Source organism: Budorcas taxicolor, chromosome 1 (genome assembly GCF_023091745.1).
Source record: "Budorcas taxicolor isolate Tak-1 chromosome 1, Takin1.1, whole genome shotgun sequence".
NCBI classification, from domain to species: Eukaryota; Metazoa; Chordata; class Mammalia; order Artiodactyla; family Bovidae; genus Budorcas; species Budorcas taxicolor.
This window is the reverse complement of record NC_068910.1, coordinates 10233521-10375653: the sequence shown is the minus strand read 5'-3', so window position 1 is coordinate 10375653 and position 142133 is coordinate 10233521. Positions and strand designations below refer to the sequence as shown.

The 142133-nt window shown below is 44.2% G+C and overlaps 2 protein-coding genes and 2 non-coding genes across 6 annotated transcripts; 1 reads left to right on the top strand and 3 right to left on the bottom strand.

Moving 5' to 3' along the window:
• Positions 1-28375: 28375 nt before the first annotated feature.
• RBM5 (RNA binding motif protein 5) lies at positions 28376-52562 on the bottom strand. The gene is made up of 25 exons (XM_052636234.1): positions 52460-52562; positions 51067-51136; positions 48853-49018; positions 47968-48123; positions 44090-44159; positions 43526-43599; positions 40966-41049; positions 40059-40119; positions 39500-39565; positions 38620-38780; positions 38074-38171; positions 37373-37460; positions 37133-37210; positions 36979-37051; positions 36017-36102; positions 35545-35629; positions 35248-35339; positions 33458-33619; positions 32729-32878; positions 32575-32646; positions 31615-31794; positions 31234-31308; positions 30093-30190; positions 29885-30014; positions 28376-29019 (listed from the first exon to the last, which is right to left on the bottom strand). The coding sequence occupies exons 2-25, from the start codon at positions 51081-51083 to the stop codon at positions 28894-28896; spliced, it is 2448 nt and encodes an 815-aa protein (XP_052492194.1). The 5' UTR covers positions 51084-51136; positions 52460-52562; the 3' UTR covers positions 28376-28893.
• A 1716-nt stretch (positions 52563-54278) lies between these two features.
• LOC128058170 (U6 spliceosomal RNA) lies at positions 54279-54381 on the top strand. Its single transcript, XR_008200410.1, has one exon. It is a non-coding gene; the product is annotated as a U6 spliceosomal RNA (small nuclear RNA).
• A 2139-nt stretch (positions 54382-56520) lies between these two features.
• Positions 56521-140257, bottom strand: RBM6 (RNA binding motif protein 6). 3 transcript variants are annotated; one of them, XM_052653422.1, is made up of 21 exons: positions 140200-140257; positions 124812-124922; positions 119594-120872; positions 117837-117926; positions 116213-116282; positions 101565-101638; positions 73254-73328; positions 68761-68821; positions 66429-66695; positions 65884-66044; positions 64967-65064; positions 64241-64283; positions 64019-64100; positions 63708-63793; positions 62812-62958; positions 62400-62495; positions 61051-61311; positions 59955-60029; positions 59175-59272; positions 57460-57589; positions 56521-56720 (listed from the first exon to the last, which is right to left on the bottom strand). In XM_052653422.1, the coding sequence occupies exons 2-21, from the start codon at positions 124853-124855 to the stop codon at positions 56595-56597; spliced, it is 3363 nt and encodes a 1120-aa protein (XP_052509382.1). In that variant the 5' UTR covers positions 124856-124922; positions 140200-140257; the 3' UTR covers positions 56521-56594. The 3 variants fall into 3 exon arrangements, with proteins under 3 accessions (XP_052509382.1, XP_052509365.1, XP_052509458.1); XM_052653405.1 differs by lacking the exon at positions 140200-140257 and adding an exon at positions 139651-139754; XM_052653498.1 differs by lacking the exon at positions 140200-140257 and adding an exon at positions 139651-139754 and having other exon boundaries at positions 56522-56720; positions 62400-62489.
• TRNAG-UCC (transfer RNA glycine (anticodon UCC)) lies at positions 75888-75960 on the bottom strand. The gene has a single exon. It is a non-coding gene; the product is annotated as a tRNA-Gly (tRNA).
• Positions 140258-142133: the final 1876 nt, after the last annotated feature.

Sequence of the window (142133 nt, the reverse complement as noted above, 5' to 3'; positions counted from 1 at the left end):
CCCGTGGGCGACATTTGCATAGCGCGGCCCCGCCCCGCCCGCCCCGCCCGGCCCCACCCCCAGGGCGGGACCCGCCCGGCCGCCGTCCCGCCCCCGCTCCACCTGTCCGCGGGGCGGGCTCCGTGCTCCCAGGCGGTGGGGCAGCCCGCGCCCGGTAAGGCTAACCTGCACCCCGCACCCCCGCCCTGGCTTCGCGGGCGGCGCCCCCGCCCCGCCCCGGCTTTGTCTCTCCGTGGATACACCGCGCACACCGCGCCTGGTGTTTACCCGGCCCCTCAACTCCCTGGCGGGAAGGGCAGGCGCGCCAGAGAGCAAGAGGCTGCGCTCACCTGCGCACCCCCTGCCGTGTCCGTCCTTCCCACTCGCTGCCCGCCACGCCTGGCCTCGAGTGAGCCCCGCAGCTCAGGACCCAGGACTGCCCGGGCCGCTCAGCAGGTGGCAGTGCAGCCCCTGGGACGGCTGACACTGCTGGACCTGTCCTCCACCTCCACCCCAGGCCAGGTCAGCCTTACAGCTCCACCCAACAGCTTTAGGGCTCCCTGCGATCTCCCCAGCAGCCAGCCCTATTTCAAGCCAGTAGCTCCACGGACCCATCCGTTATATTTCCACATCCCAGAGAAGCCAGATAGGGGTTCCTGAAAGCAACATTTGCTTTCAAGTCGATTCCTGAGAGCTGCAGACTTTAGGGCTCTGCAACTGAGCTTCAGGCCCACCTAGATCCCAGGAAGGGACCTTCCACCCAACCTAATGCAATGGTCAAGGCCATGGCCTCACCAGCCAGGACCACAGTCTCAGCCCTGCCCCATGCACTTTGCCAAGGTCCCAATGGGCATGGGCCTCTTTGTCCTCTCCCTTGCCCCTCTTCTCCTATTCCCTCCCCTTTCTCCTCTTCTCTGTTTTCTATTCTTTCTTTTCCCCTCCTTGTGTGTGTTTAGTCCTGTCCCACTCTTTGTGACCCCATGGACTGTAGCCCATAGCCCACCACATTCCTCTGTCCATGAGATTCTCCAGGCAAGAATACTGGAGTAGGTCGCCTTTCCCTTCTCCAGGGGATCTTCTTGAACCAGGGATAGAACCCAGGTCTCCCGCATTGCAGGCAGATAGATTCTTCACCATCTGAAGTCCGTTTTCCCCTCCTTCCTCTCCCCCTAGTTTTCCTTGTCTGCTTCCTCCTCACTCTCTTCACCTTTCTCTCTTCCTCCTCTCCCTTCTCTTCCTGGCTAACCCCACCCAAGACATCTCTCACTCTGACCTGTTGGCTGGTTGACTGCAAATGTAGGTTGTTAGGTATGTTAGCGATCCTGCTGAGGGTCTCCTGACTCGGACTTAGACTTGGACTGCTGGCTCACACGCTCCAAGTGGAGGCTGGCCACTGGATGTGAGCAAACACCAGCTTGCAGATACAGTGGCTGCCGTGTCAGCGCCTGTGCATCTCTCGCCGTCATGCCTCATTTAAAAACACTGTCAGTCATTCCTCCTCATTTCCCCCTTCTCTGTACGAGGGTCACTCTTGAGGTCACTGCCACTGCACCACCATTACCAGCGCAGCCCACGCCACCGTGACTGCTGAGGGTTTCCAAAGCCATCACTTCCACCACCATCCCGGAGCTCCCTAGCCACCTCTGTCACCAGTACCAGATCATTGTCCTGGTCAATAAAGCAGACCTGTGGGGACTTGCCAAAAACGACTCCAGGGTGCTGGGCTGGGAAGGAAAGAGACTCAGCTGATTTATCACCCGTGGAGCACCTCTCAGACACACACACAGGTCTCTCAGCACAGGGAGGCCTTTGGTGGCAGTGGTGTCGAAGGAGGGGATAGCGGAAGAGAAGAGCGTTAGAGCTGGGCTTGGCTACACATAGTGGAATGATGCCAGTTCTCTCGTAATCACTGTGAGAAGGTTGAATAATCAATAGAAATCAAAACAAGCATAGTTGCAGCAGTGAATCCACACTGCACCCTTGTCCTGTTGTGTGTCACGCTGGGATGAGCACTTTGTATTGCTATATATGTCATTTTATATATAATATGTATTATTGGGAGGAACATTGTAGCCTGCGGTGATTTTGTCTCCAATTTCAGGGGTCAAAGACCCCTTGAAACCAGCCTGATGCCCAGCCAGGAAGCCCTGCATGCCATTCACAATCCCACTGAGAAGCAAGTCCTGCTGGCCCCACTGTACAGCTGAGGACGAGGAGACTGGGAGGAGCGGAGTGAGGCCTGTAACCACCAGCTGTGGTATGAGAAAGGCAGCGTTTTCCGGAGCTATGAGAAGGCTCCAGGAGGGAAGGGCCAGGCCACGGGGCCCACATGGAGCCAAGGGCCTGCAGACCAGTGCTGGGGGGGCTGGCATTGAGCGCTAGAGCCATACGTGGCACTTAGGGAGTTCAATAAATCTTTATTGAATGAATAAGAGGGCAAATCCCTGCAACATCAGATCCAAGAGGGAACATGAGCCAAGAGGCCGGGAGCCAACTCCCTGCCTGCTACCCAGCTCCTCTGGACCGGCTGCCCTGACCCAACACTCACCGCCACCCCGAGTCCTCTGCCTGTCTCAGTGCCACTCATCTGTGCCAGCTCCGCCTGAAAGCCACCCAGGATGCCCCGTGGGGCCACCTGAACAGAGGCCAGGCCAGGCTGACCCCTGCCTGGCCTCTGTCCCTCCTTCCTCTGTGGACACTCAGACCCCAGGCATGCCCAGTCCCTATGGCCCACACTAGTGCCAGTCTGGACATGCAAGGTGGTAGGAAGTTCAGAGGTGGTTAAGCCAGGTCTGGTTCCTCACCTTGACCGAGCCTCTGGGGTTCCCATCCTGGAGCAGTGCCCTCTCCCTTCCTACATGAGGACAGACCCTTGGGGTGACATCCTGGCTGTTCAGCCTTGGGCTCAGCTTCCCAGAGCTCCTGAGGTCCCACGTAGCCTGACAGTGAGGGCTACAATTGGGAAGGAATTGGCCCCCTTTGTCCCAGTCGCCACCCATGGGGATAGTGCTGGTAACAGGCAGGAGAGCTTTGAAGGTCTCCCCCAGACACCCCCAGCCTTCAGGCCTGGCCCAGACTTTGTATCTGGCAGTGCTCATGCCTGTTTAGTTTCCTTCTTGCTCTTCCAGGCTGTGCTGTTGGGGGCTGAAGTGCAGCCCTGGGCCTCCTGCTGCCTGTCTAACCTCTGTCTACACTATTTGCCTTTATCTGGCCTCCACCGTGGGTAAACTTGAGAAAACTTGCCCTCTTGGTCTCTGCATCTGGAAGGCTGGACAAGGCAGGCCTGGGCCTCAGGGACCAGCCATGCCCCCTCCACGAAGGTGGCCCACTAAACCAGCACTCTCTCCTCTGCCTGGGTCTCCGGGGAACCTGTTTCCCGGGCCTAGCCGGCTGAGCAAGCCTTGGCCCGCCCAGCCCTAGCGTTGCTGGCTCAGGTTTCCCCACTTTCTGGTTTTCTCATCTCCTCTGCCCCAGGCGCTGCCTGCTTTCTGGCCCAGCCCCCACCGCCCGGAACTGGATCCCAGAGAGGGGGAGTGATGGAAAGGGGGCCCCCGGGAGGGGGTGCGAGGCCGTGCTTGCTGCACCGGGAGGGGGGAGGGCAGTGAGGAGTCACCCACGCCTGGCTCAGCCTTCTCCTGCCCAGCCTGCCCCAGGGGTTGGCTCCAAGCCGATCAAAAGCTGGAACGACCCACCTCCCTGGCTGCTCCCCAAAGCTGCCTCTAGGCCTTTTCTGCTGTTGTCCCCTCTGCTAGGAATGCTCTTCATTCAGTACCAGTGTAAGCCCTGTGTTTCCTCTAGCCCAGAGCCTGTGGCCACCTCCATCACCCTCCACACACTATCCTTTTCTGCACAAGGGGCCAGGCTCCCTTCTTGAGGCAGCTTCATCCTCCCCTTCCACTCTGGAGCCCCACAGGCCTCCCAGGCCTCTTTGAAGAGTTCTGCCCTCTCTCTCATCACTGGGTCTTCGCACATGCTGATCCCCTGTGCTGGAATGCCTTTCCTATTTCCTCCTAGATCCTGTAGGCCTCTGGGAAGACACGACCTCCCAGGAAGCCAGTCCTAATGTTTGGGTCAGAAGCTTCTTTAGGCCCTAGGGGTCCTGCAAGTCCATCCAGAGACCGAGACACCCAGGTCTCTCTGTGTTCTGGCTGGGCCCCACAGAGACTCATCAGCCACTGCTTCTCATGTGCATTCAGAGTGAACAAAAGAGGGAGTCATGGGATCTGAGTTGCCCATACTCATCTCATCCCATGTTTGTATTACTCTGTGTGTGTGTGTTTGTATATTGAGGGAGGTGGGGGTCGGGTGAGCCTAAGCTTGGCTGGCTGCCAAGTGACCCATGACCATCAGCCAGCCTGAGCATATCCTGTTTAGATAGAGGCCAGACAGCCATCCCTTACCCACTCGGGCCTGCCCAGCCCTTGCTGGGGAGCCCAGGTCCTGGGCCTAGAGCTCAATCCTTATCTGCTCCAGAAAGGAATCTTTACTAAGAACTGAGATGGGAATTCTGCATCTCGTCTCCTCCCATGGCACAGGCCTTTTTTCTGGGTGGCTGGGCCCAGGATCATTTATGGCTGGGCAGCCCCGACCACTGGGTAGGGGTGGGGGGTGCGGAGTGTGGCTGAAAAGACCTTGGATCTGGAGCCACTCCTTCGTTTTGCTCAGCTGAGTTGAGACAGTCCCATCCTTCCAGCTGCTCAGGCCAAAAAGTCTTTGAATCAGCCTGGACTCTCACGTCTCCATCTAGATCTTTCAACTTCACCTTCAAAATATACAAAATGTTCCTACCTTCTCCCTGGCCTTCAGCTCTGCAGCCACCGCCTCTGCAGCCACCACCTCCGTGGCCAATCTCGTCTCTCGCTTGACAGGGACAGTAGCCTGCTTACTAGGCTCCTTGCTTCTGCTCTTGCCTCCTGCTAACCAGCCAGGATTCGGAGAAGCCCTGTTAAAATGGAAGCCAGGGCATGTCTCTCTCTTGACCAAAGTTCTCAATGGCTCCTACTTCCTTGAGAGTCAAAGCCAAGTCCTTGCAGTGGCTGTCTCCCCAGCCCCCCTCCTCATCTCTGACTCACGTCCTCCTGCTCTTGGCTACAGCTTCCTCTTCCCTTCCTCTCACACCAGGCACACTTCATGACTGTTCCCTTAACCAACAAAGGTCCATCTAGTCAGAGCTATGGCTTTTCCAGTAGTCTTGTATGGATGTGAGAGTTGGGCTATAAAGAAAGCTGAGCGCCGAAGAATAGATGCTCTTGAACTGTGGTGTTGAAGAAGACTCTTGAGAGTCCCTTGGACTGCAAGGAGATCCAACCAGTCCATCCTAAAGGAAATCAGTCCTGAATATTCACTGGAAGGACTGATGCTGAAGCTGAAACTCCAATACTTTGTCCACCTGATGCAAAGAACTGACTTATTGGAAAAGACCCTGATGCTGGGAAAGATTGAAGATGAGAGGAGAAGGGGACGACAGAGGATGAGATGGTTGGATGGCATCACTGATGCGATGGACATGAGTCTGAGTGAACTCCGGGAGTTGGTGATGGACGGGGGAAGACTGGTGAAGACTGGTGTGCTGCAGTCCATGGGGTTGCAAAGAGTCGGACATGACTGAGTGACTGAACTGACTTAACCTGGATGATCTCCCTGCAGGCATCCCCCTGCTTCTCCCTTACCTCCTTCAGATGTTTGCTCAATAGTCCCTGTCATGAGTAGTATCTGTCGCCACCACCTCCATGCACTTGCCTTTCCCTTCCCTTCCTCTCTTTTTCTCCTCCTTTACTTCTTCTTCTTTTTGCTTATTGTTTATTGTCCATTTCTCTACCCCTGGTAGACTACCAGCATCAAGAGGGCAGGAAATTGTTCTATTTGCTTTTTCCCCAGCACCCAGAACAGAGACTGGTATATAGCATCATCACTGAATGAGAGAAGGGCTCTGCCCACGGCCCCTCTGCACTCTGGCCAGGGGCTGGGCGCTGCTTCCTGCCCTGATCTTTGGGCCTCACTCCCACCTGGAGCTGTGGAGGGCAAAGATGGGTGCCCATGCGCTGCTTCCTGCTCTATGGGAGAGGGGCTGAGGAGAGAGTGTCTCCAGCTACGGCCCCAGAGACTCAAGGTCAACTTTGCCTTGGCTTTAAAGGCAGGGAAAATCTAGTTGTGAGCCACCCCCCCACCCGCCTGGCCAGGGGCAGGCATAGTCCTTCAGGCAGAGGTGTGTCTCAGAGCTAGGGGAGACCAGGACAGGCCCCCAACCAAGCTAAGTGTGCCGGGCTCTGAGCCTGTGGGGTTTCTGGCTGCCTCCCAGGCCCACATCTGCTGCACACACCCCCTTCCATGTGTCTGTGTGGCCACAGTCCTGGGGGAGGGGGGCCCAGGGAGGGTCCTGCAGCCAGGCCTGCAAGCTGAGATCTGGACTTACTTAGTTCCAAATGACTGGGGAATGTCCCTTCCGTGACAGCCGTGGCATGGCCTCCCCTGGTCCCTCGTTGCCAGCAGGGAAATGGGGCCCAGATAAGGCAACCCCCCAAAGCAGGAGGGGCTGGTGGGCAGACCCTGGGCACTCTGCCATCCTGGTCCTCCTCCCTTAGCCTGGATTCAGGCCTTCCCTGAGGAAGGGCTACAATACAAGGCTGCTGTCCTTAGCCTCAGACCAGAGATCTAAGGCCAGAGCACCGCATCTGGGTCTCCATACCCCAGGAGCCAGGAAATGGAGGATCTTGGGCAGCGCCATCGCCTATTCTGGGCTGTAAGGCATCTGGGACACAGCAGCATTGGGACTGGCCAAGGAGGAAGGCTCCATGCAGAGAATCTCCCCAGTACAGCTCATGGCTTCTTGCCTTAGAGGAGTGTCGGGTAGCAGGGTGGATGCCAGGCAGTGGGGAGCTGGGACTGCCCCGGCCAACCTGGTGCCTGCTAAGCACTCCATCCAGAATGATGGACCTCCCTGCTCCGCGTGTGGTTGGCAGGGCAGTGAAGCCAAGCCTACGCTCCCTACCTTGGGACAGGGTGCCATCCTGCCCTGTGAGGGTTTAATTTCCAAACGTAACTGGGTGGAGTGGACCCCTTGGCCTTACCTGGCCTCTGAACCTGCATCCCGGAATCAGGGGCTCCACTTGCGCTATCTGTGGAGTCTTAGGAAGGATGAGGGCCTCTGGCTCACATTGGTCAGAACATCACTGTGCACCCATTTCGCAGAAGGGAATACCGAGTCCTAGAGAAGCAGGTGCCTGGGCAACCTTGTCTGGGGATTCCAAACTAGGGTCCCCTTGAATGTTGGGGTGTAGCCTCTGATTGAGGAAAGACTAGGACTGGCCTGAGGGTAATGAGGGCAGTGGAGTCTGATTTAAGATTTTAAAGGATTCCTCTGGCTTCTGGGAGGCCAGAAAGGGAGATGTGAGCATCAAGCGAGGGGACAGGAACCTGGGTAGATTACTAGGAGCGCTGCTGGGTGTGCTCAGCTCAGCCAGGGCCCCTCACTTTCCCCTTTGTGTATGAGATCTGACCCAGACTTTTGGAATGGGGAAAGCGGCTTCCTTCCTAGCCTCGTACACCCTCCACATGTGGCCTGGCTGGCTGGGCTCCCTGCCCCACTCCCCTGAGACAGTGGTTTAAGCTTTAATCCGAGGACAAGTTTCAGCAAAGCTCATGTTTGCCACTGGAAGGAGCAGGGACCAACCTAGATGGAGGGATAACGTGGGAGGGGGATTTGGAGGGAGGGAAGGGGCAGGGCCTGCATAGGGAGAGATCAGAAATCTACACTCCACCGTCTGGCTAGCCTGCCTTCAGCACCTCCAGACTATTCCTGCCGCTTAGTGACGCATTCAGGTGTCCACCGCCTGTCTGAACACCTACTGTGTGCTGCACCTACATCAGTCACATCCACTCAGCTCACAGGGAAGGGTCTCTGGGCCCAAGTTGTACTCTTCAGGCAGCAGTCCTGGTCAGGTCCTGACTCCCCAGGATGCTAGTCAGGGGCACAGAGGGGCATTTCCTCCTCAAAAGGAGGTGGCTGCTCTCCCTTCCCTCTTCCCAGTTGCTGGTCTCCTCACAATCCCTGGGAGAAAACTGGGGCCCCCAGGCTGCCCGACCCCTTGTCCTCTCCTGAAGTACCCACAATTCCTGTCCTCAAGCCCAAGTTGCCGCGACTTCTCTTTGCCCCATTCCTCACTGCAGCCCTTCCTCCCCGCTCCACCCCCCCTCCCCCAGCCATGAGGCAGCCTTCTCCCCACTCCTCTCTGTGCACCCAGCCCCTGCCTGCGGGAGAGGAGGCAGCACGCAGAGAGCTGGGTGGCTGGAACAAGGAAGAAATTCCAGTACACATTCTGCAGGTAGAGCCAGCCCCATGGGTAGGCTGGTCTGTAGTTCCCAGATTCAAATATTGTCTCCCCCAAAAGGCCCCCCCAACTGCCCAGCTAGTCGCTGTTCCCTGAACTCTTAGGAGACAACCTCTCTACCTTGTGTCTTGGTCAAATGTCACATATTTATTCTGCAGATGTCAGTGTGCCCTGCCCTAAATTCCATGAAATTCCAAAAACCAAAACTTGAATTTTCCACTCAGCTTCAACTATTCACTTAGCACTTACATTATATTTGGGCTTCCCTGGTGGCTCAGACAGTATAGAATCTGTCTACAATGCAAGAGACAGAGGTTCAGTCCCTGGGTCGGGAAGATTTCCTGGAGAAGGAAATGGCCATCTATTCCAGTATTCTTGCCTGGAGAATCCCATGGACAGAGGAGCCTGGCGGTCTCCAGTCCATGGGGTCACAAAGAGTCGGACACAAGTGAGCGACTAACCAACTGCCAGGCCATGGAGGCTAATGTCTCCACACATCTCATACTCACTCTGGACCATGAATTTCAGACGGTCTGGCGGAGTCTCCTCTGAGCTGAGGGTGCAGTTCTGGGAGGATGGACAAAATGGGTCAGACTGGGCTTCCCTGGTGGTACAGTGCATAAGAATATGCCTGCCAATGCAGGAGACTCGAGTTCGATTCCTGATCCTGGAAGATCTCACATGCCATGGAGCAGCTAAGCCTGTGAGCCACGACGACTGAGCCTGTGCCCTGTAACAAGAGAAGCCGCCATAAGGAGAAGTCCGCACACAGCAGCTAGAGCAGCCCCAGCTCGCCACAACTAGAGAAAGGCCACGCAGCAACGAAGACCCAGCACAGCCGAAATGTGGGTCAGACTGCCACTGAGCCCCTGCCCACTGGGTGAGTAAGCTCCCCAATTCCAGCTTCCCATGTTGATTCTCCATCCCTGTGTGGGCTGAAGTTTTAACAAAATTGTCCCCAAGGAGTGGTGGTGGTAGTTTAGTCACTAAACCACTCTTGCGACCCCATCAACTGTAGCCCGCCAGGCTCCTCTGTCCATGGGATTTTCCAGGCAAGAATACTGGGGTGGGTTGTCATTTCCTACTCCAGGGGATCTTCCCGACCCAGGGATCGAACCTGGATCTCCTGCATTGCAAGCAGAATCTTTACCAACTGAACAACAAAATTGTCCCCAAGGAGTGGTAGGCTAGGTTTGTAGGCCTGGGGTCGAGGAAAAGGGGCCACCTCAGGAGCCCCGAATGGCACGGAGTTTGGGGGATCAAGTCCCTGCAGGGCCCAGGCCTGCCCTGGACCCTACACCTTGGAGAGGCCCCCTGAGGGCTGGGAGATGGGTCTCGGATAGGAAATGGCCTGGCATCTAGAGAAACATGAGTGTCACAGAAGTGTGGAGACTGGTGTGCAGCCTGGGTGGCAGCGGAGGCCGTGCAGCTCTGGCCTTGCTCTCTAAGCAGCCACCGGGGCTCCCGTGGACGTGGGAACATGGGCACACACACCCAGGGGCACTGAGCTCTTTGATGTCACCGGGCCTCATTCTGCCTACCCAACCATCAGGGCCAGCAAGGCTGGGGCTGCAGTATGAGTGCACGCAAGTGTGGGAAGGTCTCCACAGGGCCCCATCAAGGACCCTCTGACTCCAAGCCTTGCTGTCTGAGGGTCTTACCCACCCGTGGCCCACATACATTCATTTGCTTATTCTCTGGAGACCAGTTTCCTCATCTGGAAAATGAGAGCTAGTCTCTCATCTCAGGGTGCTGGGAGGATGAAATGAGCAGATTGCTGGGAGCGGCATCTGGTATGTAGGGCATTCTCTGCCTGGGTCACCCTTGCTATGACTCACTGCTTCTCTCCAGCAGATGCCAGAGAGACCCAGGGGCATGAGGGCTTACCTGAACTCCTCTGCCATGGGCTGGAGCCCCAGGAGAGCGTGGGGACCCTTTTCAGCCAGCAGAAGGGACTCCATATCCAGCCACTGCCTCAGCTCCTCAGACATCCAGGACCTACAGGGCGGCACACAGAACTGCCCCACTGGAGCCTCTACCAGCAAAGGCAACCACACTGTCCTCCCAGGGAGAGGCCTGCATGCCGGTTGTCAAGGGAATGCGGTGATAGCACAGGAGGGACTCCCAGGTCACACACCTGCTTCCCTCTAGGCCAGCCCCACTCTGGCCCTGACTGCAGTGTCCAGCCCCACTCTGGCCCTGACTGCAGTGTCCAGCCCACAGTTTCTGCAAACATCTGTGACTCAGGAGCTCTCAGGGTCAGCAAGGTGATGGGGCCCCAGACCAGCTCTGGGATTGGCCAGGGGATATCCAAGCGGGTGTGTATATGCGGAGGGCTAGGAGAGTGACTCAGGAATGGCCGCCCAGAGGAAGTGACAGTGTCACTGGGCCTTAAAGAACCAATCAGAGATCTCCCAGCTTGAAGGATGAAGGAACAACTTGGGCAAGAGGCTGGAGGCATGACCTGCCAAGGTGTCCTGGAGGCCAGATCACAGGGCTGTCTTGAGCAGAATCAGCGTCGGAGTCTACTAGAGATGCGTGTTGGCGCGGAGGATAGAAGTGGCAGAGGAGCTTCATTCTGACCCTTGCAAGAGCCAGGAAGGCCCTCGCTGAGCTCAGCAGAGGCAGAGTGAGGGCAGATGTGGACCGGGGACAATCCCTGGGGAGCTGTCAATCAGAGAAGAGGCCCAGTGACAGGACAGCAGGCAGCCCAGACAGCTGGTGAGCTAGTCAAAGGGGAAGCAGAGGTGCAGGGAACCAGGTCAGCCCTTCACAGGGAGCTGGGGTGGGGGGCTCCTGTTGACCTCCAGCCTGTAGACCTTTCTGCCCCTGAGCATAGTCTATTGGTAGATTTGTGTTAGCTTCCCTGGAGAGACAGGCTGCCTCCTCTGGAGAAGATACTGTTTTCATTACTCATGGGCAGCTGGGAGGCTTGGAGAAGTGTGGGAGGGCAAAGGTCACAGGTGGGTCCCTATTGTATCCCCTACACACCTGGCTGCCATTCAAGGACACCCCCAGATGACCCTGGAGCTTGGGCAGGACCCACCTGTTTCCAAGGAGGTCTGGGCTCCTCCTCAGAAACCTTGCCCCAGTTACGTTTCTTCACACATAGTGAGACTGCAGCCCAGAGGAAGAGTGCCTCACACAAGGGGCTGAGGGCTAAGCCCTCCGTGGTGTTCTTCGGCCTTCCTCCCAGGCCCCCATAAATGAGAATTCCTAGCAGAGAGTGGGCTCAGACTGGCTTCCAGAGCCCTCAGAGCCTCTCTACCCTCCTTGCTGTCTCCCCTCACCAGGGGCCGCAAGCTTAGCAGAACTTCCCTATCCAGGGCCCTGCTCCTGGAGGGCTCCAGGCTGTCTGCTTTTCCCCAGAAATACCTGCCACCCTCCCCAGGCCTGCGTCCTGTGGGTGCCCCTGCCTGACCATGGCTCTGCCAGCCCTGCCTGGGGACTCGGATGGGTCGTGGCTCCTCCAAGGACTTCTTCAGGAAGTGAAAGCCTGAACCAGGGCAAGGAGGGATGGGGAGGGGTGGGGAGAGAGGCCCAGGTGGGGCTGCAGGGCAGGGACCACAGGAAGACACCCAGCCTCAGTCTCCCCAGGAGTTGCCCGGGGTTCTGGGTGGCAGGCCAGGCTTTTGGCTGCCCTGCCCCCACCAGCTGTGGGGCTGCCGGCAGCTGAGAGGCCCCTTTGTCCCTTATCTTCTCTGCCTCCTAGGTGGCAGTATCCAGATAAACATCCCATTTGGGGCTGAAATTCCAGCCTGGCTGCCCACTTCCCCACCTGGGGGTCTGAGACCTGCCAGCTGCACACCTTCCCCAGGACCCCCTCCCCCATCTGCACACTGGGACTTGCACCCCCCACCATTTGGCCAAGCAGAGACGTGACTCACACACACACACTCACTCTGTGGGCCACTTTGAGGCCCCTCCCCTTCCCCCATTTCCACCCCACATAGCTGGAGTGGGGAGGTGTGCGAAGGAGCCCCAGACCTGAAGCTGAAGAGCTGACCCCTGTGTGATCCCCCAAAGACCACCGCCCCCCTCAGGCAACCCCAAGACACAGGCACATCCCTGAGCTTCCTGGACCACCCCTCTCAGAGACTCAGTCTCCATCTCCCAGCCCTGCTCAGCTTCTCTTCTTCCCCGTCTCCCCCCTCCCCCCTCATTAAGCCTCCTAAACCCGCCAGCTCCCTGAAGCAGGAAATTGCATTCTGCCAAGATTAAATGGACTTGAACGCCCTGCCTCTGCCCGAGAGGGAGGGGAGCTGAAAGGAGCCAAGTTTGCTGGGGGTAGGGGCCCTAGGTTGGGGAGGGGGATCCCAAAGTTGGGGGGGCTCTTTCAGGACAGGATGGGGGCTGCCTGAAGGGCAGAGGGGAGATGACAGGGACTGCAGAAAGGCAGGGGGTCAGAGTGCTGGCCTCTTCTTCTGGCTGCAGTGGGAACCAGACGCAGCAGCGGAGAGAGGAAGCCACTCTGTGGGGGTGGGGGTGCGTTCCCATTAGGTAGGGGAAGGGGTGGGTAATAGAAAAGGGGGCAGGGGCAGGGGGTGGGAGGAATGGTGATTGGGAGGTGAGAGGGGATGCCTGTCAGGTTGAGATCCGACCTACAGGAAATGGAAAATGAAGCTTGGGGGATGCATGCACTGCTTTTTGAAGTACCCAGAGGGAGGGGCTGGCACATCTCCCCCACACACACCCCCCACCCTCCACCCTCTGGCCCAAGATCTCATAGCAAGGATAGGCAGGTCGGTTAGGGACCCCTGTGTGCCTCAGGTCCCTGAGGAGCCCAGTGTGCAGTCCTATAGGCACCCAGGACCCCAGAGCCCCTGCCCCTGCACTATCTGGAAGTCCCCCATCTGGAGACAGAGAGCACTGACAGACCTTCCCAGGAAAGACGCTTGAAGGTCCATATGCCCCCTGCCCCCAGTGCTAGGCAGCAGGTCAAGTGGGGGCTGAAGCCTTGTGAGGGGTGCCAGGCAGGAGCGTCCAGATACTGTGTCCCCAGCAGCCTCACAGACTGTAGATGGGGGCTTGTGGAAGGGGCCATGCCAGTCCGCTCTTTCCCCAGGTAGGCAGGAGCAGGGACAGTTGGACTAAGGGTGGGCCTCCCATGGGCAGCTCCCACTAGGAGCCCAGCTGAGTCTGGGTCAGGCCTTCAGAGCTGGATCGAGCCACGCAGGCTGGAGGAGCAGGAAGAACTGCTGGTCCAAGCTGGCTCAGGCATTATTCCTGGGACCACCCATCCCACAGTCATGACCATGGGCAGCAATGTTTACTGAGTACCCACTGTGTGCCAGCCTGGTCTTGGCACTGGGGCAGTGGTGGACACTAGGAAGGACAGCCCAGCTTGACTGGTATAGTGGCGGGGAAAGGATGCCCATGGGCAGGGTCTTCCTGGAATGCAGCAGAGGCCATTCATGTGCCAGGAAGAGAAGACAGGTTGTCCGAGGAGGGCCTGGGAGAGCTTCAGCCCGGCTGATCGTGGGCAGGCAGCAGTTAGCCACGGGGCTGAGGGGTGGGAGGTCCACGTGGTCATCAAGCAGGACTGATAGGATGAAGGCAGCTGCAGGACTCTTATGAGCTCCAGGGCGGGGCTGGGGGCCCTGCCTCCCCACCACCACCACCTCTAGCCCTGACCCACTCAGGGCTGTTTATTCAGATGCTGGTGCCCATTTCAGGCAACCTGAGCTGGGCAGATGGTTTCCTAGGAAGGACTCTGGCTCCTGGCTCCAGTCTGGCGGCTGGTGAAAAATGGGCTTCACCTGTCCAGATGTGGGGCAACTGACCCCTGTGTCCCTGGGAAGTGGGGGCAGGTGTCTGCCTGGCTAGTGCATCGGGGTGGGGGCGTCACCCTGGCAGGCCCTGGGAAAGACAAACCAGTCCCTGGGAAGGGAGCGTCTGCTGGGAAGGAACCAAATAAGGCTGAGGGGTTAAGTAACCCCACAGTCTGCTCCCCAGTGTTCCAGGCCAGAACGTCCCTGGTCACTTCCTGGTTGGGTTCTTTGTCTCTGGTCAGATGCGTGGAGCCAGTTTCCTGGGAGATCTGAGTTGGCCTGTCCTTCAGGTCAGTGAGAGGCAGTGACCCAAGGCCCTGCCACTGCCTGAGGCTGACTTCGTGTCCCCAGGCTATCCATTGTTGTGAACAAGAGGTGCCCCCTGCAGTCCCCCAGCAACCTCCCCGGAGACCTGTCTCAGGGAAAGCCAATCAAGACTGCTCCAGCTCTGACGCCTTCCTTCCCAGTCAGGGCTGCAGTTTCAGGACCACAGGACCTGGCCAGCTCAGCCTGGGGACCTCTCCTCAAAGAAGATGGCCTAGTCTCACCTCCTGGGGATCCCCAGTCTCCTGTATCCCTCATCACAGGTCCAGCCACTCTGGGTCAGCACTGTCCTTCCTGCTGCAGGACTGTGAGCTCTGGGAGGATGGAGACCACATCCGTTTCAGTCACACTTGGTCCCCACGTCCTGGGGGCCCTGGGTAACAGCTCAGTCAACCAGTTAGCCACAAGGTACAGCTGCATTTCCAAAGCTTTAAGGCAAACTCATTCATTGCCTCACACACAGACCAGCCCTGTGGTGGGCCCCTCTCTTTCATGGGCCCCAATGTGGTGGTGGTGGGGTGGGGTATAGACATTAAGCAGGTACGGTTTCTGCCTTCCTGGAGCTTGGAATCTTCCTGGAAGACAGGCCTGGGACTGAGGAAATAGGTGCCATGACCCTGGGCCCCCACAGAAACCCAGAGAAGTCCCAGGTGAATGGGCTGTCGGAGCCTTAGGAGACCAGGAGGGCTAGGAGGTTGGGGCTCAGGGGTGCCTCCTGTAGGGGCTCTGTGGAAAACACTGTCATCAGGTGGGTGGGTTGGGAGGGCTTCCTCAGCTTCTAAAATCTAGCCTGCTCAGCCAGCAGTAGGGACCTGCCTCAACGACACTCGGTGCCCCTCACACTGCCAGCTCTGGCCTGCTCCCTGCCCCTATGGCTGGATCGCCTAAATAGCTGATGGGACAATTCATATCCTCAGCAACCACCCCTTAGCAACCACCCCTATACCCCTATATTCAGACAGCCTTAGCTCCATGCAGAGGGAACTGAACTCCACTCTCCTACCAGAAGGCCTATTCAACCACCCTTTCCTGTTGACCAGGCCTGCCAAGCCTGGCCTGCGCTGAAAGCCCTGCCCTGGCCTTCTGAGTAAATGTCCCCATCCCGGTGCCCTTCCCTTACAACACTGTACCCTGGGTTAGCACTGGCCTTGCTCCCAGCTCCCAGGGCTGTGCAGATGGTGAGCTGTGGAATTTCAGACAGGTCTGCTGTCTCTGAACCTTTGGGGTCTCCTGCTCTGGAGCAGGGATGCTCACCCCCACAGCTTGCAGGTGGCTGGCAGGAGGAGATGGGGCTGGTATATCCCACAGGCTATAAACAGTTGCTGGCATTTCCTCAGCTTCTCTTTCAAATACCCCCTGGGGAGTCAGGCTTCTAGGCCCAGATTCCTGGTTCTAAAGCTCCAGGGACCCCTCTTCACCGAGGCAGGGCAATTTGGGGCCTTTTGATGTTCAGGTGTCATGCTGGTCCAGACACACCATCTCTGGAGTGTGAGACCTGGTCCCTGCATGATGTGGGTACTCAGGATATGAGGGACAGGGTGTTGCCTCTGACCCTAGAGATGGTGCCTAGAAACTAGGCCATCAGGTATCCTGGGTGGGGTGGTTTCTATTCCCATGCCGCTGACACCCATCTTGCCCTGCTGGTCCCCCTCTCACCCGCACTCCTCCTCTGACTCAAGATGGGGGCTTCAGTGCTGCACCAGCCTGCCAGGGCCAGCAGACCTTCTTGGAGGGTCTGAACAGTCCTCTAGCTGATGCCAAGCCCCCGGTTCACACTGAGTGAGGCTCACCAGACGCCTGCTGCTCACAAGAGAAATCTCAGGCAGCCCTGCTCCTCAGTACTTTAGCTACAGGCTCTCAAGTGTGGAGGCCTTGGTAGAGGTGTAGTGTGGTTCAGTATCAGTTCCCTGATACCAGCAAGCTCTTCAGGAGCCTAGGAGCCACAGATGGCTGGGGGAGAGAGGGGTCTGGCTCTGTCTGGGTGTCATTACCTTGGGGGTGGGGGGTCACAGGCTGTAGAGAGGAGGTGCTCCACCTGGGACATTCTCATTCTCACCTGGGGCTTGGGCTGGGGTTCTCTCCTCCCCAGCCTAGCCTGGGGCTTCCCTGATCTGGGTGTCTGGGAAGGATAGGGACTGAAAGAAAAGTGGGCAGGTGGTGGTAGGCTGGCCATAACACCCCTCTATCTTGTTCCTGGGGTCCTCTGTGGCCTCCCCAAGGTTGGCCTGCCCATCTATGGCCTCTGAAGGGCTGTTACTATACAGTCTCAACTCTTGGGCTCAAGGGACAGGTAAGATGGAAGTGACTTCCCTCTGGCCTTGGCCCCTATCTGCTGGCCCTGCAGTGCTTGGCTTTGGCACTCTACATCCATCCTGGGGAAGAAGGGCCCCTCTGCCCAAATGACTGATAGGGTGGGAGCACAGCCATAGCGAGAGCACAGGGGAGGCAGGGAGGGTGGCCTTGTTGCAGGACTCTCCCCATCTTCTGCCTTGAAAGCTTTTCTCTGGGGGAGGCACCGCCTGTGGGGCATGGATCTGCTACAGAGACAAGTCAAAGTGTAAAGGAATTACATGAACGTGAGGCCTGATGGAGTACTGCATGGGGCTTGGGGCCCCATCATTTTCTAGACCTAGTCTACTCTGCTCAGAGGGGCAACCACCTGTCTGTCCTGGATGGTTGGCTCCTCTTCTCCCAGTCAGGAGGCAGGTGGGGCGAGGAGGGGATGCTGGGCCTCAAGAATTTACAATGACCAGACTAATGAAGCAGGGTCCTGAGCAGCGAGGACACTAGGGGGAGCGGAGGGGCAGGGACTGGACAGTGTCTGCATCCCTCTCCTCTATCCTTCTCAGATACCCTCTGCCCAAATCCAGCCAGCACAGGGTTCCCTAAGCTAAGCTCTTTAATACCAGGACACGGTATAAACAACATCTGTGCCTTATTGTCCTGGGGTCAGGGTCCCAGCAGCCTGAGATCCTCACATGAGCCCTGGAGACATGGAGGGGAGGTCTGGGAGGGTCCCTGCTGACTCTCTCTGCTCCTGCAAAGCCACACAGGCTGTACTCTCAACCAGGCTTCCCAAGTGTGCTGGCCTCTGCCTGCCCAGCCACGCAAAGCCTTCATCTTTCCCCTGTGGACCTGAATCTGTACAGGGAATGGGGAAGAGGGTGCCCTCTTCTCTGGGGTCTAGGGTACATGAAGGAGTTGGGGAGGGATGGGGCCCAAGTCTTCCCACTGGCCCCTTTGGTCTTCTAACCCCTCCCTTCTAAGATTCAGAGAAGAAAAGAGAAGAATGAGGTGTCTGAGGATGAGGATTGAGGGGTGGAAATTACCTCAACTGAATTTTAAAAACCCCTGGCTTGTTGCCATGGTAACAGAAAGGTGCATCCCATTGCCATGGCAACAGGCAAACACGGAGGTTTGCTGCTGGGATTGGGGATTTGGGAGGTGGCCTGGCCGGAGGGGGTGGGTGGAGGAGGCTGAGCCTAGGCAGGAGCACTTTTTGTGTTGGGGGTGGGTTGTTATCCAGCCTGGGATCACCTACCCCCACACTTTCAGGAGGCCAGGCTGGATGCCTTCTCCTGGCAGTGGGATCAGAGGAGAAAATACTGCCAGGAATAATCCCCTAACCTCTACCACCCACTCCCTTCTCAAATATCTCTGACCCATAGGAGACCTGAGTAGCCTGCTTAACTGAGCTCTTAACTGGGCACAACCTGGGACTTAGAGACCATCCAAGTCTGCCCCTGACCTTAGGGAGAGGCAGTCTGGGAGTTACTGTCAGTCGCTGGTCCCCAAGAAAGAAAAGTGTATGACCAAGAATTAGTTCTATGAGTTCTGGAGGACAACTATGTAACATACCCTGAGGACAGATGAACATACCTGGAGGGCTGCTACATACACCTGGAAGATGACAACACATACCTGGAGGTGGGTTTCTCAAGGCGACAGTCCTCTCCTCCAAGAACCTCCAGCTTCCAGGGCTCCAGACCTATCAACAGAAACTTGCGTTAGTGTCAGGGTTCAGGGAGGGACAGAAAGGCTCCTCTGAGGACACTCTCAGGAACCTCAGGACAGCCTGGCAACCAGAAGCACAAGTCCCATTTGTTAGGTCTTGGTGTGGGCTCAGGACTGACCGTGCAGCCACTGGGTCCCAAATGACTCTCACACTACAGGCTCCACGCAAGAGACTGGACATTCAGGTTCACTGGCCCCATGGCCTGACATCCTACCATCAGAGTCAGTCTCTGGGGTTCCCAGTGACGCCAGAAGATGCTTGTTAGACACACCTGGGAGCATCTTGGCTCCTGGAGTCTCAGGCTTTTCCACTAATGCATTAGTGTAGCCAAGTTCAGAGATTATATGAGCTGCCTGTGGCCTTGGAGACCTGGCTCTGTGTGTGTGTGTGTTTGTGTGTGTGTGTCTGTGTGTGTGTCTGTGTGTGCAGGACAGCCAGCAAAGAAGGTGGGGGTGTCTACCCTCCCAGTCTCAGCCTCAAGCAGGCTTGTCACAGTCTGGATTTCCAGACCCACTCCCAGAATTCCCTTCTGCCAAAAGCATGGCATAAGATTTCTGAGGAGACACTGGAGCATCAGGGAGGCTGTGTGCCCAGTTAAGAGCCCCACCCAGGCGACTACCAGGGGTGGGCTGAAAGAAGAGTGAGTCCGTCTGGGGAAAAGCACCTCTCAGGCAGGTAAGAGATGCCTCCTGACTCTGGAGAAGCCAGAACCCAAGGCACTGTGATGACTCTGCCCTTCCTCACTGCTGCCTTGGCCTGGTCTTCCAGGAGTTTGGGTGCTTCTGGGTGAAAGAGAGGCATTCCTTTCCTCACTGCCCCAGCCCAACTTCCCATCTCACAGGTGGGGAAGCTGAACCCAGAAGGGTCCTACCTCTGCTGAAGCTGCTCCACCCAGCCCTCAGAGGGGAGATCCAGCCTAGGGTCCTCCCTTCCCACCAGCCCAGTTGGCCCAGGTTAAGGAATTCTGAGGTCTGGACAACGGATGTTAAACACAAAACCCTCTAGAAGGTTTCAGGAGCCCGTAGCAGCCCATATCCGCCCTGCTCAGTCAAACTGTGGGTAGGAAGTGCCTGGCTGGGGTCAGATGGGGAGATTACCATTCAGTCTTGAGAAACCTATATGTGGGTCAGGAAGCAACAGTTAGAACTGGACATGGAACAACAGACTGGGTCCAAATAGGAAAAGGAGTGCGTCAAGGCTGTATATTGTCACCCTGCTTATTTAACTTCTGTGCAGAGTACATCATGAGAAACGCTGGGCTGGAAGAAGCACAAACTGGAATCAAGACTGCTGGGAGAAATATCAATCACCTCAGATATGCAGATGACACCACCCTTATGGCAGAAAGTGAAGAGGAACTAAAAAGCCTCTTGATGAAAGTGAAAGAGGAGAGTGAAAAAGTTGGCTTACAGCTCAACATTCAGAAAACTAAGATCATGGCATCTGGTCCCATCATTTCCTGGCAAATAGATGGGGAAACAGTGGAAACAGTGTCAGACTTTATTTTGGGGGGCTCCAAAATCACTGTGGATTGTGATTGCAGCCATGAAATTAAAAGACGCTTACTCCTTGGAAGGAAAGTTATGACCAACCTAGATAGCATATTCAAAAGCAGAGACATTACTTTGCCAACAAAGGTCTGTCTAGTCAAGGCTATGGTTTTCCAGTGGTCATGTATGGATGTGAGAGTTGGACTGTGAAGAAAGCTGAGCGCCGAAGAATTGATGCTTTTGAACTGTGGTGTTGGAGAAGACTCTTGAGACTCCCTTGGACTGCAAGGAGATCCAGCCAGTCCATCCTAAAGGAAATCAGTCCTGGGTGTTCATTGGAAGGATTGATGCTGAAGCGGAAACTCCAATACTTTGGCCACCTGATGTGAAGAGTTGACTCATTGGAAAAGACTCTGATGCTGGGAGGGATTGGAGGCAGGAGGAGAAGGGGACGACAGAGGATGAGATGGCTGGATGGCATCACCGACTCGATGGACGTGAATCTGAGAGAACTCCAAAGTTGGTGATGGACAGGGAGGCCTGGCGTGCTGTGACTCATGGGGTCACAAAGAGTCGGACACGACTGAGCGACTGAACTGAACTGAACTGTCTGAGAAAGCGGCTCAAACTGCGGCAGCAGGAGTCATGACTGGTGGGGAGAGGGTGCAGACCCTGAGCCATGAGAGGGGCGGCAGCTGGGGTGCACTCCGGCTGCACATCTCACTCACACACATTCTGCGCACACACACGGGAACTACAGGAGCGAGGGAGCTGGCCGGTGGGGACATTGCGACCTCTTGCCGCCACACATTTTTCTCAAGGTGGCCATCCTCTCTTCAGAGCAGGGACCCTCCAGCTCCCCCGAGACTGGCGGGCCCCAGCCTGCTCCTGGTCCCCAACCCTGGTGCAGCCCCGTGGCCCCAGGCCAGTATTTGATGCCCCGGGAGCTCCTGGAGTCACATGCAAAAGGTCGATCCCTGCTGGTTCATTGGGGCTTCTGGCTTTTGTCTCAGAGAACTCAGCAGGGCACCCTGCTCCCAGGAAGATCTGGGGCCCCACTATGCAGGAGCAATAGAATGTAGGTGGTCGGGTAGGGACTCCTTCCCAGGCTTCCTGAGGCTGCCCCCACCCCTTCATCACCAGCCAGGAGCCCAGCTTGGCTGCCTTGCTGGGTTTACACCCAGTAGCCAGGTCTGGAATCCATGGTGACCCCTTGGATCACCTCGGCCCTATCTCTTTAGCCAGGAATGCCCAGAGTCTCATTGGACTTAACCATTAATGGCACTCATTCATTCCCTCTTCAATTTCAGGGCTTCTTTGAATTCCTGAGCTCAGAACTGCCCCTAAGTATGGCTTTAACCCCACCCTGGCTATAGCAGATATCCACTCTGCTGCAAGAAGTAAATGGGACCCAAGTACCAGCCTGTACCCTTCTCCCACTCCCATACAAGACCTGCCGGGGTTGGGGAGAATGACCTTGGTCAGTGTGGCACCTTGGAGGAAGCTCCCTTAGACACCCAGAGCTTCAGGGGCAGCCCAACCCCGCCACCTCATTAGTGTATGGAGCCCAGGAGGCCTGTCACCACCCAGAACCAGAGACCTAGCTTGGCCCCCAGACACTCAAGCCCTGAGGTTTTGACCCTGTCTCTCCCTCTAGCTCCCAGGACAAAGGTTTGGGCTAGGACCTGACGGATCCTACTTATCTTGTCATAAATATTTATCAAGCTCTAGGGGCTAGAGCCTGCAGCTGACTCTGAGCTGGGGTGTGGGGGTGGGGGCAGATGCTTTAGAAGGATCTCAAAGCCCTTTCCTAATGAGGGTGCTGTGAGGGGAGAGGGGAGAGTGCCACCTGGGCCTTGGGCTCCTCGGGGAGGGGGGTGGACAGATGGACAGTGGGACAGAGTCAGCGGGAGCCTGGGGGGACTTGGGTATGCTCCAGCAACCAGACCTCCCCATGCACCCCAGGAATGTGGGGGAGGAGGATTCAGAAGCAGCCAAGGGTACCAGAGACATGGCAGCCTCCTGCCTGGACTGTCCTCTGACAGACAGAATATCATGGAGAGCAGCACTCCCCACACATCAGCCCCCAGATATGCCCCCCACCCTGAATGGTACTCCAAATTCTCCACCCTCCAGAGCTGCGCTCTCCACACATTCAGGAGCCCCCTCCCACCATCACCCATCATGGGCCTGCTTTTCCCACCAAGCAGGACTCCTGACCACAGCTGCTGGAAACCCCTCTGATGAGCAGAGCAGACTCCCCATCCCAGGGGTCCTGCCAGCGCCTCAATTCCAGCTCTCCCTTGAGCCACAGAGGCCCCCTGCCTCCCTCATTGGCATGCTGGTGGGGCCCACAGGTGGAATCAAAGCCCTTTGCTCAGCGCTGAGCTGCACAGCAGGGAGCGGGAGCCTTTGTCTCCCCAGCCCTGGGGGAGTAGGGGAGATGGGGCAGAGAGGGTACATTTTGGGGGCCACAGCCACCTCCTCACTGCCACAGGCAGGCACAGCTGCAGATAAGGGGGGCAGCCTGAGCCAGTGAGTACCCCCAGTAGATAATGAGGGACTGGGGGGAAGGGACAGCCTGAGGCACAGCCTTGGGGGGGAAGGCTGCCTCCCAAAGCCCAGAGCGCTCATTAGTGGGAAGCCTGGGAGGGGAGACAGCTAAGTGGGTCAGTCCCCCTCCCCCAGCCTGCCTGACAGGTGTGGGTGGGAGGGAAGACTGTCGGTCTATTGTCCCCCACTGAAGCCAGTCCCACTCCGAGAGGAGACCCCCTTTCCCGTCAACCCCCTCCCCGAGTCCCCTGCCCCTCCAACCCACCCTCCAGAGCCCCCTTTCCCTCTCAGAGACCCCCTCTGTGGCCTTCTCCCGTTAAAGAGCCCCTCCCACTATCTGCGCTGCCCTCCCCCACAGGTGCTGGCCCCTCAGTCAGCCTCCCCAAGGCATCCTCCAGACTGAGCCACACCTGGGAGAAATTGAAATCTTAGACTCTTCCTCTACCCCCGCCAATGAAGCAGACATCCCTGTCCGGGCCACGAAAGGCAGTAAAACACGGCTCTACTGGGGCCCAGCGGCGGCAGGCTGAGGGCTATGCCAGAACAAGCATCCAGATTTTGGGGGAGGGAGCCAGGCGGGGCTCGCTGTGGGCTCCAGGCCAGGGCTTCGCTGCCCCTCTACCCCTACAGTTGATTTCTCTAGGCACCTACCCTGGGATCCCCAGCTTCCCTCTTTGCCACCCACCCCAAAGTTAGGAAGATAATTGTCCTATCACAGAAGTAAGGTACGTAGAAGAAGGATGAGGGCGGGGGGCACCACAGAGGCAGGGTCTTCTCCCGGCTGGGCTGCGTGGGGAGATTCAGAGTCAGGGTCTGTTGCCTGGATCCTCCTTCCCAACTCAGGACAGAGCCAGGGGAAAACAGGAAGGGCAGCCGGCTGGCAGCCGCCACCCCTCCTCACCCCTCCCCCTCCACTCTTTGGCTGGGCCCCTCCCTGATCAAGGACTTTCTAGGGCTCCCCATTTCTGTCAAGGCCACCTTTCTCAGGCTCTGAGAAACTTCTGGACCAGAACTTCTGGTCTCGGGGCAGAAGGCAGAGCATGTATGGTGCTCGGCCACTTTTGATGCTGCAGGCACACAGTTCTGGAAGGGGTTGAGTGTCCTGGTTCCACCAAGCCCCACCGAAGCCTGAGCCCCGGCAGGGGGGTGGGGGTGGGGGGGCCACTATATAGTCATGATTCTCTATCTGGCTACACAAGGGTTAATCTCAGGGTGCCGCCTCCCCCGCCACCCCCCCCACCACCACGTGTGCACAAATTCCAGGAACGCTTTCCATTAAGGACGCTGAGCAGATTTCATTTACATTAATAAGAACCAGAAAAATCTGTGAGAGGGGAGGACAGCGGTGTGTGGTTGCTGCTCACGTTGTGTATCTGAGTCTGGTCGAGCCTGCGGGGCTCAGGCTGGGGCTCCTAGACTTAGAGGAGAGGCCCAGCCAAGCCAGTGCTGGGGTGCGCACTCCTAGAGGAGAAGCCATCCAGTCCTAGGAGATCCCAGTCTGAGAAAGGCAGAGCCCAGCTGATTCTGGGCACTACTAGCCCAGGGTCTCCATGTCTGTGTCTGCGGGGACTGCAGAACCTAGTATTGGGTGGGATAGGACACCAACCTGCGGAGATGGGCAGGGACAGGAGTCTTGTGCTTCCAATAGCTGTAGATGAACCATATCAGCCAGGGTTTGCCGGCAGCCCATCTCTAAGCCTCAGTTTGTAGCCTGTCTGAGAAGGTGGCTCCGTCCTCTCCCCGCTAAGCGTGGCTGTGGCTAACAGGAAGGTTTTGAGTTTTGAGCCAGTATTTCAGGAGCACCGTGTCCCCTTCCACAGCCTCCTCTCCCGCTGCAGCTCTGCATTCCAACCCTTGAGTAGACCCAGGACTCTGGGTTCATTAAGCTCAAAAGCCTGTTTAGAGTGGAAACCCCAAGACCCACCTACCTCAGAAGGGGACGCCTGAAAGACTGCGGGAGAGCAGTGTGTGCGTGCATCCCTGCTTGCAGTGCGTGTGCGCCGAACATGCGCCCGCGCACAGTGTGCTTCTGTTCTGCCAGTCTGAGCCCTTCCCGCATATGGCAGATAGGGACCTCCCACTTCTTTCCCAGCTCCCAACAGGTTGTCAGACCAAGTTTCCTTCCTTCAAGGGTACTGCAAGTCTGATTGCTGCCCCCTTGGGCCAGAGCAGGCTGTAAGCATGTGCAGGGGTTAGAACTCGTGACTGGACCTGGCCTGCCCGTGTGCAGGTGGTTGGGAAGAGGTGAGTGTGAGCTTGCATGCCTTAGGCATGGGCAAAGCCTGGGGTGGGGTAGAGTTTAGTATCTTTGTGTGCTACCCCAACACACGAGCACGCTGGAGAAGCATGCCCGTGCTTCCAAACCTGTGCATGCGTGTGCATGCGTACACTTGCATGCTTGTGCATGCAGAGGACCACCCTTAAAGCCAGGCTAGGATTTGGGGAGAAAGAAGCACTCCTCCTCCCCCCGTATTTGGGCCCAGTCTCCCTTGCTCCAGGCTGGAGATCTGCAGTGGATGACCTGGGGCACTCTGCTGCGCTTTACCTCACCCTTGTATAGCAGGCCAGGGTTCCCATATCCACATCGCCTTCTAGCCTTCTAACCCCCTTCCCCCTCGTCCCGCCTGAGCAAGGGGATAGGGTGGGGACACTTAATTGCATCCATGAATCATTCTCAAACAGCGCCTGTCCAACAGCTGGACTCAGGGTGCTGGTGCCTGCCTGGAGTGGGAGCCACACCTGGGTGGGCCAGGCTCTGGGGGGATGAAGGGCACTGCTCACTCTGGCAGGAAAGGTGGCAGGGGTCCTGGCCAGACCATTGGCCCCTCCTCTCTTTCCACAGCCTGCTGCCCCTCGCCTCCCCCCTCATCGCACAGAATTCACCCACTGCTACTTGGCTGTCTTATCTCCTTGGCGGCCAGGGGGTGGAGCGGAAACAACTCCCCCAGACCTGGCCACCCCCACTCCTTGTTATCTTGCCTCCTCCCGCCCCTTGCAGCCGCTGCAGACCTTTCCCTGCTCCTTTTCCCAGCATCCTCTAGGCCTTGCTTTGTCTGCAGTTGTCTTTTTTTTCCTGCCTCTCCTTGTCTGTCTTTTCTCTCTAGGGCATTGAGGGGGGGCATCCCCCAGGCCCAACACATCAGCCAGAGCATGTCATCTGTCACAACTAGAGACTGACCCTGCGCTTGCAGCTAAGGACCCATTTCTACTGAGTCCCTTCAGCTGGCCCGGATATTAGTTGGGTAGTGGTACCTAGGTCAGAATCTAGGCTCAGCACTTGCCAACCTGATAATAACTTCCAGCAACTTCTCTGCTTTGAGCCTGTTTCCTCTTTAAATGGGATGAAAATGGTTCAGAAACTAAAAGTGGTTCAGAGACTAATCAGATGCTGTGAGGGCTCTGCCCCTGGCTGTGCCTCCTGCTGGAAAGCTTCCCAGGCCTCCTACCATTTGGGAGGCTGGCTGAGGGCACGTGGACATCCCTTGCCTCCACCTGAGAGCCCTGGGCAAGCTCAACCCTAACTTCCCCTAGCCTGCCAAGGGAGTATTTCTGTGTCAGTAATCATGCAGATGGGTAAAGGGAGTGTGAGAGGCAGAAATGCATTTTATCGACCATAGAAATTATTTACCTGGGTTGAGAAGAATTGCTACGAGACTGAAGCACTTATTGTGCATGGGGCCAGCCTGACCCTTTGCCCCACAACTGGGCGACCGTTTCCTTTTCCAGCCTGAGGTGATCCCTGGGGGTAAGGGACCTGTCAAGAACCTGCAGGTCCCCAAACTTGTTGCCTCTTCCACTTTACACAGATCTTGGAGGCTGAGTTCTATCCAGGTCTCCTTGAATCTGAGAGGCCTGCAAGAAGCCCAGCACCCCAAGACTTCATGAGACCTACTTCCACCAAAGACACCCAAACCAGGCCAACCCATAAATGGTGGGGTGCTGCCACCTGGTGGCCACCAGCAGCACAGCCCTTCTCCAGGGCAATTCCGGACCCCCTTCCATCCCCACCTGTCCCTGAGGGCTTCATCCTTGGGAATCAGGGTGCCCAATGGCTGGACTCCAGGCGCCCTTGAGACCTCCAGCCAGACTGTGCATGCCTGGGGAGCTTAGCTCAGGCCTGGCTGCTCATCTGGGCTTTGAAACTTTTGATGCATGGCCATGACAGCTGCTCCTGGACGGCTCTCAAAGCCCTGCACAGTGTAGCAGCTGTCCCAGCAAAGGGCGGGCTGGACTCGGGAACCCTGGAGGATCCCTCTAGGTCAGAGGAGACCATTCCAAATTCAGAATTTGGGTTTCACTGATTGAGAACTTTGCACTGCTCTCATAGCACCACCATAGGCCATGGCTGGGACGAACAGCAACCCTGTGGGCAGGGTAGGGCAGGGCAGGACCTGGCACACTCATTCCTGGGCTTGGGGTTGGAGCAGCCCATGACGAGCAGTGGGGAATGCCTGGGTCCTTGGGCTTAAGCCTCAGGTTCTCAGGGGGTGAGAGTCACTTATCACTAGCAGGATCTCCCAAATACTGTCTTACATGAGATCCAAGGAAAGCGTAGAAACTGGGCCATGGCTTCAGATCCAGGATAGGGATCTAAGTTATGCTGGTGACAGGAATAGCTGTGGAACAGACTGAAAGTGGGAAAGCGGGCTGCCAGCTTCTCTGAGGGGCTGATCAGAGGATGGACGCTAAATTGATGTTTATAGGAGAGCCCATGGCAGTGCAGACAGCAGAGGCAGTGGTCCAGAGCAGTCTTCATGAGAGTCTTGCTGAGAGCACCAAGTAGGTTGGGATCAAGCACCCTTCCTGATGTGGGCAGTTAGTTTGAGGCTCAAGATGGCTGACGAAGGCCTGGCACTCCCACCAGTGCTCGGCTGTGGCTTCCCCAGGGGAGCGGCTCGCACTGGCTTGGCCTTTGGTGACCTGCTTTCCCAGATCTCCTGATGTGTGTCCTCACCTGCAAGAGCTGTCCAGGCTGGCTGTTGGCAGTGTCTAATTAAGCTGCTTGTGACTGCTGTTCTGATGCTAAGAGCACCAGCTTCTGCAAAAGTACTGGAGATGCGGCTGGTCTCCCCACCCTTGCCCCTGGCTGACCCTGGATGCGGATGTCAGTTGGGCCCTCGTCTGTGAGGTTCCCAAGCCCTAGCCCACAAAAGCCCAAGCTTGAGCTTTCTGCATTTGCCTCCACATCTCCCTAGCAAAGCTAGGCTCACCTTCTTCAAGGTACCCCCAAGGAAACTGGGGTGAAGGTCCGTGCCCTTAAAGCTTCTCCTGTGCAATTCATCTTGATTTTATATGGGCCAGGCCTGCCTGAAGAGTATGCCCAGACACAAAAGGCATGGAGCTCGAGATTTAACAAGTTTCCCCCCTCCATGATTAAATGCCAAACACGAAGCCCACTCACTCAGTCCAGCCAGATGGGCAGCATGGGTACCCCATCGCAGCTGGTCTTGGGAACAGCCTCAGTCTCAGGCACACTTCCTGCCCTTGTCAAGCACAATCCTGCTGGCCAAAATGATAACAAGGATGGGACGCCACCGCTGAGAATGGAAAACCTTGCAATGTCCCTGACCACCTCCTGGGCAGCTAAGACGACTTGGAGAAGTGAAGTGCTTCAGGAGAGAAGGAGCCTCTCAGCTCCTCCACCTCAGCAGAGGGCTCCTGTATTACGGCCAAAAGCAGGGAGGTTGTTTCTCACAGAGCGGTAACATGCCTACCCTCATGTCTGGACGTACAGTCTGTAAAAAGTGAAGATGCACAAGTGCTCACACTCACTCAGGCCTAAAGGGAGTAGAAGGAAGTGGAAAAAGCGGACTCAGTTATGATGGAATGTTCTCGTACTTATTTTATCACAAGGTTGGACTGGCTCCGACAGCTCTGCTTACCTGGTTACCCAAGAATAGAGAGACGCACACACTCATTTTTCAAGGTATTTCTTTTGTAAAGGAGCCAGATTTGGCAACTAGACTGAAAATCTTCCAAAATTCTGTACAAATGTGTAATATACAAATATACATAAGGCTTTTGCCGAGAAAAGACAGCACAACAAATGACAGAGGCGGCTTTGGTGTCACATACCACCCTAGGGCATCTCAACACCCCCTAGAAATGCAAGGGGCTGATGGACCACAACATAGGCTACACATGTAAAACACACACTACATTACACTATGTACACCGAAGTAGAAAAGACCCACCATCCCCTTGGTCTGCTCTCAGGCCCTCTGGCAGGAAGGCAAGCCATTCACCAGATAACCCGTACAAGGGGAACTCCTTTAAGTGGGAGAACCTTGCAGAATGAACTGGTTCACCCTGAAAACCATTAACAGCACAGGGCATGCCCTTAAAGAGAAAGGTGGTCAGAGTGAATTCAGGAGACGGAGCATTCCTTGTGCTCTTTGGAGCTCTTCGTTCTCTCTCTCTCTCATCCCCGTGTTTCACTCCATCTCAGTGAACCGGGCAAACATGGCCTTCCGGACAGCATCTTTGTAGGAATCTGCACCAGACAGTCCGTATGCGCTGCCTTTGGCGCCTAGGCCAGCTCCTTTAAGCCGGACTTGAGCCTGGGGGTAATGAAACTGTAGTCAGCAGCTGGCAGGTAGGGTGTGGGCTGCTCCCTCTCCCCCACGTCTAGCCCACTCCCTATTGAGCTGGACCACCCCGCCAGGAGACAGAAACTTTAAACAAAGACAGGGATTTCTACTTTGGAGACCTGGAGTAGGTTGAAGGACTGAGGGCATCAAATGGGTGAGGGAGGAGGGCAGACAGAAGCACGCCCTCCCGCAATTCCATGCCTGTTCAGCAAGCACCGTGCCTGCTAAAGGGCCCCAAAGCCTTGCACTACAGCCCAGGGAAGGTCTGATAATTTTAGGTACAGATCATGGCAGGACAGCTCAAAGTCAGCAGAACTCGCCTGTACAAATTAACAGCAAGTGTTTGTTCTAAGCTATGCTGCCAGGTCAGGGAGAGAGCAATCACTGGCAGTGCTCTTGTCTAGAAGGCCAGTGATCGAGGGCCTCTGGTCCTGAGCTCTGACTGAATAAAGGATTTCTTATCATGGATCAAAGTCCTACTAAAGTGTAATCTGTTTTATACATAAGCAAAAATCACTTAGAAATTAAAGCACAGTACCTTTCTGAAAATCCGATCTAAGCTACTGAGTCAGCGTTAAGGTTTGTTTATATTGAAAGATGTAGAAAGACACAGCTCCTTAGAAGGTAGGCTTTACCCAAAGAGACCCAAAAACCAGAAAAATCAAGCTGGGTGCCACACCTGTTCCTCCCAACTGACATCTTAAAAAGAGGGTACAATATGAGACGGCTGCAGGGAATACAATTCCCACTGGGGCCCAGGCCCTCCGGGTGCTTCAACCTCATCCCAACTCTGGGACAAGCCTGCAGGCCGCTGAAGCCCAATCCCACTGCTTACCTCAATGGGGGCTGTGATGCCTTGACACTTTCTCCCCAAACCTGAGCCTTCCCGCCAACCCATGGCCTGCAGCATCTTGTTGCCAATGTTACTGTGGTCAATGCCATCTTTGGTGGGCTGCTCGTAATTCCTGCCAGTGGCAAACACACAGTTACTCAAAACAGCCAGAGCCCCGTCTCAGAAAGTGGAAAATGTGCACAACACATACACGGTGCCAGCATCAAACTGCTTCTTGCGCTTGGGTTCTGGAGGCTCTGGGATGCCGTATTTCTCCCGTCTTTCCGCAGCGCGATCCCGGTATTTCATCTACGTGGGAGAACAGCCCGATTAGAGATATTCAGACTTCAATCAATCTGTCGCAGTTGCAAGCACCCACACTTCAGACTGTCACCTCAGGTGCTTCCTTCATCTGGAGCTTGGCCTTTTAGAGTGCCTGCAAATACCACATGCCCTGTTTCCCTGGCTGCACTTCGTCATATCCCAAACGGCAGGTTTGTAGAGATGATCTGTGTGTGGAACCTGGGGCAAAACTACGTTTCCAACAACCAGTTTTATTTAACGAGTCACCTCTTGTCAAGCTCTTCAACCAGCCTGCTGGGTGTGGGCACAGAGTGTGGGCACTGCTGGGGGTGGGCACAGCCTGTCAAGGTCCTTGAGGGAGAGGAGGGCAGGGCTGCTGTTCTTCCTCAGCATTTGGATAGGGCCACCTCCAGGAAGACAGAGCCAAGAGGTGGCTTCCTGAGACCTGCTCTACATTCCCTGGGGAGCTGGCACCATAGAACAGTAGGAAAAAATAGGAATGTAAAAAGCTTTAGCTATAGATACCTCAGAACCATCTTGGGGTGAGCAACTTCAAGTCACTTGCTCAAAGGTTCATCTCTAAGCCATAGGCCTCCATTGGTAACTTAAACCCCTGGGTGGCTGGCTCTCAACCTGCTTCATCAACTACCAAGTGACGGCTCATTAGGGGCGCCACTGCTTCCTTCCAGGCCACTTGCAATCATTCTGTCCTGCTGTTCCCTAGGCCTCATCTGAGCTCCCCTTACTGTCCACAAAGGCTTCCTCGGCCAGGCCCAACAAGTTCACTCTGTCCTTACTAAAACCCAGTGTACTTCACCAGTGGGTCTCTGGCACCCAGGACTTGTGAGTGGTCTCGAGCACCCTCATGAAAGGACACTGCAGAGCTCCCAGGGCACATGGCTTGGGTCCAGTCTACATGAGCCATGACGGCCAGGCGACAGATATGTGACATACCCTACCCCGTCCCTGGGACCTGGGACAAGCGCTACGAGTAAAAGCCAAGGGCAGTTACCCCAAGACACTCGAGTGGCACATTGACCCCCATTCACCTCTCTCTCCCTCAGCTCCAAGGCTTCCAGCTCCTGCTCGCTCAGTCTGGATCGTCGGTAGATATCCATGTTTTGCTGTATGAGAGATTTAACAAACATTATTAGTATCTATTGTGCTCCATCCAAGTCAAAGTCCAATTCATTACAACAGGAAAGCCACAGTTGGGTGTACCTGGAGCTGCCATGCTCCTTTCTACTCACAATCTGCAACAGACTATACTGAGGAGCTGCCTTCTAGGAACAGACTGTACTGAAGAGCTGCCTTCTAAGAGGCAATCACTTAATGCAGGTATTTACTGAACTTTCACTACCATCAGGGCACCCACAGCGTCTCGTTGCCTCCCCTCCCTGTCTCAGATCAGCTCAGAGAAGCATGGCCACCTTGTGGAGGTCTGAGAGCTGCTGGTGCCTGACCAGGGCGTCTTTGTTTGGGAACTGGCGTCGGCAGAGCAGGCAGGCCATCTTTTTCCAGTCGGCCAGCTTTTCTTCTTCACTCTCAAGTCTCTCCACCAGCTCTTCTTCGTTGTCACTGTCACCACTGTAAGCAGCAACCAGACCCCTCTAGAGACAGGAGGAACGTGGGTCATTGGAAATGTGCAACAGAGAAACAGCAATGGCTAAAGTAACGCCTAATCCAAGCTGTGAGAGAATACCCATTATCCATACGTCACACATCAGTGAGTAGAGCAGCTCGGTCTTCCGGTGCTGGGCCTGACAGCCTCCCACCACCAGCCCTCTTGGGAACCAAGACTTCCTGGATGACTTTTCTCAAACTACTGACCATGTCTGAAAACCTCAACTACAACAGATCAGAGTAATGACCCACTCAGGTAAGTATCTAGCACGTAAAATACACTTTTTTGGTCTTAATTTTCTCTTTCCAGACTGTTAAAACTATTTGCAAATGCAATAAAACTCAACTGAGCTCCGGAATCTGGGCTTTATTCTCTGTTCCATCTCACTTGCTCTCACACAGAGAAAACAAAGCCCTGAACATAGATTCTGTGTATATAAGCTGCTTCAAATACCCACTGACAGGGACACATCCGTTTTAAGCAGGAATGAGATTAGCCAGATGCTTAGCTCAGATGGTAAAGCATCTGCCTGCGATGCAGGAGACCCAGGTTTGATCCCCGGGTCATGAAGATTCCCTGGAGAAGGTACTGGCAACCTACTCCAGTATTCTTGCCTGGAGAATTCCACGGACAGACCATGTGGTTGCAAATAGTTGGACATGACTGAGTGACTAACACTTTCACATTAGCCAAGATGCAGATCAAAGTGAGACACAAAGCACAGACACAGCCTTTAAACACTGGTTTAAAGCTGGTACTTCCTTACTTTGAGGGGGTTCTCCTCATCTCCATTTCGCACCAGTTCGGGGATGAGCTGTTGCCTTTCTGCTAAGGCTCCCTGGGAAACACAGAACAAGTCATAAGCCTCAAGTTTTACCTAAGCTGTCCTTATGAAGTAAGGCCATCCTTGTTACTGTTACCTTCTTCTCAAAGAGAGCAAAGCCAGCATCTGCGGCAGCAGATTCTCTCCTTTCTTCTTCCCTCAAAGAATTAACAGGTTGAAAGCTGTTTTTAAAATTTTCTTTCTGCTTGTTTAAACTCTTAGCCCAGCGTTCCATGTCTTTGGCAATCTACAGTCAAACAACAATCACAGAGATTTAGGTAGAGGAACTTAGCAAACAGTCTCCTATACCAAGACAATAAGCCATTATTGTAACAAACTGTAACAAAACCCCTTTTGCCCTTATCTTTTATGAGATACTACATATTACCAAAGTCATTAATGAATACTGTTCCAAAGTCTGTGAGTCTTTCAGGCAACTGACAGATAACAAAGAATACTACTAAAAAACTGCACAATGCTCTAGGAACTTACGGCTTCCCTGGTGGCTCACATGGTAAAGAAATCTGCCTGCAATGCAGGAGACCCAGGTTTGATCCCTGGGTGGGGAAGATCCCCTGGAGAAGGGAATGACTATCCACTCCAGTAATCTTGGCCTGAGAATTCCACAGACAGAGAAGCCTGGCAGGCTATGGTCCATGCGGTTACATGACTGAGAGACTAACTAGACTATGAGCTTAATGTAAATAAGATGTATGGCCTAGTCTTTAAGAATCCAAATAAAGCTGAATGCCACAGCCCCACCCCACCCCTTGATTAAAAAAAAAAAGAGAGAAAAATGGGCCTGCTGGTTGGGTCATGATCTTACCTGCTGGGCTGTTTTGCTCTTGGGTTTCTCCTTCTTCTCCTTCCCCTCTTTTGCAGGAGGCAGGCCTGTCTGCTGGTGGGAATTAGACTCCGCAGCCAGCATGTAAGTCTCCTTCTCTCCATCCCAGTACAGGTACTGCTGGGTTAAGGAATTGTAGTAATACTAGAATAAAAGACACAATTCATGCAGACTTTCTCCTGGGTCAAACCACTAACCTAAAGGAGTATTTTCACTCCCTTACATCTCCATTATTTTGTCAAAAAAATTAAACATAAAAACATAAAGCATGTTGCAGACCAGTAATATTTCCTGGGCAGAGAGGAGGTGCTATAAACCTTGGTATAGGTGAGGATGGTGAACCAGCTGGCCAAGAGGTGTGAAACTTCTTGGGTGAGTAGAATGTGGTTTCAGAGTCTCGAGTTTCCATTAATTAATCCCTGGGCCTGGAGGGTACCCAAAGAGCAATAAGCCTGACTCCTTTCCACAGACAGACCATTTACACAAACCAGGTGGCCAGAGCAAGTGGTTCAGGAGGAGCTTTTTCTCACACGTCCTCCATGACAATCAGTTAACATCTCATTGCTAGGTTCAATCATACAGAACCCTCCTGTTCTGTTTGGACGCCCGGGCAACCAAACATGGTTGTAAAAACCAGCTTGGGAACCTGGAAGGAGGTGACAGGTGAAGGAACCTGATCTGAAGTGTGTGGGGAGAACCACAACAGAGAATGGGTGGCAGCTCTCTCTCCTCTTCTCTATTGTCCAATTGCTCACTCTACCTGCTTAACAGGGGCTCAGGAGAGACTGCCTTTTGTATCTTTTTCAGGGGAGGCAGTGCACGTCAGACACAGGAGCCACAGCTTTTATGGCCACCAAGAAGAATGGCCTGGGAAATGGCCAGATTCCACAAGCAGAGCAGTGGAAGCAACATGTACAGGCCCAGCCCACTTGGCAAGTCCCACACAGCGTCACACCTGACTCTCAGAAACCACAAGCTCTCAATGCCAAATTCCTGTTAAAAGCACTTATTTTTACTATTCTATATATATATACACAGCTTCTGGTCATAAACAGTTGCTTATTTATGGAGTGTTAATGTTGCCTTTCCTCTTTAAAAAGTTCTATACACTGCCAAAAATAAAATATCACTCCACAGATCTGCTGATTTCTACTCTCAAAAATACTAAGTAAAAAAAGAGCTGTACACAAAACGTCACATATTATTTGATTCCATTTATACAAAATGTCTAGAACAGGCAAACCCAGAGAGACAGAAAGCAGTGGTTGCTGGGGTGGGAAGGAATTAGGAAGTAACTGCTTAATATATAGGGTATAGGGTTTCTTTTCAGGTTGATGAAAATGTTCATCAACATTAGATGATGGGTGCCCAACACTGTGACTACACTAAAAAAACTACTGAACTGAACACTCTAAATGGCTGAAATGTGAATTTTCTCTCAGGTGAAAAAAATCACAATTTAAAATTTGTATATAGGTGTCTACATGAAGATTAACAGTCACTTGAAAATTTTAATGTGACAAAATAATCCATGGTAATAGGAGAAAGAACAGTGCTTGGGGCAGGGGAGGTGGGACTGACCAACAAGAGGCACCAGAGAATGTTTAGTGTGCTAGGAATGTTCTTGCTCTTATCGTGGTGCTGCTAAATGAACAAACGTATATATATGTAAACAAACATTCAAAGAACTGCAAGAACTGCACGTGTCAGTTTCATGAATTTTTTAGTAAGTACATTATACCTCAAAACGTCTGTTTTACCCCTTAAATTACCTGTGAGTTGGGGTCATAGTACAGCCCTGTTGTTGGATCATAGTAATATCCTGAAGATTCATCATACTGATACGTGGATGTGTCAGGCACTGCTGCAAAAACAAAACCCAGCACACAGTCATTCCAGGGAAGAGACTGGCTTTACTTCCAATTCTAAGCCACTGAGATGCAGCAGGTCGTCTTCTTTCATATCCCCACGTGTCCCGCTGACACCCACAAAGGGAGAGGAGCGCTTATTAAACAAAATCAACAACTAGGACCTTCCAACTGTCAACAGCCCCATGAGGTTTGGCTTACCATATTTGGTACCAGGAACTACACCAGTAGGGGAAGCGGCTGGGGCCTGTGTACTTGTGCTAGTGCTAGGCTGTGCTTCCTCAGTCTGGAAAGAACAGCAGCTTCAATATAGTTTCAACTGTAAAGCCTCTCAAGAGAACTAAATCACTGCAATCATCCAGCAGGAACGGCCCCCTGACAGACCCACTGTAGCAACGGTCTAGGGCAATCCTTGAGCAAAACACATGCTGACAACTGTCTTCCTAAAGGTCAAGCCGAAGCATGCACAGTATAAATAGACCCTATGTGGAATCTTGCATTTAAAATACAGACACAAAATTATTTCAGTACATAATATGATTAGACAGAAAGAAGTAAGGTTGAATGTGTGTGTATCAGTCAATCCTGGCTTACACAGTGAGAAAAGGTAGTACTTGTACAGCAACAGTTTCCCCAACAATCACCAGTTCTATATCTAAGATGACAGGATTACCGGAGAGCCGGGTGGGTTGGAGGTCTGATTATACAGCTGGGGACTCTGGGATACAACAGCTGCTGAGGTCGTGGTCACCGCTGTGCCTGATGATAAATACCGGAGTTACAACAGCCAAGGCACCGAACTCTACACCAAACATCCTCACCCGGAATGCCCAATCTAGAGTCCGTCTTTGTATATGTCAGTTCTTAACCACCTAATTCCCAGTAAGTACTCTTTAACCTATGATATTCTCATTTATATAATCCTACTAGAATGTGATACACAAAGTCAGACATTCTGTATGATGGCTAAGAAGAAGGGGAAGAAGGTTTCCACATCTGCTCTGGGGTTGAAAATAGACTTAACTGCCACACCTTTGTAATACTGGAACAAAAACTAGAGCAATAGCTTTTAAGAGTGACCCTTCTGATTGATGTCTGGACAAGAGACTGCTCACCTGAACTTACATGGGCACCCACAATTCCGAACAACACGGAGAGGGAAAATACTGAATTCAATTTAAGAATGAACACTCATGATGGCATAGTCTCTAAGAGCTTCGTATCAGCTCCTGATATGCACAAGTGTTAGTCGCTCAGTCCTGTCTGAATTTTGTGACACCATGGACTCGAGACCACCAGGCTCCTCTGTCCATGGAATTCTCCAGGCAAGAATGCTGGAGTTGAGAAGCCATTCCCTTCTCCAGGGAATCTTCCTGACACAGGGATCAAATCCATGTCTTCTGCATTGCAGGTGGCTTCTTACCATCTGAGCCACCAGGGAAGCCCACTGCACAAGCAATGCCAATATTGCCCCAGAAGCTTAGGTACATGGTGACATCCCTTAAAGTGCCCAATCCCCCGTTTTACAGGGAAATGGCTCTCCTAGATTTATTTGGATCTAATGAGAACATCTAGCTCTATGTCCTCAACTGTATTTGCTTAAACAGGAGATAAAAAGAATATGAAATCTATTACCTGATGCAGATGATGCATCGGATTCTAATCCTCCAGCTTGTTGCTGATAAAACTGTTGGTAATCCTGTGAGTACTGAAGAAGAGTCCACCATTAAAGCTGCCATTCTTGGACACTCTGGAGACCAGAAGTCAGATAATGGTCCAGTCTACCCACCTGAGCATACTGGGCATAGCCATCTTGGCCTGGCTGCAGGTAACTGTAGTCCACACTGCCTCCTTCACCACTCTGAGACTACAATGTCAAAAGAAGAGGAAACACAGACAGACTTAGTGGACACTGAGGTCTTCAAATGTCCTTGCAGAGCTTCTAAGGCAAGCACAATCACAGAGCTGACTTCTATGAATCTGGGCACCACCACCACACTACCTGGAGCAAAAAGATCCTTCCCTTTACCTGGGTGGATGACCACTGAGCAGCAGCAATGGCTGTACTAGCCACGGAGAAGGCGCTGACCCTGTTACCATCTGGTAGGACCAAGTCTCTGAAACCACAAAAATCCAACCATGTGACTTTATACCAGTATGCTTCCCTATCACTTAACCCCATGCTACCCAGAAAACAGTAATCCACTCCAGACTTTACTGGAAGGTCTCCAATGCCAGCAACACCACATTTCAAGAGTGAGGAAGGGTTTCCACAGGCAAAGCCCTAAGTGGGCATGTGTCCCTGTAGTATAGCTGCTTTCTTTTGTACTCTTCTATTTAATAAGGTGTCTACTCGATGGGCAATGATACTAGAAATGGGAAATTTACATCACTAGAATGAAGCTCTACATACATGAAGCTGTATTAGCATACTGTTGTGGAAGGAAAGAATTATTTCCAGATGGGTTTGCACCATTCTGAAGCAGTTTGCATAGCACATATTCTCAACCCATCTACCAAGTCTGTTTTGTCCTGCTCTCAAGCTTTCTGGCAACTGGTATTGAGGATAGGAGGGAATAAGTGCTAAGAAGACAAGTGCATCCTTCCCAGCCAATTAGGAAGGATTCCATCTCAGTACAGAGAACATGGGCTTCAAGTGCAGTTAGCAGCGCATTCTCGGACAAGCATGCAGATGCAGCGGTTTGAAGTAAGGGCAATGAAGCCACTCACTTTCTGGCACTTTTTGCAAAATCAACCCCAATAGTTTTGCCATCAATTTTCAAAGGAGGATGGAGACTCTGTAGTATCTGCAGCAGCTGAGAAGCATCCTGCAGGAGAATGTGAAGAAAAACAATTTTGTGATTTTTGTCATGCAACTGAAAATATCTAACACCTATCCTAGTCAAAGAAATTAAAAAAAAAAGGCAATTCATTATTATCTGTGGATATGAAATCATGAGAAATTTTAAAAAGCCCTCTTTCAAGGTATCTAGTATTATTAAAGGAGCCAGTGCTAGGTCAATCTAAAAGCATGAAAAAAGACTAAACTGTGGCTCAGACTTCAGTTCAGCCAGTTATCTACAGGTATACCAATGGTATTTTTACCACTTACTAAAGCCATCGGCCTATAATTTAGCACTGCAATAACTATCATTACTTAAGTCTTGAACTTTGGGCTCCAAGAACATTAGACGTAGGTAGCATCACAACTGGATGAACCACATTTGCCTCTTATCTCAGTTTCTTTTAAAAGGAAAGATTCAATGAACATCTCACCATTGCAGAAGACAGCTGCACAAACGCGAAGCCTCTGTTCTGCTGGGTCTGTTTGTCTTTTATGAGGCGAATGTTATTGACAGCTAAGGACGCGTACGGAGACAGTGCTGTCATGATGGAATCCACCACAGTGTGTGGAGCTATGTTTCGAAGTATGATTGCTGCAGGTGAACAAGATAAATGACAGAGACAGGTATTTCTACCACCAATGCCTTTCAAAGCAGATTCAAGTACAAACAAACCCATTTTGGGAGGTTTCCAGTATATCTGACCCTTGAATGCAGGGGGATGAGGGGGTGCTGACCCCACTCCCGCCACGCAATAGAACATCTGTGTATAACTTTACAGCCAGCCCTCTCTACTGGTAGTTCCACATCCCCAGACTCAGCCAGTAATTAGTGTAGTACTGTGTGTGCTCGGTCGCTTCAGTAGTATCTAACTCTCTGCAGCCCCATGGACTGTAGCCCACCAGGCTCCTCAGTCCATGGGGATTCTCCAGGCAAGAATACTGCAGTGGGTTACCATGCCCTCCTCCAGCGGACCTTCCCAACCCAAGGACTGAACCCAGGACTCCCACACTGCAGGTGGATTCTTTACTGTCTGAGCCACCAGGGAAGCCCAGTGTAGTACTGTAGCATTCATTAAAAAAAAAGAAAGAAAGAAAATCAGCATAGATGCACATGGTTCAAACCCATTGTTGTTTAAGGGTCAACTGCATATATCTTTCACTTTGACATTGAAAAGAAATCCAAAAGTCAGTCTTTAACGAGACAATCTGAAGCCACTGACTGCTCCTCATTAAAAAACAGCAGGAGAACAAAAGACATCCAACGGAGATCAGTTTCCAACATAACAGCCAAAAGACTGCATTTGCACTTACTATCACAATAGTAATCAACAGACTGAACTGATTCTGTGGTTCCAGGGGGCACTTCCTGTTCAGAGTCTACAAGAAAGGAAAGAAAAGAGGAAGAATCAGTAATTGAAGACAAACAACAAACCAACATAAATACATTCAAATACCAAAGTTTTAAGTAAACATAGCTGTTATTTTTTCTTTTTTAACCATTTGTGGCTACAGTAAAACCTCATTAACTTTGACATGAATTTTAAATGTGGAATGCAAAAACTAGGCCACCGGAGGACTTCAGAGGACTTCATCTCTGTAAAGTAAAGCAGATACAGAATGCAAAGCAGGAAAGCTGACTTAATTTTGAAAAATAAAAGAACTCTTTGTATTCTTGCACTCAACAGCAGGATCTACTAAATCTAAGGAAGGAGGTTTAAAGAAAATAACTACATAACCTAAGGTAGAAGGTTTAAGGAAAATATATACGTTATTGCTTAAATACCCCAGGCTGTACTTTTCCTTAGGTTCACAGACAACCCAATTAGTCAAGTTTCAATACATATTCCCAAACAGCCAAATCTGGGCTTACCAAACTTGTCTGCTCCACATCGGAAGCATTTTAGTCTTTTCCTGAAATTGTTAAGGCAGCACTGGAAAATAAAACGTTTTATCTGTTATTCTATCTCATGGTAGGCCAGGTTTACTAGTAACAATGTGGGTTAGAGCAAGAGGGTCACAGGCAAGTCCCAGTGAGGAGCAATAAAAGCAGAAGGTGATCCTACGCATTGAAGACAAAGGAGCATTAACCTAAAAATTTCACTATATGAATGACCCCTAGAAAAATACATTCTGATGTATTTTGAAGTAGATTTCCATTTTTCTCAAGCTGGGGAAAAGTTTCAGTTCACCCCCAAACCTTGCAGCAAGCCACTGGCAAAGTTCTCCCTTATGTCAGAAAAGCACTATATACTATGTATCACTCTATATACACAAATACAATGTGAATGAAATTCTGTCTAGAGCCCTGCTGGACATGTGACACCAAGTACTCTCAAAATGCCAATAGCAACACCTACTTTGTGACTTTGGTGACACTTGCCCACTTAGGGTTTTGCCCATGGATACCATTTCTTACTCGTAACAGACCTTATATAACTCCCTTATATAACGCGAGCAGGGCCACAAAGGGTTTCGTTAACAAAGAGACTGCCAAAAGATGAGAGCGCTAGAACTAAGAAACCATAAAGTAAAACAAACTTAAAATCTTAATTGAAACACTGGGCTTAGAATCTGGTTCTTAAAATCTCTCATGTTTGAGGGAGTCTGTCCTCTAATACCTACTCAGGAGGACCCAAGAATGTCACAAAGTATGAAAATTACCTCCTGATAAAAGCTGGTAATCATGTATTTTACTCATTTTCTTGTTTGGATAATCAAACAAATAGAAAACAAAAAACTCCAAGAGTTTGGTTTGTCTGGGAAGAACACGTGCTTACCTTGTTACAAAGCCAATCTTCAAACTTAGGTCTGGGATTGCTATAATGCATTGCAATATGCTTTCCTTGAATCACCAGCTTTTTCTGTAAAAAAAAAGAAGTAATTAGTTATTCCCATTGTGAGGAACATGTGTCCATTTTCCCAGGGCAGAGCACACTTCGGAAAAATCAGTGCTCTGGAATTAAATGGACAACATACGGGGAGGACCAACCACCGCCACCTATACTCTGCCCATCCAATCCTTCAGATAGGCAGTAAGAGAATGGGATGCGGAGTAAAGGTAAATGGAGTCAGGGAGTGCTGAGGAAGCTGACACACGCTATAAACGCTGACATGCACCAGGCCGTGTCTCCAGCAGAGACAGAAGTCCTAACATTCAGCATTGACAGGCTGCCTGAGAGTTGACAATCTAGTTCAAAGAGCAGAAGACACAACTCTCCCAGTTCTGAGGTTGTCTCCTACGTTAGCCCTTAGCATGGTGTCCTTGGGCTTCGCTTCACTGTTCCCCCAGTCCCACATCCTTATGCAAAGTGAAAGCCTTTACATTTCCCCTTCACCCAAATTCCTGCTTCAGGATGTGTCCTTTGGGGACAATGAGAGGGAAACCCATTTTTAAAGGGAAACTGGTGACAATTTTCTCAGGAGACACTAGTCTGAATGCCATCGACTCTAAAAACAGCTAAATGAGGTTTCTTCCTGCCAAGTGCAACCACGTGATGTCCTGAGTGACAGATGTGTTTTTCACTGAAATAAGATGGTACTCTCTTCAAGATGAGTAACCAGGAGGCCAATGAAGTTTCTTCAGGGGGTTAGGAAAAGTGTCTAAGTGTTCATATACCACCTCATCCTTCTAGTCAACTGCGTGACTACAAGGTATTTTATTTTCAAAGGTGAAAATTCCGAGCTGAAACAGTTTACCAAGAGCACACCCAGCATCTGCCCCCAAAGAGCCTTCATTTTAACAGGAACACCTTTTCTGTTTTTTTTCTGGGGGGAGGGAAAGGGAGCGGGGTGTTCTGACACCGTCAGAAGGGATTTAAGTAGGAGGTTAGATATCCAAACTTTTTAAAGGAGTCTAACCCCTCCAAACATACATACTGTTGAGTAATTTGGTTCTTGCAAATCCTGGAAGAGTTAAGACATGCTGTGAATGTTGTCTCTGCAATATCTAAAGGCAAGACTGCATGTCTGGCCAAGAGGGAAAGAGCTGAAGGTCATCCACTCACTGTGTTGTATAGAAGCAAAAATAAAGAAGCTGGGAGATAAATCAACAGATCATCCCACTAAGAGGGATGTGCTGGTTTGGGGCGATTCCAAACTATCACTGAGTCCCTAATCCTACTGGCCTTTCATTTCTGGAGTGAATTTGAACTGTAATGAAATAGTTACACATTAACACAGCTTTGTATACATTAAAATTGTGCCGCTTTTAAGTGTCTTTCAGGTTTCAATTTCCCAGGAGTTTTAAACTCCCAAGTCATTCTGATACATCCACTATATTAATAAGACGCTTTAAAAAGATGCTGTCATGTAAAAGCAAACAGGTTCACATGAAGCTTGTGTATGTCCTGAATTTTACTAGGATGGTGTCCATGGTATGAAATGAATTAAGATCTACCATTATAAGATCAGGTTGTCACCTCTGAGTTAAGGATGTGAGAGGCTTAAAAATCTAACAAGTCAATCAAAATGATATCCTCATTAGTGAGTCTCATTATTAATGATATTAAGATTCCAAAGAATATAACTCTTATTTATGAGTGACAAATCATAAAATACTACAGAGAAGCAACATAATGAGTTAAGCAAACTTCCCAGAATGCACTTGGTTAAGGCATTCAATACTGTGCTTTGGAGTTCTGGCAAAAAATGTTATTTATGTGCCAAGCACCGAACATTATCTTGATGAACTGTAGAACGATTCAGTTAATGCCACATCAAAGAAATCATCAAAGATTTGCTTTGAACAGACTGTAAGAGGCATTCTCAGGGAGATTAGGATGTTAATGCCACTCTAACTAGATTAGACAGCAGCAGGACACCAGCTCTTAGGCTAATCTCATCAGACTTACTGTTCATAAATTCTACTAGATCTTTAAATAGTTCTTGAAGACCCATATGAGCAGTTATGCCTCTAGGAGGCTTGAGGTCTCCAAGTTGAAATAATTACTTACAAAATTCCTACAGCAGACTTCAATTATATTCTCTTCATTGTCAAATTGAGAGTTGGATAATCTAAGATGACTCTCAAAGGACATAATAAACAGGAATATAATCAGGGGAGGAAAGGGGGAATAGTCAAGATGTTCTGATAACTACCAGACAAATATTCAGTGGTTAACAAGGCCATGTCAGGTAGCCATGTTTAAAGGCAGAGCAAATTCTGCAGTGTAATGTGTGGTACTGTGTTTATTCCAGTAACATCAATTTTAATATATACAAAGCCTTTTTTTTGTAAAGTCACTCCTTTGGAACAAACCACTCCTTCAACCTTTTTTTTTTAAATTGTACAGACTTGTTCCATTTTCATGAATATCTAGACTTGGTGAGTGAAGCAACCTGATTGGCTTCCATCCAGCTGGTAGCATCTTGCAAGTGATAAAACTCCACGAAGGCGAAACCACGGCTTACACCTAGAGACAGCATTCAGATATAGACGGGATACTCGTGTTAGTCAGTTCCTTTATAACAGGTGAATCTCTCTCCCACTGCTTCAACACTGCGTGACAAAGCCAATTGGGAAGCAGCTTTACAAATGTGACTTGACTTGGGGATCTTCTTGATACTTTGCCATGGCAAGGAACCAAGCCGCCTGAACTAAATGCCATTCGATTTGATTCCACGCTTAAAAAGTAACCATGCAACCGATTACAAACAGTCAAACAAGGAGTTTATACATCACTACTTACCGAAGGGAAAAAAAAGTCCCTAAAAACAAAGTTTTTAAAAAGGTCCTCAGGTGCTTTCTAACATCGTTTTCAAAGAGTCACATTCCTTAGCCATGGCAAACCTTTCATTCTGAATTCATGTGCTTGAAGACTGGGGAATATCAGGATGTTCTTTAGGGACTGAGGTGGGAATGGGGAAGAGAACCAGAACAGCAGGAACTAAGCAAGCTCTCACCTGTTTTCCTTTTCATCAGCCTCACGTCCGCAGGCTGAGGGCCTTCAAAGGATTCCATCATTTCTCGAATCTGCACAGGGTTTTACACATTTACTGTTAAAGCTTTAGCCACAAACCATTCCACACTAAAGAGAGTTCAAAGACTAGGGATTACATCAACTTAAGCTTATATTACTTAAGCTTAATTGGCCAAGCTTTTAAACTTCTTCTATCATCAAAATGCAATTAGTCTAAAAATAGAACAAAAGAAGGGATGCTTCTCATAGAAACTGATGTACTATAATAGCTCTGAAAGCCTTCTTTACCTGCTGATGGGGGATTTCCTCAAGTACAGCTACTTTACGTTGTGAGACACAGCCTTGCTTGTGGTGTGCTGACCCTCAAGCCTCCACCCGCCCCCTTAGGCTAATCTTGTCCTTTGTTCTAAAGGACCAGGGAGAAAAGAAAAAGATTTAAAAGAGGCAGATGATATGTCATCATACTCTGAAGTAGAGTCTCTGAAGGAGGCTAAGAAATCAATAGCCCCAAAACAAGGAACTCCCTTAAGAGAAACCTTTTTTGCACAATGTCTTAAAGAAATGGTTTCCTTACATTTACATTTTAAAAAAAAAACAAACCTTGTAATATTCTTAGGCTCCTAGTAAATCAAAGTGAACATGAATTGGGCCTTAAGAAAGACTTCTGGCTGCTAAACTTATTACCAATTTCAAATCAAACCTTCACTGCAAAAGGCAAAATACATTAAAAAAGACATCAGTCTCTCCAGCAATCACACCAGGCAGCAATACTCTCAGGAAAAACACCAGGGACAAATTTCTGAGAGACTCTTAGTGGCTTCCCCATTTCATTATTACGTGTAAAGGTTGCAGGATTATATAAAATCAGTCCTCGTTATTTGGGGTAGATTTGCCTACTAATTAAAATTCATTATACTCCAAATGAATACCACTTGCGCTTTCAAGGTCATTTGCAAACATGTGCAGAATAGTAAAAAATTTGAGTTGCCTGATGCACATGTTCCTGGCAGAGTATGCTATGCTTTGTATCAGCTTTCATAGTGAAAACAGATGTCCTTCTCCTAGTCTATTTATTGGCAGGTATTTCACATTTTTGTACTTTTTGTTGGCGATTTCACTGTTTAAAATGGCTCTCCAGGTGTAGTGCTGAAGTGCTGTCTAGTGTCCAATGCTAATGAATCAAAGTATATATTAAATAAAGCACATTTAAATAGAAATATACACGAAGTAAGGCTATATATTGATCTGTTTGTGAAAATGCTGTGACCAGAGGCTTACAGGAATCTAAGTTTGTATTTCCCCTAAGAGCATGAGTCAATACTCCTAGTGGCTTTGGAGACTACCACAAATAGGGAATAGAAGTGTTAACATCAAGCCAGACCCAATCACCTGACTCAAGTTCATGCTTGGCAACATAGTTGCCGAAAACTTAGTTACCAGAGTAACTAAAGACTAACTATGAATATAGTGATACAGTAACACACATAGTAACAAAATTAACTAAACATAGTTACTCTAGGAGTTCATATGTCAGTGAGGGGATTACAAAGGACAAATAATGATGAAAGTGATAAACTGAAGTTCATTCAAGACAACACTATAATTTTAAAATGCTTTTAAAGGTCCCAATATGAGGAGGCTTCCCTCATAGCTCAGTTGGTAAAGAATCTGCCTGCAATGCAGGAGACCCAGGTTCAATTCCTGGGTCAAGAAGATCCTCTGGAGAAAGAAATGGCAACCCACACCAGTATTCTCGCCTGGAGAATCCCATGGACAGAGAGGCCTGGGAGCCTCCATGGGATCGTAAGAGTCAGACACAACTTGGCAACTAAACCACCACCAAAGAGCCCAATAAGCAAATTTCCCACAAATATTGCACAAATTTGGGGAATCTCAGAAAGCCTACTTGGAAAAACCTGCCTTCTTATGGTAAGCACTTCTAGTTCCCCGAGAAGCCTGAAATAAACAAGAATTACAATCTTGTTTCATTACCAGAAGGTAGGGCCCCCAGGGTCAGCTAGGGCATGGCTCTCCCCATTGCCACCCACTTCTGAAGGCTTCAAGGGCCACAGGCTTAACAGACTCAAGGGAACAACGCGATCAACAAGTAAACTTTCCTCAACTGACTCCAGCAGGATTTCTTTTATCCCCTATTCTACATGCCTATGGCTACTGCTACCTGAGCTCAGCTCTGCCTTCCTTTTAGCCTCTACCACTCCCTGACTCTACCATTCAAACCTGCACAGCTTTTGTTACCAGGCAAAAACTTCAGCAGCTCTTTTTTATACTTAGCTGGGCTTTCAAAGATTCCAGCGGTGGCCCCCAAATACGCTTTTCTCCTGCCAAACATCTCTGATTTCAGTCAAATCAAGCTAGTTAGGGCCAGCAGTGGCCCCCAAATACACTTGTCTCCTGCCAAACATCTCTGATTTCAGTCAAATCAAGCTAGTTAGGGCCAGCAGTGGCCCCCAAATACACTTTTCTCCTGCCAAACATCTTTGATTTCAGTCAAATCAAGCTAGTTAGGGCCAGTCCACACCTTATCCTCAGTTCTCCCCTATCCCTCAAGAATGAGCTCAACTAACAGCTCCCTGGAGCTCTTCCTTACCCTCCACCAGTAACAAAGCTCCCTTAAGAAGTGTCAAGTACTATTTCACAGAACTACTTTCAACAAGACCTCTTCCAACACATCCCTTTCTACTCTGCATTGCCTTCATTATCTGTTGACTTCAGCGTTTATGAGGCAGGATCCATGGTTCTGCAGTTTAACAGTACACAGTGGAACAAGTGTGTTTTGGAACACAAATAAATACCCACTATTAACTCAAACATCCCATCTCACGTTTTGTCACTTCCAGCGTTTCAAAAGACCAAGGCTGTGTGAACTCTATACAGCTCTAAAATTCATAGTCAGACTATTACCTTGAATACCCTAAGACAATAGATACTGGCATAATGCTATGATTTATATGGTTTATAAAATATATTTCAAAACATCACATTCATTTTACAGACATTGGCTGGGCAGCCTCCCGAGTTCAAGGGTTGGGGATATACATAAGAAATTCTGCCTGGGGACGTCCCTGGTGGCCCAATGGTTAAGAATCCACCTTCCAATTCAGGGGACGTGGGTTCGATCCCTGGCCTGGGAACTAAGATCCCATATGCTGCAAAGCAGCTAAGCCCGCGTCCACAACTAGACAGGTTAAGACTCTGTGCTTTCAACCCAGGGGGCACAGGCTCCATCCCTGGTTGGGGAACTAAGATCCCAAATGCCCACATAGCACAGCAAAAAAAAGTGGGGGGGGCATGGGGGCATATTGGTAGAACAATAAACATGTTCAAAGTCACCTGCAGCAGAAGCCAGGTGGTGGATGGGGCTGGAAGGAATGGTGAAGGCCAGAGATACCAATGGAAACCAGGCAGTGCCCAGTACACCAAAGCCATAGTTGGCCAGTCTGAGAAGGGGGAAGCCAGGCTTATCAAAAGGCTTTCCAGAGGTTTCAAATGGATAATACAATTTCCAACAAATCAAAGGATGCTGAATCATTAAAATGTTCTTATGGATATAATCTCAGTGAATAAGTGACCAATTCAACAAAAATGTACTGACTACCTTCTAGGAGTTATTATTGTAAGAATAAAAACTGTTCCCTGTGGTTCTGAAAACTGTATATTGATTCAAAGTCTAAATACAAAGATTATCTATGAGCTAAGTTGAGAGAACGTCACCCTAATTATAGAAAGGTACTTCACTAGATATTAGTTTGAGCTAAAAAGAACACAAGAAAATAACGGTAGAAGCTCAGAGTAGTCTGTTGCGCCTACTGATGGCTCATTAGAACAGTTGGTCCCCCTTACATCGCTCTCCGTGATGGTGATGGGAAGGCCGCGAAGCATGATGGTCTTGCTCTCCCTCTCGTCACTGATGTCATGCCTATAGTCATGTTCACCATAGTCACCATCAGAATGGTAGCCATCTTCGGATCGGTCACTGTTCCTTCTTTCACGTTCTCTCTGATTTACAATGAACAAAATTGTAATTCAAATCACACTGGGCTTTTTATACCCTTTGATCCACTCCCTCCACTCCTAATAATTCATCTTTAGGAACAGAGATAATACACGAACTCCACAATGATGTTCACCATAGTGTCTTCTAAAATAGCAAAAAAACAAAAACCCCCAAACCTGGCAACAATCATTTAACTTCAGGAAGAATGGTTTAACAACTCACCGAACAGTATGTCAACACACAAACAGTTATTACTTATTAAAATAAGATGATTATATGCATAAAAAAGAAAAAAAAAGTGCCAAATTATATGGGTAGCACAACATTACTTCTAAACAAAGTTGATGCATATGGAAAGAAATGTGAAAAAAAGCTACGCTACAATATTAAACTACAACTGTCAGAAACTATCTGAGGCCAAGGGATGGTATATAATTATGCCCCAATTGCCTCATCTTTAAAATGGGTACAGTAACTACATTACATGGTTGTAGTGAGATTTGAATGAGTTCATCTTAGCCATGTGCTCAAGAGTGCCTGGTGAGCCCTATGGAAACCCTGGCCAAGAATTCTGACTACACGTCTCCGTCTGTCTTTGAGAATTATAGCTGACTAAACAGATTTCAGAATACTAAAGTGTTTGAATCAAACACTCCTCCTGAGAGATTCTCACACTTGGTATATTTATTTCATAATTCTAACAACTCCATAAATAGTTGCTGGTCACTCACCTCTGGACTGTCATAGTCTCGGTAGTCGTCATATCTATCACCCCTCCGATCATCACTAGATCTTTTGTAATCTGAGTCCCTCCGCCTGCTTCTGGATTCACGCTCATCACGGTCATCCCTGTCTATGATGGAACCGTATCTTCCACTGCGCTCCGTTCTACTCACTCTGCCAGGGAAGAAAATTTTCCTTTATTCTTAAATAAATCACATTTTGTCCTTCTAGAAAACATGGTTGAAAAACATTTCAATCCACATTTTGGTTTATAAGGTATCCAAATAGTTCAATGCATCCCTTAAAATTTATCACCAAATAACAACTTACAATTGAGACAGGTTGTCTGTCCATGTTTATCCTGCATTTCCCCAAGCCTGTGATCTACACATCACTCCTTTCATCCCTGATTTCAGATCTTACTGATCAATTTAAATAGGAAGAATGCAATTACAGTTGTTCCTGTCAGGGACTGTTTCCAGGACCCACTGCAGATACCAAAATCCATGGATGCTCAAGTTGCACAGTAAGCCCTCTGGTATACCCAGTCCTGCATCCACAGATTCAACCAACCACAGATCATGTAGTACTGTATTTATTGAAGAAAATCTGCCTGTAAGTGGACCTGCACGATTCAAATCTGTGTTGTTTAAGGGTCAAATGTATTCTCATTTCATTCAGTTTCAAAAGAAAACATATCCTGACTCATCCACTCTGAAGGGTATTCTCACTACTGAGAAATGGACCACTGAACTGGATGAGTTAGTTTTTCTTTTCTCCCCCCGTTAGGCAGTTAACCAAGTTCAATTGTTATAATAAATAGCATCATCAGAGAACATTATTTCCTATAACATCTGATTTATTTTTGATTACTAGGCAGCACTGGGCTTTATAGGAAAATCTAATAACAAAAGGCTTAAACTCATTGGACCACAGATACAAAAAGTTCTTTTTAAAAAAATTAATTAATTTATTTTAATTGGAGACTAATTACAATACTGTATTGGCTTTGCCATACATTGACATGAATCAGCCATGTGTACATGTGTTCCCCATCCTGAACCCCCCTCCCACCTCCCTCCCCATCCCATCCCTCAGGGTCATCCCAGTGCCCCAGCCCTGAGCACCCTGTCTCATGCATCGAACCTGGACTGGCGATCTGTTCCACGTATGATAATATACATGTTTCAATGCTGTTCTCTCAAATCATCCCACCCTCACCTTCTCCCACAGAGTCCAAAACACTGTTCTATACATCTGTGTCTCTTTACAAACAGTTCTTTGATAAATTGTTTACCGGATTCATAAAACTTTGTGTAAGGACAAAATAAAGGGAAGGCCTTTTAGGGCATCATTTAGAGTATACAAATTTAATAAAAAGAAGTGAATGATAACAAACAGTCCAGGGCAATTTTACAATGTAAAGTATGTGAATGAGAGACCTTAAAACAGTAAATGTTTATTTGGAACCAAACAATGACATCATGTAACATGAACATTTCCTGAGTCCCAGTGGGCCATCAGTTTGATCTATCACTGGGACTGGATTCAATATTAAGGAGGCAGCTGGCTAAATAAGCAGAAGTTGTGTGTTTAAATCAAATGGTTTGAGTGGGAGACTCCACAGATGACACAGGAGCCAAATGCTCTCATCTTAATTCTCTGTTAATTCTTCAGCAGTTTTTCTTTCTTCTTTTTTAATGGAACTCATGGTCCAAAGCTTCTCAGCTTTATAATCTGGATCATCTTGTCATGGAGGGGATAATAATGAGAACTGGCCTTCACTGACTGCCTTCTACAGCCAGGTACTGTGCAAAGAGACAGCACAATTTCCTACTTTCTGCCAGACGCTGTTAATCACACCAGGAACCTTCATGATCTCCTACTCCACCAAGTCCTTCTTTGCTGAATTCTTTCTTACCCTTCAGGGTTCACCTTAAGAAAATACTTTCTCAAGGAAGCTTTCCTGGCTATTCCCAAGAAAACACAGGTTCCTAACTGTTCTAACAGGCCCCTCAACTTCTTTTACCACAGGACAGTTCACACAGTATTTTCATTATCTCATTAAACCATGTGCTTATACGAGCAAGTATCATGAAAGTGCTCACAGAATGCATGACACAAAGCACAGACTCAAATATTAGTATGGTAAACAATTTTCAACCAATAGCTCAGTCCCCATTGAAATGTTGAGATCAAAGGCATGTACAGTAATAACTTACCGTTTGTCTGAACCCATTGTTCTAATGAAGATCTAGGACACTGCTCCAAAAGGTTCAAATTTGCTTTTTTCTAGAAGACAAAGAGAGATCCGTTGCTGCAAATCTGGGAGATCACCAAAGTCCTGTTTCATAGCTGGGACACCACTGAGACTGGAATTTCTTCAAACCATTAACAGTGATGATCTAAGGTTGAGGGGTGGGGACCGACTGTCAACATTAAAATCAAACGATGGTTTTGGTAACAATAAGCATAGCAGGAAGGCAAGCCGACTTAAAAATATTAGATTCCAAATTCAAACACAAACCCATAAAAGGATGCAACCAGAAGATGCCTTCCCTGCTCCCACTGTAGGATTACAAAGCAAAAAGGGCACAGCTGCAATCAGCTCCCTGTGTTCTGAATCAAAGCAACTCCAATGGGGTAGTTGGGCCTTAAAACATTAACCAAAGTGTCTTTATTAATTCAAGAAGCAAAACAAAATTCAAAAATTACTCATGAAAAATTTAAAACCTTTCAGAAAGCCGATGCTGGGCTAACTGAAAATCGACTCCGTTTAACAGAACGGCAGATCCAAGGCTATATCAAACAAGAGTAAACCTCCGTACGACTTAATTCCCAGGTAACAACAATCACCACAGGTCCCTGAGGCAGCCAACCTGGCCCCGCTGCGCACTGACGGTGGTAAAACATCACACAGCTAGACGGCCTTCGATGCTTGCGAGGTCTGACAAACTAGTTACAGCCGTCCCTGGCGCCTGTTCTAGGCAGGCGCTCAACGAACATGTGAATTAATACAGGGAACAGAACCATCAGGGAGGAACAAGGGCCGGGGCAGAATCCCTGCTGCAGCCCCTCAACGCCTGGGCAATGCCCAGACCCACCTCCGTGGGGAGTCGCGGGTGAGATGGCGGCGCCACAGACTGCGCGACCGACTCAGGCGTCCAGCTTTCTCTTCCTGCTTGCACTTGCGCCTCCCGACCCCCAAGAGGTTCCCAGCCCCAGATCACCCTTCACCGAACAGCTTTCCGGAGAGAGTTGATTCAGGCGAACCTGCGGAGCTATGGCGGCTAGAGACTGTCAGGGCGCCCCTGAGAAGTATCTGAGGGACAGACGACGACTCCTTGCTCAACTTGGCCTGGGAGTTGGAGACACGTCCCGGGTGGGGCACACTCACAGCTCCAAGAGAAGAGGGCCTCGGGCTGGCCGGGAGAACGCTCTCTGAAAGCTGACAGCGCTGGTGGCGAGGAGGGGCGCGGCCCTCCAATGCCTCGGGTAGCCCTTCGAGATCCCGCTGGGGCTGAACGGCCGCAGCTTGCGGCTGACAGGGAGGCTCTACAGGGCCTGCCACAGCAGAAAGAACCGCCAGTCATTACGGGCGGCCGCCGCACTTACCCCCAGGAAGGACGGAAGTAGCAGCAGTAGCAGTTTATGCCAAGGAATTCCAACAGGGTACGGCCGCTTCACAAAATGGCGCCTCCGCCGACGGCCGTCTCCTACCCACAGTACCTCGCGCCTATCCCCTTCCCCCACCACACGTTGCCTAAGGAGGCGGCCAATCCGCGAAAGTGTCTGGCTGCACGAGGGCTGCTGGGAACTGTGGTCGCTAGGGCAGCACGTCACTTAACTACAGCCTGTGTCAATTTCCTACGTATTTCCCTTTCTTCAAAACCTCGGCCTTGTCTGCCTTTTCCAGATCCGGATTTGATCTCTTATCTTTATTAAGCATAGTAATTATTTGCCTTTGCTACATGGGCCTTAGTACAGTTTGTTTTCACCGACGCGATGTAAACCATCACATTTAATCTTACTTTAGAAGGAACGAAGGTTGATCACCTTTTGCATTATTGAATGCTAGATTTTATTATTAGGCTGCATGCTTCACAAATATCTATTTCCATCTTCATAACCTTTTGGGATGACTATTAAACCCATTTTGCAAGTAAGAAAATTGACGTTTCTGGTAATTAAGAGGTTTCTTGAAGGCAGTCTTCAGAATATTATCTTATTGGTAATCTTTAGTCTAAGGCAAGGACACGGGAAAGTTACTTTCCAGGGTTAATAGAACAGTTGAACGGCACCATCAACTCAATAGACATGACTCTGAGCAGGACATAGTGAAGGTCCGGGAGGCCTGGCATGCTGCAGTCCAGACGACTGAGCAACTGAACAACAATTTCATAGTTACTAATTGGCTGTCTGTGTATGCTGTGTTCAGTTACGTTCAGTCAACCCCAAGGACTGTAGCCTGCTAGGCTCCTCTGTCCATGGGATTTTCCAGACAATACTGGGGTAGGTTGCCATCTCTTCCTCCAGGGGAACTTCCTGACCCAGGGATCAAACCCATGCCTACCTGTGTCTCCTGCATTGCAGGTGGATTCTTTACTGCTGAGCCACTGGGAAGACATCTCAAAATTAACACAGCCTGGGAGCCATCCATGACTTTTTTTCCCTTGCACTCAATCTGTCAGCAAATTTCTGTTGACTCTACCTTTAAAGAGCTGCCTCAAATGCTGGTCTCCTAGTCAAAACCATTATCACTGTCCTTGTTTTAGAAACAGTAGGTCACACTAAAAGGTCACACTATGGGTTCCACACTATAGTGGTGGAACTGGGATTTGAATTAGTAAATTTGGTTTGAGTCCATGCCTTCATCCACTAGAATGTAAACTCCAGAAGGGTGAGGACTTTTCTCTGTTTAGTTTTATATCCCCCAGTGCCTCTGCTGCTGCCAGGCACACAGTATACACTGATAAATATTCGTTGAGTGAACAAATGAGTCCACTACCAAAATTAAAAGTGCAACATTTGCAGCAGAAGCAGCAGAGATGCTTCAGCAATTTGAGAGATATTTGGACCCTGACTCATCAAATGGTGGTATACCTATGTATCCAATTGACATAACTTGCCCACTGGCATTCTTTATAGATACAGTTTAAGGGAACTGACTTTTAAGGTCACATATACAAATTGAAAAACTAGACCATAACAATGCAGAGGAAGGTATTAATTATGGAAAACCAAACTTATACTCTTCTCTTTTTGGGTAAGAAGAAATCTTTCAAGAGTAAATAGAAGGATGGCAAAAGAGATTTTAAACCAGAAGCTTCAGATATACTAGGAAATCTTTTTCCCAGAAAAACACGTTTTAACTAAGGCTTATCCTTCAAGGACATTAAGTGACTGACCCTGGAAACTTTGGATAATTAAAAACATGCCTCACTTTGGCAGCACATACACTAAAATTGGGACGATAAAGATTAGCATGGCCCTTGTACAAGGATGACACCCAAATCTGTGAAGCGTTCCATATTTAAAAGAAGAAAAAAACCCAAAACATCCCATGAGAATAGATGGAAAGGTAGAAATCACTGGATTTCAGAATGGATAACTTTTCTCTCTTCTCCTGGCTCTATCTTTCTATCTATCTATCTACCTCCCTACCTGCTTCCCTATCTATTATCTACCTTTTGTTCCAGCTGCTATAACAAAATGCTGCAGAATGGTTAAGTTGTAAACAACAGAAAATTTTTTTCTTACAGTTGTGGAGGTTGGGAAGTCCAGGATCAAGGTTCCAGCATGTTTGGGTGAGAGCCCTCTTCTAGGCTGCAAAATTCTTGTATCTTCACATGGTGACTTCTGTGGAATTTCTTTTATAAGTGCACTAATCCCATTACGACAGCTGATACCTCCACCTTCATGACCTAATTACTTCCCAGTCTTCACCTAGCAATACTATCACCTTTGGTGTTAGGTGATACTGGTGGTGGTGGGGAACACAAGCATTCAGACCATAGTACTGCCTACACACATAGACTTTTCTACATTTTCATAAGTATGTGTGTATCTATATGTAGCATCCAACAGGATGACATCAACTTTGAAGGAAAACTTAGTCTGACTAGTTCAGGAAAAGCTTGGACCAGCTTCCAAAAAGTGTTTTGACCTACTCAATGAAGGTTGGACAGGGAGTAATGAGACATATCACACAGATGCACTTGTGACTATCAGTTAGACCAGAAGGGCTCTTGGAGTACATCTGTCTAGGGCTGAAAGATTCAAATGGCCCTTCTTCTAAAATGCTGCCCTACCGGTAGCAAGGCCCAGAACTAGGGGCTCTTGATCCTGAAGCCAATGTACTCCTGTTTGTCTTCCTTTTTGAAGGGGTCAAAAGATTAAGAGAAAGGGGTTATTCTTGGACACAGCATAGCAAACTATTTAAATTCACATTTACTGTTGCTAGAAATGTTTATTCCTTGGTATATTCCTCCATCTCCTTACCTCTCCCACCCCTCCCATCCTGTCCAAAAATGCCAATACCCCTACTCAGTTTTTTTTTTTTTTTTTAAATAGAACCCTCCTTGGTCCTCCTTTATGCATGCAGACTCTCGTTTGACCAAAGGTTGGCAAAAACCACAAGCCCTGGGCCAATTCTGGCTTGTGACCTGTTTTTGTAAATAAAAGTTTTATTGGACCACAGCCAAAATCATTTGTATTGCCTGTGGCTGCTTTCTTACTATAGTAGAGCTGAGTTAGTTGCAACAGAAATCCTATGACTTATAATATAAAGACTAAAATACTGACTCTCTGACTCTTTACAGAGAAGTTTACAAACCCCTACCTTATACAATCAAGATGTTCCTTCAAACATGCAGTTCTCTAAGAAACATTCTTCCCCTGAGATACCTGAGAAGTGCAATTCTTAGTACCATATGCTCCCTTAAGATATTATTTTTAAGTTTTAATAGGTTCACAAGATACAGCAGTCCTTTTAACTGCAAAGAATTTTTTTAAAAACCCTTTCCTTTGGAAGCAAATTCTGTGAAATGGTATGAGTGATATGGTGGGCAATAAGGAAAGATTTGAAAGAGGGCAGACACTTCTTTGGAGAATCCTAGCCATGGAGGGAAGGAGAAGCTGGGGCAGTGGCTGCAGAGAAGTGGCATAATTCCTATTATGTTGGCATAGTAATTCCTATTATGCCAGCTTGCTGTGGTGATCACAATGTGTGAAGCACTGAACACCCAGCAGACACTCAGAAAAAGAGGTGTCACAACACTGCCTCCCCCGACCACCAACAAAGTCAGAAGAGCACTTCTAAAGGTCTAATGAGTAATAAACCCACATATGGAAATAGGTTCAGCCTTAGCAGTTACAATAATGAGATGCTGTTTTCACTAATGAGATTAGATCTGACAGTATTCATACAGGGCAGTGTTCAAAGGTCCCTGCAGCCAGTCCTCTCACACTGACAGTAGGCAGTGTTCCAGAGCTCATGAAAGCCCTTGCTGCCATTTCAGCATCACCTCAAATGGGCCCACATCAAGGGATTCTCCCCCGCCTACCATTAGCCCCAACCCCCACCCATCTCTGGGAGGAAAATTTAACCACCCCCCCCCAAAAAAAAAATCACATTGAAAAAAAGTTTATTTAAAAAAGTTCTAGCAGCAAGAACAGTAACAAAACAAAAAGAGAGACGGACAAACAAAACAAGAAGGAGGTTGTGTCCTATGGGACTTGTCTCCACTCTTTAATCGAGTTCTTTATACCGAGCAAACATGACTCTTCGCACAGCATCTCGGTAAGTCTCATTGGACTGTCTCTTGCTCGTTCTTCCTGGAGCTCCCACATTGGGACCCCTCATCCGACTTTCAGTCTGTAGAACAAAGACAAACATTGAAGTGGGCTCTGTAAATTAATTAGCTTCAGGGCTGGTCTTTAACATTTCTGGACTAGTAAGGAGAGCAAGATACAGGAGAATTTTTAAAGAAAGCTTAATTAATAAACACTCAAGATGAATAAGAAGGATGGTGACACCATGACTTCAGGATTCAACACCAGCAATATGAGAAGCCAACCTCTTATACTTGGCATTTTCAGACGGGGACTAAGACAACACAAAATGGGCACTGTTCCCTTGTATCACCTTTTCTATCTTCTTTTCTTGAAACATGAGGAGTGAGGCCCTTCATGAGAACCAGGACTAATATCATGTTCCTCAAACTTTAGCCATCAAAAACCTCTGATGACAATTCCTCTCTGAGATGCCTTTATACCTTCTATTGCTGGTTCCTGGTTCTTTTCACCAAATTATTCTTCACTCTTAAACGGCCTGATTCCCATGCTACCCCATGTCTTCCTCTTTGTAACAGTAAAATGAGCCCCACTCCAACTTCTCTCTCTGCTTCCCATCACCAATCAAACTGCAAAGAGCCTAGCATGCCTAGCTATAACCTAGGAATAAAGACTGACAGCCTTCTCAGCTCTCAAGTTCTTTGCCAGTGGTGGAGAAAGCCCACCTAATAGGCTGGGACATAGTTGTGGGCCACAGAATGAGAGGAAGCTAGGTATACGCCAGGTTCATGACACCCCTAACAAGATGGAAACCATTTCACCTCCTCTGCCGAACCCAATCCTGGATGGCCATATCCGAGGCCTGCCCCCTTCCTCCAGCCAGTGGCCTGTTGGACATAGCCTCCTTTGCTGCTATTGTCGATGCCTTCTTTACCAACAGGCTTACGATCGCTGCAAAAGAAGCATACATACTAAGATTCCAGTGATATGCTTGTGAGCCCAATAAAAACCTCTGTCCTTTTGATTCGGACATGCCTCCTCTTATGATTATTAAACAGTTAAAAAAAAAAAAAGCATATTAAACAGTATCTTTCATTGCCTGCTCTCTACGAAACCAGCTTTGTCCTGGATACAGAGACTAAGACCTGACCCTGTTCATGGGGAAGGATGTGAGAAGGATAATATGTCAACAGATGCTTATAGCACATTGAAGAGCTCAGCCATGGATGGGACAGCAGTACATATCTATTATGGAAATAAAAAAATCACAAACTTGAAGGGGTATCATCACAAATGAGGAATTCTAACAAAAAGGGTATACCTGAACAGGTTCTCAATGAATGATGAGCTTGTGAGCTAGAAAAAGCATGGGAGGAAAGGAGGACACAAGCAGGGAAAAGTGAAAGAATACAACTTGCCCACAAGAGAAGCGGTAGGAGCTGACCAAAGGCTGCTTGATCCAGACTATGAACAGCCATGAACATAATGCTAAATCATGACCTTTCCCCCAGAGGCATATTCTATCCTGGCTACTAGTTCTTTCACTTACCAATGAAGAGACCTGCCCAAATTTCACTAGATCAACACCTTACTTAAAATCATTTCATAACCTCCTACTGCCCTACGACAAAATCTTAGCAAGGTGTTCAAAGAGCATGGACTTCATGAACTGGACTGAGGCAGCCTCATCTCCTTGTCACTCAACCACATTTTCCCAGTATTCAGCCCATCAGGCTATGTACAACTTCTCAAATGCATCACGACCTCTCTCTTTCATCCATGAAACATGCAGTTCCCTGCAACTAAAATGCCCTTCCCTTCCTCACCGGATTTCTGTGTCTGCCCTATGAGACAAATTATCACCGAAGCCTTCCTTAGTCTGTGTTCAGACAGCCGAAGATAATATTTATCTTATCCCCCTGAATATTCTTTGCACTCGGTGCAGTATCTGTACACAGTGGCTATCAGAAAATTTTATAACTCTGGACTCAAAATTTGGGAGCTCTCTGACCAAAAAGAAGCCCAGGAAGCTACAGATTATGTATCACCAGCCAACCACTTATTCAGCACTTATGTGGCAACCCATTCCAGTATTCTTGTCCGGATAATTCCATAGACAGAGGAACCTGGCCGGCTACAGTCCATGGGGTTGCAAAGAGTCGGACATGACTGAGTGACTAACACACATACATGTGAGAATGAAGGTTCCCTGTAGAAAAAGTCCAGGAGTGTGACATTCTTATCAGGTTAATAAAGAGATACAGCATTACTGATGAGAAGAGGAAGGGTTCCCAACCACAGCCACTCCAGCCCTGGTTTTGAGCAGCTAAGCAGCCAATGATTCTTTCATGCAAACATATATACTGCCTGTGTTAAGACAGGTGGTCAAAAGGCTGGGGTGAACCTCATGCTCAAAGAGTTCAGAAAGAACCTGCTCCCAAAAACCTCTCTCTCTGAGATCAGAAAAAGGCAGCAAGGTGGAGAAAGAGATCATTATGCCTGGAGCTGTAGGCTGAGTGAAGAGTTTATAGTTTACCTGTCAGTTTCCCTGGAGTATTTAATGCGTTTCCTTTCTGGAGAATCCAAGGACTGGAGCTTTTCCCTGCGATCATTTCCTCTTTCTTTAAACCTTCCCTGTTGGTAAGGAGAAGAACAGATCTGAGATTTCCATCTGAGGGGGTGGGGGAGTGGGAAAGTTTCACTTTATTCTGGGTATTTCCTGTAACAAGAAGGGAATTCAACTGGTAACTCCTGGAATCTCTCACTTTAAACATTCATGAGAAAGTAGTGGCTTCTCTTAACTGGTAAATTTGGGAAGAACAGGTTATCTTCCCCTCTTCTGAGGAAAAGATAGCCTCCACAGATGGATTCCTAACAATCACATAAGACCCGTCATAGGCCAGTAAAGCCTGTAGTTGCCTAAGTGAGTCCGCCTAATTGTGTGGTCTAAATAGCAAGTCCATTTGGCTCTCAGACTAAGCTACTTCCTCCAACTTGGTTTTTAACCGTAAAAGATGCTATTTCAGCAGCCCAAGCCAACATTTTTTCATTGATTTTAAAAGCTGGGCAAGAAAGAGGAGTGTTATGTGACCTACCCAGAAACCCTAACATTACTTTTGAAGGAACCAATTTTATCAAAGTACAATTTATAAATTAAAAAAATGAAACCACTTTAACGTAGTTTGATGAGTTTTGAGAAATGTACACACCATCTTTTGGGGCTTCTCCGTTCCTGATCTTCAGCACAGCCTGCATATGTTACACCAGAAAACTAAAAGAGCTGGGGTCAAGGGACTGACATGCCACCAAATCTTACCTCCCGTTCTCTCCTCTCCAGATAGGCTAACTCCTGCTCAGACTGTTTTATCTTCCGGTGGATTTCCAGGTTTTGCTGAGAAGAGAAGGAGTTCTTTGAGTGTAGGTCTACAAAAAGAGTGGTCCGAGCAATGTGTCTAGGCCTTTTCTGATAGCTGTGTTAGGACTGTGGCTCCTTTCACTGGCCAACTCTCCTAAGTGATCACTGTACTATGGAAGCAGCAACCCCTAAATCTTGCATTAATCTCACCAATGGGAACCCATGTTCTGACACACAGATTAGTTCCATGTTGTGGCACAAGGCAGAATTTTATCCTACTTCTTCCTGAAATGTAGAAGACACAAACCTGGTTTTTATCTCTTTATCCAAGGTAAAAATGGGAGAGGGGACTCTGAAGACACCACTGAAGAAAACCAAATACCCACACGCTCTGCCTACCGCCACCATCACCAGCCATCCTGACTCTAGTCATTCTTTCACACCCAGAGAGAAACATGAAAAGGCACTCCAAGGACACGAAACAACAGATTGCTCTGAGAGCCCCGTACTCCTTGAGGGTACCCCACTCCTCACATGTGGCTTCACCACACAATGCCCTCTGGAATATATAAGAAACTTAAGGTGTCTACATGAAGATATGGCAGAATGTGACTCACCTTTCGAGAAAACTGCACCCTGTCAGAGCTAGATGGAACTAGGTAAAGCCACCAAGTATCAGAGAAGTAAAGGGCCTTATCTGAAGACCAACTGTGAGGTTAATAGTAGAGCTAAGATGAGAAACCCAGCAAGTGAGTGTCCTTTTCCATGACCCCTGCTCCTCCTGACTTCAGCACAGCCTCTATCCTTGGTGCTTCAACCCCAGACATACTGCTTGCCTTGTGTCTATACACTGCAGTTTTCTGAAGCTAGGCACAATCTTAATGCAGAGCCACTCATGAACAAAAAGGTGGAAAAACAACTCATTTTTGAATTAGAATGATTTAATTAGAGGAGCTGGGGAAGAGACAGAGTGAGAAGGACAGCATAAGCTTCTTTTTACTGTAATGCTCAACTATGACAGTCAAAGTTCAGAAGGCCAGGGCCCATTCCCTAATACCTTGTGCAGATCTGAAAGCTGCTGGTGTTTGATTAAAACTTCTTTATTGGGAAATTGCCTTCTGCAGAGCAGGCAAGCCAGTTTATTCCAGTCAGTGAGTTTGTCTTCTTCATTCTCCTTCTTGGTCAGCTCCTCCCGCTGTGGGGGGTGTGCTGTGCGGGGCTGTGGAGGAGGGGTCTGCTCCTCCTCCTCTTCCTCCTCATAGTCACTGTCTCCTCCATATTCACCCAGGAGGCCAATCAGAGGGTTTACCACCTTAGGCTGGAAGGAGAAGGCCAGGGATTAACACAACCTCAACCTGTATTTGGGGCGTGTTTTCTAGATATTCTGATATGGGCATCTCATTTCTTCTCTTTTGGTTTGGATAATGAACTGGGTTCAAAACAGGCCCACTGACCACACTGTTCATCTTCCAGATGGAAGCAACATGGCTTGAGCTTGATTTTTCTCCTTGTCCACTGACATAAGCCAGAAAGGTTCCCTTAGAAGTGACATTAGCAATAGAAGAGTGATGAGAAGGAAGAGAAATGGAAACTCACATAGCCCTCAAAGAAAGAGTTTAAAAGTTACAAGTTACTTCTAAAGAGGCAGAGACATTGTAACCCATGGAGAAAAGACAACTTTCATCCAGGGCACAGAAACCCCTATAGCAAGAGAGATTTAGGCGATGGACTAAAACTAACTAAAGGATAAACACTCAGGTAAATAGATCCAGTTCCTGAATAAGGTAAAGACAAAGGCAGGATTAGGATAGACATTACAGTGAACTGAATCAACAATGTAGAGCAGCAGAAAGTATTTATCATGAGTTTATAGAAAATGTTAAATAATGATACATGATCATTGGCTTAGCATCAAAATAACTTTTGATTACCTTGAGACTATCACTTTTAAGACATCTAAAAAACAGGTACCAGTGTTAGCCTTGTTCACTCTGGCGGGCAAATGATAAAAATGACATATGCATGCACTTGACATTTAAGATGTTTTCATGCAGCATCAAAAAGTAGAAAATGTTAGGGCCAGGAAAACATGTTTCCTTGGTCATTTAGAAGAGAAGAATTAACAAAATCAAGATTCTAACTTAAAAATGGCAAGCATTCTCTGGTCTGGTAGGAACGGCACAAGGTAGAGAGAAAAAGGACAGATAACGGTCTCTGAGTCTCAAGGAACACTCCTACTAACAGACAGGAAAATGCACCTCATGTTTACACTCAAGAGGAGTCCTTGTCTGTGAGACACAGAGAACTACAGGACCAATAACACCGAAGTGAGTCATCAACCTTTGAACCTTCTTTCCCATTCGCAATCAGCCCCAGCCCTAGCCCAGCACATCAGCTTAGCCTTACTGGTGGAGGACTCTCTTCCTTCTTCACAGTGGGAGGCAGAGGCTTCTTAAACACATCTTCTGGGGGAGCTGTCCCCTCACTGGCATTTTCCTGAAACTGATCAAAATCCCAGGTAATTTTTATATGATACTCATAAAAGCTGGGTTTAGAGTTCACCTGTTGAAATGAGTCTGATTTTCCAAACCTCTTAATTTGTGAAATATCTGTGATATTACTATAGTGATTCCAAAATAAAAAAAGGTTTAAACACATCCCATTTAGTATATATTGAGTGATTACCCTATGTCAGGTACCAGATGGTACATTTATGTACATTATCTCTTTCAGCCTTTACTACAATTCTATCTAGAAAGATATATACATTTAGTGTGCACTGTGGCGAAAAGAAAGCAGGGTTCCCATGCCCTCTTACCCGCGTGACTCCTCGGTCTTTTTTCTCCTTGCTGTCTCTTTTTGATGTTTCCTTCTTGCTACTTGACTTTCCTTGACTGCTAGGTTTCTTCTCCTTGATATCTTCTTCCTCAGGGGACCCAGGATCCTGGGGTACATAGACTTCTTGCTGCAAAACAGTTAAGTCTATAGAACATTTCACTTTCCCAGAAATTCCACGTCTAAGGAGCACAGTTCTCCTCTGAAGGAAAGAAACAGCTTTCTCTCTCTTGCCTTAGAGGAAAACATACCAAACAACCTAAAAACCCACTCCAGGGGTCAAAAGGTAGCCAGACCACTCACTGTCCATTTTTCCCAAGAGCAGCACTGTTCTCACCTGTAATGTCACAAGGCATTGATTTTTCTATACATACAACAGTTAACATGAAGATTACCATCTTTAAAATCCACCTACATAATTACAACTCAATATAAAACCTGGACATTTAAAAACACCAAAAACAAAAGAAAACAAAACATACACACCAAAATAAAGACTTCCTTTATGGTCCAGTAGTTAAGAATCTGCCTGCCAATGCAGGGGACAAAGGTTCAATTCTTGGCTTAAGAAGACCCCACATGCTGTGGAGCAACTAAATCCATGCGCCACAACTACTAAGCCCATGATCTACAGCCTGTGAGCTGAAACTGCTGAAGCCCCATGCCTAGAGCCTATGCTCGGCAACAAGAGAAGCCACTGCAATGAGAAGCCCACTCGCTGCAATGAAGCGTAGTCCCCACTCACCACAACTAGAGAAAAGCTCGCGTAGCCATGAGGACCCAGCACATCCAAAAATCAATCAATCAATCTTAAAAAAAAAAATATATATATATATATATAAAAGAATGATTTACAAAATAACAAAGCCCCAAACTCACCTGTGTATTGGGGTCATAGTAAGTTCCTGCCAAGGGATCATAATAGTAGCCAGTAGCAGAATCATATATGTAGCAGTCAGATGAAGCTAGAGGGAATAAAACCAGAGCCAGTGTTAGCCCCTGTCCAAAGAAGCCCTTGCTGGGGACTCATCAAGAACAATCTAAGAAGGAGGCTGGCCAACCGAAAACCTGTAGATGGAGCTCTCTGAGTGAGCACCCCTTGTCTCTTGCCAACTTTGTGACCATCAAGATTTCAATTAATGGGCAATCAAACTAGAAAGAACAATAGAAATAAGACAAAGGTTACTCACACTGTTGTCCTTGTCGATTTACATCGGAAGACCAGTCTGAATTTCTGCCACCTCCCCGCCTATCTCGGAAATATTTTTTACCCTATCACAGAAAAACAAGTTAAAATTATGGAACTTCGGATAGCCATTTACCTTAACAATCAGCCATTAGAGAGAACTGAAGGTCACTTTTTCAGTCACTTGAGGATCTTAACAAAGCACTCCCCAACTGCTGAAGCCTACCTGATAGCAGTGCATATGGTCAGAATGGTCCCCAGAATCATTTCTGCAACAAACAACACAACATGTCTTGAGCCTGCTACCGAAAGCCACCTGAGGGGTGCCCAACCCTAACAGATCTGCAGAGAAACTCTATTCCCCCCGTGGCACGGAAAGGAATCAACCCAGATAGGAGGTCTGGTGATGCAGAGATTCCTGAAGGGAGAAGCAGCGGGACTCCTGTATAACTATCTGCTGGAGGAAAACAGCAATTGAGTTGACGGTACCAGAGCAGAGCTGACCCCTCCCTGTAAGCCTGCCTCTCTGATGCTGCTACTTCCCAGTTATCACTTCTGGGTCAAGATGAGTGAAGGAGTAAAAAATAAGATTTCCCAGCACTATGGGGGTATGAACAAAGTCAAGACAGCATTTTCTTAGGATTTCAGGGAGCAAGGATATTTTGCAATTTTTTTGCATATCCAAGGCTGTACCATCACCTGGGGCCCAAAGAGACCAGAGAGTTAAGAGGGGAAAAAAAATAAGTACTCAATACTACTATTTAAAAGGAAAAAAAAAAAAAAATCTAGAGAAAGAACAAGGCAAGCCATAGAAAAAGAAAACATACATGTGAATCTGAGGCAACTTACACTGGGAAAGCCTGCTTTACCCTGTATCTCCAGTCAGAGGTAAGAGCTGCCTCCCAAACATCTGAGTGGGGTAACACAAAGGAGTCCCATCCCTCTGCTTTACCTTCGTTTTCCAGTGGCCAGGTTTACAGCTACCATTTTCCCAGCAATGCTAAATGGTGGATCAAGGTTCTGCAAGATTTTCACTACTCGAAGAGCTTCCTGGGGAAACAAAGACTCATTTGAACCCAAAGAAAGAAAAGCACATGTCCTATGAAAGAAAACTGAACATGGATTTTCCTTCTCAAAAAAAAAAAACAAACTTTATTAAACATTATGTTCTGGTCATCATTATAACACTAAGAGCACACTGGCAAAAATAAGCAACCCTTAATGAAGCGCTGATCAGAATAATGGTCAGTGTAGCCATCAGTTCTTAGTATCAATTTCAAAAGTTCAAATCCTCTTCTTTTAGTCTGCAACTGTCACTGCATCAGATCCAGTTTACAAAGTCTCTCGTGATTTTTTTGAGTGCAAAACATAATTTTCATTGCTACCCTCGCATTACTTACATGGAAAAGGGCCCCACAACTAGAAATTCAAGGCACAAGAATCTATTAAAGCAACACTTTGAGGAAAAAGAGTGAATGTTCTGTTACCATCAAACATAAAACTGTGATTGGTCAAAATGATTTTAAGAAATTAGAAAATTCAACAAAATCTTGAAAAGGTTCAGTACTCAGATTTTCCAAGTGACTAAGCTGTCACTTTATTTTAACTGGAAACTGAAATGCCACCAGACAAGAAATAGACCTGGAAAGCCACTCAGAGTTCCAACTTTCTAGGGCAGTCACTTCACCTGAATGAGCCAAAGAAAACAATAACAGGGGTTATGGTGCCAAGTGGCACATGACAATTTTAAGGGTCAAGTCCTTCCAACCTTCTTGAGGTTTCCATAGGCAGTTGTTCCTAGGCCATCCTGGGGTGAAAGGAGAGGGTGAGGGGCCTGGGGGATGGGGGTGATAGACAACTGCAACTCACTGCGTGGGAGTCCAGGTCAATAAAGCCATAGGTGTGGCCCATGTGTCCTGTTCTGTTCTTGATGATACGGATGTTGGCAGTAGTAAGGCGGACATAGGGCTCCAGCACTTCCACTATCACCTCCGGTGGAGTGGAACGATAGATGCGTTTTAGCATGATTGCTAAACAAACCAAGCACAAATGGGAGAGGAGAAAGGAAAGAGAGAAAGGTTTACAATTTTGAAGTCTTCAGGGTTTGAGTGTATTTTTTTTTTATACTGCAGATGTTACCCTGCTCTACCAAGGGTGATTCTATAACAGAATGTTAGTTAAATACTTCACACTTTTCTTCACAATACTTAGAAATCTAAAGTTATGCCTTGCTACATTTGAATAGAAACTTGCTCGTTGGAGGATACAGATTCTGACAGCGAGGCCTGCAAAAAACAATAGCGTCTACAATCAGGTTGAGCTGTTTTACTAAGGTGTAGGAAGTCACAGTACAGGTCATCTATGCCCCAACCGTGGTGGTCACAGACTGGTACATGACCTGACAAACCACTTACTTTTGCTTTCCCCATCCTGGCGTGTCTCCCCAGACCATGGCTCCTTCTCTCGGTCTCTTCGGAAGGTGAATCCTTCCCTTCGAGGAGGCAGATACCTTTCTGATTCTCTCTTTTGATGTCCCAAGCGTGGTTCTTGTCCTTCTTCCCTCTTCTTGGGTTCAGATTCCTTATCAGCTGACCTTGAGGGCTGGCTGGCTTGTTTTTCTGATAGTGCTGGTATGGATGTTTTCTGAGGCTGAGGGTAGGTTACTAATTCTTGCTTAGCTTCTGTCATTAGACGAACAGAAATAGAAAAAGAATCTCCAACAGGTTTTAATCCCCCAAACACTACTCTTGTGGTTCCTCCTTACTTGCCAACAAATACTTGCACTAGAATGTTTTTATTTTTGGGTTTTTTGGCCACAGTGAGCAACATGTGGGATCTTATTTCCCTGACCAGGGACTGAACCTGTGCCCCTGGCAGTGGAAGCTCAGAGTCTTAGCCACTATACTGCCAGGGAACTGGCTTATATCCTGCAAGCTGTATGGCTTGCAGGATCTTAGTTCCCTACCCAGGGACTGAACCTGGACCATGACAGTAAAAGTGCCGAGTCTTAGCCATTGGTCCACCAGAGAATTCCCTGGAATATTTTTAAAAGTAAAAAAAACAAAACAAAACAAAAAACCTACAAAGAAGTCCTCTGACAAACTTTAAGCAGAAAGGCTAACAAGACAGTAAATAGAACAGTTTTCAGCAGTAACTAAGTATTTAAAAAATTTAATCTTATGAGTGAGTTTTTTATCACTTCCCCAACATTTAAATCTTTCAGAGACCCTGGACTTTTACTATTATAACTACTGATAAGAACAGATCTTAGGAAAAAAGTATTAAACATCTGGTCTTTCCAGGAATTTGCTAGAAACATTTATGTCAAATATGCTATGCCTAGGAGTCTTTCTTTTTCCAGTGTTATGGTACTAAAATAGCTGCCCAAATTCTATAAGACTAGACACCCCAGTCTCCTGCAAAAGTAAGAAGAGACCTACCTGTACAAGCCTCATTTACATGCCAATAACTGTAACAGGTAAACGTCCTTCAAGATATTTTCAAATCTCTTTCTATATCAGGATAATGTGCCCCGTTAATTGGAGGCATTTTTTTTTTTTAACAGTTAATTCATTCTTAAGGGAAGTCATGTGGCTCAAAAAGACGTTCTATGGGAGCAGTGTAGAGATTACTTAACAGTGGTGACAGGCGACTAGTGAATGCCTGCCACGTATGTTTCTAGCTTAAAGCTGTTTCAACCATCTTAGTGGTATGGTGCTCAAGAGTTTCTATAACCCATTTATTCATTTGTTAGAACAGACTGAAAAGATGATTTTCTGGAGGGAAAACACAATTTTGCATAACTGGAGTAATACAGCAAGCTAAAAATCTCTCACCTGTCGATAGGAAAGTTATTTACTCACCTTCCCACGTGCTGGTTTGGACTCTAGAGCTTATACAGCCTCCCCACAAATATTTTCAGAACACCTGCTTCATAGCCCTCATTTGAGAGCAGAATCTCCACTACAGGCCAAAAGCCCAGCTAGAACATTCCTTGGAGGCACACTAAAGTCTAACTTTGGAACAAACAAATCTTCTAGAAGACTACCAGGATCCCAGCACTGAACTGTATTTTACTGTCAGGTACTAGCTTTCCTTACAGGATAATATCAGAAAGAGGCATGTAACAGTCATTGTTATAGGACTACTGTTATAAATGCCTTTGACAGACTCTTAAGGCTGTTTACCTAGAGGTTCTCAGGAGAAATTAACTTTAAAATCAAGTCACTGAGAAGCTGGTAGGTTTATCACTCTAATAATAACACATACCCTCAATCCTGATTTTGTCTTGTTTATACTTTTACTGTTACTTTAAGGAATGTGTTTGTGTTAAGATCCTCAAATGTTTAGAATGTAAATGAGAAAGCAATAACAATAGCAAACTGTCCCCAATAACTTCAAAGAAGTAGGGATGGAGGGGTCACAGGGACGAATGCCATGTAGACTCTTCCTCAACCTAATACCCTTAAACTGTAACAATATCCTAAGTAACAATACTGCTGACCTATGGTCAGCTGCCCAGGCTAAGTAGCCCATAATCCATCTCCTGCCCTTGGCAGAACTCTGAGACCCAAAACTATTTACTAACAGGTCACACAAAGTTAGCTATCACACAGCACTTTTAAGAGTTTTCCAGATGAACCTGTATTTAGGGATGATGACTCTTTAAAGCCAAGGAAAGCAGGAAATTTGTCATGTTCAGTGTACAAAATAATAACTACCACCTCTGCCTCTACCACCACTCACCTTCCCTTGGGCACTTGCAGAATGAACATGAAGATCGGTGTCCACCAGTGCTGGCCTTACACTGCACAGGGAAAGAAAATAATTCAATTTGACCAAAAAAAAAATTTTTTTTTAACCTTATATATATAACACAGTGACAACTGCCAAAAATGAAAGAAATAAGCCATATCTCAGATTCCCGTAAAACCTAACCATTCTGATATCCTCTACTCATCAGAGCTGGCACAGAATCCGGTGAGCTGCTGTCTGAGAGCTGCCTCTAACAGGGTATCTGGCTGGACCTTTGAGCAGCCCAAATGCCTTTGCTCTGGACAAAGATTTCTCCCGGAAGTAAACTTAACTAAGGAAAATGGACTATTAAGTGGTTTATAGGAGATTCTGTCCTAAGGCTGTGACTACCCAGCCTGCACCCAAAAATCTGATCCTGAACTGGTTATGATGGCCCGATTCAGGCTTGGCTGGAACCAAGAATTCAGTGATCAATTCCTTTCTCAAACACTGATTCTAAAAAGGGCGTGGAAGGAAGAAGAAGATCCACAGGTAGCACCTCTGGTAGCTGTTCTGAGGACGTTAGAAGTGTTACAGAGCATTTACATTGTATTATCTACTATACGTAATCTAGAGATGGTTTAAAGTATATCAGGGAATGTGCCTAGGTTATATGCAAATACAAAATCATTTTATATAAGGGACTTGAGCATCTGTGGATTTTGATACCAAAATATAGGGAATCTATCCCCTATAGACACTGTGGGAAGATCGCACAGCAGAGCTTTAAGTGGGGGAGTTATGATCCTAACCTAGGTAGCTATAGTTTAGACACCATAAAATTGATCAGTTTTAAGTGTTCTATTCAAGGATTTCTAGTACATCTATATATAGTAAGATCATCACCAAAATTTAACTTTAGAACATTTTCTTCATCCCCCAAAGAAAAACCTAGTGCAGTCATCTTCCATTCTTACCTTCAGTCCCACAGAATTGATCTTCTGTGTCTGGCATAGTATTTTTAAGTTCATTCATGCTGCAGCACTGATCAGTACTTCATTTCTTTTTATTGCCAAATAGTATTCCAATGTATGGCTATACTACATTTAGTTTATCCATTTGTCAGCTGATGAGCATTAAGGCTGTTTCCACTTCTTGGCTATTATGACTACTACTGCTATGAATTTTTTTTAGAAGTCAAGTGTATTTCACATCAGGCCAAAGATCCCATATGCAGGACTGGCAGTTCAATCCTTCCAGAGAAGCACAGAAATTACAAAATACCCCTGAAATAGCTAAAAGAGTGGCCTGATATTTTAGGGGACAATCTAACCAAGCCATTCTGCTCTTTCAAGCAACATCCTTGGCAACAGTTGCATAATTCTGACATCAGATACCAACATCTTCTATTTTTTTTTTTTGCTACTTAACAGAAAACAGAGTTCAAAAATTTCTCTTTAATGCTAGCTCCCTCCAGCTCTGATTATAAAAAAATCACTCATAATTTCAAGATGTAGAGACAATCACTACATAAACGCAAAATGTTCTCAAAATTCTAATGGCCTTTTTGCAGAAATGGAAAAGATCATCTTCAAATTTATAGCAAAGTGTAAAGAGACACTGAGTAGCCAAGACAATGAAAAGGAACAAAATTGAAGGACTCACACTCTGCAACTGCCAAAACTTACTACAGAGCTACAATCATCAAAACAATGTGGTACTGGCATGAGAACAGATATATGGATCAACAGAATAAAACTGAGAGTCTATATAACTAAATCTATACATCTATGGGCAAATTATTTCCAACAAGAGTACCAGAACTATTCAATGGGGAAATAATAGTTAATTCAATAAATGGTTCACAGAAAACTGAATATCCACATTCCAAAGAAGATGGACCCTTAACTCATATCCTGAACAAAAATTAACTCAAAATAGATCAAAGGTCCAAATATATTTAAAAGACAAAACTATCAAATTCTTAGAAGAAAACATAAGGATACATCTTCAAGACCTTGGCTTTAGCAATACTTTCATGATACCAAAGGGCAAGCAACGGGAGAAAAAAAAAAACAGACAAAATGGATTGTATCAAAATTAAAACTCTGTATATCAAAGGATACTATCAAGAAAGTAACACACAGTAACAACATATAGAATGGTAGAAAATATTTGCAAATCCCCTATCTGACCTGGGTTTGATTCCTGGGCCTGGAAGATCCCCTGGAGAAGGAAATGGCAACCCATTCCACTATTCTTGCCTGGAGGATCCCAAGGACAGAGGAGTCTGGTGGGCTATAGTCAATGGGGTCACAAGAGTCAGGCACAACTCAGTGACGTAAACCACCATATCTGATAAAGGATTAACATCCAGAATATATAAAGAACTCAAACAGCCTTTTTTTGGTGGGGGCGGGACCTTTTTTAATCTGCACAGTTTATGGCTCATAAGCTCCCTGACCAGGGGCTGAATTTGGGTCACCACAGTGAAAGTGCTGAGTCCTAACCACTGGACCACCACGGAATTGCCAAGAAGAACTCTTACAACTAAAAAAAAAGACAAACAACCTACTTAAAAATGGGCAGAAGACCTAAATACACATTTTCCCCCAAAAGATACACCAGTGGCAACAAACACAAGAAAAGATGCTCAACATCACTAATCATTAGGGAACTGCAAATCAGTATCACTATCATGAAGATGAAATACTATTTCACACCCACTACTACTACTACTAAGTCACTTCAGTCGTGTCCGACTCTGTGCGACCCCATAGACGGCAGCCCACCAGGCTCCCCTGTCCCTGGGATTCTCAAGGCAAGAATACTGGAGTGGGTTGCCATTTCCTTCTCCAATGTATGAAACTGAAAAGTGAAAGTGAAGTCGCTCAGTCGTGTCCGACCCTCAGTGACCTGATGGACTGCAGCCTTCCAGGCTTCTCAGTCCATGGGATTTTCCAGGCAAGAGTACTGGAGTGGGGTGCCACTGCCTTCTCCATCACACCCACTAGTGGTTGTTAAACAGTTTGATGGCTACTACCAAAAAAAAAGGCAGGGGGGAGGGGCGGTTTGAGGGGGAAGAAAATAAATGTTGGCAAGGATGTGGAAAAACTGGAACCCTTAAGACACTGTTGATGGGAATGTAAACTGTGCAGCTGCTTTCTGTGAAAAAAAGTTCAGCAGCTCCTCAAAGAGTTAAAACATGAAAGTACTATATGACCCAACAATTCTACTCTTGGGCATAAACCCAAAAGAACTGAAAACAGGCTTTCAAACAAAAACTTGTTCCTAAATATTCATGGTATTCTTGTCAATAGCCAAGAAATGGAGACAATGCAAATGTCCATTGCCTGATGAATAAACAAAACGTGGCATATCCATTTATTATTCAGCCATAAAAATAAATGAAATACTGATACACACTCTAACACAGATGAACCCTGAAAACACGGTAAGTGAAAGAAGGCAGACAAAAGGTCACATAATACATGGTTCTACTTATGTGAAATGTTCAGAATAGGCACATTCACAGAGATACAAACAGAATAGTGGTTTCCAGAAACTCAATGAAAGGGGAATGGGGAATGACTGTTTAATAGATACAGGGTTTCCTTCAGGGTGAAGAAAAAGTTCTAGAATTAGTGTTGGTGATTGCACTTCACTGTGAAAGTACTGAAAGCTACTGAATTACATGCTTTAAAATGGTTAAAACAGCAAACTATTTAAAAAATAATTAAATGTCTTTCTTTCTAAATTGACAGCTTATGGTATATATCCATGAACTATTAATGCTTTGGTGAATGACAACTATATCTATTTAAATTGTATTTCAAAATGTCAAGCTAAAGCCATTACTTAATTTTATCAAGTTCTACAATATTTTTAGTGAATCTTGGTTCAGAAACTTTACAGACTTTTCAAACTTATTTTTGAAACTAATAGCCCGATGAAAAATGATAAAATGTATATTCACACTCATTTGCAATCAAACTGGACATCTAAAAAGAGTATAACCTAAAATCTTTAAATATATCGTTCAAGAAGAATATGAAGTTAAACAGAGGACAAATACTACGTTACCTGAAGTTCTATATCCTTGGAAACCCCTGAATATCCAAAAAAAAAAATTTATACCTCTCACAGATCCAGCCTCTGTATATAGATTTTTTGAAGTATTAGTAAATCCTCTTTAACCACTCCCAGGAAAGGTAACTGGGGGTAGGCTTTAAATCAAGGGACTGTCTTTCTTTCAGTTCAAAATCAACAAAAACATGGCATATGTCCCTGGGAAAAAAGGTCTCCACCTACAGGCCTTGAAACCTCTATGGCCACAGGCAGTAGCTGGGATGACCTTCCCTAGACCTCCAGTTCATTTGAAGTGAACCAAGAAAGAAGAACTTTGCCCTTGGCAATGTATAATGCACCAGGCAGCATTCCTGGAAACACGGAGGAACTATGACGCTGGATCCTTACTTCTAAAGAGAAGAAATCTGGGCACTCACCCACTTGCAGTACCAAAAATCCAGGCTTGGTACATACTCGAGTGTGACCTCTTTGTCATGGATCATTAGAGTTCCCTGTGAAGACAAAGACAGAGCCATCAACATTAACCCTTGGAGAAATGAAGAGACAGGAAGGCACAAGAGAGCCTTTCCAGTCCCCCAAGCTGAAACATTTTACAAAGAGTGAGCTTATTCATGGACAAAAGGAAATGGCTGTTATAAGCCACAGTCTTGGGGCAGTGTCTGCTGGCAGAGCAAGCTTAAGCTTAGGGAAAGGGAGTGGGAGAAGGTGAGATCGGTCTTCCAGCCTTGGCTCCTGTGGGTTGGGGGCACTGTCTTTCTTTTTATATTCCTCCAGAGGTCATACAATCCCAGCAAGTCCTCCACCTGGCTAGGGAGCTAGCACACTGTCAAGAAGCAAACTCCTTCCTGCTCAGCACAGAGGCACAAGGAGCCCTCTCAATTTCCTTCTTTGCCATAGCTAACTCAAATCCCTATGGTAAGGTAGTAAGGGCTCTTCACTTTGGTGCCTGAAAACTTTTTTTTTTTTTTGCAATACTGCTGCATGGCAAAAGCACCAAAAGAAAGAGATACAACACTGAAGACAGGAATGAAAGAGGACTGTGAAAGCTTCACGGCAGGTCACATCCTTAGAGCAGGAAACCTAGTGGCTGCTGCTGGTGGTGGCGGCGGCAGAAACGGCCGTGTCACTGTGGCTTGAGCCTTCGGAGTGAGCTGTCCGTGAGAAGTGAGGAGCAACAGCTGGCAAGTGAACACTTTGGCAAACTCTGGCACAGGAACAGGTGGGGAAAAGGGGTTCAACAAGCCTGCAGTTACAGAGCTCCTTTGCCTCTGCATTTTGGACAAGACACGAATTCTTTCACACCAAGAAAAATGAAATAAATTTTGTTTAATAAACACTAGACAGCAGATAGGTGTTAGAGCAGAGGGGAAAAAAAAATCTCTGCCTAATGACCAGGGACCCTCACCCACACTTGCAAGTGAACTAACCGAGGATGCGACTCTGGAACTAGCCCCTGCGCTGTGTTCATTCTCCGCCCTCTAGGGTCCTCTGTGTCTCCTCAGACAGGGCTCTGAGTTATACAAGGCATTTCTTTGCAATTGCACCTCAGTTTCTTGCTTGAATCCATACATCTGTCAAATAATGCTTTACCTCTCTGCTTTTCACACCAAAAGAGTCAAGAGAAATACACAGAATAAAATTATTGTCTTGTCAAAACCAAAAAAAAAAAAACCTGCCCGCCTACCTAGGTCTTAGAATCTGGTCTCTGAGAAACTGTTTCGTGGTTTGCTCTCAAGACCAGAGGATGATGATAACAAAAATTTGCTAACCAACTTGAAGTGCTTACTCAGAGGCAAAGACTGTGTTGTTATCTTCTTTAACCCCTAAATGATCCCATGATCATTCTCTCTACTTCACAGATGAGGAAACATGCTCAGAGAGGCCAAGGACACCTAGCTTGTCAAAGGCAGAGTCAGATTAACTTCTAGGGCTGTAGGTAAGTGTCTACAGGCTACATTTGGCAACTCCTGCTCACTCTGAGGGTTAGGTAAGCTGCCCAAGGAGCCAATATAGGAAAGAGAGACAGCTGTGCAGACAAGGAGGGTCAGGGGATTATCACTCTGCCACGCCCTATCATATAGGAGGTTGGTCAAGATGGTATCCTTCCATCCAGAGGCAGTGTGTCATTTAAGTCATTTAAGAGTATGGACTCTCAGTCAAGTTCCCTAAATTTGTATCCTGCCTCTACTCCATGACCGTTAGCAAGGTCCTTAACTTCTCTGAGCTTCAGTTTCCTCTATTTGTAAAGTAGGAATAATAGTATGTATACCTTACAAGGTGGTTATCAAGATGAATTAATTCATTGCAAGTGCTTAGCATGGGATATAGTTAAGCTTAATAAGTGTATTTCTCACTTGCTTGTCAGGGGTTAATATTTCATACCCCATTTCAATCTATTGAAAGACTAAGCTTTCGTAAGGGCAGGGTCACTGCCTGTCAGAACCTATATTTTTATTACAGCCTTTAGTGTTAGTTTTCAATTGCTGGACCATATCTGATCAACCAGGCTAAATCTTGCTGGTCTTTTGTTATCAGTAGTCAGCCCATGACTTAGTACAGAAAAGGAACTTAATAAGCATTTATGGAATGAAAAAAAAAAAAGACTTGAATGCATCCAACTATGCCTGGAAGACTGGAGTACTCAGCACACAGGAGCTCTGGAGAAAGGTTCTGCTGTCATAGTGCACCTCTATATACCCATCCATAAAATATGTGGGATGCTATCTGAACAGTGAACAGTGCCTTCAGAACAAGGCATTACTGTGAATAGCAGTCTGCAAACTCTGATTTCACCACTTGGAGGCATCAGTAGATTCAGGAATTCCTAAGGCAAGGAGCACATTCTACTTCTCAGATAACAAATATGGATGGATGTTCCAGGAGCCTCTGAGGACTTTCTGCCAAGGGTAGGGAACTCCCCCTGCTAGGAGTACTCATAGAGGATCAATTGGAGATCACCTTCAACTCATGTTAAGAAGGCCATGTATATATATATATATATATATTTTTTTTTTTTTTTTTGCTGCACTGCAGAGCTTATAGGATCCTAGTTCCCTGGCCAGGGATTAAACCTGTGCCCACTGCAATGGAAGCACAGAGTTCTAACCACTGGACCACCAGGGAATTCCCCATGCACCATCTCTTATTTTTCAGGGTCCTCTATCTACAACTAAGATGGCCCTTTCTTTTCCACCTGCACATGGCTAGATATAAGGCTACCAGAGACCACTGCTAAGGAATACAAAATGGTTGTAAAAGCCATCACTGTTGAAAAACAGCCAATTGTTCGAATAAGGATAAACAGACACAGAACAAAGTCAAATGGTTGACTTATGATCTGATTCCCCAGTTGCTATCATATATCAGCTGCTCAGATATACCAAACACAGGCGTGACATATGCTGCACTCCCCCCATGCTTGTCAGGTCTTTTCTTCAGGTTTCATAGAGTCAAGATCCGCCAGCGTCTCCTAGGGAAACAACCTGTGGGGAGCTGGGTAGGGTGATTTCATCACTGTTTGGTTGTCCACATTTCATTGTCTAATACCTACCATCTTCATTCACACACTAGAAATTTTATTAATCATTTGAATTACTGGGTTGTTTATTAAGGCTCCTGAAGCAACCCCATGAAGACTGCAAGTATGACTAACCACATCTGGCTCCAACTGGTACCATCATATATTTGAAAGTAAAACCAAAGACACCCATGCCCTTTCTCAGTCTTTGGAGATTAGGCTTAAATTAGATTAAAACCTGCTTGAATCCTCCTAAACTGAAAGCCCTTACTTGACCTAGTCACACAGATGTGTTCCTAAGTGCATCTTAATGTGAAGCTGCAAGGACTGAGAGATAATCAACCTTCTGAGCGGCAAACCGAGCCCTTGCTGTCCGCCTCAGGGACCCTGGGGGCCATAATCCGTGCCTGAGGGCTGCTAAGCCCCACAAGCACATTCCATCTCCCTTCTCCTCTGCTGCTTTTGGAGACCTGATAGCTCCGTTTTGTGACCTGTGAAAAGAACCTGGGTCAGAGAATTGAGACTCTACCTTAAGTTCTTGCAGGTTTATAACCAAGCCCAAGGATTCTTAAGGTACTAGGAGGTACAGGAGAGAATGGAAATGAAAGAACATTTCTGGCAGCAGCGCTGCGGCTTTGTTAAAGATCTCCTACAAGCGCAGTCACAGTTCTACTTTGTACTGAGACTACGGCTGCTGTGACACAACAGGTCATCCCATTCAAGAACGGAGAGACAGGCAGGATCAAAGGCAGGGGGAAAGCATGTGAGCCTTGTGAATACGACTTACACTGAAAAGTCAGCAAGCCCTCTTTGTAGATTTGTGCTTCTTCCAAGCACAGGATGGGAAAATCAGGTTACTGGTGGTTGAAAACTGGTACTATCAGCGATAGTAATCTTTATTCACAAAGCAATTATAGTTTACAAAGGCATTCTTCACGAATGTCACCTTGATCGATCCTTGCAAATAGGGGATATATAAAATCTATTTCCCCATGGGAAAGTATGACTGAGATACAGAGCAGTCTGTTCAGGATTATAGAGCTAGTTAGCAATATACATGGGACCAAACAGCAGGTTTTCTTTTCACCATCTTGCTTTTCTTTGTTTTTAAACTTCCAGAGTGTCAGCTAACTCTTAACACTTGACACACCACCGAGGTGGCTTCTGATGAAAAAGTGCATAAGCTAGTGTCTAAAGAAATTCACAGGCAATGGCACCACAGGAATTTTTAGAGAAACTGTCACAAAGATCCTGATAGTGTTGCTGGTCCTCCAAACTGGCCTGCTCAAGGTATTCTTAATGTGCTTAAAGCACCTATGATTACTTTAGGTGCTGTGTCTAAGACAAAGTTGGCTGCTAACTGGTACTCTACAAGGAATTTCAATATCAACAATCAAATGGACCTGCAGAAATAATAAATCAGGAGGAACAAAATGACAGGCTTAAAACAGATGTACAGTCATCTCTTGATAACCATTGGAGACTGGTTCTGGGACCCCACGGATGCCACAATCCCAGGAGGCTGCAGTCTGGCACAGATGGTGTAGTAGAGCTGGCCCTCTGTGTCTACGGATGCAGACCTGTGCATGAGGAGGGCTGCTCGTATGTCACTCCCCGCAGCATAAAAGGGAAGCTTTTTGTAGAAATCTTCTGCAAAGCAGCTAGACTCATTCTTTCTGGTACAAGGATATGTAACAGCTCCAACATCTTGTAAAACTAAGTATTCTCAAAGGCCAAAACCAAAACGAGTCAGAAAGAGCAAAGGACAGGAAGGAAGAAGAGGCCAAGAATCCTGATGAAACTACACAGAATGCTCTGTGACAACCTTAGCTTGGTCCACTGACTCCAGAGTACCTTCTGCTTAGAATGGCCTTTCACCTGACAGGAGCCAACTCGCCCTCCGAGCAAGCACGAGGTGAGGTCCTGAAGGGAACTCCGCTAGAAACAGAATCGAACTTGAGGGTCCAAATAAGACTGAGGAGCAAGGAGACAATACCCTCTGGGCAGCGACTTATCTTGATATCTTTTCTTGTCCAGACGAAAGCACAACAAACATTTTCTAAAATGCTCCTTAATAACACTATTTTACTACCTGACCAATTTACCTATCATTTCCTAAAAGGAAACAATTTGTATCACAATAAAACTAAAACCTTATTTGTGTTCTCTGAAGCCATACGGCTGGACTGTGCTTCGACCAGGCTCAGCCTCAGTGGAAGTAAGGTCTCAAGATGAACTCTGCTCCAGGAACACAACACAGGTCCCAACACAGGCATTTGGTGCTGTGAATATAAACCGTCCACTCCACCACCACTTCCTGCCATTCTTCTGTGGATTTTAAAGTGAGATTCCAGTTCCTCCAGAGAATGCCTCTGTCATTGTCAAAGAAAATCAGTGATCTGCAGTTTTGGAGATGATGTCATACTTAGCTCCAGGAAGACTTAGGAAGAAATCAACTCGTCTACCAGGGAATACATGAGACTCTCCCATTCTAAGTCATCTGAGGCAAAAACAAAGAGGCAAAGTATAAACAAACAAATAAATGAAAAATCAAATAAATTAAATGATCAAAACAGCCAAAAGTCTTTTCTTTCCTTGTTAGAAGATGAGGCTTGTTACTGCCAGGCAGATGGGGCACTCAGCAAATTCCTTCACCACAAAGAAACGATTTATAAGCTCCAGTTAACCGTACTGAGAATAATCAACAACTACGAACCACTAAGATGCAAATCGTTTTTGAAGCTTTTAGTTTGTTATCATTTTGCATGGTTTAGAACAACATTTCAGCCAATATTTATAAAGACCTCAGTTAAGATTTCCCTCGTTAATCAATTATTAATTTCCAAATAGAGATATGACCTAGATCTTTGTGGAAGAGGATATCAGGTTCGAACATAGCTTACTGATGCTCAGAATTCCTTTCAGAATTCAGGCTTCCATAACCTCCATTTTATTCTTTCCTATTCGGAGATAACTACTGTTCTAGTTCCCCTGGCTCTTTCCTTCTGGGAAAAGCGGACCTTAAATTCGACATATACTCAAGCTTCATTGTCTAGGTCTCTAAACAGAGTCACTGTAGGGGAAGAAAAGGAAGTGTCTAAAATAGCTGTGGAAAACATCAAGCTTCTTATTTTGTTTGCTGAATAACATTCAAACCGTTTCTCTCATTTCTTTTTCTTTCAGAGCTGACACCTGGAGGTAGCAGGAACAGCCAAGAGAGTAAGTAGATAAAGCCCACAAGTCCTAAGACATTGCACAGGCCACACAGCTGAGCCCACCACAAAAGCCGTACAATGTTCCCCAGGCATCCCCCAAAGAATCAGCAGCAGCTATTCTTCCGGCCTCACCAATGAAAAGAGATCGTTTCTCCTGGCTCTTTATCTCCTACCTCCCACCCAAGGACCTCAGCTCTCTTGAAAGCAGTCTCTATTAGCCTCTCTGGCTTCAATGTCCTAGGCTCAGACATTTCAGAGAACCCAGCTGACACACTTTCTGCAGAAACAGGACCCCGAGACGATGAATAAAATACAAAGCTGCCAGATTTCTGAACACACGCTGTTCAACTACAGCAAAGCAACCACCCACCATTCTTTATTTCTTAGTCAAAAAGCCACAGACCCCGTGCCACACTGACAGAAGCAACAAGACCAACAATGCAAGCGTCAAGTCAGAAGGTTCGCTGGGACAGGATCCTTCACTCTTTTAGATCTACTCCTTCTCACACACAAATAACATCGAATTATCAAACCTCAGCCCCTAATAATAAGGGATGGCTTGTCACATGAAGACATGCCCATGTTAAATTGGTCGATACTGAGGAAGCAACATCTGCTGAGCTGTAATATCATGGCTGCTACCACAGCAGATATGTCTAGAGGATAAGGGAATGATCTCTGCACAGGGCAGAAATCCAGGAGCTTGGGAGGAGACAAAGCCAGGAAGTCTCTAACACTATCCCAGCTAGAGGTACTATCAAGTGTTACAAAGGCACAGCCTCCGGCCATCAAGGAACCCTCCTGCTCAAACGTGTATGCTCTAGAAATCTAACACACACTTAACCTTCGGATGCTTTGAAATATTCTCAAGACCTAAGGATACACCATCTAGTATATTAAAAGGTATCCCTTTTATTTGTTTGACGATCACCAGAATAACCAAGGGAAGTGATCATATAAATAAAAATTTCTGTTTTTAAGAAAAACTGGGGGGGGAGGGGACATATTAAAAAGGGGAGAAGTTTGAGCAGTGTCAGGAAGCATCCTGAAGTTTCCCAGCACACAGAATAGCAGACATGTCTAGATTTTTTAGGATAGTTCCAACTTTGTGTTTTGTCCTGTCAAAAGGCAATGCACACCAGTTTGAAGTTTAGAAGGTAGTCAACATTACAACACAGCTGGCTCCTCTCCAAAATATTTCAGTTCAGTATACTGAGATCATTTCTTCTTGTGGGAAGATTTCTAGAGTTTTACAGATTAAAAATGCCTTTAACCTTTTCCCTACTGCCTCCTCATCCCAAAAAATCCGTAGCCAGAACAGGCTATGTTTTCATTATTCAAGAGCAGCTATTTCCTCACAGCAGATGAAATATGGGGGGTTCAGTAGTGAACAAAATCTAGCAATACTCTCAAGATTATTTTTTATGATTATTTTTCAAAGCACGAGAACAACAAACAAGTATCGTTTTAAACAAATAAGGAGCATATATCTTGACCTGAAATTCTTATCAGGAGAAACACACACTGGAAAGTATTTTTTATTATTGCCAGAAGAGAAGAGAGACAAACGGAGTGAGAAAGTTTATGCTAAGAGGTCAACTGTGTGACACAGCTGACCACATATAAAATGCACTGTGAGCAGCACATGCAGTGGACAAAGCTGGATATTACCCAGAGAGGAGAGAATGATAAACCACACTTACGTGAGAGAGCCAGCAGTAAGTAAGATCAAGACATAGATAGATATTGATAACATGAGCCTGGCAGAAATGCTAGTGCCTTCAGGGAGGGAGCATTCTGTTTCTGTCCTCTATAAATCGTACAGTTTACAAACAATAAGTCATGGAACAACTCATACAGAAAGGCTATACCCAAAGCTGCCTAGTTAAAATATGGTCTTTATCATGCTCTAACTTCTCTAGCTTCTGCATTCAAATATTAGACACTAATATCAACAGTCTATGCCACAGTGTCTATTTAGCTACTATGTCTCTATTTAGTGTTTATTTAGCTAATATTTAGTGTCTATTTAGCTACTATTTAGATACTAATATCAACACTAATATCAACACTGTCTATTCCAGTGTCCATTTAGCTACTAGTCCTCAGTCTATGTGACATTTTAAAAAATACAAAAACAGAAGTGTACATTTTAATATTTTATTTATATATTTTATTATTTAGTATTTTTATTAGTAGGATAATTTTTTTATTGGGATAATTATTTTATTAGTAGTATTTTATTATTCATAATTTTTAAATTATTAGGATAAAGTTTGAAAAAATAGGTTTCATACATGACCTAAAAGAATTTGGAATCTGGTTCTTAGCCTGGAAAATTACGAGAATCAGAGTAGCCTCCCAATGACTATTTGCTTCCTTTTTCTTGGAAGCAAATCCTTGATTTTTAACTGGGTACACGGCTGCCTGGAATAAGAATTTTCCCAACCTCCCTGCAGTTAAGTGAAGCTGTAACTAAATTCGAATAAACTGGACATAAGCAGAAATAGTACATGCAGAGTTCAGGAAGCATTCATTCTTAAAGGAATGTCCATTTTCATCCTTTCGTCTTTACCACTGGTCGGCAAGTCAAGTGATGGCCAACACCCAAGGTGCCACCTTGGACAATCAGGTCGCAGCCACACGTTGAGAATGATAGGGTTACACAATGAAAAGAGCCCGAATCCCTGATGATCATACCACCCTAAGAACACCTGGATGGCTTAGATTTCGTTTATGTTAAGGAGAAATAAATCATCTCAATTTAAGCCATAGTTAATTCTAGTTTTGTGAGTTTTTTGGTGAGTTTTGTCACTTACCAAATCTAATCCTAACTGATCTAGATGCTTTTGGAGATTATCGGTGATAGGCAGAGGGAGGTATTATTCTACTCCAAAAACTAAGACTTTAAAAAAAGGTGAAAACTAGTTAAATAGTGGAACAAAAGATACAAAAAGTAACAATGAAAAAAACTGCATGTTTATATTCTGCCAGGCACCAGTACTGAATCTCCATCAGTAACCTAAAGATCCTGCCGTCAACTTCACACTCAACAAGCATTTTCACCTCTCTCTTCCCAATGCCTTCCTTTTACAGATGTTTACTTTCTGTTCAAGGTGCTACTGTTTTTCTAACCTCCGAGAGGCCTCTAAATCTGCTCTCTCTTGTCCCTCTGTCCAATATCCAGTGTTACCAAACCTTAAAGAGTCTTCTTTCAAGCCTGACATTTTCATTACATACCTGCTCCCACCCCCTAGTGGAAGCCATCATCTCCTCACATCTCAATTTCTGCTCCAGATTCTAACAGACTTTTTACGCTGCAGTTTCTCCCCTCTAGTCAAGTCTATATTCTATTACAAGAGTTTCCCAACAGTGTCATTCCTGTGGTTCCCTTGTGTTTTGAAAGACTAAATGTAAGGCCCTTAACAACCTACTTTGCACTTTCCAAGCTCTTCCTTTCACTATTTCCTGGAGTACGACAAACAAGATGTGGTGACCTCTTTTAGAACACCAATACTATATTACTATCTGCTACCAAACATAATAGGGCAGAAACCTAACAGAAGTACCAGAATCTGGCAGGTCAAGAGGCTACTCAAGTTGGGAGGATAAGAGCCCTCTAACTGTGCAGAAACTATAAAGATCACTAAAGGCTTATGAAGAAGGAATAGTCAGAAACCCCACTTTCAGTGTGCATTACCATACAGAAACAAATATTTAGCACATTATGCGCTGCCAGTTCAGTTCAGTCATTAAGTTGTGTCCAACTGTGACCCCATGGACTGCAGCATGCCAGGCTTCCCTGACCATCACCAACTTCTGGAGCCTGCTCAGATTTCATATCCATCAAGTCGGTGGTGTCATCCAATCATCTCATCCTCTGTTGTCCCCTTCTCCTCCTGCCTTCAACCTTTCCCACCATCAGGGTCTTTTCCAATGAGTCAGTTCTTTGCATGACATAGCCAAAGTACTGGAGCTTCAGCTTCAGCATCAGTCCTTCCAATGAACATTCAGGAATGATTTCCTTTAGGACTGACTGGTGTGATCTCCTTGCAGTCCAAGGGACTTTCAAGAGTCTTCTCCAACAAGTTCAAAAGCATCAATTTTTCAGTGCTCAGCCTTCTTTATGGTCCAACTCTCACATCCATATATTGGAAAAACCAAAGCTTTGACTAGACGGACCTTTGTTGCCAAAGTCATGTCTCTCCTTTTTAATATGCTGTCTAGGTTGGTCATGGCTTTCCTTCCAAGGAGCAAGCGTCTTTTAATTTCATGGCTGCAGTCACCCTCTGCAGTGATTTTGGAGCCCAAGAAAATAAAGTCTGTCACTGTTTCCATTGTTTCCCCATCTATTTGCCACAAAGTGATGGGACTGGATGCCACAATCTTAGTTTTCTGAATGCTGGGTTTTAAGCCAGCTTTTTCACTCTCCTCTTTCACTTTCATCAAGAGGCTCTTTAGTTCCTCTTTGTTTTCTGCCAATAAGCGTGGTGTCATCTGCAAATCTGAGGTTACTGATATTTCTCCCAACAATCTTGATTCCGAGCTCAGTACTGTCTTGAAATTACCTAAGCACATACCTGACAACACAGAGTCCCATTCATCCCAAGTACTCAAGAGACACAAGAGGCACTTTCCTAGGCAAGGCACCCAAACTCATGTTCTCTGACTTAAAGAAGTCCAGCTAAGCTTAGAAATATGATAGGAATAAACTCAAATGTTTCTATGAGCTGTCTTTCTTCCAGTTCATAGTGAATTCATGCATTGGTCTGGATTCACAGTGCACAAGAATCAAGTTAAAGAAGAAGAAAGAAAAACACCTTTACTCTATATCGTTAAACTAAGATACCTCAGGAATTATTAAAGAAAAAAAAAAGTTGACTCTGAGCAGGAGAACCTGTGAGGAATGAAAAGAAGAAAACTGACTGTTCAACTGCAATTTCTGGTTACGCTCAAAACCAAGTAACAAAGGCTGATCCATGCCCAAGGCAGCAAGTGCTTCAAAAACAAAACAATCCACAGTCCAAGGGAAAATTCAAAAATGGCAGTGTGAATGCCCAAGGCATCTAAGAACTGAAACTTAGTCATTGGAACTGTGAGTATTCTGTGTTTTCAATACCACACCACTCCAAAATGGAGCCTAATCCATTAGGAGAAAGCTCTTGAAAAACAACAACAACAACAAAAAGTTATAGCATTTCCACTCCTAGACATATACCCAAGAGAACTGAAATTTGTTTATACAAAAATCTGTACACAAATGTTCATTTATAACACAAATGAACTTATCTATGAAACAAAAACAGACTCACACACATAGAGAACAGACTTGTGGTTGCAGGAGTGGGGGGAGGAAGGATTCAGAGTATGAGATTAGCAGGTGCAAATTACTTCATATTGAACGGATAAACAACAAGGTCCTATTGAACAGCATAGGAACTCTATTCAATACACCATAACGGCAAATAATATGAAAAAATGTATATATAACAGAATCACTTTGCTATACAATAGAAACTGACACAACACTGCAAATCAACTATATGTCCATTACACAAATTTTCTGAATCTGTGAATAATGTTATTGTGGGGAAGTTTATCCTAAGCCAGGAGTACTTTTTGTCATGAAACCACAATAATCAATTCTTTCATTGGTCCTGTATGTGAATTCGAATACTTGTTTTAATAAAAATGCTATTTGATATTTTATTTTTGAGATTATAATCCTAGAATAATCACTGAAACTGTGTTAAATTTCTCTGCTTTCTTTAAAAAAAGAGTGGGGGGGATTCTCTTTTCTGAGAGATAATTCTGGGGAAACACCAGGTCATATTCAGGTAGTATACTTGTTTTCAGCATTTCAAAAATTCTAATAGATATCCCATATATATCTACCTTAAGACTGTGTGTTAGTCACTCAGTCATGTCTGACTCTTTGTGACCCCATGGACTGTAGCCTACCAGGCCCTCGGTCCATAGGATTTTCCAGGCAAGCATACTGGAGTGGGTTGCCATTTCCTTCTCCTTATTCACCTTAAGACTAGACAGGGTGAATAAGGTATCCTGTTGCTTTTCCACTTCTAGCTGTCTATGTATGTATCAGGAACCAACAATTTACAAAAGAAAAAAGTAGTAATCAAATATAAAAACATTCTATTTCACTAATAACATTCTATTTCACTAATAACCTAAGACAAAATTAAATCATTCCCTTCTTTGCTACACTGGTTAACATATTTAAAAAATTATGAAATATTCCAAACACATAGAAAAGTAGATAATACAATAACAAATATTCATGCACCACTACTCAATACAAATATTTTGTTATTAACAGTTTGCACCCACTGGGACATGGGAAAGACAGGTACTCTCAAATACTGTTGGTAAATAAATAAATAAATTGGGAAATTTCTGAGTGGCAATTTGACTACATTTATTAAGTCATAAAATATGCTTACCTCTTAATCTGGCAAGTCTACTTGGGGGAATTAACTTAAAGAAGTAATTAAGGATGTGTGACTATTTAGCCACAAGAACATTCATCATAGCATTCCTTAATAAAATAAAAAAGCAATCTCAAACTATCAAATGAAGAACTATGGTTAAATCATGGTAACCTATACTATGGGGCATTATAAAGTCATTAAACTGATGTGAGGAAAATGTATTTAATGGCAAGGAAGTAGGTCCACAATACGTGAAGTGAAAATGTTATAAAATCAAGTGCTCAAGATTATCCTACAGAAGGAATGACAACCCACTCCAGTACTCTTGCCTGGGAAGTCCCATGGACAGAGGAGCCTGGCGGACTACAGTCTATGGGGTCGCAGCTTACCAACTAAACAAGATAATCCTACTTTGTAAATACAAAGGTTATAGACGACATGTGCACAGGAAAATTTGGAAGGGCACACATCAAGATAACAGTAATAATCTATTCAATGATATAGACTATTTTATCCAAAAACAGAAAAATAACACATTCTTCTGAAGCTCAGATGGAATATTCACTAATATAGACAGCATTCTGAGCAAAAAAAAAAGAACAAAAAAACACCGTAATACTTTTAAAACACAAATCATACAATGTATGTTGTAAGATCACAACAGAATAAAACTAGAAATCAATAACAGAAAGACAGCTGTAAAATCTCCAAACATTTGGAGATTAAATAACACATTTCTAAATAACAAATAGGTCAAAGAAGAAAAATCTCTCAAGAGAACTTTTTTAAATTTGAAACTAAATGAAGCTGAAACATAACTTTTTGAAATTTGTGGGATGCAGAGAAAAGAAAGCAGAAGGAAACTTATAGCACTGAATGCACATAATAGGAAAAAATGAAGATCTAAAACTTAATAATCTCAACTTCCACCTTCGAAAATTATCAAAAGAACAAGTTAAATCCAAACGAAGCAAAGGAAATAAAAATCAGTGCGGAAATCAACAATACTAAAAACAGAAAATTCATAGAGAAATATCAATGAAACCAACAGCTGGGATTTTTAAAATATCACTAAAATGGAAAAATACCTAACCAGACTAAAAATACCTAACCAGACTAAACTATTAACATCAAAAATGAAATAGAGGCCATCAGTATTGATTTTATGGGCATTAAAAGGATGACAAAGAAATATTATGAACAATTCCATGACCATAATTTGATAACCTTGATGAAAAAGGACCAATTCTTAGAAAAACACAATTTGCCAAAACTCACACAAGGTGAAAAAGACAATCTGGATAGGCCTATATCTATTAAAGAAATTATAACCTTTAATAATCTTCCCAAACTGAATGCACCAGGCTCTGATGAGTTCACTAATGAAGCCTACCAAACATTTAAGGTAATTATACTAATTTTCTATAGTCTCTTCCAGAACAGAGAAGTAGAGCAAATACCTCCTAATTCATTCTATGCAGCAGTGTGCTGTGCTAAGTCCCTTCAGTCATGTCCAACTCTTTGTGGCCCTATGGACTAATCCTGCCAAGCTCCTCTGATCATGGGATTCTCCAGGCAAGAATACTGAAGTAGATTGCCATGCTCTCCCTCTCCTCCAGGGGATCTTCCCAACCCAGGGATCAAACCTGCATCTCCTGCAGCTCCTACACTGCAGGCAGATTCTTAACCGCTGAGCCACCATGGAAGCCCTTTGTGCAGCAGATATCACCCTACTATTAAAACCAGACAAAGATATTACGTGGAAAGAACCAGTATCACCCATGAATGTAGATGTAAAAACTGTCAACAAAATACAAGCAAATCAAATTCAATAATGTATCAAAAGAATTATGTGTTGTAACCAACTGGTTACAAGTATGCAATGCAAGATTGGTTCAACTGAAAAATCAATTAACATAATCCATCATAACAGGCTTAAAAAAAATAGTCATATCAGCGGATGCAGAAAAAGCATTTACAAAATTTAACAGTCATTCATGATAAAAACTCTCAGCAGAATTAGATGGGACCCTTCTCTACTTGCTAAAGAACAACAGGGGTGGAGTGAGGGTGGGGGAGAACCTTAGAGCTGGCAAATAAACTTATGGAAAGATGTTCACATCCTATGTCATTGGAGAAATACAAATTAAAATGAGTTACCACTACACAGGGCTTTCCAGATGGCTCAGTGATAAAGAAGCCACCTGCCAATGCAGGAGATGCCAGAGATGCAGGTTTGATCCCCTGGAAGAGGAAATGCCAACCCATTCCAATAGTCTTTCCTGGAAAATCCCATGGACAGAGGAGCCTGGCAGGCTATAATCTGTGGTGTTGCGAAGAGTTGGACATGACTGAGCATGTGTGCGCACACACACACACAGAGCCACATAGCTATTATAATGGTCAAAATCCTGAATACTGACACCACCAAATGCTGGAGAGGATAGAATTCTCATTCATTGCTAATGGGAATGCAAATGCTATAGCCATTCTAGAAGACAGTTTGGCAGTTTCTTACAAAACTAAAAATACTGTTACCATGAGATCCAGGAATTATGCTCCTTAGTATTACCCAAATGAGTTGAAAACTTATGTCATATAAAAACCTACCTACACATGGATGCATTTTATAGCAAGCAGCTTTATTCATAACTATCAAAACTTAGAAGCAATTAAGTTGTCCTTCAATGGCTGAATGAATAAACAAGCTGTGGTACATTCAGCCAATAAAGTATTATTCAGAGCTTTAAAAAAAAAGAGCTATCAACCCACAAAAAGACATGGAGGGATCTTCAATCCATATTACTATATGAAAGAAGCCAATGTGCAAAAAGCTACATACTATATGATCCCAACGACATAACATTCTGGGAAAAACTTTGGAGACCAAAAAAGGGATTTGTAATCTAGCAACCATTAAGGAAAGGATGAACAGGTAGAGCACAGCAGGTTTTTAGGCCAATGAAACAACTCTGCATGATACTATAATTACTGATACATGTTGTTATACATTGATCCAACCTCACAAATGTACAGCACCAAGAGTGAACCCTCATGTAAACTATGGACTCTGAGTTGATAATGATGTATCAGTGTTGTTTCACTGATTGCAGTAAATGTACCGCGGTGGGTAGTGAGAAAGGCTGTGGGTGCAGTGGTGGAGGTGGGGTGCTCAATTTTTTGTGTGAACCTAAAACCGGTTTAAAAACAAAGTCTATTCCAAAGGAAAAAAGGAAAAATCCACTAGTTCATCTTTTAAAAAAAAAAAACAATTAAGAGATTACTGGAGAAGTTAATGCTCTTCATTTAACTTGCGTTTTCTACTTCTTGTACAGTGAAATGAATAACCACCACACAGAAGAGTGGGTGAGGTGGTGGAGAACTAACCTAACTTGAGAAAACAGTATTTTGATATATACTCTCAGGCTAAAGACAAAAAAAAAAAAAAACCACTCTACTCAAATATTGTATTCCACTTTTTACAGGGGTATGAATTAAAAATTCTGAAACTAATTTATGTATACTCTAGGATTGAGCAAATAAGTCAATATATTGTGGATGAGACCCAGGATTTTTACTTTGGCAAAAGGAATTACAAAGAAGAATGAGGTAAAGTTAGAACGAAGTCTGTAATACCAGATTGGAATTGGGAAAGATAACATGATGAAATCATGTTTTTTTAAAAAATATATACACAGATAGATATAAAAATGCATATATGTGTATACGCCATATTTTTTAGTTCTGTTCAGTAAATAAAATAAAGGATATAGAATGGTTCATCCTTAGAGCAGAATTCTAAAAAGTGTGTAAGAAATGATAGAAATAGAAAATTACCCTTAGACAAAATCCACAGTAGCAACTTTACATGCATGCGCTATTAATGGATGCTAAAATTAAGTGAAAAAGGCATGCTAAGAAATAGGATATTTATATAATCTAAAAGTATATTCTCACAAAAGTTACTAATTATAATTAATAAGTTAATTATACCTCAAATAGTAACTTTACAGTGGTGAAAGCTGCAAACACCACCTTAGTGGTCTGTTAGTATCTCTAGTAATAGAACAAAATCACGTGCTATCTGATGACATATAGGAAAAGACACACATCACTCCTGGGGTATTTTTGCTGAAAATGCATAACCTGACTTTAATCACAAGAAAACAGACAAAGGCAAACTGAGAAAAGTCCTACAAAATAACTGCCAGTACTGTTCTGAAGTGTCAAGGCCATGAGAGCAAAGGAAGACTAAGGAGCTGCCACAGAGAATAAAAGGAGACGTGTGAAGTTGCTCAGTTGTGTCGGAGTCTTTGCAACCCTTTAGACTGTAGCCTGCCAGGGTCCTCGGTCCATGGGATTTTTCAGGCAAGAATACTGGAGTAGGTAGCCATTTCCTCCTCCAGGGGATCTTCCTGTCTCAGGGTTCGAACCCATGTCTCCTGTGTCTCCTGCACTGCAGGATTCTTTACCGCTGAGCCATCAGGGAAGCCCCATAAAAGGACATACCACAACTCAATACAACATGTGATCCTGGATTGCATCTCAAGCCAGAAAAATGATATTAGGGGATGACTGGCAAAATCTGAAAAGCTCTTTATATTAGATAATATTATATCTAGGCTAACAATGATTTTGACGACTACACTATGAAATGTTGGAGTGAAGAGTACTGGTCTTCTACTATTTTTGTACCCCCTTTAAAGTCTGCAATTATTCCAAAATGAGAAGTCTTGAAAATAAAACATGCTTAAACAGCCTCCTACTACTAGACTATATGGAGACATGTCCATTTCATTCATTAATAGGCGTACACCACCTAGTCCAGGGTCTTATGCATAGAAGTGCTCAGTATTCACCACCCTAACCAAAGCTAAAATGAGTTGCTTCTGATATATCCAATGTGACTCCAGACAGACCAACAGTTTTCATAGCATGGTATGTCCCATTTACAATAAAATGATATTAAAATAAAATATATACAATGTATGAATCTTTTACTTTGAAACTCTATAACTACTTCGACATGCTGACTCCAGGTAGAAGGCTCCATGAAACCTTTCAAAATAAAGTCAAATGAAAAGTTGATCCAAAGACTTCCAATATTTAATACACTATAACCAAGAGCTATGAAAATCAGCTCTCACATTTTAAATTATCCCTGGAAAAATGACAGTGAAATACAATCTGTTTAAGGAATTCTCAACTTTCTGGTTTTTTGAGTAGTAACTGCTGCTTTTTGGTCTAATGCTAACTAGCATACAGTCCCTCTTTGTGTATCAGGCATCCAAATGCCAGCTCTCCTACCATATAACCCTGCAATCTCACTCCTGGGCATATATCTGGAGGAAAACATAATCTGAAAGGATATATGCACCCCAATGTTCATTGTAGCTCTGTTTACAATAGCCAATACACAGAAGCAACCTACATGTCCACTCACAGAGGAATGAATAAAGATGTGGTACATACACACAATGGAATATTACTCAGCCATTAAAAAGAATAAAATAATGCCATTTGCAGCAACATGGATGGACCACGAGAGTTTCCTACCAAGTGAAGTAAGTTAGAGAAGGAAAGTACACATGACATCCCTTATATGTGGAATCTAAAAAGAAATGATACAAATGAACTTGCTTACAAAACAGAAAGAGACTCACAGACTTAGAAAAATTAGCTTATGGCTCCCCGAAGGGAAGGGATAGTTAGGGAGTTGGGGAAGGTCATGTACACATTGCTATATTCAAAATGGATAACCAATAAAGACCTATGGTATAGCACATGAACTTGGTTCAATGTTATGTGCCAGTTTGGATGGGATGGGAGTCTGGGGGAGAATCGATACATGTATATGTATGGCTGGGTCCCTTCGCTGTTCACCTGAAACTACCACAACACTGTTAATCGGCTGTACCCCAAAACAAAATAAAAAGCTTAAAGTTTGAAAAAAAAAAAATGCCAGCTCTCTCATGAGGGAAAACATTTGTTCTTTTTGTTTCGTTTTTCAAGACCTTCAAAAACCTTACAGTGTGCAGGAGTGCAAGTTTGAATCTGGCCCTATTTCCCATCCTCCAAATCTAAAGCCCAAGCTCAGTCCTGCCCAGCAGGGAACCCTCTTGGAAGCACAGACAACATATCTTAAGCCCTTATCACCTTACAAAGCAATACTCAACCCACCAAAACTTTACATATTACTCTCCCCAACCAAAGACTACCTCTAACCACCAAGTGAGGGAGTGTGACAGGAAGGTTAAGTTCAGTGATGCCTCTTCAAGAGAAAAGTGTAAATCACTCAGTTGGGACTCTTTGAAAGCCTATAGACTGTAGCCTGCCAGGCTCTTCTGTTCATGGAATTCTCCAGGTAAGAACAGCGGAGTGGGTTGCCATGCCCTTCTCCAGGGGATCTTCCCGACCCAGGGACTGAACCTGGGTCTCTGGCACTGTGGACAGATTCTTTACCATCTGAGCCACCAGGGAAACATTAAAAAATCTATGCATTCAAATGTGGTAAAATGTTAACATTTTGGGAATCTGGGTACAAAGCACACAGGAATTCTTTGTATTATTTTTGCAACTTATCTTTAAGTCTGAAATAATCTTATTTCTAATTTAAATGTATCCCTGAATAGGAATCTTAATGATTATGGTTGCATGACTTGATAAATTTACTAAAAATCACTGAATTATACATTTAAAATGGATGAATTTTATGATACTTAAATTATGAAAATAATAAGTTTTTTCCTTGAAAGAAAAAAAAGGACCTCTGTATTCCTCTGGTACTAGAGGTCAAAGATGACAGCCACAGTGTCAATATTGCCAAAAGGAAGCCTCTGAGAAAGATATATGTATATATACAGGGAGGGCATAGCCTCACCAGTGATTCGGCTTCTCTACCCCCACCTCAATTTTGAGCTTTGGTTAACAATTCCAGGAAACCAAGAAAGATCCACATTGGTACCTACAAAGCATCTAGTTAAAGGATTATCACCTTAAAAAATTTTTTTTTCCAAAAGGCCTTTTGGGGTATTTTTGGATGGCTTGTGGGATCTTAGTTCCTGGACCAGGGAACGAACCTGCATCCTCAGCAGTGAAAATGCCAAGTCCTAACCACTGGACCACTAAGGAATTCCCTTTCCCTTTATTTCTGTGTGGACACTAAAAAAGAATGCCCACTTGACTATATTGAGTGCACAAGCCTAACAGCCACTTCAAATGTCCGCTTCAAATGTGGCTTGTTACCAATTCCATCCATCACCTTTCAGACTTCAAGCTTAAATGTTCTTCTGTGGTATGTAGATAGCAATAACAAAGAAATTCTTCATACATTTTAAGATCAAAGTTTTAAATCTCTAGCTTTCAGACAAACTGACAGACTACCTTTTTTGAGTGGGGGATAAGTGAATCTGTATTTTATTTTAGACCTGGATTCGTTCCTATCAGGCTGGGAGCCTGAACTAATTTCCAAGCAAAGTTTAAAGACTTTTTCTGAAAACGTCATATACCATAAAATTCACTTTTTCATAGTACCTTGTACAATTCAACGAGTTTTAGTATATTCACAAGGTTGGTCAACGATCACCACCATCTAATACTAGAACCTTTTTACCACCTCAAAAAGAGACCCTATTACCCATTAGCAGTCACTTACTCTTCCCTCTTGCTCTCCCCCTCTTTAAGTGCCTGGTAACCAATTATCACTATGCCAAAGCCTTTGACTCTGTGGATCACTATAAACTGTGGAGAATTCTGAAAGAGATGGGAATACCAGACCACCTGACCTGCCTCTTGAGAAACCTGTATGCAGGTCAGGAAGCAACAGTTAGAACTGGACATGGAACAACAGACTGGTTCCAAATAGGAAAAGGAGTACGTCAAGGCTATATATTGTCACCCTGCTTATTTAGCTTATATGAAGAGTACATCATGAGAAACGTTGGGCTGGATGAAGCACAAGCTGGAATCAAGATTGCCGGGAGAAATATCAATAACCTCAGGTATGCAGATGACACAACCCTTATGGCAGAAAGTGAAGAGGAACTCAAAAGCCTCTGGATGAAAGTGAAAGAGGAGAGTGAAAAAGTTGGCTTAAAGCTCAACATTCAGAAAACAAAGATCATGGCATCTGGTCCCATCACTTCATGGGAAATAGATGGGGAAACAGTGTCAGACTTTATTTTGGGGGGCTCCAAAATCACTGCAGATGGTGACTGCAGCCATGAAATTAAAAGACACTCCTTAGAAGGAGAGTTATGACCAACCTAGACAGTATATTCAAAAGCAGAGACATTACTTTGCCAACAAAGGTCCATCTAGTCAAGGCTATGGTTTTTCCAGTAGTCATGTATGGATATAAGAGTTGGACTGTAAAGAAAGCTGAGCGCCAAAGAATTGATGCTTTTGAGCTGTGGTGTTGGAGAAGACTCTTTAGAGTCCCTTGGACTGCAAGAAGATCCAACCCATCCATCCTAAAGGAGATCAGTCCCGGGTGTTCACTGGAAGGACTGATGTTGAAGCTGAAACTCCAATACTTTGGCCATCTCATGCAAAGAGTTGACTCATTGCAAAAGACCCTGATGCTGAGAAAGATTGGGGGCAGGAGGAGAAGGGGATGACAGAGGAGATGAAATGGCTGAATGGCATCACCGACTCAATGGATGTGAGTTTGGTTAGACTCTGGGAGTTGGTGATGGACAGGGAGGCCTGGCATGCTGTGATTCACGGGGTCGCAAAGAGTTGGACACGACTGAGCGACTGAACTAAACCAATTATCTACTTTTCATGATAATACTTCTTTTTCTTCTTTATATTTTCCTTTTGAAACAGCATTTATACAGACAAAATACAAATTTCATTTGGTCATAGATTCTAGTAAAATAAACATTGGTATACAATATTAGCACCACTAATGTCACCATGTGAGATTAAAGATAATTATTAACATGGATGTTTATCCATGACTACCAAAGTCACAACGATACTCTTAACAAGAACTGTGTATATATTATACATAATACATATTAAACAGGTACATATTTATGTATCTAGCTCATATACAAATTAGCGAGATGGCAGAATGTCAACACCTGAACCCTTAGCCCTGTGGAAAATGAGACACAAAGATGCATAATAACCTCTAAGGTCAACCTGAGTGGAGAAGACACCTAATAAACATTTGATGCCAGCTGCAGCCTAAGTACGTCCTAAAACTACCAGCATTGCTAGATTCAGAAATAAGGCCTTCCACTGTGGGATGCTGGAATGGCCATGGTCCTCTGCCCTCACATGCCTGTGCACTTGTCCCTCAGAGGCTGTCATGACAGGTGCTACCCAGCTTCTTTTACTTTCAGTCCAGACACCTAAGTTTCATGGAAGAGACACTGACAACACCGCACGAACTGGATGCCACTCAAAGCAATGCCACTTTTTAGGCATCTCTGAGTCCCAGGAGGTGGATTAGCAGCCAAGAAAAAGCCAGGCAACCAAGTACAGTTCAGTGTTACAGAATCACTCTGTACTACTGAATACGTACCAGGTGCTTCACATACATTACATGTTGAAATCTCACAACTGCTCTGAGGTAGGTACTGTGATTATTCCTCCATTTTATGGACAGGAAACTGAGCTTTAGAAATCACAAAACAGCTAGGAAGTGATGAAGTTGGAATCTTAAACCTGTCTGTGCTCCTAACACTATGCTGTTTGGAGGTTTACAAAGTCATAAACCAAAGCCATAACCAAGACCACAGAGAGTCTGTGCCTCTGTGTAATCCCTGAACTACGTAATTAGAATTATACATATTCTGCTTTTTTTTCAGTAACTGTCTTCAATCAAGTTCCAAAATTAGCACTTTGCACAATCTCATTTTTATAAAAAGTCAAACATTAACTAAAATTACAAGCTGAACGAAATAGGACAATGTCAAAAGTACAAGGTTAAAACATATATGCACATTTCCAATTTAGAACAAATCAGGAACTAAATTACTTCAATCCACAGCAATGAACCATGAAATATGTATAAGAAAAATAATTATAAACTTCATCATAGGAGATACATTAGAAATTCATCTTAAAACTGCCAAATGATAAGTGTTTACTTCTCAAATTCAAGAACACTAAATTGAATCCAATTTAGAGTACCTTTTACAATAACTGGAGAAAATCTGAGATATGGCAAAGCCAGGGGCTAGTTATCAGAGTTTAGGGTTTTAAAGTCACAGGTTAGATTTCCATTGTGGTCTAACTATACTTCATGCTCCACGGAAGTACGTTTCTTGCCCTTTCTCTCGAAACAACTGGTGATTTGAACATTGAGGCAGTAGAAACTCCTAGAGAGATCTGGAAGCAGTAAGCTGAAAATCAGTCCCAGTCAACAGGCTAAATGAGAAGCACTGCTGATGTAAAAATAATCCCCTGGGCACTGCCCCCCAATCCTTTTTTAACCATATACGCCATGAAGCCATGACTGGAGTTGCTGCAACTTCAGGACTTACATGTTGCAGTCAGATGAGAAGCTGTCGTGTTAATAACAAATAAACACTCAATGTTCACTGCATGCCAGGCTCAGTTCTAACCACCTTACATGCATTAACTCATTTAATCCCTAGAAGGATGACAGAACACTAAGACATAGAGATGCTGTGTTAGGCCACTTGCCCAAGTTACGCAGTAGAAGGTGACAGAGCTAGGAAACAACCCCAAGCAGTCTGCCTCCAGAGTCCATGTATTTACCCACTGAGCAGGTCAGATGGAGCAAAGAGTCCATGTATTTAACTACTATGATATATCGCTTGGTGCCCAGCCAAGACTCAAATCACTGAACAGATAACCAAACTGCATAACTAGATCACTAGTCCTTAAAATCATTTTCGATTTCCTTGAATACCTCAACTCTCCAAAGAGGGGGAATCTTCAATAACTGTCGGTTTACAAAAGAATGACATGACTCAAGCCACAAGTTATACAGTTGCGCTCTGGCCAGAATGCCACATTCTCTTCAGTGAAGTCGTTTTAGCATGAGGGTTTAGGCAACATCACAGCCTTGCAGGAATTTATGAAGACTTATTTTTTTGATACCTGGAAAGCACACAATTTAAGTATTAAAATGTTTCATACAATATTGCTACCAACCAAAAAAGATTTTTAAAAAACTGGGTTTTTGCTCATTTTTTCCATCATGGTCTCAGAACAGTCTTCCCATCCCCCAAAACATACGCTTTTCCTATTCATCTCATTTCAGGGAACAGATTCCACTTAAGATTTGGCTTCCTTCAAATACCTTCAGAAACACCCTGACTATTCTGGTATCTACAAAAGCTCAAACTCTCTTAAGTTTGTTGACACAAGAAAACACTCATAAAACTTCATGTATTCTATAGCCTTCATCCCACGTACTAGCATAAGCCAGTGTCTTAAGGAATTTTCATGTTAGATGATAACAGCATTCTTTTCCTTGTACTTTACAAAATTAGGCTGGTACTGTCATGTAGCTAAGTCATCTCTGGCTAAAGAAGGCCACTGAAGCTAGGAAAGTTGAGTAAAAACTCCAGAAATAACTTCTCCCAGAGCCCTATAAGGGCATTTTAGCAACTGTTTGGTTGAACAGAAATAGTCAACAAATATCAACCTGCAAATTTGAGAGAATAAAATGCTGCAGACCAAATGACAATGGTTTGAGAGGGTGAGTGTAACTGGGCAACCACTGACACAGATATTCTACCACAATGCTTCTTACCTCCCCAGGTCCCAGTGCAATGGCACACACAGTGAAAGGAGGTAACAGTCACCCTCAATCCCCAGGGACTTGGACAATAAAGCAAGCCGAGGGCATATGATACTGCTAGAAATACCTTTCCCAGGGGGGCATGGTATAAAACGCTCTGCACTTCACAGCGTTTGCTGGCTTTCCGGTTCTCCTACACAGAGATGGTAGGAGCTGACAGACCTCTGTGGGAAGTTATTTTCCCAGACAGACGGCTATTGGCTAAGAGCTGCCCTGATAAGTCCCCTTGGCCACCATGCTCAGTACTGCTGCAGAGCATCCTGTTGGTTTGACGTTTCCATTAAGGCACTGGGAAGAGCTGGAGCAGCCTCAGTCATCATCCTGAACAACCTCATATGTACACATACCCCACAATACCTGAGAAAGCAAGCTAGCAGAAGGCTTCTTTATCCCCTTCCCCCAGACCTGTAAGTATCAGTCTATGAAAAATAAGACATTTCACACTGAGTCAGATAGCAAAGAGTTATAAAAAATTCAGTCCAAACCATCTCATAGAAACCTCCTCAGAAGCATACATACAGACTACTCAGAGGTGCCCTGAAGATAGTGACTCAGAATCCATACTGATTTGGTCTATACGTAAAACTCGGAAGGAAGGAGAAGAGATGAATAGACACCCTTCACAAACACTTCCTCTTTACCCTAAGGACTTCTTCCCCCACATTCTTAGGGCTCTCATAAGATTATGAACTGCTATGTCCCTGGGAGCTTACTCCACATCTGTTACCTTAAAGAATATCCATATATGAAATTTTTTTCCCAAAATATGGTTGGAAATTATTTGACATGAAGAAGAGGAAGAGGAGGATAAGATGACAGTCTAGTTTCAAATGCTTACTAGATACCAGACACTATGGTAAGTATTCTGTGTACATTATTCACCAAGGGTCACTACTGAAATGCCATGTTATCCTTCAAGAAGTTTCCCTAACCACTTCATCTAAAACTACCCTCATTTGCATTCTCTTAATACCCTGCTTCAGTATCTTTATAGCATTTAGCACTACCATGTATTAAATTTGTCTACTTGTGCATGCTCTGACTTCTGTAACTAAAACAGAAGCTATATGTGTCTTGTTTACTGCAGCACCTCCAACATCCAGAAAGGTACTTGGTACACAGCAGGCGCTCGTGAACGGAAGATTTCACTGCATCTGCTCCAGAGTCCCCTGAGGTCCAAGTAACAGAGGGAACTGAGGCCAAGGGAGATTAAGAAATTTGCCAGAGACAACCCAGCTAGGAAGTAACATTAACATCTGACTACAGAACCTACACTCTTCTTTTTCTTATCAAAATGATCTGTACACATCTGAATCATGGTGAAGTGAAAATGAAAGTCACTCAGTCCTGTCTGACTTTTTGCGACCCCATGGACTATACAATCCATGGGATTCTCTAGGCCAGAATACTGGAGTAGGTAGCCTTTCCCATCTCCAGGGGATATTCCCAACCCAGGGATCAAACCCAGGTCTCCCATATTGAAAGCAGATTCTTTACCAACTGAGCTATCAGGGAAGCCCTGAGTTGTGGTAAAGGTTATTAAAAAAAGGATACCGATCACATCATGAAGTCTAAGCAGTTCAGCGAGAAGACTCTACTACATGGCAGTATTAGCAGAGTGACCTCTGCCCACGACAAGGAGAGAATAAAAATCTAGGAAATGGGGTCATCTGGATAAGAATATAGCTATGTCTTATTAAGAAATAACTCTAGTGAACACTGAAAATGTTACCAGACAGAAATTTAGAGTTTGTCTAAGAGGACACTCTATGGAATTCATAAATACTATATAATCTCTGTCATCTTTCTTAGCCTGAGATTATAAGCTCTTAGAAGACAGAGGCTGTCTCTTACTTGTTCTCCTGCACAGAGTAACGTATGGTACCCTAAGCATGAGGATGGCTACCCATTAAAACAATCTATTTCACATCTAAAAAATTCTGGCCTTGCTCGTTTTATTCTGGTGTACCATTCACTGGGCAAGGGTCATTCATGCAGGATTTAGGAGTCCTAACAGTGTTCAAAGAATGTGTGGGAAAGGTGGGGGGAGAGATGTCTATAGGCCTCAGCCCCTTGACACTGTTTATGTAAGTAAATGAACATTTTTCCAGATGTGGCTCTAACAGAAATCCAGCATAAGGATAATCCTTATTTTTAAAGAAGCCTACCCTAGTTTTACATGACATCACTCTTTAGGAGGCTGGATACTTTAGATAGATAGGATTTGGGGTAGAGATAGAGGGAAGAGGCAGTTAAGACACAATATTGTTATTTTTTCAGATTAATCAGCTATGATGAAAAGTAACACCCCTCTAGGAGAAACACACAGTTGTGAGAATGGCACAAAAGAAATGGCAACTGCCATGGCTTGCCAGTTCTGTTTCTACCACTTACAGCAGCAAAGGATTTAAAAGTTACTCACTGATAAAAACAAAATGCTTATGGGTTAAATCAATGTTCTCAAATTAGCACAGATTGTTAGAATGGAATCAACCATAAGTATACAGACTAGGACTTTTATTCTTCTCTCCAAATATTGGCAGGTAGCATTTTCTAGCACATAATTAGCATCTGTTAAATGACTGGCTCAATGATGGACAAATCAAAAAGGAACTCTGTCAAAGGGATACAGCCCTAATCCACTTATTGTCTAAGGATCTAGCAGTATTTACACTACTAACAACAGGAATAGATACCTCAGGTTTCTTCTAATTACTTCTTGATCCCAAAAGATTTAGAGTTATGTCATCCTCATTGACATAAAGGGAGAATATGGTCAAAGAAGGGAAAAAGTGAAGTGTAATGAGCCATGCTGAATGGAACAAAGCTGATGAGAGGGCATTAGGCTATGAAAGAGAAGAGTTCTCATGCAATACTAGTATGCCCTGGCAGAGCCTTCTTTTAAGATTCTGGGTATATTGAAATCACAGTGTTACCCACAGGCAGTGGGTATGTAAAAATCAAATTATAGCACTTCTTTCTCCCACTTCACAGATGGAGGAACTAAGACATCACAAAGAAAACAACTTTCCCAAGGAAATATGATGACAAGAAGAGTTCTATCCATTTCATATTTCCTCCCAAAACTATCAGGCAGGGTTTAGTTAAAGACCCAGATGAGAGTCCTATGTGGCAAGCTAAATATCTCTAGGTGTTTCAAACATAAGGTAAGTACAGATTTCGATTCACCAGCTCAAACTATAATGCAGCTAAGAACTCGCGTACGGAACTCCAATCTGTAAGGAACAGTGATGAATGCAAAAGACCCCTACAGTCAACCGGTCTCCTTTCCCCAATGGCTGTCTTGCAAAAGTAGCACATGCAGGCCGGACCTGACTGCCACAGGACTTGCCATTGGTAGTCTTCACCCGAGGTCTGGGTATTAAGTACTGACCTAAAATTCCTGTGCCAGGAAGTTCCTTGAGATCACAGACAAGGAGGATCGTTTTTTTGCATCTGGATCCCAAGCTCAGTCACACTCTGAAGGGAAGAACCCCAGACCTGTCATTTTTTTCCACCTACTGTCTTTGGAATATGATCCAATGACAACTGAATGCATTTCTAAAATATACTCTGTGCCCATTAAATTTTCTAGAGAAACTTCCTCAGCCTCTTTTAAAGTTTCTCTTGGTTAGAATGTGGAATGCTGTAAATATAGATTTCTGGTACCTTTCCAAAGTTTGATCATTTGAAGCCCTCCCTCCCCACTCATGAAAAATATATCCTTTCAGCATCATTTGACCGAAGTATAAAGCAACCTGGTTGGCCTCCATGCATCCGATGGCATCTTCCAAGAGTGAAAACTCCACGCAGACATAGCCATAGTCGTAACCTGGGGACAGCATTTAAATACAGACGGGAGTGGTGTTAGTGCCTTGAAAACACAAAAGACACACTTAAATCCCCTGTTTCCGAACCCCTTAAACACAAGCCCTCCCAATGGCCCCTCCCTCCCAAGCAGAAAAAAGTACTGCTACCCCAAACAGAAAAAAAGTACTGAAGGAAAAGTCTGGATGTTTCTGGATTTAGAGAGTCATTCCAAAATGGCCTTTTCTATTAACCAAGAAGATCCTCTGCCCTCTTTAGCACTGATGATCTGGTGAGGGTATCCCAGAATTGGGTAATCCCACAGAAAGTTCAAAGGGGGACCCGAAACATTGTAACCACAGGCTGAGTCTTCTGGAAAAACAAAGTCAACAAGAATAGGAAAGTATCTGGAAAAAAAAACACAATGTATCCCAAAACAGGAAGAGAAGCAATTATCCAAAAGCTATGCTAATAGTCACCACTTTTCAAGCAGAAACCACCTTCAAAGACAGAAGTGCTGACAGACTGAGGCAACTATTCTGTTTGGACACCACAGGAAGCTTCTGGTTGGCAGGGGACAGACCATATCAGGTCATCTTTTTTTTTCCTTGTTTCAACTCAAGTCATAAACCAGCTAAAATCTTTATGAAAGGAAGAAGGTGTAAAAGCATAAATAAGTACAAATAGCTGGGTCCAAAATTGTGCTTATGCACAAAGCTGGGGTAGGCTGGGGAGAGACAGGAGTTGTTAGCAATCAATACATGTTAAAGAATTAAACATACCACCAGACTACAAAAGACATTTCACCTTTTTCCTGAGAACTGTCATCGTCGACACTCATGACCCATGAAACAGGAAGTCATGGGATTTACAAACTGATACACTCTAATACTAACCCATCCTATAATTTCCTTGATACTGCCACCATATGACTACAACAATACACCTGTTAATGCAATGCTCCTCAAATGGCTTCCATGCTTCCTCCACTGCCTCACAGGATAAAGAAGCTCATCTTTAGGAGTGACACTGTGCAGATGGAACAGCAAGAAAAAGATGCAATCTGTTCAGATGAGAAATAAAACTCAGGGAAAGAGAAACCACATGAAACCTAGGTCAATTCTGAGCACAAAGTATATATAATAATAGGAAACTGATATCATTGGATCAAGGTAATAAAGGCCAAAAAAAAAAAAGAAGACAATAAAACTAGGGCAATAGAAAATAGAACTTAAAAACAGGCCAAATTTGGTGAAATGGGTTGGATTCCTTGTCACAAGAAATGAACAGCCTGAAATGTTTTATTATGACAGCAAAGCTGTGACTTTAGGTTTGTTAAATACTTCAAGTTCATTACAAAATGTTACAATCCTGCAATTTGATTCTTGCTTTGCATTTTGGGAAATAACCAGGAAGAAAAGAAATCTACTAGAAATCTCAGCACCACCATCAGTGGACAGAGACTTTCTACCTGTATTTTACAGCTTTGATCAACACAAACTAGAACTCCTAAAATCTCTATTTAAACTTACCACAACAAAATCCGTTTCCTCTGATTAGTAACTATTTGAATAAATGAAACTACTTTAAAAAGAAACAGTATATGCATTTGTCTATATCCTATTTTAACAGCAGAAATTGTTTTGTTATGTAATTCCTTTCAAGTGGACTTTCTTGATTAAATTCAGTGACCATCTCACACATAAAACAGTCTGCTTTTTATAAAAGGCTCTGAATGTTCTTGAGAAACACTGCAGAATAGTAGAAGCAACTAAGGTGCGTTTTCTCATGAAGTATCTACTGTATAAACAGTCAAATGCATGCCCACAATCAGAAAGGGGCAGCCGTGGAACAAGCATTCGCTCAAGTGTGTTGATTACCTCAACAGAACATTATCAAAAGAGCATCCAGGTGGGTGGAAAGCAAACCCTCTTCATAGCTACCAAAATGAAAAACACAGAGAACTGACACCAAATTGGCCAAGTCCTGAGTCTCCTTTCTGTTCTTAAAGAAGTAACTATTACGGCCCAGAGGAGCACACAGAATCTGTGTACAGAAAAAGAAAGGATTCATGACAACATTCACAGTTTGCTCAAGGACAGACTTTGATAATAATGTTACTGGAAGGAAAAGATAGTCTAGAGGAGACATAAGGGACATCTAATAGTGCCTCTATACAATCCTGAGATACTACATGTTGACAACGTACTTTAGCTATAGTATTAAATTCACAAGTCCAACACTCAAATTCTCCTGCCTGAAACTCTGGCTGTTAGACAAAAACAGAAATTTAGTTTAGGGAATTCCCTGGTAGTCCAGTGGTTAAGATTCAGCACTCTTACTGCTAGGATCTGGGTTCAGTCCCAGGTTAGAGAACCAAGATTCTGTAAGCCGTGTAGTACAGCCAAAAGAGAAAGAAGAAAAAATATTTAATACTTAAAATTTTAAAAATAAACAAATAAAAACTTAAAAGTACCCAATCTTGATCCAAGTCATTTTGTGTGTCCAAGACTAATAGTTGTACTATGAGGACTTTCATAAATTGTCAAAACCTGTGCTGATACCAAGTAATATACACACAGCCCTTGTTGGTACAAAGCTGTATTCTAAACATTTTACATATACAGTTAATCCTCACAAGACTATCATATAAGGTAAAGATTATTAACATCATTTTACCCATTAAGGGGAAGCAGTCAAAGAAAGAGTAAGTAATTTGCTCAAAATTATCTCAATGGTAAGCAGCAATACAAAGTTTCAAACCCCGGCAGTCCAGATTCAAACAAGTGCTATTCATCACTGCACTATATTAGGTTAACCTGACTTCTAAACTCTAAGGAGCCCAATTACAGAAAGGACCCCACAAGTCTGAGCAGAGATAAGACTATGCCTATCGTTAAGAAATACTAAAATTTGAGCACAACAGATATTCTGAAATGTCTATGGCAGAATCACTATTGTAAGTGGGCCTGAGTGTGCAAGTTACAAGGCATTCACTCTCTTGAATTGAATATAATGGCTATCAAAATTCTTTTGAAAAGACAAAAACTCCAAAAGTCCTATTATGAATGATGATTATAAAAATTACAATGTAAGATACTTGATATAGTTGTGTTTAAATATAGTATTTTAAAAACTTAAAAAATGAAACCAATTATATATTATAAACTGTGTACAGAAAAAGGACTGGAATTAAACACAGTGAAGTTGCATCTAACTCAGAGGTTAGAGACCAAAATCTGCATAGGAGATGAAAACCAAGCTCTGTCGATATACTCCAACACCTGACGGTGAAGAACAACATACCATCTCTCAATATAGGTTAAGTCCAGCACTGACAGTTTTTCCTCCAGCGTCGCAAGAGATCACTTTTCTTTTGGCTGCCACCAGATGAAGAGGTTGGCTTGCATGTAAGGGCCATAATGTATGAAAAGCATATCACTTTAAATTACAGAATCACAGCCAGCACAGTGAATGCTCACACTCAGAGGAAACTGGAGAGACCACCAGAAGCCACAGCCAGGTCACACCCCCACCTCTCATCTCACTCCATGAGAGGGAAGATGGGGTCCATGTGGGGCAAGTGAGAGGGGTTGAGCAAGCACAGGTGAATATACACAAATTTGAAAATAATGTAATGTGACACAACTGTACATGAAAATGTTTGCAGTGGTTGTATTGTTATATTGAGATAATTGGGATTTTTTTCCTTTAGTTTACAAATGTAGTTTTACAATTCACAGAAAAGTTCTAGTAGACACAGATGATGCTCTACTTGGAGACCTAACTGTTCTAAAGATCACTAACCAACCTTACATGCAGAATTGCTAGGAACCATCTGGAATCATCAAGATGGTAAACTCAGTGTTAACCCCACAGACAGATTCTCACTTAGAAAAAGTAATAAAGTCTCTTTTATCACCTTTTTCTTCTACAGTCACATGCTGGGAAGAAATTTGGTGGGCTGATGGGTCTTTGTGGCTTATGTAGATGTCTATTAAAAAGCGTATCTTACTCCGTTTTCTAACCTAAATGTATATATTTCTCATAGAAATGTGAATGCTTCTTAGACTTTTTTTCAATGCTGAGATGGGTAACAAAGCAAGGGAAAGAAATCTATAAAGGTAACATTAAATTTTAAGTTCTTTACATCATTATTAACCATGTGATTGCCTGTTACCCCAAAAAGTATCTGTGATAAAAGCTAACAGGTGCTTACGAGAAAGCGAGATACAGAAAACAAAGCCCTGATAAATAATATCCAAACCTGGAATTAATTCTTTAGTCTCTGCCCCTAGAAAACTGACTCAGTGATGCTAGCAAACACGGCTCTTGACCATTTAAGACAACTCTTAGTCTAAACCAAGCCCAACTTTCATAACACTTATACACCAAGATTTTGAATTAGGCAAATGAGATAAGCAGCCCTATATTCAAACTGATCTAGAAAAACCCAACTAAACATAAACAAGTCCAGTTGAATTGCCCATTAGGAGAGTACTGGTTGACTAGCAAACAGCCTAGAATGTACATACCAACCATGAAATGTAAAAAAGAAACAAGATTTTAAAGAACATAGGCAGAGGGGGAAATAATTTTTTAAAATGTTATCTGGTATCTTTAAGGAAAAAGAAAACACAGGGAATTCCCCCTGTAAACAAGGAGTATTATTTCTGTGGAAATGAAGCATTATGAATATAAAAAGCAACATGAAAAATCTTAATAGAAATTCAAGAGGACTTAGTTTTATCGGTCTGTCTTTCCTAATTCCACTCTACTGGGAATACAAGTGTTTAGAAGAAAAGTAAAACATTATCAGGTTAGAGATGTTACTAAGCCAAACAAAACTGTTCCAGATATCTGAACTCCCATCAAAGGAAGCAATGTGACAGAGAAGGCCTATGTGAATGTTTCTAACAGGTACTTTGCTCTGTTAAAATCTCAAATTTATTTGAGTACGTACCTGCAGCTTTCATTAGAAAAATATCTAATTTATATGTCAAACTACAATCTGGGAAGAATGAAACTGGCCCACATGAAATCCATCACTTTGACATCTTAAAGCACTTTCAATTCTCTCCCCTTCAACCATGCATATAAGGATTGTTGGTTTATAATAAAACACATGAAACGAGGAAGATATGCACTGATGATTACTTGATAAATTTTTGAAAACTGCATATGGTTCAGTATTTTATCTAGCTTTCCATCTACACCAACTGGTTATTTTTGATATATAGATTTTTTTTTGGTTTGTATCTTCAAGTAGTTTTCAAAATCCAAAATCAATCTTAGGGTCACTTCATCCTGATGATGGTTCTGTGGGCCCAGCTTGACAGTTGTTAGAAAATGATCACCTTGATTCAACTCATTTCAATTCCACTGACATTAACAATACTATGTGAGAACAAAGGAGGGGCGTGCCCTGGTCCTCAGAGAGCTGAGTCTAATGACAAGTAGATAAGCATAGATCATCTCAAAATGCTACCTAAGTCAAAAAAGGGAACATCTATTCTTTTTTTTTTTTTAAACTATAATTGACAAACAACATTATATTACTTTTGGGATACAACATGATGATCTGATGTATGCATATACTGCAAAAAGATTTCAGTAAGTTTAGTCAACATTCATCAACACACATAGTAACAGTTTTTTTTCTTGTGATGGGAACTTTAAAAATCAACTCTTATATTGTGAAGTAATTAGCCTCCAATTAAAATAAATAAATTTTAAAAAAAGATCAACTCTTAGAGCAACCTTCAAATACACAATAAGGTACAGTTAACTATAGTCACAACCCTGTATGTTAGATCCCCAGGAATTTCTTTTTATCTGGCAGTAACTACTCTTTATAGAGCCAATGATCTAGTTCAAATTTTGTTCACTTGAAAACAAACAAAAAAACCTATAAAGTAACCATCAGGAATAGGAATAAGATCTGCTCATGCCACTACCACTGCCACCGCCCTGCTCCCCAAGCTTAGGACACTCTAACCTACTCCCACTCCAAGCTAAGGACACTCTAACCTGGTGGGAATGGCAAAAGGATCACCCGAGTGAAGCAGCATCAATGCTGACACAAACTGCCCATGCAGAGATGATTCCAGACTAAGTGTGGAGGGTCTTTTCACCTGGCAGGCGATGGCACTCGTCAATGCCACATCACTTGTAATGAGTATCATCCCCAAAGCACACACAAGAAAGTAATTTCTACAGTTCTGTACATAAGCAGGAAACCATAGCTAATTCACCATTCGCTCTCAGGCAAGACATTTTTCTCTGAGCCTGGGTTATCTCATATGCCAGGTACCAACGATGGTTAACTCTTTTCTAGGGTGGTTTTGGGGGTGCATGAGATAATGCATGTTAGTACTCCTGTGCTTCTATTACAAAGCACTATTAGGGACTTACCTGCTGGCTCAACTGGTAAAGAATCCACCTGCAATGCAGGAGACTCCAGTTCAATCCCTGGGTTGGGAAGATCCCCTGGAGAAGGGATAAGCTACCCACTCCAGTTTTCCTGGGCTTCCCTGGTGGCTCAGACAGTAACAAATCCACCTGCAATGCATGAGACCTGGGTTCGATCCCTGGTTGGGAAGATGCCCTGTGGAAGGAACAGCTACCCACTCCAGGATTCTGGCCTGGAGAATTCCATGGACAGAGGAGCCTGGCAGTCCATGGGGTCGCAAACAGTAGGGCATTACTGAGCAACTTTCACTACTCACTATTAGGGACTAAAGATGAGACAGTTGTCCCTGTTGGTGCTCAGTCACTAAGCTGTGTCCAACTCTTTGCAACTCCATGGACTGCAGCACACCAGGCTTCCCTGTCCTTCATTATCTCCCAAAGTTTGCTCAAATCCATGTCCACTGAGTCGGTGATGTTATCTAACCATCCCACCCTCTTCTCCTTTTGCCTTCAATCTTTCCCAGCATCAGGGTCTTTCCCAGTGAGTTGGCTCTTCCCATCAGGTGGCCAAAATATTGAAGCTTCAGCAACAGTCCTTCCAATGAACACTCAGGGTTGATTTCAGCTGCCTCTGTGTTGCTGCTAAAATTTTAAAGGGATAAATTTCCTCACTGATTTCCAGTGTATACTAAAAACATATCTGATTTTCCCACAGGTACAAAGGTATTTTTATTTTGACTGGCCCCCACTGCCTTGGTCCTAGTACAAAAAGGACAATTCACCAATGTCCCAAGGGGCTCTGGGAACATTCCACAAAGATAATGTCTTCCTAGATGGAAGCTGTTCAGGATGACAGCAGATCACACTCACCCAGCCACTCACCTATGCCAAAAGTGAACTAGTTATCTAGAGAAGTTATTAGACAACTGGCATGCTGTGACACTCATGCTGACCAGAACACGAGCCTAGGTCACCTCTGACCTATAACAGAGAACTAATGCCCAACTAAAGGCAGAAGGTACCAGCCAGAGGTAGCTGTAGACTTTCCATCTGTGGTATCACAGAAGGATATTGGTCTTTGTTCCTTTCCTGACACAGAGCTCCTAAACTCCGGGAATTTCCTGAGTGTAAGAGTGATGAGTCTTTTGTCTTAATGAGACAACTCTTGGTGGGCTCCTAGATAGCTTCAGGCTGGCAACCGGTCAATAGAAAACCAAGACTTCATTAGAAGTGTGGAACTTTCAGCCTCATTTGCTAACTTCCAGGGAATGGAAAAGGGAGTGGCAATTGGGTCAATCACCAACGGCCAATGAGTTAATCAATAATGTCTACATAATGGAACTGCCTAAAAACCTCTAAATCATAAGATTTGGAAAGCTTCCAGGTTGGTAAAGGTATCTACATTATAGGAGGGTGGTACACCCCAACTTCATGGGACAGAGGCTCTTACTCTTGGAATCCTTCCAGACCAAAGTACCTATCTACCTCTTCACCTGCTCCTTTATAATAAACTGATTATTTCTCTGAGTCCTGTGAGCCATTCTAGTCAATAATCAAACCTGAAGAGGGTGTCGGATTATGGGAACCTCCGACAGAAGTATGGGTAACCTGTGATTGGTATCTGAAGTAAAGGCACAGTTGTGGGACTGAGGCCCTAAACCTGGAGTCTGATGCCAACTCTGGGTAGTAAGTGTCACAACTGGACTGAGTTATAGTTATCCACTTAGTGCCAGAACTGACTGATGTTAGGGATTCCCTGGTAGCTCAGTTGGTAAAGAATCCACCTGTAATGCAGAAGACCCTGGTTAGATTCCTGGGTCAGGAAGATACGCTGGAGAAGCAATAGTCTACCCACGCCAGTCTTCCTGGGCTTCCCTTGTGGATCACCTGGTAAAGAATCTGCCTGCAATGCAGTAGACCTGATTTGATCCTAGGTTGGGAAGATCTCTTGGAGAAGAGAAAGGTTACCCACTCCAGTATTCTGGCCTGGAGAATTCCACGGGCTGTATGGTCCATGGGGTCGCCAAGAGTCAGACACAACTGAACACCTTTCACATAGGAGGAGGAAACAAAATCTCTCATCATCTCTCTGCCTGTATGACACAGAGGCATACACTGCTTTCTGCTGACATCATTCCAGAACACGTTAAGACCTCCATTTCTCAATTTACATGAGGTTTGTCCCCTATGTCAAGTTCAACTGCAAATGCCACTGTAATCAGCTAACTTACTGGCAGCACTTGTCCTCCATGCACCCATTGTAAAATACAAGACTACTCTTAGTCAAGGTTTACCAAAGCTTTTCATCAGATTTGCTTGTACACTGTCAAACACATTCATTGTCTGATAAACCAGGTAAGCACATTCTAGGACTTGATATTGATCTGAAAGCTAAAATGAAAAATTTTAATTTTCTAACAAATATAGAAGTACTTATACAAATGGAACAGAAAACTTGACTCCCTCAACACAACACCACTGCATAGTTTTAGAAACTAACGTCAAGTCTGTCAGAATTTCTGACAAAAATTTCTTGAGAGGATCTACTCATTCAGTATATTACTTCCAGAGTTAGCACTAATACTTTCAGGTTGAAGAAACATATCACAAATATTATTTAACCTCCAATTCACACATAACCTCACACACTGCTGCCAGGAATTTTTGTAGCTCGGAGTGTGAGATAAGATAACAGGACTATTGTAAAGTTATTAGCCTCCAATTAAAATAAATAAATTTATATTTTAAAAAAAGATAATAGGACTAATGTTTTTTTCTTTGATTTGGAGAAAAGCAATCAGAGGAAATAATGTGACATAAATTCAATTGCAAGGTTACCAGGAAAAACCTAATGGAGCTTAAGCTTCACTCATTAAACAATGATTTTCCTACTCTGTCACCATCACTCAGGTACATTTGATTCATTTTTTAAAATGTTATCTAAACAAGGTCCTAAAGGTCCTACTGAATAGCACAGGGGACTATATTCAATACCCTATGATAAACCATAATGGAAAAGAATATTAAAAAAAGAATGGCTATGTGTACAACTTTACACATTTGTCACTTTGCTGGAAAGAAGGTTGGCACAACATTGTAAATCCACTATTACTTCAATTAAAATAAATTTTTAAAAAATGAAGGCAGGAGGAGAAGGGGGCAACAGAGGATGAGATGGTTGGATGGCACCAATGACTCAATGGACATTAGTTTGAGCAAACTCCGGGAGGTAGTGAAAGACAGAGAAGCCTGCTGTGCTGCAGTCCACGGGGAGGCAGTCGGACACGACTTAGCGACTGAACAACAAAGTACTCCAGATCATTTTAAAACTCCCTGAAGGCGCGGCAGCTCTTTCTTAGTAAGAAGAAATAATGGAGACATTTCCCCCATACCAAAATTGAAACAACCAAGGCCTCCAAGGTCTCCAAACTTTAAGGCCTCCAAAGGTCTCCTGTATAGAAAACAGCTCCTCTCTGGGAATTTACAAATTCTTACAACCCAACTACATTTTCAGAGGTTGAAAATGTTCTTTTTAAAAAAAATATGCATTGGAATGGAGGTATATAACAAGACTTCCAGAAAACACACAAAAAAGTCAGGTCTATTTGTACACATTTTTCTCTACTTCTTGTCTGATCATTTCCTATAATACTCATGAAAAGTTGATTCATTTCATTTCTCTGACACTCAGAGGATGTCACTTTATTTGATCTCTCTGACCAATCATTTTACCGTCAAGCATTCACCGAGCTGAATAAGGATGTTCTCTTACATAACCACAGTAGTACCAACTTCAGTGAATTTAACACTGATTCACCACTACTACAATCAATATATAAAACAGTTCCATCATGCCCATCAATTCACTCATGCTTCCATCTTACAGTCAACTCGTCCCCCAATAACTTGGCACCACTATTTTCTATTCTTGTCATTTTTCTTTTTCCAGAACGTCATATAAACAGGATCATACAGTATGGAGTCTTTTTTTAAATTATGATCAAATACACAAAACATAAAGCGTACAACTCAGTGACATTAAGTACATTCACCATGTTATGCAACCACTAAGACTATCTAGTTCCAGAAAAACATTTCCATCACCCCCAAAAGGAAATCCCATATCCATTAAGCAGTCACGCCCCACTTCCCTCTTCTCCAGCCTCTGACAACTACGAAACTACCCAATCCACCTGCTGTCTCTATGGATAGGGCTATTCTGGATATTTCATATAAACGGAAGCAGACAATACTGTGGCCTTTTGTGCCTCACTTCTTTCACTGAGTGTGAAGTTTTCAAGGGTCATCCAGGTTGTAGCATGTATCAGTACTTTGTTTCTTTCTACTGCAGTATGTAGCCTTTCGAGCCCAATCTCACTTACAGGACGCCTCTGACATCCACCCATCTTGCTACGTGCATGCAATACCTGCATGCCTAGTGTCATCATTTTTACTGCTGAGTAGTATTCCACAGGATGTATATACCAGAGTTTGTCTGCCCAGTCACCAAAAGACATTTCATTGTTGATACTTCCCCAGAAATGTAATCATATAAGTCAAGGTATTTTACAATTAATAGGGCTACTATTATACCTGCACTTGGCAATAGAAAAATTCAAATGTACACAACAGGTACAGGTTCATTATCCATTATCTGAAATTCCAAAACCTAAATATCCCCTAAGTGTCAAGGTTTTCAGTAAATTTTCTGTGAAGTCATTTGGAGATACCGCTTGACCTATACTATAGTCTCTTTACAGTCTTTTTAAGTCTTCTTAATGAGAATATTCATTTTCTACAGAAATATTATATCTTATACACATTCCATTGGGGGATATAATTCACATATAAGCTACTGAACCATATTACCTTTCTATAATCAGAAAAATTCATAAATTCATCTGACCCCAAAGATTTAGATAAAAGTTGTAGCCCTGGACTTACACAGTTCTAAATGAGACAAAAATTAAGTTGATAATTACTCGAGTCAGTGAAGAGGCATTAAGCTTTTCTCTATTACAGACTAGCTCCCCAATACATCAACTACAAGGATGAACATTACCCCACAACCCCCCTCTTAGGAACAACATCCAACCTACATGGTCTTTGTAGGTTATCCTAACCTAAAAACTTGATGGCTGTTTATAAAAGACACCATTTCTACTGAAATTCAGACATAATCTTTGAACAGGTAAATGTTAAAGTTCTCAGAACATCTGACTGTCTCAAGATATGTTCTTCAGCACTCAGGAAGAGTGCACTGCTGTAAAACCTGAAGTAACCTGTAGTGCCATGGGGTCTCCTCACTTGAAAGGAGACCACAGGGGCTCTCCAAATACATTATTCCATATACACCACATTTATTCATTCCATGTATACTGGGAACCCATCTGGGCTACTAGGCAGAGAGTCAAGAACTGGGGAAACAGGAGGGAACAAGCCAAACAAGGCTCCTACTGTCATGAAGCTAACTCTCCAATGACAGGAATAAAACACACAAAACCACTGAGAAAAATATCTAAGTGATAAATCCTACGATGACAAAAATATGATATAAAATGACAGAGGAATGATTTCAGATTGGATGGTGACTCAAGGCCTCTAAGAGTTGAAACTGAAGCCAAGAACTAAACCCCCAAAGAAAATGAGAATCAGAGAGACGAGCAGTGCAAAGGCTGTAACAAAGCAATAAGTCCATATGGTCAAGGACGAGAGAAGGCTCAGGATGGCTAGAGTATGGTTAAGAAAGGTAAAGAGTGTATGTAATGAGATCAGACAAAAAGCCAAGGGCAGGCTCATGCAGGACTGTGTTAAGTCAGAACAAGAAGTTGGGAGTTTCTTCCAATTGAGATGGAAGGGTGTTAAAGGGTTTTAGGGAAAGGAATAACATGACATGACTGATAATTTCAAAAGCTCACTCTACTTGCCATACAGTGATATAATATAGATAATATGGGACTGGTAATCCAATCCTTTCAATTCTTTCATTTTAAAAAGTATATATACGTGTGTGTGTGTTTGTGAGCTTACATAAATATGGTGTGTGTATGTGTGCACACACGTGCATGTGTGCACTTATACAAATATGATGGCTTCTGTGATATCTCAGACCAGGTAAACAATCCACCTGTAATACAGGAGACATGTGTTTGATCCCTGAGTCGGGAAAATCGTCTGGAGAAGGGAATGGCTACCCACTCCAGTACTCTTGCCTGGAGAATTCCATGAACAGAGAAGCCTGGCAGGCTACAGTCTGTGGGCTCGCAGAGTCAACCCCATAGACTGACATGACTGAGCAACCAACACGTTCAACATTTTCATATATGCGTATATTGTAAAAGAGATCAATCCTGGGTGTTCTCTGGAACGACTGATGCTAAAGCTGAAACTCCAGTGCTCTGACCACCTCATGAGAAGAGTTGACTCATTGGAAAAGACTCTGATGCTGGGAGGGATTGGGGGCAGGAGAAGGGGACGACCCAGGATGAGATGGCTGGATGGCATCACCAACTCGATGGACGTGAGTCTGAGTGAACTCCGGGAGTTGGTGATGGACAGGGAGGCCTGGCGTGCTGCGATTCATGGGGTCGCAAAGAGTCGGACACAACAAAGCGACTGAACTGAACTGAACTGATCGCTTCATGTATTAAAATGGCAAGAAAAGGCAAAATTTCCTGAAAACTGATTTTTTTAAAACTACTGTCCTGAATGATTTCACATTTGTAACAATGTCTCTGGTCTGCCAATTATGATTTTAATAGCTGCCAGAGCCAGAAAATTTAAGGACTTCCTCTGTGAACCCTACAGATCAATGTAGGTTTTACTCTGCTAATAAATCTGACAATACATGTAGAAAGTCAATGAGTACTAAAGAAATGAAGAATTAAAATTGCCGTTATTTAAATACCAAAACACATCTTTTTTCTAAACGCCAATACTTAACCAAAGTACAGTTCATGAAATAAGATCAAAGCTGAAGTTATTGCCCTGCGAGTCAAAAAGCAACTGAAGGCTATAAATTCTATTTTTAATTTTCAAAGTTAATAGTAAATCAGGAAAGTCTCTATGAGACACATACCCCTCATCCCAAAAAGAGTTGTGTTTGAGAACATACCTACTCTTAGTCATATTTCCACAAATTTAGAGCTGGTTATGTTTCAAACAAAGAAATAATTAGCTTTCTGAGAAATAATGCTCCTGAGTTCACTGTCAAATTACAGGAAAACAATTTCTGTACTTAACACAAACACCAGATTATTTCAAGCGCCAAAATTTTTGTGGACAGTTTTATTCTGTAAAACCAATCAGAAGAAGTAATCTAGTTAATGCAAAAATGTTATTCCATGGTGAACTGTTTAAAGGTAAACTATATACTCAAAAATATGGCTTGCTCTTACTTCAAGAGTTCTTTAACATGAATTACTGAAATTCTAAGACTTGTGAAAAAACTAATGCTCTACTTTCTTTAATTTAAAATAGATCACTTTAAAATTACCTTTATTTGTTTCATATTCGGGAGTCCTAAAAATACTGGTCCAATATCTTGAGTGTTTCACTTTCGACTACTTTTTCTATAATAAGGTTTGAAGAAACTGACCAAATTTGGTACTGTAAGATACTAGGAGGATATTCTGAAAATCCAATCTGTAGAGCAGAGGTCAAAAAGAAAGGTCTTCTGGATCTATTCATGGATTTCAACAAAATCCATGGTGCAGGACCCTGTCCTCAGAAAAAGACTAAAATCTCAAGAAACTACTCATTTGTACAATTTCTCTGGCAAGTTGAAAATTCCATGCTGAAGCAATGAAACGTAAAGTTTTACGTATAGTAAGGTAATTAAAATCTTACCCGGCTCAAACAGAAACATTCCACCACCATGAAGAACATCAGCAGCAAGTTTAATGATTTAATTGCATAAAATATATTTGGGGACAAATTCTACAACACTCACTTTGTATCTCATAGGCACTCAGAAGTATTGGAAAATACATCCTCATCACCCATGAGTGGACAAATATCCACAAAGAACTACAGCTAAGGGTATAGCTGGCTGTTGTTTGAAGGCATCAACAGGAGGCTTCTGGAAATCTTAATTGTGGTTTCTTAAAAAAAATTTGGAGGAACACAAGATGCAGAGATCTGACAGACTCTTCCTAACCCAAGGCTGCATGCAAGTCATGAAACTCACCTGTGTTATACTCCTTTAACTGCAAGTCCTTCACAGGCATGCCATCAGGAGTCCAAAAGGCGTTAAGAATCTGTAAGAATATGGTATGCACACTAATGATACACATCATAATCAAATACTAAACATTATATTTCCCCTGCTGCTGCTGCTGCTAAGTCACTTCAGTCGTGTCTGACTCTGTGTGACCCCACAGACAGCAGCCCACCAGGCTCCCCCGTCCCTGGGATTCTCCAGGCAAGAACACTGGAGTGCGTTGCCATTTCCTTCTCCAATGCATGAAAGTGAAAAGTGAAAGTGAAGTCGCTCAGTCTTGTCTGACTCTTCACGACCCCATGGACTGCAGCCCACCAGGCTCCTCCGTCCATGGGATTTTCCAGGCAAGAGTACTGGAGTGGGGTGCCATTGCCTTCTTTATATTTCCCCTAGTGGTTTTTATTCTACAAACTTTAAAGCAATGATTACTTTACAAAGGCCAAATTAAGCCAAGTACACTCCAGGCATTCCAAAACTATTCAATGAGTAGAACATAATTACTCAAAAATTCTCAAGTACAAAAAAACGGGAGAAGAGCATAACCTCAAGAGCTCAGGCTCTGAAATGAGACTGCCAGTATTCCCAGTCTCTCCTCCTCATGTGCTGTGCAACCTTTCAGCACCCAGAGTCTCATTTTCTAAACCTAAGATCATGCAATGAGCTCCTTCCTATCCAGGGCCATGGTCCCTGAACTCCCTCAGCCTGGTCAGCTCTTTTCCCCATTTTCAAATGGACTGTTCTCTCACTTGCATTCAGGCCTGGGCTCAAATGTCACTTCCTCAGTGATGTCTTCCCTACCTACCCAATCTAACACCACTTGCACCCAAGTGATGCTCTAAACCCTTACTTTAGTTTTCTTCAGAGCATTCATCGCTGCTTGAATTTTTTTTTTCTGCTTATTCTTTTTACTATCCATGGAAGCAGTGACTTTATAATGTTCACCACTGTATCACTCCATGCCTAGAACACTGCCTGGCATACAAAGGTGCGTCATTTTTGAATGAATGAATAAAGAGTACCTGTTTCATAGAATGTTGTGATAAATAAATGAACTTATGCTTTTAAGTATCACACAATGCCTAACACAGAGTAAAGCTCTGTTTGCTCTAGTGATTGTATATTCTGACCAAATTCTTCCTTAAGGTCATCCATAATTTAGTTACCAAGTTCTTTAACATTGAGGAGTTAGAAAGTTCCCAGTTTTTACTATTATAAACAGCATCTTTATGTAAGCACTCCAACCCTCCTCCCTCCTACTTGGATTATACCCTCAAGGATGATTATCAGGTCTGAGGACAACAATCACTTGTCATATATAAATATATTACAAACCTCACCTCAGTGAGTACTCAGTAACTGGTGAAATATGAATGATCTCTATGGGATTATACTAAAGCTACTTTCCTGGTTTAGCTTCTGCTCTATAGGCAGAGGAAGGCTGGGTGAACGATAACCAAGATTTCCCTGAGGATTTCTTTGTACCTTCCTGTGAATCTACAATTTCTCAAAATAAAAAGTCTTTAAAATTTTTTAATTGACCAAAAAAAAAAAAGAAAGGAAAAGGAAAGAGAAAAAAGAACGAGACCCTTACCTCTTCCTTTGTGGCACTTTTAGGCACCCCATTTAATCGAATAAGCTTGCTTGGTTTCTCCTCACTTGGGCCAGTCCTATAATCTTGATCCTTGAATCCAAAGCAAAAAAACTTATTTCATAAAAAAATACATGTTATTGTGCAAAATGTAACAACATGAAATACAGGTACTCAGGATAAAAAAAATCAAAATGACTTGCATCATATGAAGATATAAAAAATTATAATTGTCTCTTTTTCTGAGTTCCAAAATTTGATTTTTTTTTTAAAGTGGGATCTTACTTCCCCAACCAAGGACTGAACCTGGTCCCTGGCAGTGAAAAGGCAGAGTCTTAAGCACTAAACCACCAGGGAATTCCCCCCAAATTTTATTTCAAATCATTAGAATATAAGTGTTCTAAGACCCATGCTAATTGCAGGAATTTTGAAATAGTAAAGCAGAAAATGAAGAGAAACAACATTGAAAGGGACTTTTACAAACAGGGAAAAAAAAAAAAATCAACTAGATTTTTAAAACTAGAATTTTCTTTTCCTGAATGAGAAAACAGCACATAAATAAAATCAGATGTCATTTATCAAAGATGTTACCTATAAACAATCTTCAGAACAAAATCAAAAGGTGTCATCTGATGATATAACTTAACAGTACAAAATCAGAGAAATCTGCATTTTCCATATGCACAGAAGTCTCAGCTCTGATTCTCCTCCATTTCAAGTTATAAAAAGGGTTTAACCTTTGGGAAAAAAGTCTCCTACAACTACTTGACCACACCTACTGTCCGAGCATAATTACAAATAGTGTCCTCTTTTACTCTTGAAAGTGTCCTGACCTGAATAATAAATTATACGGCCATCTAGTTCTAACATTCTCAAAATCCATTTTTTAACCAAATATCTAACCAGCTTGTCTTAGAATTACTGTCCAAAATAACAGAAACTGCAATAGAGATGGGTAACACCTATTTTTAAAGGTAATGTTTTCAATGTCCAACTGCAAACATAATTCTAAGATTATATGTACATTAGACCATATATTAGACATACAGAAAATCAACATTTAAGTCAATTAAGTTAGCTTCAATATTTGCAACATTAACATTGCCTCCTCCTAACTAGGTATTTTCTCTCTTATCCTAGATATTCTCTAAATGATTTTAAGTAAGAAAATGAACCCCAAACAGCCACAAGGCCTGACTACGTAAGAGACGAGAGAACCAACTCCCAAAGACAAATACTTTCTAACTAAATTATCCCACGGCATTTAAATTAGTACCATCAAGCGAGATAATGAAGAGATACACATCAAAAATATGATCTGAACTGAGGGCCCTTTCTCTAGAGATGTACACTCCATTTGTGACTATAAATCTTGCTTTTTAATGGCTGTATAAAGTAAGACCCAGGACTAACGGACTCTATACATCATCCTTCAGAAAAGTCTTATGAAGAAGCAAAACTCAACAAAGCAATCCAGGGCTTCCCTAGTGGCTCAGTGGTTAAGAATCCACCTGCCAATGCAGAAGATATGGGTTCAATCCCTGATCTGGGAAGATCCCACATGCCACAGATCAACTAAGCCCATTCGTACAACTGCTAAGTCTGTGCTCTAGAGCCCAGCAGCCCTAACTAAAGAGTAGCCCCTCGCTCTTCTCAACTAGAGAAAAGTCCGCACAACAACAAAGACCCAGCACAACCAATCAATAAGTAAATATATAAAATCTTAAAAGACAAAACAGTAGACCACTCTATTAACATACCTGAAGGTCCCGTTGGGCATCTTGGGAAGTTTTGCCCTCAGAAAAAGACTTGCTCTGGCCATAGCCAAATATTTGGCTTCCAGGCAGTCTGTGATCCACATCACAGTACTCCATGCTTCTGTAATCAGTGTCCTGACGGCCAAGAAAGTCCAGACCACCTTCTTCTTTAAACATATCAGCATCTGAGCTCTGTTGTTCACCTCCAGAATGCTGTGACTTGTCCTGGTCTTGAAGAGGACTTTGGCTGTTCTCAAAGTCTGGTGGAGATGCATGGTCAAAGGCTACACCTTGTTTTTCTCCTTCTCCTGTTTCTGAATGCTCAAATTCTCCCTTCTGAATGCCAAAAGCAGGTCTTTCCGTTGTATGGTCATGTGCAGATTCTTCTCTCTTGTTCACATTCATACCAGAATGTTCTCTGTTTTGTGTGGAGGGCTGAACGTAATCCAAAATATCTGGATCCGCAGAGGGCATCTCCCTATCTTTAAATTCCATACAAGGTCCTCCTTCTCTGCCCCTAAAATCCTGATCAGTCCTGGATCGGTGTCTACCTCTGAAATCTGCATGTGGTATATTCCTGTCCCTAAAGTCTAGATCACTAGTACCTGAACCTCGGCCTCTAAAGTCCACTTGGGTTCCGTCTTTGTCCCTGAAGTCCAAATCAGATACATCTCTATTTCTAAAATCAGAACGGGACTGATCTCTGCCCCTGAAATCCAAGTCTGATAAATCCCTTCCCCTAAAATCTGCATGGGCTCCATCCCGCCCTCTAAAATCTAAGTCATAAGTGCCCCGGCCCCTGAAGTCAGGAGGAGGAGCATCCCTACCTCTAAAGTCACCAGTATGAGCCTCCCTGTCTCTGTAGTTCATGTGAGATGTCTCTCTGCCTCTGTAGTCCAGAGAAGTACCGTCTCCACCCCGATAGTCCATAGGTGGCCCTTCTCTATCCCGAAGGTCCCCAGAATGGATGTCCCTACCTCTGAAGTCCAACTGTGATGAATCTCTGCTCTGGAAATCAGAAGATGAAAAATCTCCCCCCCTGAAATCATGTCCATGGCCCTCCCCTCCTCGATAGTCACCATGCTGTCCGTCTCTAGCTCCATAGCTGAAAGAATGCTCCTCTACATTTGCAAAGGGAGGCCCCGAATGCCCCTGGAAATCAAAGGGAAGTGAATCTCTGCCAGGAAAGTTGCCAGAGTGTCTCTCTTGAGCATGACTCTTAAGGGGAGGAGGAGGATAATCCCTGTTCCACCCGGGAGCAAACCTTTCTTCTTGGCTCCCACTGTAGAAACAAACACAGTGTTATTCATATTGTCCAGAGAGTTTGAAATCTACACACCAGCATATTCTTCTCTAATCACAGCACATTCTTCTGTAAACATTTTTTTTTTTTGGCAGAGTTCTGTAACAAGGTCCTAGATCTGCAGAAAACAGCAATGTTTTGCTATTTTAAGACGAAGTGGCGGAGTAAACTTTTAAGTTCCCATTTCAGAACACGAGGAAAGTCAACACAAGGTTTTCAACATGACTGCTGCAGAAAAAGCTTTCACCCAGTCCTGCAACAGGGAAAATCCGCAACACCAGATAAGCTAGCAATGGTGACACTCTACAAAAATTTCCATTTCCTACAACCAGGGAGCTTAGAATTCCAAGATCAACACGATGATTCCTATATATCAGAAAAATCAATGCGCTATAAATTTTATACAGTAGGTTTCAGGATGTGTCTTCCTCATTGGTGCAAACAAGAGTAATGTTCCAAAATATCTGATTGACAGCTACAGAGTGGACACCACCCAATCAGAACAGATGCAGGCCCAAAATGAAGAAAACACTGGCTGTAAGCCACTAGTTGGAGTACGCTGGTGTTCACCAGCTGAGCATCACCCCTGGCTGCATCTAAACCCCAGTTCCACAGTGGCTCCGCCTAGAAGTGCTCTCACCTGGGTCCTATTATTAACTACTCAAGGGTATCTCAGAAGGCAGCATGAATCACGCCACACAGCATGTGTAAGTTGACCAAACCAAGCAACAGCATCCAGGAGCTTAATGCTAAAAGGGACCTAGAGAGAGCATTAGGCTTTCATGCTTTATCCCCAGGTCCCAAATGAAGAAGCTCATTTTTTAGATTCTAATGCCTCATCTAATTTTTCATGGTAATACAATATATTTTAAAACACATTATTAAATTCACATTCTCAGTTTACAGAACTCAAGACATGAATGAGAACTGGCCCTATCTTTCACACTACCTAGCACCAGACCATTTTATATGTTTTGACTTTGGTAAAAGACAGGGAATTTAAATAGGCAATTAGGTACCTAGGATCTTAAGCTTGAAGGGGAGAGGAGGGCATAAAAAAGGAAAACATAAAATGATCTGAATGGTTACCTGCTATTCAGCAGCAAAACATAAGTATTAAGAGATCAAGTTCCTCTCAGAAAATACAGGTTCTATTATATGACCCTCTGAACTCAAACTACACTGCTATAGAAAGACTCAACAGACAACTGCTTCTGGGTCAGTCAGTTCAAGAGCAACAGTTACAATGCCAAACCCTTTCCTGGAGTAATAGAAATTTAACAATAGTAACTGAAACAGTAGAATGATGCATATTTAATAGATTTTCAGAACATAACTTCCATTAGCTTCATTAACACAAAAATATTAACATTATTTATGTGTATGGGGTTCATCATAAGAGAAGCAAGGTTAAATGTGCTTCATAAATAATACAACTTAATGCTAAAATTAAGACACTATCACTAGTTCTAGTGTCACCCACATTTAAAATCACTCAAATCCCAATAGTTAGCTTGTAGGAAGACTTAAGCCTAAGCAGACATTCTTGGGCTGAGCGCTGAGCTATCTAAATCTACATGTTCTCTGACCAAAACACATACAGCACTGTCTTTGAATATTACCCTAAGAATTACCTTACCAGGTAAAACTGAAATCAAATACATCTACAGTAATCACTATACTAGGGTTCTCAGAACTGTATTTTATGTAGACTATTCAAGAAACAGTTCTACTAGTTATAAAACAGCGGTGGCTATGAAAATCATTTTCAACCAAATTTTTAAGACAAGTTGTTAAAATAAATACAAAATCATTTTCCTGCAAAATACCTTTTTTCACCCAAATTAGTCCCCTCCCCAAAGTTATGCTATATAAACTATGCCTCTCTCTGGTCAAAGACCTTAAAAAGTGGCATGTAATCACTTATATTTAAACTAAAATTAAGGTGGGGAAATACAATTTTATATAGTAGATTCAAAGAAAAAAATGTTCTGAAAAAAATTTTTCAGTGATGCAATAGAGCTGAAGTAATTTCTTTAGCTCTGAAGGCTCAGTGTAAACAGCCTTATGCAGAAAATAATTATCCATAAATATAAGTAAAAGAATAGATTTTTAAACATTAAAGTACAAACACACTAATCTAGATTAGGGATCTGCACATTTCTTCCATGAAGAGTCAGACAGTAATTACATTAGGCATTACAGTTTCTGTCACAACTATTCAACTCTGCCCCTGCAACATGAAAGCAACTATCAACAATTTGTAAACGAATGATCAGGGCTATGTTCCAGTCAAACAAAAACAAGCTGCAGTCTGTTGACCACTGATCTAGACCTTAATTTTTTTAAAGGAAAAACATAACCAGCATCACTGCTGCTGCTAAGTTGCTTCAGTCGTGTCCAACTCTGTGTGACCCCACAGACAGCAGCCCACCAGGCTCCGCCATCCCTGGGATTCTCCAGGCAAGAACACTGGAGTGGGTTGCCATTTCCTTCTCCAATGCAGGAAAGTGAAAAGTGTAGGTGAAATCACTCAGTTGTGTCCGACTCTTAGCGACCCCATGGACTGCAGCCCACCAGGCTCCTCCGTCCATGGGATTTTCCAGGCAACAGTACTGGAGTGGGTTGCCACTGCCTTCTCTGAACCAGCATCACTACCACTGCTTTAAAGATTGCTAAGCAGAAAGTAAAGATCCCTTTATTCACGAAACTAGCTTTACTAAGTGTTATATGGATTTACTTTTAAACTTACTTTTCTACCTGAATTTTCCATGGGAACCCCAAACTTCAGAATAATAAAATAACTGTTGAATTTGCACAGGAAGATCCTGCAGACTGCCAGTTCAAAAGAAAACTTAACTTGTAACAAAAGTTTCAATTAGAGCATAAATTTTTTTTTTTGTTTTTTGGCCATGCCACAGAGACTTGTAGGATTTTAGTTCCCCGACCAGAGACTGAACCCAGGCCCCTTGGCAGTGAGAGCATGGAGTTCTAACCATTTGGACTGCCAGGGAATTCCCTGGAGCATAAATATTTTTTAATGTATAACTTTAAAAGTAAGATTTCTTTGCCATACACAAACTACAGCCGTAAGTCATATTCCTATAGCATTTCATTAACTGCAAACACAATGCAAAAGTTTTAAAAATATCATCATCACTGTTTATTACACTGGCTATAAAAAATTCACTCCCTATAAATCTATGATATAATTCATTTACAACTATGAATGGTACCACCTTCTCCACTTATCAAATCAATAATATAATTCACTTTATTGAATTAGAAATTCAGTATTTTATATAATTTTATTGTATAGAAAGAATGTAACTCATTCTGCCTACAAACGTATAATATAATTCATTTACAATTATGAATGGTACCACGTTCTCCAGTTATCTTTGTACCCAGTAACCCCTAAAATTGTAATGTAGCTTAGGAAACTGCATTAAGTAAATAAATTTTTCTTCCTCACAACTATTTCTGGTGGCTGAATACAATGTGTCATAGGAAAGACAGGGCTCTGGATCCTAGACATAAATTACTGAACTTAATGAAACATTCACATTCATTTATAAACACTTATATACATTTTTACTAGCTTTCCTTATTAGTTGAGTACATAGTACTTTGCTAAAAAAGATAAAAAATATTTTTTTAAAACTGGGGGATTTTTTGTTAATATTTAAAAAATGCTAATACACAAAATACTTGGCATGCTAGGTATTCACTCTGACGATCACTCTAGAAATGACTAGAAAAACTTTAAGTAGTTTCTAAAAATTTTTAAAAATCAGAAAAAAAAATCAAAGCTATTTCTACACAAAGAAAATATCCCTCTTTATAGTAGGCCATAAATGTTATACAGTATCTACATTGTTATAATAGACATTTCGATATTCAAATTTTAAGACTTACCGAAAAGGTCCTGTTCTGTTAGCAGATCGAGAATCCCCCCACATCTCTTTCTATGTCAAGAGGGCCCAATAAGTAGATCCTTTTGCTACCAAACTCTGGTTATAGCAGTACCTGTACAAAACAAACCACAACAAATGAGTATGTGGGTACATGTAGTAAAGACTAAACCAATTTCCTCCTGTTTGGCTTATCAGGGACCACATCAGCAAGGATATTTTTAGAAGTCACTTTTAAATATTTATATATTAATTTACAGCAACAAAAACACATTTTAAATTTAAATTTAAAAAAGGGCACCATCAATCTCTCAAAGTACTAAGAATGCTTCATAAAACATTTATTAAATTTTCCAGCACCCATTCTATATTCCTTTTTGGAAACAGCACCTTACCATGTTTATTTACTACCCTCAGTCCACATGGCTGATCCTACACTATTCAGCCTGGCCAATCAGAATAGTCTGTTACACAGTGATTACTCTGAAGATGAGCATGTAACCTATGACTAAGAAGTCCTCATAAGACCTGCACTCCAGCTACTGAAAAAGAGGCAAACTTTTTTTTGGTCACACGGCACCGCCTGTGGCATACCAGTTCCTCATCTGAACCCTGGCCCAGGCAGTGAAGAGCCAAGTCCTGACCACTGGACCACCAGGGAATTCCCAAAAGGAGGCAAACTTTTATAACCTTGGATTTGGCAATGATTTCTTACCATGACAACAAAAGAAAAAAAGGATAAAGTAGACTTGATCAAAAATGAAAACTTTTCTGCATCAGAGTACCCTATCAAGAGAGTGAAAACACAACTCACGTCAGCAAAAACAGCAGACTATGAAATTCCAAAGCCTTCTTCCTCCACAGAAACATTAAAAAATAAGCAGTCTGAACCAACTTTGTCCAGCCTTTAGAAAACAGTCAAAGCTTTACGATGACCAAATGAATGCTCAATGAAGCAAAAGTCATCCTCAAAATAATCAGAAAGTTTTGGGTGAACCCTGACCCACCCCTCACCTCAGCACGGCAGTGGTTTTTGTCTTGAAGCAGTGGCAGCCCACTTTCCCAGCTCCGTCCCTTAAACCAAAGGGAAAAGTGATTTGTAAATAACTATGTACTTCTGTTCTAGTAATGTTCTGTTCTGTATGGGGGAGAAGCTAAAGGACTGATGCAAGGTACTTGCCTCTGTTTTACCTGACAGAACTCTGGGGGGAAAAGCGGCGGGCACTGCTAATAAAACTAAAAAAGCAGACTCACAGATACGGGAGAAGCAGCGGTGAAAATACTGTGAGAAGTCAGACATTTCTGAGGCAATATACATGCGAAAAAATTTAGAATGTCACAAGCATACTCAGGCAAGACACATGAGTTCACCTGGACTTACATCCTAGCTTTACTCACCACAGGGCCCCTTCTACTTATTGCTGTGCTGCATCTACTGGGGGTCTAGGCAGCTGAGGTGGCAGCCTTGTCTGCAGGTTCAGATCTTGGTGGTTGTAGTAAATAGGCAAATGAGGGTTTTGACAGCTGAAGTGAAAAGTAACTCTACATGAACAGTGGTTGAACAGGGGTCATTCTCTAAGAGACAACAAGCATCACATTAAGCTATGGACTACAATCCAGTGACACCCTTCTCATGGATTCCCTTAACTTTCAGCTTTACAAGCACACTCCCCCAGAACATAAAGAAGAACTTTGGTTTCTTGGAAACCAACCAGTGGGTTTGGGAAAGCCTCCCCATTGCAGGTCAGCAGCCTTTCAGGTTAGAACCATGATGTCAGATGACTCTTTTCGAGCTTCCTCTGCCTTTGATTCTTGATTAATAAAAAATTCTTGGCAAACACTTTGAGTCCATCCTGCACAGGTCCAAGAAATCGACCTCTAGCAGCATAATATCAAAACCCGGGGCCATCCCTCTTAAATCATGACCTAAGTTCCAAACGCCAACAAAGCAGAACCGGGGGTCCCATTCCATTAGTTTTAGCTGTGGTCTACAGCAGGCCTGTTCCTGCTTTAAGCACTCTAATTTTTCCAAAGTAAATGCTCTGGAGCAAACAGGACACTCAGCTATAGCATCAAGGGGTCACAACAGGCAGGGATTGGTGTGAGCATCTACCCAACTAAGATCCAACTATGAGTTTTTAAACAGCAGCAACTTTAATACGCCCTTTTGGAGCTAGAACTAGTGGCTACTGGAAGTATCCTTGCCACCAACCCCCTACAAATTCTCATTAAAAAAAAAAAATGAAATGTATTCATTTCAGTTACAAGGCCTTGAAAAGACTGCTCCTCAGTTGTGACAGTGGTTTTTCAGGCTTACTCTCCAGAACCATGCTTTGCCTACCATCATACCACATTCAAAAGTTAAAATTGAAAGTGGATCTACATAAATGTAGAAGCTAAACTATAACGCTTCTAAAAGAAAACATAGGGAATTCCCTGGCGGTCCAGTGGTTAAGACTTGGCACTTCACTGAGGGAGCCCAAGGTCAATCTCTGGTTGAGGAACAAAGATGTTAAAAGCCAAATGGCCAAGCGAAAAGAAAAAAAACACCACCACCGAGATGGTATCAGCAAAGACTTCTATAAAGGAACCAGAAAGCATTAATCATAAAGAAAAATACAAAAGTTAAAATTTGTTCTTCAAAAGACACTGAAAAATGAATAGGTAAACTACAGAACAGGGAGTAAATATTTTAACACATGTCTGACAAATGCTCACTATTATTAGTCATTAAGGAAACAGATTAAAACCACCGATACACACCCACTAGAACAGCTAAAATTAAAAAGACTTACAAAATCAAATATACAAGGATTTCCAGCAATCAGAACTCATACACTACTCAAATGACCGCAAAATGGTACAACCAGTTTAGAAACTGGTCTGAGAAATACTACTCATGACCCAGCAATTGAACTTCTAAGTATCTGCTTAAGATACACGAAAACAAAAGACCGGTAGAAAAATGTTCACAACAACTTTATCCATAATAGCTTTAAAAAAAAGAGAGAGGACAACCCAAATATTCTTCATTGGGCGATGACATAAACGCTGTTTGGTGTCCGAAAGGGGATCCTCCCTGGGGTAGTGTATTTCACTTAGATGCTGCTGCTGCTAAGTCACTTCAGTCGTGTCTGACTCTGTGCGATCCCATAGACAGCAGCCCGCCAGGCTCCCCTGTCCCTGGGATTCTCCAGGCAAGAACACTGGAGTGGGTTGCCACTGCCTTCTCCAATGCACGAAAGTGTAAAGTCAAAGTGAAGTCGCTCAGTCGTGTCCAACCCTCAGCGACCCCATGGACTGCAGCCTGCCAGGCTTCTCCATCCATGGGATTTTCCAGGCAAGAGTACCGGAGTGGGGTGCCATTGCCTTCTCCGATTTCACTTAGATATCAAATGGAAAGGTGACTTTTTGGTAAAATGAGAGAAGCATTAGTAAGAAAGAGAAGTGAAAGTCACTCAGTCGTGTCTGACTCTTTTCAACCCTATGGACTATATAGTCTGTGGAATTCTCCAGGCCAGAATATTGGAGTGGGTAGCCCAACCCAGGAATCGAACCAGCGTCTCCTGCATTGCAGGTGGATTCTTTACCAACTGAGCTACCAGGGAAGCTCCCATTAAGGGGAGGTGGAAATGAAGAATCAATAAAAACCTATTTTTAAAAAATTATTTAAAAAATTTTGAAATACATTTAAGTTTACCATTTTACAGTTAAGAGGGATTAAGTATATTTATAGTGTTTTGCAACTTTTATCCCCATCCATCCACGCTTTTTTCATCTTGTAAAACCAAAACTCTGTAGCCATTAAACAGTAACTCCCCACTCCTCTCTTAACCCAGTCCTTGGCAACCACCATTCCACTTTGTCTATATAGTTTTGACTACTCTAAGTATCTCTTAATTCTAGCGGAATTAAAGAGTATTTCTTCTTTCACGACTGGCTTTTTTTACCTGGCATAATGTCTTCAAGGTTCATACATATTAGAGCATCTATTGGAATTTCATTTCTTTTTAAGGCTGAATAGTAATTCCACTGTGTACACATACTATATTTTACCTACTCATCCACTGATGGACATTTGGATTCTCCCATCTTTTGGATAATGTTAACAATGAGCATGCACATACAAATATCTGAGATCAGTTCTTTTGGAGATATATACACCCAGAAGCAGAATTGATGGATCATATGGCAATTCTAGTTTTAATTTTTCAAGGAACCACCATACTGTTTTCCACAGCAGCTACATCATTTTACCTTCCCACCAACAGTGCGCAAATGGTTCTGTTATGGACTGAATTGTGTCCCCCACAGCTTCAAGCCCTAACTGCCAATGTGACTGTATTTGGAGACGTGGCCTTTGAGGAGGTAATTAAGGTTGACAGAGGCCACAAGGGTGGGGCCCCAATTCAACAGGACTGGTGTCAGCAGAAGAGACACCAAAAATGCATGCACAGGGAAAAGCTAATGTGAGGACATGGCCAGGAGAGGGCCTTCTGCAAGTCAAGGAGAGAGGCCCCACCAAAACCTAACCCTGCTCATGCCCTGATCTTAGACGTCAATCTCCAAACTGCAAGAAAATCATTTTTCGTTGTTTAAGCCACCTAGTCTATGGTATTTTGTTATGGCAACCCTAACAGAATGATACAAGTTCCAGTTCATCCACATCCTCACCAACACTTACTACTCTGTTTTTTTTTTGTATTTTAGTAACAGCCATTCTAATGGGTGTGAAGTGGTATCTCACTGTGGTTTTCATTTGCATTTCCTTTATCATTAATGATGCTGAGCATCTTTTCACATACTTACAAGACATTTTACATCCTCTTTGGGAGAAATGTCTATTTAAGTCCTTTGCCCATTTTTTGATACAGGTTATTTGTTGCTGTTGTTGAGTTTAGGAGTTTTCTACATATTCTAAATATTAATCCCTTACAAGGCATGTGATTTGCAAATATTTTCTCCCATTTTATGAGTTGCCTTTTACCTTGTTGACAGTATTCTTTGAACACAAAAGTTTTAAATTTTAATGAAGTCCAATTTGCCTATTTTTCCTTTTGCTAACTGTGCCCTTGGTGTCATATCCTTTAAAAGATCATTGTCAAATCCAACACATAAAGCTTTCCCTTTCAGTTTTCTTCTAAGAATTTTAAAGTTATAGTTCTTACATTCAGGAGCAAGATCCATTCTTAAGAACGGCATTTGTTGAAGGCAAAGATCTACATATTGATTTGTTTAAAAAATATACAAGTCCACAATCTTCCTGGAATGTTTTTGTGTACGAAGATTAAAGACTAGTCTGAAGACTCTACCCTTACCGTGTTCTATCACTATCATTTAATTATTTTTTTTTTTAATATTTGGCTGCACCACATCTTAGTTACAGCACAGGCTCAGTTGCTCTGTGGAATGTGGGATGTTAGTTCCCTAATCAGGAACTGAATCCACGTCCCCGGCATTGCAAGGCAGATTCTAAACCACTGGACCAGCGGCAAAGTCCCTTAACTCCTTTTTTTGACCTATATTACCACTCTGCTTTTGCTCATAAGCATACTCCAGTCTCTCTCATATAACCCCCCACCCCAATACAAAACCTTTAAACATCAGTTGACTAAATAAATGAATGTCCACCAAATATGCTAACTAGGCTCTATTATGTTCCCTAGCACTGTTCATGATGCTGTCCCTGGGTGCTATAGACTATACTGAATGTGTGTCTCTCCAGAATTCATGTTTAAGTTCTAATCTCTGACTTGATGGTAACTGAAGATAGGGCCTTTAGGAGGTAATTAGGTCATGAGGGTAGAGCCCTTAGGAAACGGGTTAATGCTCTTCTAAGAAGGAATATGCAGGTCAGGAAGCAACAGTTAGAACTGGACATGGAACAACAGACTGGGTCCAAATAGGAAAAGGAGTATGTCAAGGCTGTATATTGTCACCCTGCTTATTTAACTTCTATGCAGAGTACATCATGAGAAATGCTGGGCTGGAAGAAGCACAAGCTGGAATCAAGATTGCCGGGAGAAATATCAATAACTTCAGATATGCAGATGACACCACCCTTATGGCAGAAAGTGAAGAGGAACTAAAAAGCCTCTTGATGAAAGTGAAAGAGGAGAGTGAAAAAGTTGGCTTAAAGCTCAACATTCAGAAAACAAAGATCATGTCATCTGGTCCCATCATTTCATGGGAAACAGATGGAGAAACAGTGGAAACAGCGTCAGACTTTATTTTGAGGAGATCCAAAATCACCGCAGATTGTGACTGCAGGCATGAAATGAAAAGACGCTTACTCCTTGGAAGAAAAGTTATGACCAACCTAGACAGCATATTCAAAAGCAGAGACATTACTTTGCCGACTAAGGTCCGTCTAGTCAAGGCTATGGTTTTCCAGTGGTCATGTATGGATGTGAGAGTTGGACTGTGAAGAAAGCTGAGCACCGAAGAACTGATGTTTTTGAACTGTGGTGTTGGGGAAGACTCTTAAGAGTCCCTTGGACTGCAAAGAGATCCAACCAGTCCATTCTGAAGGAGATCAGCCCTGGGATTTCTTTGGAGGGAATGATGCTGAAGCTGAAACTCCAGTACTTTGGCCACCTCATGCGAAGAGTTGACTCATTGGAAAAGACTCTGATGCTGGGAGGGATTGGGGGCAGGAGGAGAAGGGGACGACAGAGGATGAGATGGCTGGATGGCATCACTGATGGCATCACTGAGTGAACTCCGGGAGTTGGTGATGGACAGGGAGGCCTGGTGTGCTGCGATTCATGGAGGCGCAAGAAGTCGGACACGACTGAGCGACTGAACTGAACTGAACTGAACTGAAGAAGGAATAAAAGAGAGTGCTCTCTCTCTGTACCATGTGAGGATACAGCAAGAAAGCAGCTGTCTGCAAACCAAAAGGATCTCGCCAGGAACCAAACTGTCTGGCACCTTAATCTGAAACTGCCCTGTCTCTGGAACTGTGAGAAATAAATTTGTTATTAAGTCACCCAATCTAGGGTATTTTGTTATAGCAGTCCAAGCTAAGACACTGGCCAGTCCTGTCCATTCCCAATTTAATCACTATCACTACCATCTCTACAATTATAATTTCCACATCTCCATCTCTAGCTTAGACTTTCCTATAAAGTCCAAATGTCTGCCAGAAATGGCCACTTGGCCATCCTACAGGGATCTCAAGCTCATGCATAAATTAAGACTTCACTACTGTCGGGAGACATTTAAACACTTCATTAGAGCCACTTTTTCTTATGAAGAGAAACTTTCCAGATTTTAAATATTCTTATATCCTCACCCCTTACATCAGCAAATTACAATCAGGTTCCTAGTTTAAAAGTGAATTCTATAAGATAGCAAAGTGAGTTTTATAAGATAGCTCAGTGTGGCAGTGAAGGGACAAGAGGGCAGTCTCTGGACCTACTGTGCTAGTGGGGTTCACAGCTCGACTGCTGGGAGGGAAATCATGGCTTGGCCACAAGGTATGTCCTTAAGCAAGTGATTTAACTTAATGCCTCACTTTACTTCTCTGTAAAAATCCAGAATAAAGATAATGTCTACTTCATAGTTATCAGGAAAAAATGACAATGCAAATTCACAAGAGCAGTGCCTGATAAATAAATTGCTCAGTAAATGTTAGTACTATTTTAAGAGTTTATTTCAAACATCATTGGGGCTTAGAATGTTCCCACTGATGCAGACTCATTTGGCTAAATGACTGACATTAAGGTTTGATTTGCCATAAATTTAAATGCAGACATTTTCCATAAATTAAATAATCAGTTTCAAGATTTTGTCAACTATATATTTAAAGCACACATGTAATATATTATGCCAGAAAATACAGCCTTCGCAGTCATCTATGGCAGAAGTGTTAAGATGTCAACTTAGAAATGTACAAAGTGGTAAACAATTTTTTCAAAATTTTAAGGGTGAAAAAATTTTTAATCCTTTTAGATGCTGCTGCTAAGCCACTTCAGTCGTGTCCGACTCTGTGCAATCCCATAGACGGCAGCCCACCAGGCTCCCCCGTCCCCGGGATTCTCCAGGCAAGAACACTGGAGTGGGTTGCCATTTCCTTCTCCAATGCATGAAAGTGAAAAGTGAAAGTGAAGTCACTGTCATATCCGACTTTTAGCGACCCCATGGACTGCAGCCTACCAGGCTCCTCCATCCATGGGATTTTCCAGGCAAGAGTACTGGAGTCGAGTGCCATTGCCTTCTCCGAATCCGTTTAGATGGTTCAAGGGAATTTCAAGACCACTGGCCTAAGTGAATGTGTTTTAAAGTCAGACTGCCTGGGTTTGGATTCAAACTGGCAATTCCCAGATGGCCCAGTGGTTAGGACTCCATGCTTCCAATGCTGAGACTATAGCTTCAATCCCTGGTCAGGTAACTAAGCTTCCACATGCCTCTCAGCATAGTCGAGGGGGGAAGGAAGAAAAAATTCAGCTTTCTATGTATCTTTGGTAAGTTATATTTAAATTCTATATGCCTTGACGCTCTCCTCCTACACAACGGGAATAATAGTGGTACCTACTTCATATGATTACTATAAAGAGTAAATGAGATCATGCATAAGAAGAAGTATATTGATAGCAACATTATTATTATGAATGAGCCAAACACTGAAAAGAATCCAAATGTCCATCAACAGCCAGATGAATGAACAAATGTGATATACTCATAAAAAGGAATGCAACATGGAAGAACCTCAAAAAAATTATAAGTGAAAGAAGCCAGATATCCCAATTGTATGAAGTTACATAAAAACATAAAACTACAGAGGCAGAAAGCAGATTAGTGGATGTTAGGACTTGCAGTTAGAGTGGGAAGTGGAGACTAACAACAAACAGAAAGTTGGGAATGTTTTGAGGTGTTGGAAACATTCTAAATCTGAATTGTGGTGATGACTGCATCAAACTGAACAGCTACAGTCTGTGAATTTTATGATATATAAGTCATGCCTCCAAAAATTTTTTTGAAAATTTTAAAGCAACAATGTATTAAATATTATTATTGCTACTATGCTCAGGTGTTTAAAATCACAATCACATTAAGCTGGAAGGGACCTTTCTGAGTATGTCTACCTCTGAAACAATAATAAAGGCAAGAATAGTTGAGTACTGACTCTGCCACAGTTATGTATTTTACATGGGTTCTCTCATTTAATCATCACAGGTCCTCCATGAGATAAATTCTGTTACAATTCCCACTTCACAGACTCTGAAAATGAGACTCAAATAGTTTGAGAGGCTTGTCCCAAAACAATATAACTAATATGAGGAAAAGCAAACTCAAGACCATCTGATTCCAAAGCCCATCCTAAAATTCCTATGAAATTTCATAGGTCTCTGAATAGCCTTGAAAAAGAACATAACTGGAGGATACTCACTTCCCAATTTCAAACTTACTATAAACTTACAGTAATCAAAACAGTGTGGTACTGGTATAAGGACATACAGAACAATGAACTAGAGACCTCAGAAATAAACTCTCACATACATGGTCAAGTTACTTTCAACAAGGGTCCCAAGACCATTCAAAGGAAAAAAGACAGTCTTTTCAACAACTGATCATAGGGAAACTGGAAATCCACATGCAAAAGAATGAAGTGCGACTCTTACCCAGCTATGCCAAAAAGGGTTTAAAGACCTAAACCTAAAATTTAAAACTCTAAAACTCAGAAGAAAACAAACCAGAAGCCTCAGGCATTGGATTTGGCAGTGATCTCTTGGATATGACATCAAAAGCAGAGTCAACAAAAAAAAATACACAAACTGGAATTCATCAAAATTAGAATGTCTGTGTTACAAACAACATCAGTAAGAGAATAAAAAGACAACTCATGAATGGGAGAAAATATTTGCAAACCACATATCTGATAAGGGATTAATATCCAGAATTACAGAAAACTAAAACTCAACAACGAAAGACAACCTGATTCAAAAATGAGCAAAGGACTTGAATAGACATTTCTTCAAAGACACACAAATGGCCAATAAACACATAAAAAGACTCTCAACATCATTAACAATTAGAGAAATGTAAATCAAAATTACAAGATAACCACTTTATACCCATTAAGATGGCTATTAAAACAAAACCAAACGAAACTAACAGAAGCTAGTGAGGGTGTGAAGAAATGTGAACCCTGTGCATTGCTGTTAGGCACGTACAATCTATGCAGCCACCGCATAAAACATACAGCAGTTCCTCAAAAATTTAGAACAGAATTATCATACGATCCAACAATTCCAATTCTTTTGGGTATAAACCCAAAAGAAATGAGAGCAGAGACTCAAGTAGATATGTGCACCCCTCCATGTTCATTGCTGCATTATTCACAACAGCTCAAAGGTGGAAGGTGGAAACAACCCAGTGCCTATCAACAGATGAGAAGATAAAGTAATATATACATACAATGAAATACTATTCAGCCTCAGAAAGGAATGCAATTCCGATAGATATAACATGGATGAACCTTGGAGATATTCTAAGAAAAATAAGCCAGTCATGAAAGGACCAATATTGTACAATTTATGGTTCTATGTATATGGGGTACTTCAGTCCAGTTCAGTCACTCAGTCTTGTCCGACTCTTTGCGACCCCATGAATCGCAGCACGCCAGGCCTCCCTGTCCATCACCAACTCCCGGAATTCACTCAAACTCACGCCCATCGAATCAGTGATGCCATCCAGCCATCTCATCTTCTGTCGTCCCCTTCTCCTCCTGCCCCTAATCCCTCCCAGCATCAGAGTCTTTTCCAATGAGTCAACTCTTCGCATGAGGTGGCCAAAGTACTGGAGTTTCAGCTTCAGCATCATTCTTTCCAAAGAATACCCAGGACTGATCTCCTTTAGAATGGACTGGGTGGATCTCTTTGCAGTCCAAGGGACTCTCAAGAGACTTCTCCAACACCACAGTTCAAAAGAATCAATTCTTCGGTGCTCAGCTTTCTTCACAGTCCAACTCTCACATCCATACATGACTACTGGAAAAACCATAGCCTTGACTAGATGGACCTTTGTTGGCAAAACAATGTCTCTGCCTTTGAATGTGCTATCTAGGTTGGTCATAACTTTTCTTCTAAGGAGTATGTGTCTTTTAATTTCATGGCTGCAATCACCATCTGCAGTGATTTGGGAGCCCCCCAAAATAAAGTCTGACACTGTTTCCCCATCTATTTCCCATGAAGTGATGGGACCAGATGCCATGATCTTTGTTTTCTGAATGTTGAGCTTTAAGCCAACTTTTTCACTCTCCTCTTTCACTTTCATCAAGAGGCTTTTTAGTTCCTCTTCACTTTCTGCCATAAGGGTGGTGTCATCTGCATATCTGAAGTTATTGATATTCCTCCCGGCAATCTTGATTCCAGCTTGTGCTTCTTCCAGCCCAGCGTTTCTCATGATGTACTCTGCATAGAAGTTAAATAAGCAGGGTGACAATATACAGCCTTGACATACTCCTTTTCCTATTTGGACCCAGTCTGTTGTTCCATGTCCAGTTCTCACTGTTGCTTCCTGACCTGCATATAGGTTTCTCAAGAGGCAGGTCAGGTGGTCTGGTATTCCCATCTCTTTCAGAATTCTCCACAGTTTATTGTGATCCACACAGTCAAAGGCTTTGGCATAGGCAATAAAGCAGAAATAGATGTTTTTCTGGCACTCTCTTGCTTTTTCCATGATCCAGCAGATGTTGGCAATTTGATCTCTGGTTCCTCTGCCTTTTCTAAAACGAGCTTGAACATCTGCAAGTTCACAATTTACGTATTGCTGAAGCCTGGCTTGGAGAATTTTGAGCATTACTTTACTAGCGTGTGAGATGAGTGCAATTGTGCGGTAGTTTGAGCATTCTTTGGCATTGCCTTTCTTTGGGATTGGAATGAAAATTGACCTTTTCCAGTCCTGTGGCCACTGATGAATTTTTCAAATTTGCTGGCATATTGAGTGCCGCACTTTCACAGCATCATCTTTCAGGATTTGAAATAGCTCAACTGGAATTCCATCACCTCCACTAGCTTTGTTCATCGTGATGTTTTCTAAGGCCAACTTCACTTCACATTTTAGGATGTCTGGCTCTAGCTGAGTGATCACACCATCATGATTATCTGGGTCGTGAAGATCTTTTTTGTACAGTTCTTCTGTGTATTCTTGCCACCTCTTCTTAATATCTCCTGCTTCTGTTAGGTCCATACCATTTCTGTCCTTTATCGAGCCCATCTTTGCATGAAATGTTCTCTTGGCATCTTTAATTTTCTTGAAGAGATCTCTAGTCTTTCCCATTCTGTTGTTTTCCTCTATTTCTTTGCACTGATCGCTGAGGAAGGCTTTCTCATCTCTCCTTGCTATTCTTTGGAACTCTGAATTCAGATGCTTATATCTTTCCTTTTCTCCTTTGCTTTTCGCTTCTTAGGACAGGCAAAATTCAGAGAGACGGAAAGTAGGATGGTGGTTGCCAGGGGAAGAGGTGGGGAGAATGGGAAGCTATTGTTTAATGGGCACAGAGGTTCAGTCTGAGAAGATGACAATGTTCTGAAGCTGGATGGTAATGACGGTTGCACCGACATGTACATTTTAAAACGGTCAAAATAGCTAAGAAAAAGGGAGGCAGAAGGAAGAGATGGAGGGACTACTTCACACCCATTCAGGTGGTTACTGTACAAAAAAACTCAGAAAGTAACAAGTGTTGGGATGTGGAGAAATCGGACCCCTTGCGTATTACTGGCGGGAACATAAACTGATGCAACCGCTGTGGAATACATTATGGTGGGTATTCAAAAAGCTATCCACAGAATTATCATATGACCCAATTCTGGGCATATATGCAAAGATATTGAAAGCAGGGGCATGAAGAGATATTTGTATACCCACGTTCACAGCAGCATTATTTACAATCGCCAAAGGTGGAAACCCAACTGTCCAGCAAGTGAACAGGTAAGTAAAATGTAGCCTATACACAGCAACTGAATATTGTTCAGCCTTAAAAGGGAATGTAGATGTCAATTACATCTCAACTTTTTTTTTAATTAAAAAAAAAGGAATGAAGTTTGGATATACGCTACGACGTGAATGAACCTTAAAAAACATTCTTTTACCTGAAAAAAGTCAGACATGAAAGGATAATTATTGTATGATTCCACTTACACAGGGTACCTAGAACAGGCAAATTCAGACAGACAGAATACAGATTAGAGGTTACCAGGAACTAGAGGGAAGGGGCAAGGGAGTTACCTGCTTAATGGTTAGAGTTTCTGTTTAAGGTGATGAAAAAGTTTTAGAAATAGATGTGGTGATGGCTTCATTACATTGTGAATGTAATTCATGCACTGAATTGTATGTGAATTTTACATATAGAAATGGATTAAATGGCAAATTTCATTACAATATATGCAACAAAACATTTATCACAACTTTGTAAAAAAAAAGTACTGTAATACATGAAAAAACATCGAATTAGACACCTTAAATGGGTGAAATGTATGATGTGTGAATTTTATCTCAACAAAAAATTTTTTTCTTTTTAATTTTTTGGCTGTACCACATGGCCTGTGGACTCTTAGTTCCTACACCAGGGATGGAACCTGCACCCCCTGCACTGGAAGCATAGAGTCCTAACCACTTAATTGCCAGGGAAGTGACAAAAATTTTTTTAAAAGGTAACAGTGGCAGCTAACACTTAGTGAACACTTTCCTCACACCAGGCACCATCCTAAAAGGATTACGTAAACCTCACAACAACCTTCAAAGTGGCTGCCATTTCTTAACCTCATTTCACACATGAGGAAACTGAAGTTAGGTAACTTGTTCAATGTTGCTCAGTTAGTAGAGGAGTCAACAGTTCAAACCCTATCAATTTCTAGAGCTCCTACAGTTCCTATCAGTGTGATAGGAAGGTTATAAAAGGTACCCAATAGATGCCCCCTAACTAAGTGAATGAAATGAACAACTACTGTGGAAGTCTAGCAGAAAAGTCTATTCTAGCTGACTCCATGATTTATGATCTTTAAAAATTTCAGAATTTTCCAACAGTTTTTTAATCTTAATACAATTTTGAGTTAGACTATTAACACATTATTTTATGTATTTAAACACTGGCAGAAAAGTATAACCTTGCCCATGTTATCTTCAATAACACAGGAGCATTCACTTTGTAACCTCTCCATTGACAATTCTCCTATGAAAGGCTACAGAAAAACTAGGCTCCCAAAGGCAACAAAAGTAAACCCAATTCTGGTAACAGAATTAAATGAAGAGGAATGCTACAGATGTCCAAAAATAGCCTATCCTATGGGCTAGGTACCTGGTTAGATACTAATTAACCAGGCAAGGTTCAGGTGCAATTTTTGTGTGTTTCACTAAAATGGTAACATACTTGTCCTACCCTCACTTATCAGTTCTTGAAACCTCTCCCTATAGACCTCACAAGTCTGCTGATGTTGACATTATTAAACCATTCACAGTGGCGGCACTACTCAACAGGAAGTTGAAAGCTAACAAACTGAGGGCACAATCCAGAGTTCAGAAAAATGAACTAGGTGACCGGGCGCATCAGAGTCTACTAAACTCCATCTAGATCCCGCAGCTCTGATATTCACAAGCAAACCTGGAATGTGCAAAAAATACAATTACCTTTACAGTTTACCCTACAAAATAAGACCTTTTCCTTTATTAAACAAAAAAAAAAAATGCACGCCCAGAGTTAAGTCCAGTAGCACAAGATCAATTCTAAAGTTAAGAGAAAAACAGACTTACTGATATACCACTAAAAGGAATCTAAAGAGTGCATAATACAAGGAAATAACCCTGTCCTCCCACATTCGCCCAACTGGCACAGGACCCACCAGACCACTCCCCGGGATCCAGGTTCTACAGCCCGGCGCGCTGGGCTCCGAGCTCTCGCGCCCTGTTGTCCGGCCGAGCCCACTCCGGTCTGTCCAGGTCTGAGGGCGAAGCTACGGGCTAACCACAAGAAAAGCTCCCTCTCGAGCGATGCCTCACAAGTGGATCAGATTCCTGCAAATGCAGGGGAAAAAAGGAGGAAGAAAGGGCCGCCTGCCTGCAGCCCCTCGGACCAAGAGCACCCAACCGCAACCACGCGCAAGCCACGGACCCCCGAAGCCGGCCGCCCCGAGACGGGACCGGTAATTCCACCGCCAGGCCGGGCCCCGCCCCGGGCCCGCGACCGTTCTGGGGCGTTCCTCCCGTGGGCGGCGCCTCCCTCACCACACCGCCACTTGACTCTCTTCTTCCTGAGGGAGGCCGCGGCCGCCCCGCGACACCGAAGCCGCAGCTTCCAGGCCGCGCGAGCCCGCTACGTCCAAAGCGGCCGGGCAGGCCGGCTCCTTCCCCGCTGGCTCCCGCACGCCCTCTCTACCACCCCAAGCCCTTACCGAGGCAGCGCGGCCTCCGCGGCCCGCTCCTCCTAATCCTCAGCCGCCGCCACCGACCCAGCGCCGCGGAGACCGGAACTTCCTCCGCGCCGGGCCGCTGCCTCCACAAAAGTGCCGCCGCCTTTAGCGCTCGGCCCGCCGGGAGATGGAGTATACAGCGGTGGGTCGCGGCGACTCCACTCCCGGCGTACCCTGCGCGGGGGCCGGGGGCGGGGCGGGGGTGTGTGCTTGCCTGCGGGGGCGGGGCGTGAGGGGCACGCTATTGCCCACGTCCAATGGGAGGGTGCGCTTCCTTGCCCCGGTCCGCTGGGCCTGCTGGGGGTTGTCGTTTGGCCCTTAGCCCACCGCCGCTCGTCTTCTTTCGCTCTTTCGAGTATGAGCAAAGCGTGCAGTCTATGGGTGGCTTGGGTTTCTCGAGGTTTGCTCCCTGCCAGAGTGCGAACAGGACCCTGGCCTGCCTAGCTTAAAAAGGACTTATTCTCCGTTAATGTGAAGGAAATGGAAGGGAGCCTTCTCCACCTAAGTCTTCCGGGGCGGGAGTTTGTGGCCCACATAAGAGCCTGGCTCCCAACCCTCCCATAGGATGCTGCTAAGTCACTTCAGTCGTGTCCGACTCTGTGCGACCCCATAGACCGCAGCCCACCAGGCTCCTTCGTCCCTGGGATTCTCCAGGCAAGAACACTGGAGTGGATAGTGGAGCAGTAATCACATGCTCGTCCTCTTTTCTTTCTGATGGATTTTCAAATTAGCCATTCCCAGCTCAAGAATATCACTGGTGGGTAGTAGTACTTTGTCCTTCAAAGAGGTAAACATAGGAAGGAACTAATTATTTTTGCCTTATGCCCACTCTCTTTGGGCAATAATAATTGCAACCCTTCATCACAACTCTGCTCCTGGCCTTGTGCTGACCCTTCATTATCTCCTTTAATCTTCAGTGCTATTCACAGATACACTGTGGGTATCATCTGTCTTAAAGGTTTAGTAGCCCTACCTATAAAGGAAATTCCACTCAGTTTCCACGAGGCCTTGCTAGCTCATGGGCCATAAATCTGGCCAAGAGTGACTTGTGCGAGGTCACAGAGGAACTGGAAGTTATCTGCAGATCAACAATCTAGTGGAAAACAGGGCAGCACAGCTTTTCACGTCCAGAATCTTCTCACAGCTAATGTTCTTCAAATGGCCAGCTCCAAGCTTCCAAGTGGATTGTACATTGGTGAAATGCTTGCTGATTCCAGCTACCCAGTATCCTCAGACTGTGTCCCCTCAGGGAAGGTAACCTGATTACAGAGCCTGAATTCAACATCATGGGATCAAAGAAGTCTGCTGCTAGAAAAGCCTATAAATTATTCTAAAATAAAGTAATACTCATCTGTAGAGAAAAGAGATTGTTGGGTTAAGTAGTCTTCAAGGTTACTTTTCCACTTCTCAGGCATCTTGTCTGGAAGTCATTCATTCAAGAACTTCATGAAGCACCTGCTGTGTGCCGGGCACTGGATCAGGTGCTGGCGTTACAGGAACTTGAATAAGGCTGATACACTTTGCTGCTCTGGTGGCGATGGGAGTGGGGGTGGCTATTGAAGACAGGTGACAAACTAAACAAGATACACAGTCTCTGCTCAAAGGAGTTTGGTTTCTGTAAGGAGGGAGATGGAAAGCTGTTGGGGGGCTCTAAACAGAATAATATTGTGATTTCCAGGTAAATAGGATCCCTCTGGCTTCTGTGTGGAGAATAGACTGAAGGTGAAAAGGGCAGAAGCAGGCCAGCTGGTTAGGAGACTGCCTGGAAAGATGGAAGAATGTGGGAAGAGCAATTATGGTAGAAAGAGGAGGAGCTCAGTTTTCGGTAGGTTGTTTTTGATGCCTAGTAGAAAAGATTTGGAGTTGGCAATTGGCTACATTTGCCTAGAGTTCAAATTAAAGGTCAGGGTTAGAGC

Coding starts and splice junctions, on each gene's coding strand:
- RBM5 (XM_052636234.1), bottom strand. Junction 37,052..37,132: donor GCTATGCCCAGTATGCTCAG/GTGGGTAGACTG, acceptor ACTCTTCTTCAG/TACTCACAGGATTACCAACA. Junction 30,191..31,233: donor TGGAGCTGAGGGAGAGAGAG/GTGAATGGGGGT, acceptor TCTCCCACGTAG/ATGAAATACCGGGATCGCGC.
- RBM6 (XM_052653422.1), bottom strand. CDS start 124,855: ATGTGGGGGGATTCTCGATCTGCTAACAGAACAGGACCTTTTCG. Junction 101,639..116,212: donor GTTAAAGGAGTATAACACAG/GTGAGTTTCATG, acceptor TGCTGTCCCCAG/GTTACGACTATGGCTATGTC. Junction 73,329..101,564: donor GATGCATGGAGGCCAACCAG/GTTGCTTTATAC, acceptor TTGTCTTCACAG/GGAACTCTAATGATCCATGA.